The 108360-nt window shown below is 41.9% G+C and overlaps 2 protein-coding genes and 1 long non-coding RNA gene across 5 annotated transcripts; 1 reads left to right on the top strand and 2 right to left on the bottom strand.

The window, feature by feature from the left end:
- Positions 1–300: 300 nt before the first annotated feature.
- TFDP1 (transcription factor Dp-1) lies at positions 301–49796 on the top strand. 3 transcript variants are annotated; one of them, XM_037375907.1, is made up of 12 exons: positions 301–436; positions 1938–2022; positions 14597–14663; positions 29922–30028; positions 34355–34476; positions 35785–35950; positions 36144–36290; positions 39691–39759; positions 41082–41233; positions 42004–42170; positions 42754–42835; positions 48455–49796. In XM_037375907.1, exons 2-12 carry the CDS (start codon positions 2011–2013, stop codon positions 48600–48602), a joined length of 1239 nt encoding a protein of 412 aa, XP_037231804.1. In that variant the 5' UTR covers positions 301–436; positions 1938–2010; the 3' UTR covers positions 48603–49796. The 3 variants fall into 3 exon arrangements, with proteins under 3 accessions (XP_037231804.1, XP_037231806.1, XP_037231803.1); XM_037375909.1 differs by lacking the exon at positions 301–436 and adding an exon at positions 941–1079 and having other exon boundaries at positions 36147–36290; XM_037375906.1 differs by lacking the exon at positions 301–436 and adding an exon at positions 942–1079.
- LOC119142699 lies at positions 15409–27975 on the bottom strand. The gene is made up of 3 exons (XR_005102391.1): positions 27622–27975; positions 27420–27537; positions 15409–23249 (listed from the first exon to the last, which is right to left on the bottom strand). It is a non-coding gene; the product is annotated as an uncharacterized LOC119142699 (long non-coding RNA).
- A 9315-nt stretch (positions 49797–59111) lies between the features above and the next one.
- Positions 59112–65717, bottom strand: ATP4B (ATPase H+/K+ transporting subunit beta). Its single transcript, XM_037377916.1, is given in 8 exon segments — positions 59112–59306; positions 59471–59563; positions 60114–60170; positions 61541–61740; positions 62514–62538; positions 62540–62628; positions 63819–63947; positions 65351–65717. Coding segments are annotated over 8 exon segments (900 nt in total). The 5' UTR covers positions 65463–65717.
- Between the last annotated feature and the right edge of the window lie 42643 nt (positions 65718–108360).

Raw genomic sequence — 108360 nt, forward strand, 5'->3', positions numbered from 1 at the left:
GCTGCCCCGCCGGCCTCGCTCCTCGCCGCCGGCCGCCGCGTCCCCTCAGGCCCGCCCCAGCGGCGCGGGCTCGCCCCTGGGCCGTGGCGCGGGCTGCCCTGGCGCGGCCCTCCCCGCGGCGGCGGGGCCGTGTCCCGCCGCGATAAGGGCGCGGGGCAGCCCGGCGCCTTCCCGCCCGCGCGCGCGCGCCGCCGACCACGTGCTGGGCGGCCGCTGCGGCCGGGGCCGGAGAGCAATCTCGCGCCGATGCTTCCCGCGCGTTCCGCCGCGAGCGCCGCAGGGCGGGGAGTTGGAAGGCGCGAAAATCCCGCGCATGCTCCCTGCGCCCGCGGAGCGGCGGGCGGTTGGCTCGGCCGCTCCGCGTGTGCCCGTGCAAGGCACGCTACACCCCCGTGACGTCAGCGCGCAGCGTCACGCCGGTGGGACGCACAAAAGTGTAAGTTTCAATTTTTTTTTTTTCCTGCCGACGGGGGGAGAAGGGAAGGGGAAAAAAAAAAAGAAAAAAGAAAGAAGAAGAGAGGAAATAGCGACGGGGGTCGCGCGCGCGGGGAGGGGCCGCTGCGCTCGCGCCCGCCCGCCCCCCGCCCCCCCCCTCCCCGCGCGCAGCCCCTCGCGATCGGGGCGCGGGCCGCAGCGGGCAGGTGTGCGGGGCCGCGGGCGGGCCGGGCGGCGGGGGCGGCGGGCCGGGAGCCCGCCAGGCTGGCGTCCGGCGGGGGCAGAGGCGGGCTGGGAACGGGCTGTCACTTCCCAGCCCGCCGGGGGAGACACCCCCCCGGCCCCCCCCGCCCGCCCCGGAGCGGAGGGAGGGGGGCGGTCCCTGCCGGCCCCCTCCCCCCGCCCGCTCGCGCTGCCGTTGGGGCCGTTGGTCTCCCGCCGCCTCCCCCCGCGCCCGCTTCCCCCCGCCCCTGCCCCCTCCCGCCGCGCTCGCCAGGCCCGCGCGCGCCGCCGCACATGTGCAGTTGGGCGCCTCCGCAGCAGCGCGGCGGCGGGCGGGGGGTGCTCCCGCTCCGCGCTCCGGGTCCCTGTCTGGGGGCGGCGGCGGGGGATGGAGCCGGCTGTCTCTGCCTTCGGCCGCTCAGGTGCGGGCAGCCCGGGCCGGCCTGCAGCGGGAGCAGGACGGGGAGCATCGGGGCGGCGGGATGGCAGGGAGGGGGGGCGCCGCGGGGTGCCGCCGCCGGCGGGGCGAGGAGGATGGGGACGGGGTCCCCCCCCCCCCCCCGCCGGCGGTGCCGCCTGGCGCGCGGGCGCGTCCCCCCTTCCTCGGTGCCCCCGCCGCCTCCGAGGCGATTAGCGCGGCCCCTCGCTGCCGAGGGGAGGCGGCGCGGGGCTTAGGGCTTTGCCCGGGCGGTGAGGCCCTGGCCGGGGGGCGCCGGGGGGGAGGCGGGCGGCCGCGGGGTGCCCGAGGCGCGGCGGCGGCTGCCGGTCGGTACCGCTCGGCGCGGCCGCGGCCCGTCCGCCGGCGAGGGGGAGGGCGCGGTGCAGGGGGGCTGCGAGGCCCCGGGGGGAGCCGGCCCCTGGGGCCTACTTGTGCCTGCTGCTGGAAACGGGGGCGGGGAGGCGGCGGCCGCGGGGGCGATCTCTGCCCCCCGTGGCTCCGGCCCGCGCCCGCGCTGCGGGGCTGGAAGGGGCGCAGCCGGGCAGGGGCCGGCCCGGCGTGGGCTGCCCGCTGCCCCCGGGATCGGGTCCGTGCTGGGGGAAGGGCGCTCCTGCCCGGGGAGAGAGAGCGCACCCCGTTGTCGGCAAAAGGCGATTTCCCACGTGTGAGCGGGGCGGGGGGGGGGGGGGCTTAGGGGGGAAATTGGTGATGACAGGAAACTTCTTCCTCTTCAAAAGCGTTTTTTCCTAAAAACTAAATTCTATCTGGTGGTAGTCGGTAATTGTAAAAACTTTCCCTCCTTTCCTTTTTATAGCTGACGTTGTCTTTAATTGCTTTCTAGAAAATAGCATCATTGTCTTTGCGTCCTGCACCCGTCAAGATTCTAAGAGGACTGATTTCTAGTCTTTGGTAACATGGCAAAAGATGTAAGTATGTTTGTAGCACATCATATGTGGAAGCTTAGCTCATAGAATATCATTGTTTTTATTAACAGAAGCAAACGAGGTCATGCTTTGTAATAGCTGGCATTAATGAATATATGGAACTTATCTACGTTGTACATCAAGCCTAAGCTGCATTTTTCTGTAGATGTAACAGCATAAAGCAGCTTCAGATCTGCAGCCATTTTTTCTGAGTAATTAGTCTTAAGAATTCACCGCGCTTATAAAAGCACATGGGCCGTTGGCATTATGCACGTTCATATTGAATGCTAAATCAACTTAGTTTTGAATTGGATTTTAAAACCCCCAGCAAATACTATTTGTATGACAGAGTTGTTTTGGGCTACTGTTGTCAACTAGCATTGCCTTTCTTGTGTTCAAGGAGGCATCATATATTCAAGGGGACTGAAGATGGTTCAGTCTCCATATGTGTTCATTGTTTATCTACCAAAAGATGCTGGTTAGTATCTGTAAAAACAGGCTTTTGGGACTTTCATCATAGACTTCCATTACCATTGACGTTAAGGTTAACGTCTTTGATTCTGTGGCATACCTCTTGAACCATGTTTGCTCTTTACCCATTCCAGTACTTAAAAAAAAAAAAAAAAAGTTGAAACAGGTTCTGCCTTCGAGATGTAATTCATTGTTAATAACTAATATAATTGGGTTTGCACATTTCCTTATTGAAAATGAGACAAGATACTACTCTGTATTCAAATTAGAATATATTGCCCCTTCAAAAGAACCCACCAAAACCCAACAGTATAAAACCTAAGGACAAGTGATGCAACTCAGATTCTTCAAGAACAGATTGTGTTGTCCAATGTGGCTGCTGTATGTAGTGAGAATTTCCAGGGAATAATGATTGGTTTAACAAATTAATGTTTTAGAGAATTTTTGTCATCAAGAAGCAACTGAAAAACATCTTATGTGTGCGGAGAAGCAACCAGAAAGACGTAGTCACTCAAAGCTTGCCTGGAAGAGATAAGGGCAGCCACGTATGTTACAGATAGCACGGTTCAGGGAATAAAAGGCTGTATAAGCGGGAAAAAAAATGAAAGAGGGGTGTTAGACTAGGAGATGAAACTGAAACAGTTCAATGTAATTGAGATACTAAAGGACTTTGTTTTTAATATTAGCTTTTGAGACAGATCAACGCAGTGAAGAAATGCTAGCACCTGGAAATACAGATTAATATCCTAGAAGGGTCTAAGGTAGCAGAATGAGAATCAGACATTTAAGAGTGAAGCTAATTTTTGAAAGATCTAGCTTATTCTAGATAAGAGGGTAGTTAAGGGGGGAATAGTGTAGATGATGATAAACTTCAGAAATGGAAGATGCCGCAGATAGAAAAATAAATTGCTTTCAGTATCTTTACTACAATAATTAATAAGCTGAATTTGGAAAAAATAAAATCTAGGTCAGGTTTTAGGTAAAATTATAATTGTACTTGAGCACCGGAACAGGGTAGCTAGAAAGGGGTATGAAATCTTAATTGAAGGATTGTCTAACCTGTTCTTAAAAACCTCTACACATACTTAATCCTGCCTCAGGGAAGAAAGATGAACTGCTTACCTTCTTGCAGACTATTACATACCCACCATTACGTGATGTCTAAAATGTGTAGTGAATGCTGGGAAATTTTAAATTTCCAGGTCTGATTATGGGCCCTATTAGATTTGATTTGATGCTTGCTAATTAGTATAACAATTTGGATTTTCAGAAGGTACGAGAATTATTCTCTTATTTTTTCGTCCAAAATCCAACTTCTTTTCAAAGCAAAGTAATGGAATTAATCATGATAGAGACAGTATCACTAAATTCCTGGGCACTGAGTCTATGACCTGCACTGCTGTAAATTAAACATTTTGACATGGAAATATTGCAGTGATTAATGGCTTGTGGTTCTGCCATGTCACCTATCAAGTGCACTAACTGACTGTGAGATGTAGTGGTGAAGAAGATGGCATAGTGGATGAATGCCCCCACCCCTTCCTTCCCTTTTTCTCAGCGGAGCTGAGATGGCTAACTGTGGTGTAGGGGCTGTGCTGCTACAATGTTAAGTCTGGGCTTCAGGTGGCATTTACATGGCCGAGCGTGCTTCGGTGTGCTGCAGCCTGGGAAAGCTGGCTTGATGTGAGACCCACTCTTCCTCTGTGCTGTGGGGGCCAGTGCTTGCTCTGGTGAGGGTGAAGCAGGCAGCCCTGGGGAAGAGGAAGGTGTGGAGCCAGGGCCACCCCACAACAGGACACGCTCCTACTTAACCCCTCTTTCCACCGGCCACAGGAAAGCACTTTTCCTTTTGTAGCTTGATTCCAGCTCTTCCTCTGATACTTCTTTGTAAAAACTATAATTTGAAAAGACCTGTTTGGAAAGTCAAATATCTGTACAAGTTTGCAGACTGAGACTATTGGATAACTGAACAAATGGGGAGCATGATGGAGAATACTGGCAAACCCCATGAAATGTTTTTATAAAGGATTAAATAATTGCAGAAGTACTGATCAGGTAAGCAGGCAAGATAAAGCTTATGAGCTGTTTGACTCAAATCTAAATTCTGTTAAATGTTACTTTATAATGTATACCTCTAATGCATTTCAGAGTGTACAACGAAGAGAAAATAAGCAATAAACCATTGATTTTTATTTTTTTTTTCAAAATACTTTCATTTCCTTGGCAGTGATCAAGAAGCTGGGGGGGAGAGGTGAGTTCATATGTAGCACCTCTAGTTAAGAGTCTGCAGGTGGAGTTTAAGAGCATAATCACAAGTAATGTTACGATGGGATAAGTTAAAAAAGAATAATGGAAAAAGAGGAATACTAGTTTGTAAAGGTTAAAGTCTCTGTGGGTATATCAATGTATTTTTTGAAAACTTATATAAAGGGTAGGGGATCCGGAATGCATAAAGGGGAAGAAAAGATGCAAACTCCTTTTTCCAGTGTGATCTGATAATAGTAATGAGCATAGATGTTTTTTGTTTTATGTAAATGCACATTCAAGTCAGATCTTAGTTACTAGAAAGACTTTTTGTGTAATTTAAAGAAACAATGAAAAAAATATGTCTGTGGATGGGAGAACAGCAATTGCAGTATCTCAAGGATTTGCGTACCTTGGGAGTGGAATAATTCTATTGCTTGTCAGAGGCTGAATGATAAATGAAGTTGAGGTCATTAGAGTTGGGTACAGTCTGACATGTACATTTGCACTGTACGGGAAGTTTCTTGGTCTGAGACGGAGGTAGTCATCACATGCAGACAATCTCCAGAAACTCCAGTTTAGCCAGTATTCCTCTTTCTGGTTAATTGGTGTCAGACTTTGCTGAGTCTACTGTAAACTCTGCCACCAAACATGGCACCTTTCAGGCAGGAGCTGGAGGAGCCAGACATAGACACTGAGGTCCTTGTCTGACTTGTGCTGCTCGCTGGATTCAAGGGATTAGTATTTTGATGGGGGAGTGCAGGTCCCTAGGTGAAATGGTGACCTGTCCATCCATGGCATACTTAACACTATGCAGGATGCAGCATCAAAAGAAGGAGCAGGAGTTACTGTACCAAAAAAGTTAATTTGGTTTTGGTAACAATTTTCTGTCTTCCAGCTCCCAGTATAAGGCTGAGGACTACTTGCTGGCCATTTTTATATTCAGTTATACGCTGAGAATTTTCTGTAAATTAAGACAATAAATACTTGTTAGCATCAATGGTTAAAATGCCTTCCACCGTTAAACAGTTTCTGTAGTATATCTGAAGATCCAACTTGTGGTGTGACCCTGTTTCTCCTCTCTGTTACTTCTGTTGCAAATGAATTGCTGAGGCTTCTCAAGTAGCCATAAAGAAAGAGAAGCTTGTGGCTCCTTTCTTGAAGGCCCACTGTTACATAGAAGTGACGAAACAGGAGGCACTTGCAAGGAGCTGGTGGTCCTTTACAGGGTATAGTCCAATGTATGGTGTTACTGCAAGTACTGAGGAGAAGGGGGCTAGACAAAACGAATGAGTAAGATTCCCTCTTATCTTGAAAATGATGTCAAAAGAGATATTTGATATCTTGATATCAAAAGAGGTGAATTATGTAAATGAAATACTCTATGTAGTAGCAGTTGCTTATGATTGTTTCAGTTCACTGTTATTGCATGGACTGTTTCCAGTCATTTGAAAAATAAAACCAACTGTTCATGAAGAGTGTTCAATTGAAAACTACTTCAGTGTTTTCAAAAACTTTTTGAACTGATACACCACTGTTAGACTTCAGAATTTCTCACAGACTAAAATACCTTTCTTGAGAACTGTTTGTCTGGAAAGCTTGTGCATTTTACAGTTTCATAGGTTGTCGGCAGTGGTGTTGGTTGGCTTTGGTACTGCTCATTCTATAAAATCAGATTTTAATTTTTTGTTCTAAATGATGTTTTACTCTGCTGTCATCTCTTTGCTTGAATTACTTCATGAGGGATTTTTCTCTTGATCTCTGGTTTGCATAAAACTTACTGTATCTGTTTAGTATTTCATGGTGCTTCTACTAATCTCATTGAGTAGTAGCTATGGCCCGTGTATCTGTCTTTGCAACAGAAGCCCTGTGCACATACGTGAATCTGAGGACACCATGTGAGAAGTTCTACCTGTGTAATGTTCAGCACCTGATCTACCATTACTCTTTAAGAGATCTAGAGATGTAGGGATTAGCACTGATGGATATTCAGAATACATTTGGTTATGTAGTTTAATGCATTGAATTCATTTATCATAGTAATAAATGCTTTGCTCAAAAAATACTTAAAAAAACCCACAGCAAACTTAATTTTTTAGTGCAGCTTTACTGGCTAGGTCAATAGGTCTGCTAAATTTGGGGAAAGAAGTAGATCTGCGCTTCTGTGTATTAGTTGTGCCAGAACACCACAAAAGTTGTTCTTTTTAATAGCTTTTTTTGTGGGGCTTCTACATCAATCTTGAGCAAGTCTGTGTGGTCTGAAAAAGATACATTCAGGATGGATAAAGAAAAAAACCTAATGGAAGTAGGAAATTGATGTATTTTGGATCTTTTTTACATGATACACTTTCAATGCCCAGCAAGTATTGAAAAGTCTTCAAAACATTTTTCAGACTCTTCTTAAAATACCAGCATGTGTTTCTCCTTTTATGTTTATTTTTGGTTATGTACTGGGAATTTTGGTGAGGCAGACTAGAGAAGTTAAGTCTTCAGTGAATCTCAAGTGGTTCATGCACCTTTTTTGACACCGTTTTAGTTCAGCAACTTCTTGGTAGCTTGATCTATTTCTGTTTGCCTTTAGTGAGTTCTAATGTGTTCAGAAGTTTGCAAACTGAAGATCAAATAATAATATGAAATTGGGTCTTCTAAAAAGGCAACTCAGTCTGGGATTTTGAATGTTGTTAAAGTTTTTTTTAAATATCTTTTTTAGAGGAAGGCAGAAGGAAAGTGATCTTTAAGCTCTCCTTTTTACATTCCAAATACACAATAAGTGTTTCCCTTTTTTCTTTTTGCCTGTGTTGGTTTGTATTTATAGGTCAGAAAATAGCAACTCAGAAGTTGCCTGTCACCTTGCCAATTTATTTGTGTAAAGAAAGCATTTTCTCTTAGCCTTCAAGTGTTTTAACTTCTTTATTAATTGTCTGCGTTAGTTAATGGTAGTGACTCTATATAGATACATATTTGTAGTATTACTGAGTAAATACACTGTGCTGATGACTTAACATGCTAAACAAAAATGCAGCTTTTAAAAGTTAAGTTACATTAGGGATTACTTATCTAGCGTCTGTATTTGCTTGTCTGGATATCATTTAATGGAGACTTATTGTGGCTAATTAGAAATGGGAGGTAAAATGGGACAATCTTTGCTAAACGTTCTCTATGTTGAGGTGGTTCTCATATAGATAGTGGACAACTTGATTCTAAAGGTTGACAGTGGTCCATCTCCCCAAAAATGCTTCTGGCTGCTTGTCTTGTGTTAAATTTCCTAAGCATCCCAGTATTGCGTGAAAATTATGTTGTGGGCTGCTGTAGCCTTATAATATACTGATAAGGAGGTTGGTGAGGCAAATGGTTTCAGAATGAGTCCTGGTTAACATTACTTGAAAAGTCTGTTAAGGTCAAATGTAGAACAGCACCAGGAGCCAGTTGTGGAAGCGGCTGCTGCTGGTACTTCTGCATATGAGTATTTAGTTTAGGAGGACACAAAACTTTTATTTTCAGATTAGTTTATGTGTATTAGTCATATAGAAGTGGCAAACCAGTGCCTTGGTCATATTCACCCCAGGAATCTCTTCCTGTGGTATTTTTGATCTGTGTGGCTGCTTAGACTGGACCACTGTTTGACTCTTCTTCAAAATAAATTCTTCGTTTGTAGACTTTTATTTGGAAAGTACAGCCAGGAAAGCTAATGGTCTTGAGGTATTCTGCGATAGGGAGACCTCAGGTGTCGTTTTGTGTGTGCTTGGTGTCTTAACTTCTGTGCAGTATCAGTGGAGCCTATATTCAGACCAAAGATGGGCAGTTCTTAACTGAGCTACTGACCAGTATTTGGTTTTTACCTTCACAATTCTATGTGATACAGATCTTTTAATATCTAGTGCTTTGACTGTGCCTTGCTAGTTAAGGTGGTAATAATTCAAATACACTTTTTGGAAAGCTCAGTGATCATTGCTGAGTGGTTGAGGTTGACAAACACATTAATCTTGAAGATGCTGCCATGAACTGAGGATGTGGTATGATCTCTGTTTCAGAAGGAGGCTACTGAGACATGGTAAAATAACACATTTGAGAACTTTGCAGGATCAGACTCCTGTAGCCTGACTTCAAAAATTCTTTTGCATGATGTTATACAGTAAAGAATAGTTCTCACTGACTTAATTTTTTAAATTTAAATTCAAACAATTTAAATTCAAGAAATTTCCTTTCCCTTCCTGCAATCCTCTACTTCATATCTTAATCGCTTTTTTTAATTTTTGGGAAAAATATATTGGATGTCCCATAAAAATAGTCACCTGCAATTACGTGATGATTCATCCCCAGACTGTCTCCTCTGATCCCTGAATGAGATGAGAATCCAATGGGAAAAATAGCATATTATCATCTTGTTACGAATGACACTTGAGTATGAGTAGAGGTGAAAGAAGAATTAGGCTGTTTAAGCAGCATTATTTCTGATTATAAGCTTTTCTCTGCTTCGTAGCTGTGCTAATTTTCCAGTGTGTGTGTGTGTGTTGCTTCCTGATATTAGAATAAGGCAAACAAAAAACCCCAAACCCTATGTTGTCACTGAAGTGGCACATAAAGTTGCATGGCATAGTGAGTGCCTTTACATTTATTAGCTACTCTTGAGCAGTAACGTGACTAGGGATTGTCATCCTGGATGGATCAAGTTAGGTACAGTTTGCACAGGGTGGGTGGCTGGTTGCTAGTAGGTTTTGCAAATGCCAGTAGACTGCACAGGTGTCCTCCTCATGCCTTTGACAGGCTCTGGGAGGAAATGTACTGTAATGGGAATGCTTTTCTTTTCCAATTTCTCCATTTTCTGGTTCTGACTTAACTACTTCTTCCTAGATTTATTTTGAATTTCCCAGTCTGAGTCCCAGCTTGTTTACCCTTTCAGTTGTAGTTTAGAATAGATTGTGTTCATCTTTGCAGTTCTTGTGTTCTTCCCCTTTCCTCACAGATTCCAATTTCCTTGTTCTATTAAAGCTGTCTTTTAGATTCTCATGAGTTCTGTTGCCTGTATGTTTTAAGTGACTCCCATTTTCTGTACCTTAACTCATAATCTACCATCTTCCATCTGATTTTCTACCTCACTTTCTGTCTTTATTCCAGCCAGTCCCAAAATTGTCTGTTTTCCTGTCTGTCCCATTCTGACTCTCATTCTTTAACCATTGTTGTATATTGGGCACCCACATTTCTTGTTTTGCTGTCAAACAGTCCTGTTGCCTCAGTTTGGTGGGCTTCATCTGCTGTTAGCAACTGGAAATGTCTATTCTGAGAAACATCTTTTGGCAAATACCTCTGTTTCTGTTTATCTTTACCCTTTTTGCTCTTTTTTCAGCTTTTTCGGAGAGTACATAGAACGGGCTGTTACCTAGAAGCAAGATTGAAGCGCTATTTCTGTGGCACAGAAGCACTCTTCTGTTCCCCCTATTTACTTGGGAGTGGTGGTGGGGACCTTCAGATCTGATAGGCATAGCACGTGCACTTGTTCAGTCTTGTTTTGGTCAAACTTCTTTGTCATGCTTTTATAGGTTCCTTGTCCTTCAGTCCAAACTCAGCTTGCATCTTTTCTGTTTAGTTTAAGGGTTTACTGAATAATTTTATGCCAGTTTTTATTAAGAAATTGAGTTGCAAGTCCAGAAAGCCGTGGAAGAAATGCTGCTTTTGTTGTAAGAGTATTAAGTTTATAGTAGATAACTTCAGAGACCACAATGAATGTTAGCTTGTTAGTAAGATACTAAATTATTCTATGACAGTCTGTACTAAGGGATTTTTAAGCAAGTGAAATTCTCTGCATTTTTAGCAAATGTTGTTTCAGATTAACTTTAGTCCCAACAGAAAGGTATTTCCCAATTTACTGACTTTCAGGCTGAGGGCGCTTGTAGTGCTTTTCATCTTTTATTTTGTAAACAAAACAAAAATAGATTTCCTGCTCCTTGTGACTGCTGATGATCTAGCAGGCCAAAGGTAACTTCAGTTGAATTTTTGATACATGTAGCCTGTCAGTTGATTTCTTTTCCTTAGGAGTTCTGAGTGATGTGATGAGACAAAGCCTAGGTATTGGTCGAGGTCTCCACTCCAGCGTAGCTTCCACAGTTAAAATTGCCAGATTTACTAATTTGTGCAGTAGTCTTTAATCTCCCTCTCGTCTGTGGAAGGGAGATCTTAAGTTATTACAACATAGATGCTATTTTGAGTGTCAAAAGCTATTTTTTAAAATCATTGTTGATTTTGTTGGAATGTGGAAAGGATAAAGGGTGTATCTGTTGCATGTTTAGGATACTAGGAGTCTCTTTGTGTAGCCATAGGGGTAAGTATACATAGCCAATATGTCTCTTTGAAGAGGGAAGTGGTGCTAAATTTTGAAGTTGCACACACTTAAAAAGCTTTCAGAATTGACTATTAAAAGCGTGATATTATTTCAAATAGCCTTGGTCTTATCATCAAAGGAAGTAACACATCTTGAAATTGAGAATTATGAGAAGATAAGAAAAAAATGTGGAATATGAAAAAATTACATTATCAGGTAAAAAAAATATCGGAATACCTTGTTGCGAGTAGGTTGATAAGGCCTGAAAACTACATATATTTTCCCACCAGAAAATAGAATTTCCTTGATGTCTAAACCCTCCTTGGCAGAAGGTTACTTTTCCATTGGGGAAAATCAGCTATTTTTTGCTGGTCTGGGTTTTTTTGTGCTTTGTTTGTTTTGCATGTGGAGTTGTTTTGTTGTTGTTGTATGTTGTGTTTTGGTTTTGGGTCTGCTTTTATTTGTTTGTTGTGAATCTGTGACTGTGATATGCCTAATGGAAGCTATGGTCCCACTTTCCTCTGTTTTCTTTCTTTTGGGTACTGCACTGCTAGATAGGTTATGGAGTAATCCTGGTGTCTGTCATCCAAAATAACCTGGCTTGGAAAATAGCTTTAATTTTTTTGAAATACACAGAGATCTTTTTTTTTATTATTATTTTGCCTACTATTTCCATTTTAGAACAAAGACACTAGAATTTTGTATGGGATGGAAGTTTTGCTTTTCAGTTTTCTCTCAGCAAAAGCTTGTATTTGTGACTGAGGAGACTCAAAACAGGTTATAAAAATTTATCATTGTAGAGTTAAATAGTGTATCCAGAAGTGTGAAGAAGATACCGAGGGTGGAATAATAGTTTTCACCAGAAATCAGGTTTTATTATGAATAGTAGCAGCTGGGGATGCCATTTGGTGTGGGATTTGGTAGTATTCTTTCCAAATTTTTTTTCTTGGAAGTCTTTCCTAGCCATACTCTTACAAATGAGTTGAATATTTACCAGCTATTTTAACTGCTAGAGCTGAACCTTTTGTCAGATACTAGTGTGGGAAGGTGGTGGAATGGTGATTCTCTATTCTTTGCCAGTGTTGTGGTTCCTGAGGGGATTCTTACTGTTGTTCAGTGTTGCTGTTCTCTTATTTTTCCCAAATTGTATTCTCTTCTTGATTAAAAGCAGTGTTTTTGCCAAATGTTCTCCAGTTTGTCAGTGACTTGTGTAATTTCAGTCACACAAAAGCAGGGTCCGGGGCATGTAGCACTAACCTGACTGTAATGCTAGGTTGGATTGTGGGTTTTGGAGTTGCATATTGTTTTGGGGACTCTTTGTCACTGTGTGTTTTAATTATGTAGAAGAAAACTTGAAGTTTATGAGATGATTTGATACTATTGTATGGTGGTTGCTTGAATATTTAAGGATAAAATGAATTAATAGAAATGGTTATATTGGAGGCTCTTCTAGTTAAAAAATAGGAAGGGACCAATAAGTAATTGATTACTGCATTGCCTAATTTGCTAACTACTGAAATAATAACTTGCATTTAATACTTGAAATGGCTGAATATCACAGCTTAAATATATTTTTTATTATCACCGTAACTGACATGTGAGCTTGATGCAAGTTTGCTTGCGTTTACACTGATGAATGGATTTAATAATACTATTAAATTCATGTGTTTCTAAAAAAAGAGACATTACAAATTGAAACAGCCATTTTCTTGGTGGTCCATTGGTCCCAAATTCTATATTAAATCTCTTTCCATTCTCATTGATATCTCTTTGATTCTCATGGAAAAGAGAATTTGCAGGAATCCTTGAGTACAAGCTGCCTCTTTCTGCTGTTGAATAGAAACTGAAGTACTGCATTTAAAGAAATGACAATGAGACTGCACTTCCTGTGTGGTTTAACACTTCTGTTGTGAAATTGAGGTAGAATGGAAGTATAATGCAACACTTACAAAAAATTTTACCTTCATATAGCACATTGGGTTCCAGCGTTCTGGAATGTCATACTGCCATGGCGTATAGCTCTAGTAACATCTTTGTAGCTCTAACATCTTTGTACATGATACTGATTTCATATTGATGAGTATACCTTCTTTGAAAGTGTCTGATACAGTCTGTTGCCTTTCTGAGTTAAGCATAATGAAGAGTTAGGCTTATAAAAAGCCCTGATGCCTGGCAGTAGGGCAGTAGAACTGCCACTTGAACAAGTGGACCTTTGAATCCCTACTGGGCAAGATGGAGAACAGACAGTGTTCATGTACTGGTAAATTGTTGCAGTCTCCTTAAACCAATGCTATGTCATTACTTTTGGGAGGGGGGTGGAATTAGGGGAATGGAGGACAGAACTGCCACAGGCTCTTCATTCTACCCACTGGTTCTACTGTCTCATGGTTTCTTTGTGCCACCAGGTCCTCCTTGCTGCCATGCCGTTACAGGCCACTGCTCTTCATGCTTCTCTGAGCAGTATTTCTCTTCTACTCACTTCCCAGCCCATCTCCAATTCTCGGTCATCATCTTTTCCCCCTCCATTTTCACTGAGGAAAGTTTACCGTTTTGTGAAGTTCAATCTTTGCTGTCGAACACCTGGATAGTAACAGCACCACAGCATCCTCTAGTGGCTCTCTTGATTTGCTGAACTTCTGGCAAATAAGTAGGATCTTCAGGTAGACTTCTAAGGGACAGGCTTTGTTGCTGACTGACAGCAAACCACTTAATTGTCTTTTGAAGATTGACAGTAGCCTGCAAATACCACCTATGCATTTTATAATGCAGTCGGGGACCTTGAGCCTCTGTAACACCATGTGCTAAATTATGGTTAAGTACAAGTGTTGACTTTCTTGCTGTTCTTTCTAAATGGAAACAGTCTGTGTGTTCACTGTATTTTCAGTACTGTTTTGTCTGGAGATACCAAGTAATTACTGCATCAAGTATTTTCTGTCCAAAAATTAAATAGTATTTTTAAAAATAATTGGTACTGTGAGCTTTCTGAAAGGATGGTGATTGCTTTATAAACTTGTATGTCATCCTATAGCTCTTTCACTTAAGAGCTTAATATTCTGATCCCTAAAAAATAATAACTGAAAGGCTCAGGGTGTTTCTTCGTAATGCCTTTTTTTCAGATCGAAATGCCTGAAGGTGCTCTCTACCACCACTACTGTTTTTGCTGTAACGTTATTAACTTTCATGGTAGGTAAATAGTATCTACACAGAGAAAGGTGTAGTCACAGGTGTCAGTGGTTCTAATTACAGGGGTGTTCAGCTATCTGCTAAAACAGCGCATGTACACTGTAAGACCTTAGTTAGGACACAAAATAGCAAAATAGGTGTAAGCTGATTTTCTGATTGCTTTTTAAGAAGGTGGTGTTTATAAAATCAAGATTTTAAAATTTGGCAAATATTGTGCCACAAACAGTGTCGTTACATCGTGATAGATCTGTGCCAAAATGTAAGTGGTAGCAGCAGAGACTTCTGGTATATGATATCTTCCATCTTTAACAATAAAAGGTTATCTGAGTTTGTAAATTTAATAAAAGTTACTTTCTTTAACAGGCTGGACTAATTGAAGCCAATGGAGAGCTTAAGGTGTTTATAGACCAAAACCTAAGTCCTGGAAAAGGTAAGAACGCAATTTTTAGTAAGACCTCCATTTCTTGTTTTTCAGTTGTTATGCTTATTACTGGCTTTAAACTGCTTTCTTAGCATAGTTTTTGTAAAGCTTTTCTTAAGTTATATATTCTATAATCAGCAAGCAAACTGTAGATTCTCTGTGGCTTATAATTGTCTGTAAACTATGTGTGAAGTTCAGTGGTGGTTTGTCATCCCACATGTGATCTTCTTGTTAGTGTAGCTCGTGTTTAAGTGTAAGGCCAGGATGATCTAAAACATCTTTTGGGGCACTATGTTTTGACAAATGGGAAAAATGCAGGAGTGTAGGAGTTTACAATGGGTTATGACAGTTTTTATGGTAGGCTTGCACTAGTGTGGATGCATTATCTGAAAATATATTTTGAAAAGAGCTGTTCTGGACTTGCAGATAATGCATGTATGATAGTGTAATGTAATCAAGGAGTTTAGTAAAACACAGGCTGTAACTTGAATTCAATAGGTAAGCTCAAAACCCAGGAGTATCTAAACATTTGGAGAGTTATGAGCTGCACTTCACAATTAGCAATTTTGGGGGAAGAAACAGAAGCACCACTGAGTTCCAGTCACCTGCAGTTCTGGACAGCTATGTTATATAACCTCTTCTGTAAACTGATTATGCTGCATGTGGAGATTTGGGGTTTGTCCCCTATATTCTTATGGGAAGGCTGTTTCCATAGTAAGACTGTAGAACTATTCTCTGATTTCCAGTTAAGTATATTCTTGCCGGTTCATGCATTTTGCTGGTGGCAGTGTGATTTTTCAGCTTAATAGTTTTTCTCCAGTATGTTTATCTACTCTTTATAAATAACAACTGGGTATCTTAGCAGTCTTTAATTTGTCAGGCCACCTAGCCACTGTTTCCTAGATTCCTCATCAGATAAGCCCTTTGTGCTCTGTATTTTCCTTATCATCATTCTTTGAGCCTGTTTATTGCCTTCATCAATGTCTTGAATGCAAGTGACCAAAATAGTGTATATGACTCCAAGTGAAGCATCAGTCATATTTGTATGGAAGTAGGGTAATTTTTCTGTGCAGTGTCATGCTTGGTTCATGGGCATCTCATAGTAGATTTTGGTGAAATGGCCGTTTTCCTTTAGTTTTGCTTCCAAATGATGATGGTCTCGTTTACTCTTGTGTGTGACAGATGGTGTGCTTTGATAGGCTGTACTAAGTAGGGTGAAATTTATTAGGACAGTGTCACCTACTTGTCTGATGCTCTCATAAACCTCATTATTGACAAATCTATTAACTTCATGCATTACTCTAGTACTCTCAGATAACCTGTGGTCCAGTTGAGGTGAACTCCATTAGTATTACTGCTGTAGCCTGTTATATGCCATTTCAGGAAACCCATTTAAGTATTTATTTTCACAGCCTGCAGAACTTCTGATTTCTGTCACCATCAATTTAACAGGTTTTCTAGGTACATCAAGTACTTTATTGGAATCTCACTGGGCTCTCTCTTTGGCATTCCCTTGTGTAAAACTCACATTGCTTTACAAAAGAGGGCTGTACAACTAATCTGCTGTGATCTACTTTTGGTGGAAAAGGCATAAGGGTTGAATAACTGGCACTTGTTGACTGGTTCACCTGTATATTTGTAAGCACAGTCATATACCCGTGAACAAAAAAAGTGTGCACGGAGATACCTGATCCTTAACAGCTGTACCATTTTTCCCTACCCCTGTGGGCAGTAAAATGGTTGGTTTTGTCAGGGCAGATACTTGTGGGACCATTTTACACCCATGTAGGTGTGTCTGTCAATACCCTGTTACAGTCTGTCAAGAGCTAGTCAAAACAATGCAGTCTGGACAGTAAGAACTGGAAATGTGAATCTTCCATTATTACATATCTCTTAAAGTAGAACTGGGTAAAATAGATGCCATTTCATTGTTTGTAGCATTTCTAAAATAAATTCAAGGGATTAAGTAGTTTATTATGGCTTGCAGCTCCTCTGGTTTGAGAATCGAGCTCAGTTCTCAATATATACAGCCATGAAGCAAACTAAGCTGTCCTCAGTTAATTTTGGCATCCGATTGCTTTTAGGGGATTTTTGTAAAGTTAATGGACAACAACTAATTCTTAATACTGAGAAGAAACAATGGTTTCTCTTGGCTTGAATGTTTTATTTTTCTTGCCTCTAACTTGTCTGTATTTTATGTGCAGGCTTTGTATTCTTAATCAGATCTTAAAATAGCAAATATTTTGTCACTAAAGTATTCAGATATGTGTCATAATTTATTCACTGAAGTAGTACTCATTTTACGTTGCCACTTTTTTATAATTTTTAGGAGGTTTTGTGTAATATTTAAATATTTTTAAATGTAACTACTATACACAAAATTATTGTGTGCTTTTAAAAGTACCTGTCTACATTACATTCCATTATGTCAAAAAGTCCAGTCCTCCACTGTCTTGCAAATTTCTCTTAATTTGCAAAACAATGCAAAATTTCTCTTAATTTCACAATGAAGAGGATTCAGTCCACAGCAATAGATACAAAACACAGAGTAAGTTTTCCATAAGGTAGCAGAAGTGCATGTGGTATACTACTTAGAGTTGAAAGGAGGTCAGGAAAAACCTATTTCTCTTCTTCTCTGGTGGTAACCATTGAAAGTTTTTTTTTCAGGGTTGTTTTTTCTCTCTCTCCCCCCTCCTTTGGATTTGTATTTCTTAAAAGGTAGGAGTCTTTTCTGGGGGTAGCAAGTCAATCACGAGGAGTCTGAGAATACATTTTATTATTTATATGGGATCAAATCTCCCTGCTGTGTCAGATGAGTGGTTTGCTTAGCCCAGTCTGCTGCCCCAACAACAGTAATAGGGCAGGCTCTTCAGGGAGAATGCAGGAGTCTGGCTGCTTTTTGAAGTTTCTTCTCCCTGTGCTCTCACAGCACCCGGGGTCATTGGATTAGTGATATCAGAGGGTGATTCCAGCATCTTTTTGGAAAATCCAACTTTGAGAGACTCAGCAAATTAAGAATGCAGCCTCAACAAGAAACTCGGGACTTGGTTCAGTTTCCACATGTTGCCAGTCAGCTGTGAAAGGAGCAGGAGCTCAGCTGTCAGAGGAATAAATGTTTTGAGGGGGTGGTAGAAGATAAAAAATGACTTGTCTGCTGGGTAGTAAGGACATACTTGCAAAAACATGGTTTGGGAGGAAGAGCAGAATATTTGTCTTGAAATTGTTGTGTAACACTTCATCAAAGGTCTGTAAGGTGAATACAGGACTAAGTGGCAGGTATATGAATCAACTGTGAAAGATAAGCAAAGGTTGACTTTTATGGCCAAAACAGGGTATTATGCAACAGTTCTTACAGCCTGAACAGCTTTGTTGCAATGCTTTCAGAATAGGCTGCGAATGGACTTCTGTAAATTTTTAATCTGCACTGATAGAAATCTGGGAACTGCGAATAGGTTATTTTTAGACTGAGTTTTGTTAGGGTATGTAGCTGTTGTTTCTTAGATGAATGTTGAAAAGGAGACATCATTCATCTTGCTCAGCAGTTACACTGAACAACCTCTTGCTCAAAAGTCCTAAAGCTGTCAAATCTGGGAGAGAAGAGGGTATGTTAGGAAATTATCCCTGTGTGGAAGTCCTATCACTGCATTCATTTCCTGATTATCTGCTAAAATTCACGGTCAGAAACAAGTACCAACATAGACAGCCTTTTTTATTTCAGCTAGTGGGGACATACTTCAGCCTAATTCACTTTGGAGAGACCATGTCTCAACCATGAGCTTCTGATTAAGAATTCTGTTTTAAAGCAGAGACTGACTTTGTTTTAAGAGGAGACAATAGTAAACAAAACAAACAAAAGTTTATAATGGATGTAATTTTGAGTAAATTGGTCATGTATATGAAGTATCATTCTAGAAGTGTTTCTTTGAAAACATCTTTAGTGTGGAATAAGAAGTACCAGTCTATATGTGGTAGAAATGAGCTGGAAGTGTGTGCTTCCTCCAGTGCTTGTGCAATGTCCAGAAGAAGTTGGATATAAATTCACCTGTGTTTTCTGATACTCGTGTGTATTTCCATTACTGTAGTGTAACACCCCATTTAGTCCTGAAAAAACAGCATGCCGTGGAGCTGATCAAGCAAGGTGCAAGTTTTCCCTTGTATTAAGATGACACTGTTAGCTCTGCTCACTGAAGGAAGGTTTTTCTCTCTGCCTAGTTCCGTTCTTTCCCTACTGAGAATTTAGTCTAGAAGGCTGATTCTTAAAGTCACATCTTGGGAAAGTATCAGTGGAATGACACACCAGTTATATCAGCCCCTATTCGATTTAAGGCTATATTGATTCCCAGATCTTAAAAAGGTTTCAGAAAATGCACTATCTAATTAGTTTTTCTTCTGGATGCAAATGCATATGTTTGGGATATATTTGTTTACTACTTGAGTATTTGCCAGTCCTTGGATGAGGAAACTTATCGTTAAAGAGGGTTTTGATTATGTTTGGCTCCAGGGTGGTACTGTTGAAAGGCTCAGACTTCTCCTGGAAGTATGACGAGTGACATTGACATTTACATCTTTGTGCAGCTTTCCTGTTAAGTGCAAGGTCTGTGGAGCTGGTAGTCTGGCAGTGTTTAAGCGGCACAAATCACCAGATTTGTTCTAGCATGGTTTGGTTTGGTACAGGTATGACTGAAAGTTTTCATGAACTTGGGTAACCAGAAAGATGGTTTTCTGCTTTAACCCTGTTCAGGAAAGAAGCAGCAATGTAGTGTGCTGAGAGTGTCTGAGAAGAGAGGTTTTTTCCTGTAAGGAAATCCTGAGCAGTGCCAGGTGCTTCTAAAATGCAGCTTTGCTAGTGACTGCTAGTGAGTTAACATGCACAGCAAAAAGTAGCTGTGTATCCAGATGTCCTCTCAGTGATGAACTCTAGTAAAGCCACTTGGTTTTATATCTGCTGCTTGTCCTGTGCTGGTTTATTTGCTGTCAGCTTCACCTGTGACATTGTGGAGGAATGCTAAATCCATTGGAAGCAGTTACAAGTTTTCTTTGGTTCATTCCAAAATAATACCCAGTTGCATTTTTTCCGCCTAAAGCCTCTGTTGCTGAGAACATCATTACACAGGGCCCTTTCCTTTGCTTGTTACCCTATATTCTGTATGGGTTTTGTAGAAATTGCACTTAAATTAATCTCTGTAAACCCTCAAATTGTAATCAGAAGCAATGCTTATAAAATTTCAAAGGTCAAGTCAACAAAAGCTGTAAGGGCACCCAGATTGTTGTGATTTACAGCTCTATCCCTTCTCTGGCAATAATAAAAAGGATTTTGGGGTGCTGGCTGAGAGCAGCTCAGTATGGGTCAGCAGCGTGCCGTGGCAGCCAAGAGGGCAAACAGCATCCTGGGGTGCACCAAACACAGCATAACCAGCCGGCCAAGAGAGATGATTATCCCGCTGCGTTCAGCGCTGGTGCGGCCTCACCTGCAGCACTGTGCAGTTCTGGGCCCCACGATTGAAGGAGGAGGTGAAGGTCCCTGAATGCGTCCAGAGGAGGGCAACAAAGCTGGTGAAAAGGCTGGAAGGAATGTCCTATGAGGGGTGGCTGAGCACGTCTAATCTGGAGGAAAGGAGGCTGAGGGGTGACCTCCTTGCTCTCTACAGCTTCCTGAGGAGGGGAAGTGGAGAGGGAGGTGCTGATCTCTTCTCCCTGGTACCCAGTGACAGGTGGGAATGGCTCAAGGCTGCTCCAGGGGAGGTTTGGACTGGACACAGCAGGCTTCCTAGAGAGCTGGTTGGTGCCCCAAGCCTGTCAGTGTTTAAAAGGCATTTGCACAATGCCCTTAATAACGTGCTTTAACTTTTGGTCAGCCCTGAATTGGTCAAGCAGCTGGACTAGACAATCGTAGGTCCCTTCGAACTGAAAATACTTTATTCTACTCTAAATTACTTCATTGAAAACAGATTAAGAGAGCGGTTTAATTGTGGAGTAAAATTCCAAAGTGACCTGTTTGTAATTGTTTGCTTTTTGCCTGCCTTGGTTACAAAGCAAGGATAATCTCATTTGGATATTTTAATTGTTATTTCAGTTCATTTCCATTCTAGGGTTAAAAAAATACATACATCCTGGCTTTGTTTTGGATGTCAACCTGACTAATTGTTTAAACCTGAAAATGCTAAAATTCATCCTGGACATAGACTTTGAGTGATAATTATAATCAGAATTAATTTTGAGCGTTAGAAAATATATATGGGTTGGACGGATAGGAAGAATTTTTAATAGGTGCTGAAGCAGTAGAACTTACAAGTTTCTGTCATCTAAAAGTTACTTTGCAGTGAATTTTAGAGACTGGGAAATTCTGGTGTGCTGGGAGGTTGCACTTTGAAGAACACTGCTAAGTTCTGGTCCTTGCTTATTCAGATTAGTTTTGATACTGTAGTATTAAATACAACACTGTTCAATTCTGTTCCTGGCCCTTGCTTGTGAAGAAATTTGGGTGAAAGAAATTATCTGCTTTAGCTAAGTGCAAGGGAAAAAAACAAACAATGGTATTTAATGTTGTATTGAAATTAAAACTCTTAAATTAATTTTAAAGTTACTCTAAAAATTTGGATCTTCTGTCATGCCAGTAGGTGGCATTATTGGTACATAACTAGAAAGTGCTTTTAAAAGATGTCTTCAGCTCTTTCCGCCTCTTACACTTTAAAATAAGGCTTCACATTTTATAGGCATAAAAGAACTAGTTTTATTTTAATTTCAGCTTTGGTAACTGACAAAAAATTGTATATGTATTTTTTTGTATTTAGTATGTAATTTTTTGAGGTGTATTTAGACTCTTATATTTCAATACTGTCTAACTGTGAGATTTTCTTGTTCTTATTTATGACAAACTTTTGCAATGTAATGTTAATTTTATTTGCAAGATCAAACTCCCTGATTTTTGGCAGTGGCTGGCATAATTCCTCTGGAACAGATCTATTTCACAGCCGGTGATTCATGCTTTAGCAAACAGATACATGCTTGAACATTGGTTATAAAATGCCTGTGTATTATTGAAGCTGAGGTAAATTGAATTATTATTATCTAACTTCAAGCTCAGGAAATAAAACTGTTGCTGCAATTATGAATGATATTTTGAAAAGTCTGAAAAGGCTTGTAAGAAGTTTACAGGTAGACCACAGCTTTTTTCAACACAGACTTGGAAAGACTGGTTTGTAATAGCTGAAGCATTACTAGTCATATCTAAGGATGATAAGAATCACCTAAAATTCTGAGTTAGTCTAAGAAATTACTTAAGAACTCAGTAGTACTGCACACTGGGGAAGATCGATGTCTTTGTAAAAGTGCTCAGAATTGCTGTGTAAGCATGTTTGTTGTTTTAACAGGGTGATGTGACTTGTTCAATAAGCAGAGGTGTTTTTACTTGACTTGACCCACAACTATAGATAATAATCTTGTATGTTGTCAAAGCTTATGGTAGGTTGACACCCTCAAAAAGAGTTCAGTGTTTTCTGAAAATTAGCATATAACTAACTAAACATAAAATATCTATGGTGTTTGCGAGAGAGACAGTAAGAACTGCAGTCTCACAGGAGTGACATCTGAGGAATCTGCTCCTAGGATGTAATTGTTACCTCTCTCCCAGATCTTCCAAGTATGCCCTTTGTACATACTCTGTGTGTGTGTATATATGTATATAAGATCTAATAATCTGAAACTAGTCTAGTTGATGCTTTTGTGGTAAGGAATAATTTTTTTGAAGGTGATGTGGACTGGATAAAAGGCACTTCAAATGGATCCTCTAAACTCATCTATTTATCCTACCTGTGTCTTCAAGACTCCTTGCACTTGCAAGGAGGCAACAGTTCAGACTCAGTAATTTAGGGTAGATTTTGTAAAGCAAAATGCATAGAAAATACTGTAAACAGTTCTTGAGGGAACTGCTTGGCATTGGATTTCCATTTCACCTGTATCTAGTGTTGGGGTTGAAATACATTGTTGTCAAGCATTGCATTGGTCACTGTGCTGAGACAGGTTAGTGGGTGTGAGTACACTGTTTCCTGCTGTCATGATGCTTTGAGGTAAAGAGGTGGAAGCCTACCCCATTAATTCATACAGAAAACTTTCCTTGCTATGATGTTGGTATGATACGTCCTTGTTCCAGGATGTTTCTTTTGTTACCTCTTGGTCAGTGATAGTTGTGTTAAGTAGGTTGAGGAGTTCCCTCAGCTTCTTTGGTTGTGTCCTGACTGCCATACCAGCTTTCTGTAGCTCTGAAATTCTCCCTTCCTGTGCATTATTTCCCATCTTGGCTATAGATGACATTCTGAGCTGTGCTTCACTGCTGTCCAAACCAGGATTGATTTCTGTCTCTGCTTCAGGGATTGTGCACCTGTATTTGAATTGTGTGAAGATCTGGAGTCTTCTAGAGATTATTCCACACTCTAGTGAGCTTTTGGGATTTCATTATTCAAAGTCTTCAAAGGCACATCTTTACTATTATTTCTATATACTAGGTTGTCATGTTGAGTAATGAACTTAAGTCTTCTCCAAGATCTGCCTTCCTTATCTTTCAGTCTCCATGGTGAGATTTCATGAGGTCTCCCATACCTTTAAAAAAAAAAAAAAGCCACAAAACAAACATAGGGGTTTTGTTAAGTATCTATTGCTTGGTAATGTGTTGAGGAAGAGAAACCTGTAGCGAGGTCACTGGGCAATTTTTGCTGAAGCTGTGGAGTTGGAGTTAGCTGTGGAAGTTTCTGTAATAGTAGAGAAGCCAAGTAGAAGTGGGCTGAACTTCTGAACTGAAACTTTCAAGCGGATGGGATAAATTCCTCTCAGGTACATTGCGTCAGTTTTATTGACAGCAGCTTAAACAACTGGGTAGAGTGGTGCTCTTCTGATTAATGAAAGATGTTTTAGAAGTTGCTCATCTTTTTGTAATTCTTGCATTTCCCCACACCCCCCCCCACCCCCACCCCCGGAAAAAATGCATTCCTTTGAACAGAATTCAAAGAAAGAGTTAGCTTCTGTAAAGCTGTAGTTCTGAACAATTTCAAACTGTGGCTTTCCTTTCTGTTTGCAGGGGATGCTTACTGCTTACTTTACTAGGTAGGGAGAAGTGTACTACTAAAAGCGTATTGAGCTGTCAGCTACATGGTTGAACTGGCCAAATTCAACCTCAAGTAGGAGAGTGGCAAATAAGAAATAGCTGAAGATGGTATGCAGACAAGTAAACCTAAAGATCAGTGAGTCTTAATGTGATGTCTTCTACACTGCTATAGCAGTGTCTGTAATAAGGACCATGACTTGCAGAGACCTTGGGAGAACTCTGTAATTTGATATCCCAGAGCTTTTCAATTGAAAAAAGAACCTTTGCAAAAAATTATGTGGACTTAAGCTACTTTACATTCCTGTAAGAGACCCTGCTCACTTCTTGATTCCAAACTTAATAATTTTTCAGTCAGTTTTCTACAGACACCAGCTTGGGGTTGGACGGTGACACACTAGAACGAGAGGGGCAGATTGTGCAATTAAGATTAGTTTGCTTTTTGTTACTTAGGGGTTTTGTTTATTTTAAGCAGGTGGTTTGATGGTGAGGTTTGGAGCTGGAATTAGCTTTGTAATTTGCTTTACAAAAATGGTTATAGTATGGAATTTCATTAGTGATGTTGATGTTGAATTTCCCCTCTTCTTCCTCTTCCTCTTCTCTCTCGCTTGTTTTTAGCCAAAAAGAAGAAAAACTCCACATACAGAAGACTGCCAAAATAGAATCTATAATATTTTCCAGATAATTCTCATAGTTTTCATGTAATCTTATATCAGTCATTTGCATCTTAAGCAGTACAGGTATTCTGGCTTTATATAAATGCTGTTCCTATTAACATTTTTAAAATTCCCCAAATAAGGAATGTAATATTCTGGATGGCACTTGGCCTTCTCAGAAGTGACAATTGCAATGGAATCTAGTGTCTGTGTCACTTACTTTTATCTTTTTGTTCCTGGAAAGTGTCACTGGTCTTTGTTGGGCTCTTCAACTGATACCATCTTAGTTACGGGTTTTATCAGGTTATTGGAAGTAATGTTGCCTTTTTGAGAGCATAAGTCATGCTTGACTTGTATCGAGACTGGCTTACTAATGTGGCTGCCTTTGAATTGTGTAGCTGTTAAGCTAGATTCCAACTGCTCTGTTAAAACTGCCAATTTCAAAGCTTGCTATGTATTTAAGACAAAAGTTTGTAGAGTTCCTAAGAGTGGTTATAAGCAGTGGTACTGCAAAATGTCATCTCCAAGGTTAACTTTCTTTAGACTTTTCTTAGAATCAACCCTTTGCTTAACTCCTAACCTTTGATCATGTAGTGTATTTACTTACAAATTGGTCTGCTGGACAGAGTTTGGTTGAGACTGTTGCAGGAGATAGTAGGAATTGCTTTGCGTTCTGACAAACCACATCCTTATTCTAAAAGCTCTTTTTTAGGGTTGTAATAATTCAGAAGGAGCTTGCAAAATTACCTTCTTACCAAATTCAATTTTCACATGCACAGTATTGCTTCTATGCTGGAAGACAGGCTGACAAGACTTTGTTAGAGACTGCATTGTCAGGAAACCGACCTGTTTTTCTGTTGACTGTGCTCTCTTTCACAAATAAAGAGAACATAAAGACAGATTACATTAGAAAATGGTACTGCACCTAGATTGAATGGGATTTCTGCACCTGAGGCAAGGACTACCTCAGTCCATCCTCTTTGATCTGAAACACCAAATTCAAAGTCACTACTGTTTCATGAACTAGAGCAGTCAGCTGTTAGAGAGATCTACTGCTGTGAATGCAGAGGGCACCCCTTCCTCTAATTTTAGATGTACTGTGTCTTTTTCTGTGGCATCTCAAGTTGTGTAAAATGTTCGTAATTGGCTGTATTACCGGTCCCTTTTATTGCTGAAGTCTGCAAGGGATTCTTTTTGGTAAAACTCTTGATGTGTTTTTCTATGCAAACAAAGGTAAAGGTCCAGTTCAACAGCTCTCTCTAAAAGCAATCAGTAACCAAAACAAGCTGTTTACTGCATACTCTGTATAAAGGGAGTGCTTACCTGGAACAGGTTTTAGACAGATAAAAAAAAACAGGTTTTGTTAAAGGGTGCTGCTGCTTTTGCTGTGCAAGTTTTACACAGCATTACTCCTTGATCCTATCTGTATCATTACCTTCTGTTCGGAGGCATTCCGGGACTTAATATTGGTGAAATTCTACTTCCCTTTAGGTTTAATAATTACTTGTAAGTTCCTAAGAGTACTTTTCCAAAGTGGCAATGTTTGGGAGACTGAGAATTTAAGTAGTAGTTATATCCTTCTGTATATTTTTTTTCTTCTGCTTTACATGGCCTTTTTCCATGTTTCTGAAATACGCAGAAGGAAAAAAAAGAAAAAGACGTGTCAGAACCAGCAGTATTAATAATGTGTTTGTTTTGAAAAGGAAGAAGAGTTGGTGCCAGCAAAACTGTTTGCAAACTTGTGGGTTTAATTTTTACATGCTATTATACACACTGTATGTTGGCCACAAAGCGCAGGATTATTTGGATTGCAGTGATTACTGTAAGAGTAACAGTAATTAACTAATGATTAGAAAAATTCCTTTGAGAAACTGAGCTGTCAGTCACTTGCAAAGCTAAGTTAATGAAATTATTTCTGCTTGTATAATTAACAAACAAATAAACCCCCCACACATAAACCCACTATGAAACCCGAGCATTGTAAGCCTTTGAAAATCCAGGTGGATATGAGAAAAATGTTTACATATGAGGTAAATGAGAAAACAGCAGAACGCATTTGGGCAGAGGCAAAGTGAAAGTACCTTTTCTTAAAAATAAAACAAAACTCAGTTTTTTCTTTTTTTTCTCCTAGCGTTGAGCAGTTATGCTCTTTCCTATTTAGTATGATACCTTTTATACGTTGACTTTGACTTTGCATTGAACTGTGAAGAGTATGTAACTGTTCTTCCAGTTACATTTGTGCTTCCTTGCCAATTAGTTTGTGCTGTAGAGGCAGGTGTACCTTGCAGTTTCTGTATAGAGCCAGGTTGGTTCAGTTGCATGAATTAATAAGCACAGCGCAATAGGAAGTATTGCTATGCTTTACTTTTTTTCATCGTGAATTTTTTCTGTCATGTCTGGTTGGAATTTGTTGTGCAGCAGCTTGCAACTATTCCCTCTTTTCTTTTTGCTGTGTCTTCTATCATCTGTATAACTCTCCATTTAACAGTTGAAGGCAGTGATTAGATTCCCACAAATAACACCCCTTGCTCTACCTTAATCTTCTCTTCCACAAGCTGTACACACCAAGCTGCTTTAGCTTCTCCTTGTACATCCTATGCTCCAGTACCCTAGCCATACTAATGTCTTTCTTCTGGACTCTGCTCTTTGTTAATGCCTGTCTCGCACTGCAGGCCCCCAAACTGAACAGAGTAATCCAGGTACAGCTTCAAGAGTGCTAGAGTAAAAGGGAATAATCAATTACTGCTGTACTCTACCAAATACAGCCCAGGATGTGGTTAACGCTTCATTAGCTTCGAGGTGTACTTCTGGTTCACATTCTGCTTGTTGTCCACCCAGACCCCCAGGTCCTTTTCTGCACATCTGCTTCCTAACCACACAATACCTGACCTCTGCTGTTGTGTGGAGTTAGTCTGTTACAAGTCCAAGACTTTTGCGTTTGTCTTTGTTGACTTCATAAAAAATTTTTAAGAAACAACATGATAGCATAAAGAATTACTTTGGTTTTAAACATACCAGAAGGATGAAGTCTCTGAGTGCATCTGAAGAATAAGATGATCAAGATGATGCGAGTCTCATGGCAGTACTGTTCTTCATGAAAGTGTCCCGCTGAAGTATGGCTAGAAGCTGTTGCCTTAGGAAAAAATTGATAACGTGAATGATTAGAAATCATCATGGCCAGAGAATTATCTACCTGTGAATTCTGAGAAGGACCTACCAATGGTACCTCTGTCCTGCTAACTCAGTATATGTATAATTTGTGTAGTACCAGAAGGATAGAAGGCCGCGTCTCCTGCACCAGTTTCTGAAGGGCTCAGATAACTGCAGATGAATAAGTCAGACTTCTGTTAGGCAAATTGGTTGAGCATGTAACAGAAGTAGTAGACATACTGACAAACGTGATAATGGGCAGGAGTTAACAGGGCTTTTCTAGAAGGAGGGGAAAAGGGAAGTTATGAGGTTACGTCTTTTCAAAGTCATGCCTTGAAAAAGTCAACAACCGTGTGGATAAGGGCTATCTAATCAGTGCGATGTCCTTGGATTTATTAAAAATAACAACAAAAACCCCTAGATTATCAAGGTCCTTAATCAACCTTTTAAAGAAACTGAGGTGTCATAGAACAGGACGGTCCTCCCATGGGTTAATAATTGGTGAAAAGCACATATAATGAGTACCCCAAATGAGCTATTAGTGTTCAAGAAAGATCTTGAAGTCATGATAGGTTATATTATGAAAATGTGGTATCAGTGTTTGGTGGGGAACAAGCATATGGAATTTTGAGAATTACAGGGAGTAAAATAGAAAATGTGCTATGGAATTACATGATTATATATGGTATTCCTTTTGTCATCAACAATGTTTCCATCCCTGTCATCTGCAAAAACAGATCTCGAAAGGTAGAAGAACTAGAAAGTGTGTGGGCAACAAGAACCATCAAAGGCAAGGAAAGGTGATCAAATAGATGAGGCATCTTTGCAAAATAGTTACAACTTTTATTTTGTACTGGAAATGTAATCTTCATATTGCTTTATTGTTTTAAATAATGAGGAGGAGGTTAAAAAGACATGTTGACCTCCAGAAAGCTAAGAGGAAACTACACAAGCCCTAATAGCCAGGTTAGTTTATATTGCTTTACTGCATTGCGCAGGGGGGAAGAACACACACAAAACAGGCTGTGGTAGTGATGGGTGTACTTGAAGGGACAGGAAGGCATAGCAGACTTACAAACTAGATAGCTGCTGAATGTCTGGAAGAGCACTGGAAAGTTGGTTCATAATGGAAGAATGATAAGCTGCTGCATCCTGTTCTGATTTGGGGGACTTGAGAATAGGTTCTCGTGTGAAGCTATCGGTTTGACATGATATAGTAATAGCAGCTAGGGAATACAAGCCTTTTGGAAAGCAAGGGCTTAAGCAAGATTTGGGTTGTTCTTAACTTTCTGTAGACTACCTGAATGTGTAGGAGGGATGGTAGGCATCAGGGACTCATTAGAGCTTTTCCTGGTACAACATTTGTAAAAATGCTTACTTACTGATTCTGTATTGGATAATGGGAAAAAGGAAGAGGAATGTGAGTTGTGCCAAGTCCTTCTGGCCCTATTGGCCCCTTCTTTTCAAAGTGATCTTAGGAAAAGAACTGCTGAACTCTCACCTGACAACTGAGTGACAGATGTTTCAGCAAAATAAATGTCTCCAGTGTTTTAAGACTTGTTTGTACCATTATTGTTTTTCTGTAGTCAGTCTTGGTTGCTTCTTTTTTGTTTGTTGTGTTGTGTGTTGGTTTTTTTTAAACTATAGCATGGAGCATCAAATTGCTAGAGGATACCTGGCTTAGTGTTTTTTTTTTTTAGTTTAACTTCTGTTTTACATTGCTTAAGACTTGCTTACCTATCAATGCTGACTCTGGATGGCTTATGAAGAGGAAGAGAGCTGCTTTCCCTGCAGGGTTGGTCTACTGTGTTGGATATATTTTGCTCAGATACTGGATTCTTGAAGACATTTGTTCTTTAATTCCTTGCCTTCAGCTGGGAGGGGACAGTTAGAGGAAAGTTGGGAATGTTCTCTTGGAAAGGCCTGTGCTAGCCAGATTTTATCTCCTGTAGACCAGCATCCTCAGAAGGGTTTGTCATTTGCTGGGGCATGGGGCGTGTTTTTCAGGTGGTGGCACAAGATTTCAATAGTTGCAAAGGATAAGGGTAGAAGAGAAGGGGGCTGTGCTTTGTCAGATGCCCACTGCCTCTGATACTCTGCTTTGAGAGGAAGATTGGAATACAAGGAATTAAAACATGTTCATACTAGATCACTGACCTGTAAGGTTATATAGAGGAAAGCCTGAGATAATATATTATGAATCTTGATTTTGGGTTTTTTGCTTCAAATGTGTAAATGCTACGTTGATATTGACTCTCTGCTGTTCAGAGCTAGTTAATATTAAGCATTGGTGATAGAGATGAAACTGGAATTGCTAAAATAATACAATGTGGCTGACCTGAAGCTATCTACTTGTATTTGTTTTAGGGGTTGTTTCTCTATTGGCTGTTCATCCTTCTACAGTAAATACGCTTGGAAAACAGCTCCTGCCAAAAACATTTGGACAGTCTAACGTCAACATTGCACAACAAGTGGTAAGGAGACTTTGTGGTGTTTTTTATTGCTTGTGCTGTTGCTTATGCATACTGTAAATCTGACTTGTACCTTGGTATTCATTATCACTTGGCATGTACAGATAGTCTAAGCTTGTTTCTAATTTTAATAGACTTACAGTAAAACAAATCTTCTTTTGCATAAAGAAATGCAAAGATGACTCTCTAATCAATATGCAGATGCCTGAATATTCAGGTGATTATATCTTTTGCTAGTCCTGCCACTTAAAATCAGTGGCTCTTTCAGATTCTGCTGTGAAATCTGACATAGGGAAATGTAAAGTAAGTCCATCAGCACATTTTTATTGAGATTGAAGTTACGTGGAACAAAATGCAAAACAACTATGTTTCTGTGTGCTTAATGTAGATAACCTTTTGCTTAAATATTTACTTCGAGCTTTGTGTGAGGTACATGAAACCAGAGCTTTCAAAGAATCTAATAATGTAATAGATAATACATAGGTTATGAGAAGTCAATTTTATAGTCATCAAAATTAAAATGTAGTGATCTGAAAAGAGTTGGTCTCAGTTCATCTTCTGGAAAGCAGCTGTAATGTGTAAACATCTGAAATGGAATGTCTTGTATTTGGGTTTCTTCTTGATAGGAAAGCAGTTTCCCATCTGCCTTTCCCAATGCTAAGCTCTAAGGAGTGTTTTATAATTGAGGCTGCCTGAAGCTATAAACTGTACCTCTTCAACTGTGTAAGTGTGGTGCAGGTGATCCACTGTGCTGCATTCCTGGCAGTGGTGGTGAATTAGCTACTTCCCGCAGCCACTTGGAAGTTCAAGTGTAGCAAAATGAGTTTAAGTGAAGAAATCACACATTCATTAGGAGGTGTTTTATTAGTACATTTCCAAACAAGGAAATTCAGAGTCATTAGGCATTCTTTTAATTTAAAAATCAGTAACCAGCAGTAGGAGGACAATGTTTGAACTGGATCATAGGCCATAATGGCACAGAGAGGGGTCCCTTTTGGGTATTACTGTGAGACTGTGGATGTACTTGGGTTTAATATTGAAAATGAAATGCTCTTCCAAGTAACTTACAAAATCTTTTCTTAAAGTACAAAAACCAGGGGATGATAATGTGATTACAGTTCATCTGATGCTTTTTTAAACTTTAAACAGGGAGTAAATGTTTATGTATACACAAAATCAATTCTTGTGTCTTTCATCACAAGTTTAAATTGACAAATCCTCATCTGTTATCTGTGATTAATTTTACATCATAACTTTATAGAAAAAAAAAGATTCTGAAATAATAACTACTATTAATGGTGGTTTTGTTAGTATGATTACTGTGGGAAATGTACATTTGCAATCATAATTTTTTTCAGCACTTTAAGTCTTACTCTGGACATATTAGCACTCATTTTTTGTGAAAGAAGTGCTCATACCAGCACATTTGTATTGGCAGTTACCAGTACAAAATCAGATGCTTAGTTGTGTGTTGTTAAAGATTAGATGGAGGTTTTGTTTTGTGTATATATCTATATATACACGTTTTCTGTTGTATATGTAACTAGCTGTATATGTTTATATATGATTTTCTGTTGCAAATTTCTGGTGACTTTACAGTTCTGAAGGAAATAGCAAGAGCTATAAACAAAATTACCTCTAGAATCCTGAAAATGGAGGAAATAAATGTTCTGTCAATGTGCAAAATGTTTTTGGGGAGCAGAGTTGAGGAGCTGGCTTGTGAACCTACTCAACTTTCTAACCCTTGAGTGCTAAAACCAGGTTTTTAACGCTTAATTTTCTGAGCACGTGTTCTTTGTTCAGGTTGTATGATTTCTTGTTCTTAATAATGTCCCCATGTAAGTTTTTCTGTTGAGTACAGTGAAGTGGGAGGGTGGGCTGTCTTGCTGCTTTCCCTGTTGTCCTGATCTTTTTATCAAGGAGCTCAACTGTAATCTTGTTCTTTTTTTGCAATCAGGAAACTTCAGAGAAGCAGCAGGCACTTCTTTTTCTGCTTTTGTCCACACCCTACTTCATCCCTGTTTTCTCTAAAGACATCCTCTAATTCTATCTGTAAGCTTTCATTTTAGGGTGCCTCCAGTGACTTGATACTACTTAACTCATTTCATTCATGCTCTTTTTCATTCAAAGTCATTGTTGTTTATGAACTTGTGAATAAAAGTTAGGGGCGTTAACATTTCTGTTAAGGAGACAGTATTACTGAGTAATTCCTCAGATGATTCTGAAACTCTAGACTGTAGAGTTTCTTAATATTCTTCCTTAATAGTGGTACATCAAAGCATATAATTCTGGGTAGTTTGCAGATTTTTGTGAGTTAGAATGGGAATGCAGAGCAAGTTTTGAATGCATTAAACAGGCTTCACTTTTCCACTCTGGAAATGAGCCTGTGAATTTGTACACGCATCCATTTATTCCTGTGTATTGTTGAGTATTTCAAGGCACTGCTGAGCCCAGTAGATGTCCAGGGTTTGCTGCTGCCAAATGTTTTTTACCCAGCTGTAATTCCACCCCTTTCCCTGTACTGGTTGGCTTTTGTCTTACTGCGCAGTCATACAAATTTTGGATGTGGCACCAGGGTGATAGTGGGACTGCTTGTGGATTTAAGAAGCTAGGAAATAGTGGGACCCTCTAATTTTAGCTTCTGCAAGCAAGATATTGAATCATCTCTTCCAGTCCTCTGTAACTACATCCAAAAGAATAAAAACTGGCTAACAGCTTTCTTCTGTTTTCTGCATTGTCTACGTTACTTGAATAGCACATGGGTGGTTTTTGCAGTCCTTTGAGACATTTGGTGAACCAGACCAGTCAATAGCAGAACTGATAGTATTTTTTCCACGGGGGAAAAGTGAGCATGTGTGCTGTGCCAGTTTGGCATCCCTCACCCTCTTTCTGTTTTCCACAATCAGAAATTTTGGTTATGAAAAGTAGTAGAGATTAGTTGACTTTCCATAAGAATTAGAAACATTTTAAGTATGGAACAAAGCTGCTGGAAAGGGGCGTAGGCCCTAAGATTTTCCAGCTGTCAGAAGTGGTTGTAACAAACTTGTATATTAACTCATAGGAGAGGTGGTATAATATAAAGTCACAGTATTTGGGAAAAAATGGCAGCTGTTTGTCCTTCCAGGTAGCTGAAATCACGATAGCCAGTAGACCACCTTTTGCATTTAAAGGTGATTCAAATTTTGATTAATTTTAACTTTCACCCATTCAGTGTTTCATTTGGGGTTTTCAGTTTTTCTATTGTACTCGTGTTGGGGCTAAATTATTGAAGATAGCCTGAGGAAGAAACTTCAAATTTTGTTGGTGAGCCAGAATGTGGCTGCTGGAAAATGCAGCAAGCCTGTGGGTGCTTATGAGTTTAGGTACATTTGATGTATGTTTCACTTCACTGATGTTAGGGGTGCAGCATGCTGTTTCCATTGGGAAGTAAATGTTCCCCTCAAAATAGGCATATTTGTCTACAAAATTGAAATCTGTACAGTATCATTTTGTTTTCCTAAATAAATATTCTCTAGACAGTTACTTTTATAACATTTCAAAGATAAAAAAAAATCATCTGCAAAAGTGGGAGTTCTGCTTCAGCTAGCTTCACAGATCAGGAGAGCATGGCTCTGTGTGCAAATATATGTATTACTCATGATCAAATTAGCACATCTTCAGGACTACTTGTAAGCTGGAAGACTGTGATCAGCTGAGTGCGTACTCATAACATGTTCAGAATGGAAGGGTTTTGCTTAAACTGGTCTCAGCCACTGCAGTGATAAAAGACAGTTAGTTGACCCTTGCTCTTCCTCGCCTCTAACATGCTTGTATTTTGGGTTTGACTCTGTAGTCATAGAGACTTGACTGCAGGAGAGAATTTTGACTTCTTTGCAACAGCTCTGCGTTTTCTCTCTGCTTCTAGTGATTTGAAGCTTGTTTCCTATGTTCATATTTTAACTGTAATTTACTGCAACTTCTTTATGTGTAGTTTGGTGCAGTGGTTTTGTTCTCCTTTTTTCCCTTTTTCTTTCAGTGGGGAAGAGGGCATGTGTGTTTTAATCTTGTCTAAGTTAGTATTGAACAGTGTTAAGAAATCCAGCAGGCATGAAAAGCTCATTTAAGAAGGATAAAACATAAATGCTCATTACTTAGGGAGTGCTCTAACTGTATGGACTGTAGTCTGATGTTTTTTTGCTGGTATGTATGAATTCAATGCATCTAATAGAAGTAGGTAGAAAAAAATTTCTACTGTTTTTTAGATAATGCATCAATTGAATCATGCAGCATATGAGTATCTTGGAATACTTACTGACAAACATTTTCCAAATTATTTTATCTTTACTGTAGGTTATCGGTACACCTCAGAGACCTTCAGCGCAAAATACTATCCTGGTAGGAAGTCCACATACACCTAACACACATTTTGTATCACAGAACCAGACTGGAGATTCTTCGCCATGGTCTGCTGGGTGAGCAAAAGAAAAGTTACAAAGGACTAATAAATTGTTTGGAACTTCTGTTCTAAATGTTCACTGTGATATTGTGTGTACTCTTCAGGGTAGCAGTGTGAGAGACAGTGTTTATCTTTCCATCAAGAGCATTTCAACATTAAAGTATATTGTATTAGAACTGGCAATAGTCACTCAAGAATGAATACCCACTTATTTGTTGTAAAAGGAACTAGAATATTTTCTGTAAACTCTTGACAGATATTTATATTATTTAGATTAGGAGAATTTAGCTCCTAAAAGGACACAGAAATTCATCTGATGATTCAGTTTTTAATTTGGCATTTCTGTTTTGTTGGTGTATTTCCAAAACAATACAGTACATTTCAGATTGAGCAAGTGTATCCTGAAGTATCATTTGAAAAAAGAATGTAGTCCTTACTGGGAAAAAAGTGTTAGATACAATGAATGCATTCTTTTGGTGCTTTTCTCATGTAAGTTTTGTTCGAAGGGCCTCTTGTTAAATGTAATTGCTTTAAGACCAAATTTATCATCAGTGTCTTGTTACACATAGAATTCTACTTTGAAACTACACAGTGAAATGAGATGTAGAGAATTGAGAGGTTTCATTGCAGATACTAATTTTTTATATATATATTATTTATTTATTTATCTTTTCACTCAAATTATAAGAAACTTTTTATTTAAAAGATATGCAGGAAACTTTGTTGCACTTGTAACTTTGAAGTTTCCATGGTAATTTTATACACTGTATAACTTCAGATCTGTGTTTTAGTAATAGTGTAATGTTTAGTGAGTTCAACCGTTATCAGACTTGGTTCAGTCAGTTCAGACTTACATAGCAAATAATCAATCTAATTTTTTGTGGTCAACTAGATGGGCTGTTTAAATAAATAAAAAAAAAATAATTAAAAAGACAAAACCCCCAAAAAAGTTACCTTCTGTAATTTACTTTTCATATTTTAGCATTTATCCCCCATCCCTTCTTTGTCTTGAAGATTGGAAGGTTTTCTTTATTGACTTCTTCAAGGAATATCACTATTGTTAACTTACTCTCTGCTACTGGAGCTAGCAGAATTGCCAAAAGAATGAATTTGTACTGTGCTTCAGGATCAAGACATTAGAATTGTTAACTACTGTAAATTGTAGAGGGGAAAAAAATTATAGGAAAAGATGTTGGGAAGGGGTGAGAAGCAGAACAAAAGGGAAGGCTTGTTTTTTTACAGCGGTGTGCCTGTATTTGAAAAAGAGACATTAAATATTCAAAAGTTCAAATCTTCTTAAAATATATATTATACGTATATTTAGGAAGCGGAACAAAAAAGGAGAGAAGAATGGCAAGGGTTTACGTCATTTCTCTATGAAGGTTTGTGAGAAGGTACAAAGAAAAGGAACCACCTCATACAATGAGGTGGCAGACGAGTTGGTTGCAGAATTCAGTACCACTGATAATCACATTTCACCAAATGAATCAGTAAGTATATGGGAGGTCAATTACACGTGAACTGAATGGGGGAAGAGAAGTTTGTTTTGAGACTTGTATTTCTTTTCCTGCTGCTAAATGAAACAGTTCAGACATTACCTGAGTTTACCCATTTACTGTAATATATTTATTTTCAAATATTTTTGACACGGGTATGTTTTTGATTAATGCGCTATGTCTACAGCAGGCTTATGACCAGAAGAATATTAGACGACGTGTCTATGATGCCTTAAATGTCCTTATGGCCATGAACATTATCTCTAAGGAGAAGAAGGAAATCAAATGGATTGGTCTACCTACTAACTCTGCTCAGGAATGTCAGAATTTAGAGGTATATGTATTAGGAAGTTCACAATGGCTTTGTCTTTGAATAAATGTTTACAGCTTTAATATGTTCTGATATAACATATGCATGTGATCTTCTGAGATAGCAAGGTATTAGAGTGTGGTCCTTTTTGACTCTTAAAATTTTATTTGTGTTTACAGTAGAACACATTTAAACTTCCAGATTGCTTAAAGGTATTTTAATTTTTCTAGGTCAGAAATACGGTTCTGTCACAGCTTTTGTAGTATATGCAAAATGGTTCCGAGTGGAAGTTAATCAAACTGAAAGATGAATGTGTATTTCCAACATCGCAGTAGTGATGCTCAAGAGTCAGGAAGGTTTTCTCCAGACACCAGCCAAATAATACATCAGTGATGACGGTTGTTGCATGTATATTAGTATATATGTGCATTGCTCCTTCTTTGTTGCTGCAGGTCTTACATATTTCTTGCAGGTCTTACATGAACATGTCGGACTTTTTTACTGCATGCCTTGGATAAGAAGTAAAATGTTTTATACTGAAAGGCATTTGTAAGTTCTGGCAGGATATTTTTTTTTAGCATCCTGAGATTTGCAGGATAATAAAGTTTCCGAGGCTTACTGAAGTCAATTCACTTTATCAGAGTAGAATGAGACTGTCTTTATTCTTAGTAAGTCTAAATTCCTTTCAGCGGGATGGAAAAGTCAGTGTGGAAGCTGACAAATTGAAAAAAAATATTTTGGAATCTTATCTACAGAGGGCTAATTCTATGGAGATTTTTGTTTGATACTGATAATTGTTTTTTTGGTTAGTACCGTAATTGCTGTCTAGGTGAGGAAAATACAGGGTATCTAATCAAGCTGAGTTTTATTTAAATATTTATCATTCCAAGTGAAAATTATTAGTTCAGGTAAGAGTGTGTTAATAGGAGCATAAATATTAGGGTGAGTATGGAAAGTGGTTTAAAGATGACTGTGCTGTATGCTGAATAGGGAACCAGCTAGCTGGAGGGACTTTAAAAGTAGATCTCTTTGGATCTGTGTCTCAAAGTATGGCACTGCTAGTAATACTGGAACAAAAAGAAAAAGAAGTGTGGCTCATTCAGCTGGCTTTGGTGTCATAATTGTTACTGTCCTAAAGAAGAGTAGGCTAATACTAGTACTGAAGTAAAAATAGTAACTTCTAATGTAATAATGCACAGTGAAGGTTCTTGCATTTAAGATGGGAACAATGATAACTTTTGATACCAAAGTCAGAATTTGTTAATTAGACGTCATAAAAGGAGGAAGTTCTGTTAACCATTAAATAATCGACCCACAAGTGTAATACGGTCTTGAAAACAGCACAAATCCTAAGATTTGTTGAGCTTACCTTACTGAGGAAATTGCAGGATTCCTCCCTTCCCCATTATTGCTTCATGAGTATTCTACCTCCTGTTTCTACAGTCTTTGTTGGCATTTAAATTATTAGTGACATTACCTGAGACAAGTTTTACAGCGAGTTTCTTCTTAATGAGTTAGTGAAGGCTAATATTGAATTTGTGAAATTTTCAAGCCTATAATACTTTTTTTTTTACTACTACATCCGATAATCCTTAGCTTTACCCTTAAACTGTTGAAAAATCAAGCCAAAGAGTTTATAAGGGAACATATGATTTTGAGGGGTTCCCTATCAAGTATTTAGTACTTTAAGTCTTTTTAAACTTGTACTTTTTGTGTAAATTAGAATATTAGATTTGTAAAATATGTTCTGATAATGCAAGAAAGAGAGGGTGCAAGGCAATTAATAAGGCCTGTATCTCAAAGTAATATGGAAGGCAATGTAGTGTACATGGATGTCATAGGAAAATATCTCACATGAGTTGTGTTAATTTTTTTTGGGGAGGGACAGTTATTTGACTTATTTTCTGATGCTAAATTGTAAGACTTGATCCTACCTTTTCTTTCTTTCTTTTTTTTTTTTTTTAATATCATGCCTTTTTCCAGTTTTTTTCAACTGTGTACACTTCTGCTTTTTTTTTTTTTTTTTTTTTTTTTTTTACCAAAACCAAAAATGCATTCATGTAAATTTTTAACTCTGGTCGTTTTCTTGGTAGTTGCATATGTTAAGGACCTGAGAATGAAAGTTCTTGAGTTCTTGTTCAGACCAGCGGTCCATCTATCCAGTATCTTGCCTGACAGTAGCAATTACCTAGGAAGGAGTATAAAATTAGAGAAAGTGATGTTTTCCTGTAATTTGTTCAGGCATAACCTGAGACAGATACAGTATCCTTCTATTTAGTAGCCCTCAATTTTTCTTTCACAAATTTTCACTTTGTACAAAGTTTGCTTCTAATATTGAATCGTTTGTGGCAGAGAGTTTCAGGTACATTAGAAACTTATGAAATACCTTTTATTTGGTTTTGAACATACTATATTTGATATACTTCTGATTTTTGATATTTTGTTTTGATTGGAAGTGATGGTGACCTGGTAATTCCTTATTCACTTTCTCCATCCTATTCATGGTTTTATACATAACTCCCATGTCCTCCCCCATTATTTCGTTCTGCTTTCTATAGAGTCCTAGTTTATTCATTTTATTCCCTTTTATGGAATCTGTTCTGTACTATTGATTATCCTGATTGTTCTTTGGTATGGTCTTTTTGAAACAGGAACAACTGAACTACAGAATTCAAGATGTAAACACTCTGGTTCATACACTGATGTAGTGATAATTTGTGTTTTGTTCTCCGTTCCTTGCCTAATAATTCAGAGTTTTGACTGCTGTAGTATACTGAGCTGATGGGCTTTGTAGATTACTGTGATTTAAGATCACTACTTAATGTTATTTTATTTCTAAAATATGCATGGGTGGGATTATGTTTTCTCACACATATCACATTACACTTACCAAAATAATTTTGATTAATATAATCACTCACACACACACAAGACACTTCCAGTGTGCTTTATGATAAGCTCTCTTTTTACTATGCCAGGTAGTACAACATAGTCAGCAGATTGTCACCTTGCTGTTCATCCCCTTATTCTGACCCTTTATAATTTGAATTACACTCTCAAAGTCCTTGTGGGAATCTGCTGGTGAGCTTCTTCCACTGAAGAAGCTGTTTATTCCCTACCATTTTGTCTCCTATCTTTTGTGTTACTATTTAGTATGTATTCAATACTGTGAGGACTTAATCTTGGGCAGCTTAATTTCTTTAAGCGTCTTTGGATCTTCTCCAATACCACCAATATCACTAGACTACATCAAGTGGATCCTTCTGGTCTGCGTGCCGTTTGCCTCCTTGACAGAATTGGGATAATTCTTTGAGGTGTAACTTCTGTTTCTCTGGTATTGAAATTATTCTCAGGGGAGAAAATGTTGATATAAAATGCTACTTAAAACCAGCAAACTAACAAATCTTTTTTTTCTGTCTTTAAGGTGGAGAAACAGAGAAGACTTGAAAGAATAAAGCAAAAACAGTCTCAGCTACAAGAACTCATTCTACAGGTACAGTCAAGGTACTCTTGTCTATAGGGCAAGGTAACTTATATCTGTATTCCTGTTGTTTTATCCCAGTGATGGGAAAATTCTACGACAACTAGAGGTGAATTTCAGGAAAAGGCATATGCAGTTTTAATTTAGCACAGTAGTTTAACTGGGACCATGCTCTTGGCCAATTGCTATTGGGCAAGCCAGCAGCCTTCCATGAGTTATGAATTCTTCTGCAGTTTAATTTATGTTTAAACAGGATCTATGCTGACAGCAGCTGTAATGCATACTGTACCCTCTGAATTTTCCAATTCAGTTCTTGTATCTAGAATGTTTTCCTGTGTTAAAGTCCATAGATAAAATTATGTGTCTGTTGGGGTTGTCTGTTCTAATGCTCGGTGTCTTGCTTTTATGGGATTTTGCTGCCTCTCCTGTGTAAGTGGCTTAACCACTGTGAAAGAGCTGCTGAACTTCTTCTGGGATTTCCCCTAGTGCACTGGGGGAAGTAGTAGTCTATCCTGTAAGTCACTGTGCTGCTGGTTCACTGGAATGTATCCCTTAGTAGCTGCACTACCTGTGCAGTAGGAATGAGAATCTCAAGGAAGGTATGCAGAAAGAAAGTACACACAGCTGTGAGACAGCAGTCACAACAGCTGTCTGATTTTTATCAGTCTCTGTGTTGGCTTTGGATTTTGTTTGTAATTCCTGTTCTTTCATTTGATTCCATGACCAGAAAAATACTTTGTTCTTAGTTTGGTGACTTAGTGTAAGATCTGTAACTTGAGTTTCAATAATTAATCTGAGTTTTTAGTTCTTAAAATTGCTAATCCTTAAAATACAAAATTCTGAAAAGAAGTTTTGGTAGGATGTGAGAGTAAAGTCACTAATCTCAGCTGAGTAATTCAGAAACCTAACATCAGACATTCAAATCCCATGTTCACTAGTTTTTAGCAAAAGTACAGTTTTAATCATACAGCTGTTCTTGTGGAGTGCAGGAGCTAGCAGGGAATAGTAAACAGTGGAAGTGGAATGCTATATGAAATTCCTTTTTCCAGTCACTCTTAATCTTGTTGTTCTGTCAAGGATCTGTCCAAGGAACTGTGCAGATGTAGTTATTAGAATGTACGTTTTTTTTCTCAGTTAAGTTTTACTGTGTTCTCTTTTTCATTATTACCATTTGTTTCTTACGTCTTAACATGCAGGAATATGGTGAATGCTCTTGTCATTTTCTGTATTTACTTGCTGCAACCATTGCTGGTATTCTCAATCTGAGGGATTTTTTTGTTAACAGGATCTTAGAGGTTTAATTCATACTTTCATATCACTATTGCTTTTTCTAGCAAATTGCCTTCAAGAACCTTGTTCAGCGAAACCGTCAAGCAGAACAACAGGCGAATCGACCGCCACCCTCCAATTCTGTCATCCATTTGCCATTTATCATTGTGAACACCAGCAAGAAGACAGTGATTGACTGCAGTATTTCAAATGACAAGTGAGTTAACAAAGTTTTCTATCTGCCTTTTGGTACACCTATCAGTTTTATGTCCGTGCTAAAGTGTTCATCTAGACTTGTTAAAAATGAAATACAAATAAATTTACTTGTGCCTTTTGTAGACTGAGAACATGACTTAAAGTTTTACCTGTCTGAAATGCATGTTGAATAGAAACAGTTTTATAGAGCTTTTTAATAAACAGAATAATTGCATTCACATTTAATAACTTATTTAAGACTTACTGTCTAGAGACGTTAGAAGCAAAGTAAGGCAGCTCTGCTGCAGTTTTGTGTCATACTTTACCAAATAGTGTTTTCCTTTTAGTTTTAACATGATGAAATGTAACCACCAGAAATGAAAATGCGTTTTGCTTTTAGAACCGCTGTTCTCTACTTCTAGTTCAAAAAGCTAGGGTTTGCATCTGCTAAATAAAAGCTGAATATAACCATGGTTTCCCCTTGCATTTAGAAGTACTTTTAGAAAAGTTTAAAAATGTGCAAAAGTCACAGTAAGAAGAGAAATGGGAGTAAAGAAAAAATTACCAAACGTGCAACAATTTAATTAAAACTCTGTATATGTTAAACCTATTAATGATTTGTATAGTGTGTATAATTATAGTTTTAGTTGCTTGCTGTCAAATACATAAATCTTAAGATTTGATAGATTCATGTGATGTGTCACTAACACTGTGTGTTAAGCTTTTGAAATGCTGCAATTTCTGAAACTGGAAAGTCATTGAAGCCAATTGAGACTTTTTTTTTCTCTTCAGGTTTGAATATCTATTTAATTTTGACAATACTTTTGAAATTCATGATGATATAGAAGTGCTAAAACGAATGGGAATGGCTTGTGGGCTAGAATCTGGAAGCTGTTCAGCAGAGGACCTAAAGATTGCAAGGAGTTTGGTTCCTAAAGCTCTGGAACCATATGTGACAGGTTGGTTACTCCAAGAGTTGTTTTGTTTTGCTCTTTAATATGTAACTCAAGATAAAACCATGAAAACATCCAAGATCAGTTAATTTCCACTGATTTTTATTGAAGATTTCTGACAGGCTCTCAAGCATATATGCTTTTTAGTGTACCTTAGGGAACAAATAAGAAGAGATTCATAGCAGATGTGCTGTTGCTCTTTGCAGAATCAAGTTTTGCATTACACCACGTAAGCAGATCTTTGCAGTGTGTAATTCTTTAAGAGGACACCTGCAAAGGCAAAATGTAGTAAGTGCAGACATGGTGATGGCTTCTTTTGTATTGTTTCATCATTTTCATTATATAAGAATGCTGAAGACATCTGACTTGCTCACTGGAAAATAAAATGCTTTTAAATGTATTTTGAAATTTTCATGTTGCACTAGCTTATTGTTTTTTAATTATGCTATTTAGCATATAGTACATCAGTATTTTACGTTGTCTTGGGTGCAAGACTCCTTTTCTGGAGTTCAAAAGGATTAAGCATTTCCACTGAATTAGATGGGTGTGTTTTGAAGTATTCTTGAAACGCATATTGTTCATTTTACAGAAATGGCTCAGGGATCAATCAGCAGTGTATATGTCACATCTTCATCAGGTTCTGCGTCAAATGGCACAAGATTTTCAGCCAGGTAAGATGGAAATTACCAGTTAGCTTTTAAAATCTGTGATCATCAAAGAAACTTAATTAGAGGTTAAATACTTAATGAAACCAGTTCTGGTTAGGTTAAATGTTGTGTGGATATGTGTTTTAAATTACTCTCAGATGACACTTTTACTTGAATAGTGGTGGTTCTTACCAGTGTCATTAAAGAAATATTTTCCTGTGTAGTGGAAAATAAATTGATTAGGCTGGTGTTAATCCTGAATGTATTGCTTTGAGTTTGAAAAGAAAACAGATAGTTCCTTAAAGATACAATATGGGCAAGATTCTCCCTTGGTCATTAGTGTTTAACTTGAGGGGGGGGGAAAAAAAGGTCTTGTTGTCTGGATTTTAAACAGCATCAGAAGCTGGTTTAGTGATAAACAGTGACTTACGTAATTTCTGAACTTCTCCTGCTATATAAGACACTTTTCCTTATGTGGTCACTCTCACTGGTTTCTTGCTGTTGCATTAATCCAAAAGATGTCTTTCTGTGAGCTCCACTGAGTTGTAAGATGAGTCAGATATCATTGAACTGTTTAACGTTAACAAATACTTGAATTGAGCAAGCTGATTAGCTGAACAAATTATCTGCAAAAATGTTAATTTTCTACCAGTTGTTTCTGTTATGTCCAGAAACTTAGACTTATCTGAAAAGTTATTTAACTAACTGTTGTATGTGTAGTCGAACTAAATCCTATCTGGCTGAATTTAGAATTGCAGAATGGTTTGGGTTGGAAGGAATCTTAAGAGTTCATCTAGTTCACCTACATCTGCCAAGGGCAAGGACATCTTTCACTACATCAGGTTGCTCAAAAGCTCTGTCCAACCTGACTGTCAACACTTCCAGGCATTGGGGCATCCACAGCTTCTCTGGGCAACCTGTTCCAGTGCCTCACCACCCTCATCGTAAAAAATTTCTTCTGTATATAATACTGTTGGTCCCAATATGAACCCTTGAGGAACAGTGCTCATTACTGGTTTCCATTTGGACATTGGGCTGTGACTGTAACTCTTCGGTCATGACCATCCAGCCAATTTCTTATCCATCAAATAGTCCATCTATGGAATTCATGTATTTCCAGATCAGAGATAATGAATGTTGTGGGGGACTGTATCAAAGGCCTTCCAGAAGCCCAGGTGGATTACTTTGTAGCTCTTCCCTTGTTCATTGATGCATTCACTCCCTTGCAGAAGGCCAGAAGATCAGTCAGGCACAATTTACCCTTGGTGAAGCCATGTTGTTTGTCGCTAATCCCCTCCCTGTCTTCCATATGCTTCAGCATAACTTCCAGGAGGATCTGTTTCAATATTTTAGCAGGCACTGAGGTGAGGCTGGAGAGGAGAGGACAAGTTCTAGATTACTTTAGCTCTTTCCAGAACAGTGGATTTCCCATATCAGAATCACTGGCAGCCTCTGCTTTGTAAATTACTTGTGAAATTGCTATACCATTGAAATTCTTCAGGAAGTCCTAGATTTTAGGACATTTAAACCATTTGTGTTTAAAGGCAAAAATCCTGTATTGATGGTATTTCTTTAGAGAAGGAAATATAGCTTTGTTCTTGTTCTCTGACGACAGTCTTCTGGCAGCTTTTCCTCAACCATCTGCCTTCTGTCAGTGTTGGAAGGAGGTCCTTCTAAAGATGTGGTATGTAGCTTACTTTAAAAGGCTAATGCGATTACGTTTTTAAAGCATTTCTCTTTAAAAAAACAACAACCCTTTTTGCAGATGATAGACTTGAATGTGGTACAAAAAAATAAGGAAATAACTTACAAGGGAAAGTTAAGCTCAGGGATGTGCAGGACTAGCAATGGTGAAGAGTGTGGTTTATGCTCCAGGCCATTCCAGCTGCCCAGAAAGGTGTGGAAAGTTCTGCCTGTTACGTGCTAGGGAGCTGAAGCGTGGATAGGAATAGTGCCAATATATCTTTAGAGAAGCAGAACTTAACATGGTACATAAAATCGCCCGTTTTCACTGAGGTTCCCTCTGTGATAATGAGCATGGTGTTAGTGAAAAAGAGCTCATGTATTTTTAATACTTTGAAATTTGAATAGGCCACTACTAGCCAGAGGCCAATAGAAAACCAGAGGATGACTGTTGTTTCGTTATCTTAGTGAGAAACACAAGAGCTCCTACCACTTCTGTATATTAGGAGGTTGGAAAAGGGGAGTGACAAATTATGTGTAATTATAGTACATACATAAATATTCATGGCAATGGGAAACTAGAAGATGTGTAGCTTTTCTGCTACCAAAAATTTCTGGCAAGGCAGATAAAGGCTATAAATTTATTTAGCAATGTCTCTAAAGAAAGTCTGCAGAAAACTGAAGATGCTGCTACCAATGCCTTCATCCCAGTTTCTTTGTCTTGCTAGGGTACTCAGGTTATGAAATCCAGTTCCATTTTTATCAGAAAGAGGGGAGACAGGATTTTGCGTTTATACTTTCAAAGATCACAGGAACACAAGAGTTAAGCTTTTTTTCTTTGTTTTTGAAACTGCTTCTGCAGATAATTTAAGTCATCTGACTACAGCTAGACTGATGTCTTAGTATCTTCCTTTTGGATAAGTGTGCAGGATGGCAGAAACTCTTGAAAGTGTCTCAATGGATATGTTTTCCTTGTGAGCTTCTGTTGTTTAGCCCTGACTGGCAGTTAAGCACCACACAGCTGTTCACTCACTTGCCCCCAGTGGGGTGGGGGAGAGAATCCAAAGGGTGAAAGTGAGAAAGCTCATGGGCTGAAGTAAAGACTGTAATGGGTAAAGTAAAAGCCACGCACACAAGTAAAGCAGAACAAGGGCATTATTCACCACTTCTGTTGGCAGGCAGGTGTTCAGGCATCTCCAGGAAAGCTGGGCTCCATCATGCCTAACAGTTACTTGGGAAGACAAAACATCATCATTCCAAACGTGCCCCCCTTCCTCCTTCTTCCCCCAGCTTTATATGCTGAGCATGACGTCATACGGTGTGGTACCCCTTTGGTCAGCTGAGATCAGCTGTCCTGACTGTGTTCTCTCCCAGCTCCTTGTGCCCCCCCCATCCTGCTCACTGATGGAGTGGGGTGAGGAGCAGAAAAGGCCTTGCTGCTGTGTAAGCACCGCTCAGCAATAATTAAAACATCCGTGTATTATCATATACTAAATGCAATACACAACATTTTACTAGCCACTAGGAAGAAAGTTAACTCTGTCCCAGTTGAAACTAGGACAACTTCTAGGGTGTGCCCCTACAATTTCATTCTGTGTGATGGCAGACCATTGAATTAGCTCCATACAACAACAGTGTGCATAGAAACATCACAGAATGGTTTGGGTTGGAAGGGACCTTCAAAATCATCTAGTTCCAACCCCCCTGCCGTGGGCAGGGACACCTTCCACTAGAACCGGTTGCTTAAAGCCCCAGGGTTGCTTTCCAGGTGTGGGGCATCCACAGCTTCTCTGGGCAACCTGTGCCAGTATCTCACCACCCTCACAGTAAAGAATTTCTTCCTAATATCTAGTCTAAATCGACTCTCTTTTAGTTTAAAATGATGACCCTGTGTCTTACCACAACAGGCCCTGCTGGAAGGTCTGTCCCCATCTTTCTTGCAAGCCCCCTTGAAGTACTGGAAGGCTGCTATGAGGTTTCCCTAGAGTCTTCTCTTCCCCAGGCTGAGCAACCCCAACTGTCTGTCTGTCTTCACAGGGAGAGGTGCTCCAGCCCTCTGATCATCTTTGTGGCCTTTCTCTGGACTTGCTTCAACAGGAGGCCATGCCCTTCTTATGTTAAGGGACCCCAGAGATGAAGGCAGTACTCCAAGTGGGGTCTCACAAGAGCCAAGTAGAGGGGGAGAAACACCTCCCTCAACCTGCTGGCCACACTTGTTTTGGTGCAGCCCAGAAAGCCAACCGTATCCTGGGCTGCAAAGTGCACTTGCGATACATGTTGAGCTTTTGTCCACTAGCACCCCTGAGCTGTCCTCCTGAGGCCTCTGAATCCATTCTGTTCCCAGCCTGTATTGATACTGGGAGTTGTCCTAACCCAGGTGATTGTGCTTGGCCTTGTTAAACTGCGTGAGGTTCACACTGGCCCACCTCTCAAGCCTGTCAAGATCCCTCCAGATACCATCTGTTCCCTCCAGCATGTCAACCACACCACTCAAGCTTGGTGTTGTCAGCAAACTTGCTGAGGGTGCACTCGATCCTGACGTTCATGTCGCCGACAAAGATGTCGAACAGCACAGGTCCCAGTATGGACCACTGAGGAATGCCACTCATCACCGGTCTACACTTGAACATTGAGCCATTGACCACAACTCTTGAGTGTGATCATTCAGCCAGTTCCTTGTCTACCAAGTGGTCCACCCATCAAATCCATGTGTCTCTGGTTTAGAGACAAGGATATGTCATGCAGAACAGTGTTAAAAGCTTTGTGTGAGTCCAGGGAGATGACGTCAGTTGCTCTTCCCTCATCCGTCACTGCTGTAACCCCATCATAGAAGGCCACTAGGTTAGTCAGGCACGGTTTGCCCTTAGTGAAGCCATGTTGGCTGTCCTCCTCATTTACCATGTGCCTTAGCATAATTTCCAGGAGGATCTGCTCCATGATTTTACTGGGCGCAGAGGTGGGACTGGCTGGCCTGATTGATTGTGTACATTGGCTGGATTGAAAAATAACTTTGCAAACATTTTTGAAATCAGTTTTTTAATGATAAATGTATTTCAAGTTAGAAATACTATTTCTGTGATTTTTAGAAAAACACTTCAAGAATTTGTGACCAGGTTTAATAGTTTATCAAACTATTGAGAAAGTAAACAATAAAAAAGGTTGGCAAAATGCAAGTAATAATGGAATGTTCTAGCTCTATCAAAGTAAAATATTTCTGGATACAGTTAATTCATCTGGGAACAAGCCATTTCAGACCATATCTGCAATGTGTGTGTGCATTTTGGTGGAGAAAGAACATACTCAAGTAAGAAGTTGATACTCCAGACAGTGGATTTTCAGTGGAGGAATACTCACACAAAGGGAAAAATATGAGATGCCACAGTGGTTGGGTTTTTTTCATTTGGGGGTTTTTTGCTTGTTGTTTTTTTTTTGTTTTTAAACTAGAAAAGTATAATGAGAATAAAACAATTCCAAGTTAGAAATAACAGCTTATGTAGCAATGATAGTTTGCCATGTAATAACAAGGAATTATGGAGAAGCTATTAATTCCTCAATTTTCCATATCTTTGAATCAAGATTAATGCTTCTGAAAGGTATGATTCACTTGTGATGCAAGTGTCCAGTGCTTCATAAAAATATTAAAGAGCTTAGGTAGCTGTGTAGCCTTAACACGAAATGTGCTTTAGCAGAAACCTGGGAAGCATACTTCTAAGGTGCCTGTGAAAGGATTTAATCCTTTTAATCCTTCCTTAGTAAGAACCATTTCAAAATTACTTCAACTGTTTCTGCCTTTGAGAAACAACTTGGAACCTATATTAAAGACAGTTTATAAAGTAGCAGTGGCAAATTCATCAAAGGAATGGAATAGATACATGAATATATTTAAGAGCATAGTAAACTGGGAAAAACCATTAAGCAATGCCAACTGGTCTCTTTCTTCCCCCCCCCCCCCCCGCCCAGTGATTTTTCCAATGGTGGAGATGGGATGTTGGCTACAAGTTCCAATGGATCTCAGTACAGTGGCTCCAGAGTTGAAACACCAGTTTCTTATGTCGGGGATGACGATGACGACGACGATGATTTCAATGAAAATGATGATGACGACTGATGCCCTTTGCTTGTAGACTATTTTTTGTTCAAATTCAGCAAGCTTCAGGAATAAATTGTTCTAGGGAGAAGTGTCTCAAATTACTTTGCCCCATCCCTCAAGGAGAATATCGGTAAGCAGTTCTGAGTTTAGAAATTGCACCTCTGATAAGCAAACAAGGATTGTTTTATGTAGGATATTTTTAAATGTGGTGTGGATGTGTGTTTTTGATACCAGTGTGTTAATGCAGAGCCTTTATTTACTCTTGTTTTAGGGGTTTTTGGTTTGTTGGTTGTTTTTGTTTGGTTTGTTTTTTTTTTTTTACTTGAAGGAAAATGGATTTTTGCCCCAAATGTTCTTGCGAAGTTTGCTAAATTAAATGTAGACACACCATTGAGAAATAAAATGCTATCCTTCTGTGGAAAATGAATACACTGAATGGCAATTTATTTGGAGTGTATTTTGATTATGCCACTTTTTGAGGGATAGTGAGCTAATGTAGTAGTGTTTTTTGTTAATCACACAGTGTCCAAAGAACCAAACAAGAAAGATACGTCCTACTTTTTTACATGTTAAATTCCGGAAATGTTGTTGTGAACTTATTTTCCCTTAAATTATATCTAACATTAAGATTCCATCAAGTTTATATACTTTTCACTGTATGTTGGGACATATGAATTACAAAGATTTTGGCAAATGTTTACTGCCAGTTGGTGCAGCTATATAAAATGTCTTGAAGGTTTGGAATGATTTATTGCTTATGGTAAAATTTGCCTGATTTCTTACAGGCAGACTTTGGAAACTTTTTATTATATAGTTGTTTACATACTTATAAGTCTATCATATAAAGACATGTACTGAAACAAATGTTTGTATTTGTTTCATAAGCATCTTCCTGTAATCTATTATAAAGTTGAAATTAAATATAGAGAATGTTTTAAGTTTTTTAACTCAAAATTTGTCAATCATTTTTAATAGTTCATTTTTATAAAAGGAATTTCAGGGCAGGTGGTAGTCTTTTAAAATCTATTCACAAACAATTAACTGCACAAATACTGTCAGCTGCCTATTCTAAGACAGTAGTCTTTTTATTGAAACACAAATAAACTTTTCTGTAATATTTTATGGAATATAAAGAGACTATAATTGTTTGACTTGTTTAACCTTGGCACTGTTAGTTTTTATTAATAAAACGCGCATGGGCATTTTTAACAAGCTCTGTGGTTTTTCTAATTTTAGGGTTATTTTAGAACATTGCACTTGCTCTCATCACAAGACCTAGAATTAACTGTCTCAGGATACTGCATCTACACTATAGAGGGCCCAGATTTTTTGCTTTGATTTAGTGATTTGATCTTATAGCTCTTGGTGACTTGCGATGCAAAAAGCAGTATCTTACCCTGTATACTCTCTTCTTTCGTGTCTCCTTTTTAAAATCATGTTGCTTCTCAGCATGTCAGGCCAATCTTAGTACTCCAATCCATCTTCTTTGTTTAAAAACCCGCACTTACGGTCCTAACTTTTCGTCTTGTATTCCTCAGTCCTAGCTCTGTGGTACGTTCCCATGTCCTCAGAACAGGAATCTACTTTCCATATACTTCCTACCTTAAACTTTTCTGTTAGATCGCATCCTCTGCCCTCACCTGAAAGGGCAGGTTACTGAGCTGGCTCGGTCACTGCAGGCTGTGCTGTCAGAGTCAGGATTTGTTGCTTACACAAACTCCAGGGAGCCACTGCAAACACAATTTAGTCTGGTAACTGCTGTGTCTGTGGTAAGGGCTCCTGGATGCACTTAAGCCCTGCGGTAAATACAAAATTTGTTACATGAGGTTTTTTCCTCTGAGGGATTATGCCTTGACAAATCTGTGGTAATGGGATGTGGTGCACTTGCTACAGAGCGGTTGATACTCAGTGAATGTTTTCTAATTGTATCAAACCTTGTTGTAATGAGTGAACCAAGCAAATCACTTACTTTTATGGGCCTGGGAAAACCATTGGTGAGAGCTAATTTGAATGCTTTGCTTCTCGCTGAAGGTGGCATTCTTGGCAGTGCTAATGCTAGAAGCAAGGTGGTTGTTGCAGTTGAGTCAGCTTCAAATTACCTTTGCTGTTGAATGGCAGTTTTATCTGCGGAGTCCAACAGTAGTTATCAAGGAATTTTTGACAGTCCAAGGGGATTATTCCAGTTTTCCCTTATGTTCTAAACCTCTCTAGTGTATGATCCAAGAGTTAGTACAGGGATGTTAGGTAAGGAGGGCTGAAAGCAACTGACAGTTTCCATTTGATTCTTATGAGCTGAGTAGACCTCAGATGAGACAAGGTCATGGTGGCAGTTGAAAGTGGCAAAGCATACGTTTCAAAAGACATTAGTTGCTGATGAATCTCTGAAATGGAATTCAGTGGTTTAACTGGAGTGGCTCGGGGGAATGAGTCTATATTGTATTTATGGTTGGATTCAATGATCTTAAAAGTTTTTTTCCAGCTTAAATGATTCAATGATTCTGCATTGCCTTTGTTTCAAGAGAGCTTTCTGGTAAAGGCAACAATCAGTAAAAAGAGAAAGTCCATTGGCTTTTTTAATTACTTGCTAGATTTCAGGCAGTTACCTGGTCATAGTGTTTAGGTGAAAGAGGACGAAGAAAAAAAAGAAGAGACACCAGTGGCAATGGAGAAGGTGGAAGGGAGATTTCAGGAAGTAGTACAAGGAGGGAAACAGAAAAGAGAACAGATTTAAACTTTTAGGATCTTTACAGAGGGGCATAAAAAAAGAGAAGAAGTTGTAGGTTGGGAAGAAGTAATGAGAAGACTAGTAGTAGAAACTTTATTTTAAAAGAAAACAAAAACCAAGAGAAATTCATAGAACAGTGTAATAATGTCATGCCTGGCATGAAAGGAACTGGAATGTGGGAGATAAATTATGGTTCTGGTGTCTGAAAAGGGTGGTACCACATGTACAGATGGAAAAGGAATATTAAAAGCAGGAACAGAATGTAAGAGGAAATCATGGACAGGAAATTGTTGAGGATGTCTGTGGAAGTAGAAAACACTGTAAGGAGATAGAAACTAGAATTCAGTTTAAGAAGGATTAAATAATGGTAAAGGTAATGGGAATGGTGAGAAGGACTCAATTTGGGGAAAAACATGGCGGGGAAGGGATGTACTGTTATTCCTTTAATTTGTCAGCACTTCTTGTAATCTGAAGAAGAGGAAAAGTTGTGAAGTGTTTATTCAGGTTTCTAAAATGGTCCTGCAGATAAATCCTGCAAAAAGTGTGCATCTTTCACTGTTTTTCTAAAGTGATACTGAGTTTTGAAAGACTGCCTCTATTTTGACCTGTATGACAAGTTAAGAATGATTTCTTGAATTCTTTGTTTCAAAAGTAAACTGTTTTGCTTTTCCTGTAGGAATTTGCATGTCTTGACTAAAGAAAAGCAATTATGACTTTGGAAGCTGTTTTTTAAAATCTTCCTTCAACAAAAGGCAACTATTGCAGAAAAGAAAAAATAAATGGGGCTAATAGGGTACCAGCCCATGAAGATGACTATTTTAATAATTTTTCATGGAAGGAGGTAACTGTCACAAGATAAATCACCTCAGTTCTTTATCAGTGAATACACAGGTTGTGAAATCTTCACATTAATGGGAAACCTGAAAATTGGATGCTGCTTTAATATAAATAGGGTAAAAGAAAAAAAAAGGCTTTGATGTAATATTATTGGAATGATCATCAGTAGAAAGGAGAGCATATACACTGTTTTTCCCAGATAATTCATTGTTTCATGTAGGGATTTCCTTTCTCTTGTCTGCTTAGCAGTAGTAGGCTATTTATCTTTGCTTCTGCATGAGTTCACTTCTGCATGAGTTAACAACTTTCAGTCCTGAGATCCATCAGCTTACGGAAAGATGTGATGATTATTATCACACATTTTATTGTTAAAGCCTTGTTTTATCTTAATTGTCATTCATTTATCAGGAAAAGCAAAGACCAAGCCATCACCATGAGAGCAATGACTTCTAATGTAATTATTTTCCAGATTTGGAGTTTATGATTTTTTCAAGGTTTTTCTTGGTCTCTGATTCCTCCTTGAGCTTCCATGGATTCCAGAGGGTTACCAAGATGCTCAGGGGGCTGGAGCAGTTGCTATATGAGGAGAGGGCCTTGTTCTACCTGAAGTGGTGGCCTCTAGAAACCTAATGGCAGCCTTCCTGTATTGTGAGAACGTTATTGCAGAGATGGAGTCAGTCCCCACAGTGGCACATGGTGGGAGGCTGAGAGACAGCACACACAAGCTGAAACAAGGATGTTTCCAGCTGGATTTGAGGAAGAACTTTGGATGGTCAAGCTGTAGAACAGGTTGCCCAGAGAGGTTGTGCTGACTCCATCTTCAAGGTTTTCAAGAGCAGACAGGATAAAAGCTTGGAGCAGTGTAGATTCTGACCTCATGGCTGACCGTGTGTGGAGCAGAGATTGGACTGGAGATGACCTGAGGTGCATTCCAGCCTGAATTACCATGTGGATTCAGTAAGAGAGAAGAAAACAAAAAGCACATCAGAAAATATCATGTGTCAGTATTACAAACAAACTAATAAATGGGTCATATAGCTTGTCTGTGTACTGAAGACTCGGCAGAAAAAGAATGGAACCTCAGCTCATCTTCAGAAGCTGTCAAAAATTACTAAACTTCTATGATGAAAAGGTAGTTGTTAGATCAGTGTGTAGAAGTGAAGACTGTCTTCCTTTTAAGATGAGATTTTTAAGCAGAAATACAGGTGATGCTGTGAGCAAAATGAAGAAAGGCAGCAACTGATGTGGATGGGTATTTCCTACTTCCAACATTTGACTAATGGGTAGTTCTGATCTGGCGTGATGATGGTTGTCACCGCGCTGCATCTGCCTTTCACTCAACTGGAGAGCTGCTGTCCCCAGAGAAACATTCAAAACACGTCAACACTAACAAGTGAAACATGCACCAGGGAAAATCATGATTATTGATACACAGCTTTGCTGCGATAAAGGCAGAATGTCCTGATGTGGCAGAGAAGAAAGAAGAGAGACTGGTGTTCATTGAAAATCACCCATGCAGTATCTTTACAAGTGCTTTTCTTTATTCTGTTATGACCTCTTAAACTTTTGGATGTTTTGAACAGGTTGAAATCCAAAGTTTGGCTCAAAGATTTGATCTTTTAACACATTACTATATACACATCATGGTAAATCGCTGTAAATAGTGCAGCAATACCAGCCCTAACCTCTCAGCAGGGCTGGTCCTAGCAGAATGCAAAGTTTCTGCATTGTAGCACATCAAAAGTTGCAGACTTCAGGGAAGGTTTGTATTCTTTTATCATGTAAACTTGAGAGAATTTGTTAAAAATAAAGCAGAGCATTAAGCACATACTTGAAGCTTAACTCTCTTAAAACAGGCAACCCAGGTAATTTATGCTAGGTAGAGTGGACCTCTAAATTTCTGATGCTGATGTCTAATGAACCTTGAAATGGTAAGTTTTTACAGACTAAAATAATGGTAAATGCCAGTTTTCAAAGTGGTGTGAGGAAGTCCTGTCCAAATGTGGTCTAGACAGCCTGAGATCAGCCCTGAACCTCATATTAGAACTATTGAAGAAGATGGCTAAAAGAAAATTAAAAGCCTGGAAGGTTAATTATTAATGACAGAGTACATAATAGGTCTTATCAAATGAGTATTGGAGGAGGTTGCAACTTTTTAGCTAGTCAAGGACGATGGATATGTTTCAGCATCTTTAGGTCTTTTCTGTTTCATTGCATTCTGATTTTATGTATGTATTTTACAATATCAACAGATTGTATGTTAAAGGATTATGAACTGTTTACTGCTGAATCAAAAATAGTTTTTGTGGCATTATTACTGACTGAATAGCTGCATCAGGTAAGATTGTACTGGTGTTTAACATTTTTTTTCAATAAACCAGAATAAAATTTAAAAATATTTTTAGATTATGCTGGCTAGAAAAGAAGTAAACAATGAAAGGAAAGATTAGTGTGGAATGCTTGGCAATCAGAGCATGTCCAAAAAAACGTTATGGTTACACTACACATCTTTTGAACAAAGAGTTCAAGCTACACTTCTAGGAGATAAGACTATATGCTGAAAATGTGGGATCGTAAAAATGACGTGGGTGTCAAGGTGGACAAGGAGTGCATGTGTCTCTTAGGTGGTGTTTTAAGGACCTAGCTAATCTGATTTTGAATGTATAGGTAAACCTGATAATGGGTTGGAAAGTGATGTTACATCCAAACACATACAGTGAGACCAATAGCAGCTATGTACTTGTTAGCGTCATCATTTAAAAGGATATTGGAAAAATTCAGACTTGAAAAAAGCCCTTCCCCCAGTTATTTGATACCTAAGCTCAAGATCTTAATTAACAGATTTTAAGGAATTCCTTCAGTTTATAAAAAATAAAATATAATGAGAAATTACTGGATTTATGTCAGGTCACACAGAAAGATACCATTTTAACAGGCTCATCAATACCAGGAAAGAAAAGTGACACAAAGTTTAAGGACTGGGACTTGAAATTGGAATAATTAAAATTAATTACCTAGTTCATAAAGATGGTAATAAAGCCCAGATCATATTTTGATTGAAATGATAGAATTCCCACATTGGTACAGTAGGACTACACATAAATACACACATTAATGATGAAGGCTGTTATCTCAAGTGTCTCTCCAGAATTCAGTTCTTTCTCATTTTAGACTGAGCAAGAGAGATGGAGTGGGATCCTAAAAAGGGAATTTTCAGCCCAGTTTCTGCTCTTAACATAATGAGAAGTGCCATGCATCTTGTTACCACTCTGGTATCAAGAAAAAGAAAGAGAAGATAAGTGAACAGTTTTTGTCCTCAGTGAGAGAGTTTTTCAAAATAGAGCAAAAGAAAAGGACACCTGTTCTTTCATGCACATTTTTATTTTATGTTAAAAAAAATAATTTGAGCTTGAATTTTTGTATCTGAAAGAAATTAAGCTTGTGAAGGGGGTATATGTGCAAGGCATAAAGTATTTTCTGCAAGTATTACTGATGCAGCTGCTATTCTACATCCAATTACTGAAAGTAGCACATGCTTAGACTGTTTCATTTGCTGCAGAATCAGTCTCTGCTTGACTTTTGTTACAGGTAAGAGATTAAAACCAGTTATATGTAATGATGAGAGGAATTCCCAAGTGCAATGGCAATGACATCATGTGAGACTGTTAAGTCTTAATTATTAATATATAGTACTTGGGAATTCTGAAGGGTAGAGGGCAAATGTTTTGAACTTGCTGTAGTCTTATAGTACAAAAAATTCTTTAAGCATCAAGGAGCTTATGTTCAGTGTTCTTCTGCACTCTGTTATTTATCATTTTTAATAATAGACAGTAGGACTTTACACTTCAGTTATTGGCTTTACAAGTTATATGAATATTTGTAAGAATAGATGGAAGTGTCGAGAGGAAGATGCATCTCAAAGCAACTGCCATGTTTTAGTTCTCTCTGTGCTGGTCTTCAAGAGTTTCATTTAACACCTTTAAGGGATAAGTCTGGAAACTAAAATTTATTGGACATAAAAAACCGTGGCGTCAGTGATACTAGTTTCATGGCATGTTATTATCTTCCCTGTGCCTCACAGCTAACCTCTGTGTTGCACAGCTGGTGGGAGAAAGGGCAGACAGTCTGGCACTGACATCCACCCAGCCGTCTCCTCCGGTAGTGCCTGCCCGCCCCTCCGCTGCTCCAGAGGCACAGGCTGCCTGCCTGTTCTGTCAGATGGCCTTGCTGATCAACATCTAACTAAACTCAAAAATTTGTTTTTCACTTGTATTTTGTTACCAAATAGGCTGCTTCAGCTTCCCATGTAGCCTGGCAGGTGTTTTCCTCGGTTACATAATCAAATATCTAATGTTGCAACTGAATTTACGTGTATCTGTGTATGTATACATCTGTATATGCATACATCTATATGTGTCACGTGTGTGTTTGAAAGAGTTGGAGACTTGCAATGGGACTACTTAAAAGTCTGATAAATGAGGCCATTTTGGACTTGAAAACAAAACTACTGAATTAATTCCTTAACAACACAGTGCTGATGGTTAGTTATAGATGGTTAGATGATGAATATTATGAATTGCTTTTGCCACGTACATAAAACTGTTAATCTGTAACACTTGTACACTAACTTCACGGTGACTACAATAGCGTGGAGCTGCTGCTGTTTAGCTCGCCAAGGTCCTTGCTGGGCTCCAAGGTGAAGGTGGTCAGGCTGGAGAGCTCTTCCACCAGCGGAAGTGGCCGTCTTCAGTTCTGCTCTGTCATTGCTGCTGTTCTGTGCTGCTTGCTCCTGCCCCACTGCCCTGCCTAGAGGGGGATGCAGTGGCTCCTCAACTTGGTTTTGCTTTTGCCAGTCATGCCCCCGTGCCTTGGGCAGGATGCCCTGCCAGTTTCCTTCCCCTGTGCTTCTTTTGGTCTTTTATCTTGTACCTGCTGTGGCTTGGTCGTCTCCGAAGTGCAGCTGTGTGAGCCTGTCTTTTCTGCTTTGACGGTTCCATTACTCACTACATGGAGTGCTTGTAGGTGGCGTGGGGCTGTGCTGCTGCAGTATGACAAAATACTTCCCTGCTGGTTTTTCTGCTATTTAAATGTGCTTGTGTTTGGTTTCAGGCAAGCTGATATTAATTGTACCCTTTTACAGAGCTTTTCTTCTTAAGCTAGCCACAAACCTTCCTCTGTGTTGTTACTATTTGTAATTCCAGTAAAGAAAGAATAATCTCAGATAGTTCAAGAGAAATCTAAATTTAGTGTGGCAATCTTTGTACTGCAAGAACCAGATCTGGTGGACCTGCATGCCTTTTTCTTGACCTAAGAATGCATCATCCTTTGGCCAAAACAGGGACACTTCAGTCTTCCGATGTGTTTATCCCATCAAAGGTCTTTTTGTAAAGTCGATCTAGGCGGTCGTTGTGGAGCTGTGGTGATGCAGACACCCAGTCTGGGGGAAGTTTGTTCAGCATCTTCCTGTGTTATGCTGTAGTGCTACCTAAAATGTGAGCTTGTGATACTGCATCACCTGATCTAAACATGCAAATTACAGACACAATCAAATATAGTCAAGCAGAGAGAATCTGTCTGTTAAGAGACACCAGGGGAAGAGTTCTTGGTTTTCTTGGTAAAATTTAAATTTTCTGTTTATAGACAACCTTGAATTACCCTTGAGCATGAATTACAATTTTTTTACCAAAAGTGTTTTATTGTTTCCCACCTTATTTTGGAAGGATGTGCAGGGGGATACCTATGTTCCAACAAAGATATAAAATTCATTTTTATTCAGTCTCTTAGAGGAAAAAAAATTGAAACATGAAAGGCCAGGGGAGAACAAAAATTCTTATATGAGGGTGCATTTTCTTATTGTTTCTGAAATGCAGAATGTCCAATTTTTCTAAAAAAAGGCTCAAATACCAATTATGGTTTTGAAGAGGAAATACTGCCTTCCAACTGGGTTCTTTCTTCAGGCTGGCTATCTGAATGTCACTGTAGTAAAGGAGGCTGACCTGTTACATCTTCCCATTTCCTCAAATGTCCAGGCAGTGGAGGTGTAAAGTGATGTCTTCTCTTGAATATCTTTTTCTGTGCAATATTTATTCTCTGGCTGAAGCATCCTGAACTCCATAGAACATAAACATACTCTACAAACACTGCAGTCTTGTGGCTTTGTATCATACATGGTAGACTTCTCAACTTTCAGATTTGGTGTTACTTCAGCGTCTTCCAGATTATCATTGCTATACAGGGCTATTCTACTGGAAAAAAACCCCAAACAAATGACAACCTCTAACAGTTAAATGAGCACAGTTCTCTTGGATGTAACTGGATATTACGGTCTTACCAGTCATTTTTATTGTTACATACATACGGAAGTTGTAAGTGGTACAATAAAATCTGTAAACTAGAGGACAGATTTCAAGTTCACTTCTTTTGCAGTCATTGATTTGTCAGCTAAAAAAATTTGGCTTGGCTGACTAGTACAAAAAAACAATGCATTTGGATACAGATAATTTTAATATATTTTTATAACCTATACAGCCTATAAAACAGAGATTGAGAATTCTATTACTTGCTAGTATTTCAAAGTATTGATTACTTCTTCTAGCTAACTAATTACTTATCAATATCTGAGATTTAGTATCGTACATCAATTCCTTATTATGGTTTGAAAAGGGACAGAAAATGATGTTTTGGTCCTATACTTACTTTCTTTGTTGGCACAGGTGCTCAGCTTAGAGGAAATTTGTTTTGTACAAATATTTGCATGAAGGCAGCAGCATACTGTAGCCGTGGAATGTTAAGCTATGTATGTCGAGATAATCTCATCTTCACACACTGAGAGTGGTATCTTGATTTTTAGCTATATGGGTCATCTTTCAGTAGAAAATGTCTCTTTGCACTGTAATTTGAGTAAATTTATATGGAGGTCATAGAAAATAAATATGGATGAATGTCATAATAGGTAAGTTTGTTCTTCATGTGTTTTTCAGAAGTGTCTCTGTAGCTGCTCAGTCTTCAATTTTCAATTTAAATTCCACTTTTCCTTCATATGGATCATGAACGTTATCAAAGGTAATTCCAGCTCCAATGATTTTGCACACTATTTTAAGTTCTACATTCCTGATAATGTTGAGAAATTTCACAGCTACCAAAGGATTGCTGTAACTGGGCTAGGAGGGGAAAAAAAAAAAAAAAGGTTCTTTAATTTTACACTACCAATTTTAAAAATGAAGTCTTAAAATTAGCTTTCTTTCCAGTTCTTGTAAGATTGCAAAGATGCTCCATACGCTTCACCTTATACAAAGATAAAGAAGAAAAGTGATGTTACACCCACCTGTGCCTTTTTTCCATAGTAGGGGAAGTAGTGCAGGTTGAAGGTACCGTTCACGGGGTAGTAGTCCACCTCCAACGGGTGAGACTCATCACCCTGTTTGTAAGGTAAGAAAAACGTCATCGGCTAGGCAGCTGTAAGCCAGCCTCGGGCATGTGTTTCACTGCTAAAAGCCGTGTAGTGTGGATTAAAACTCAAGTTCAGCAGTCTGCTTAGCACCGGTCTTATTTTTCAAATAAAAGTATAAATCTCCCTCTGTTATTATTGCCAAGAAAAACAGGCAAGTGTTCTTTCATAGCAGTTGTGAATTCAGTGCTCAGGGACCCGCTGAAATGTGCAGAGAACCTGAAGAAGCTGCTCTGAGGTGTGAACTTCACTGCCGGTTGCTGAAAGCAAACAGCAAATGTCCCGTGCAGCACGAAAAAACAAAATTTTCAGGTGATTTAAAATAAAGCAAACTTTTTTTTTTTCCCCTTAATGTCTGCTGGTGCAAGAAATTGCACATAACTGAGAATATGTCTAGTATTTGGCCAGAATAATCTTATTTCCAGAGCTGCAGGGTAATCTGTCTGGTCACAACTGCACTTCATTTGCTATTGGAGCTGCGGTGCTTGAAATTACTGAGACTCAGACCTCATTCACTTACCACATATGTGCAGTTCACCCTTGGTGCAGTGCCATTGCCAGGCAAAAACTTGATAATCTGAAATAGAAAACACATCCTTGGTGGTCTTGGAAATTGTTTTTGAGAGAAAAGCGAGCAAACAATTAACGGAGCTTTAAAGGCCGCTTCATGTGTTTCTGTGTAAGGCACTGTCAAGCAGATGGGCTCATCTTGTGCACCTGGGTGAGGAGCCGTTGTCGCGGCTGGATGTTTAGGAAGCAGGACATCCTGGGATGGGCACTGCAGGCGGGCTCTTGCCTGGCCAGGGCAGGTAGCACTGCACCTCCTGGCAAGCCCAGCGGGCTCACCCACATGTGCCACTTGCTCTTTCTGATGCCCAGACAGCCGAGGGTCTCTTAAAACGCCTAGTTGCATGACGATAAAGGAAAAGCTGAATCTCTGTGCTTTTCATCTTATACCTGGTTAGAAAACCTTGGGCCCATTTGATCCTACAAAAATAGTGGGATCACATGGTGTAGCAGCAAAGGTGAAAGGGGGTAAAGCTCCCCAGGCACCGTCCATGTGCCTTTCCCCTGCTGGGGCTGGCACACAGCCTTGCTGGAGGAGGCAGAGGCACGCTGGGGAAAAGCCTGCGTTTCACCTGCCAAAATCGGGGGCACAGCTCTCCTCTCAGATCTTGCACAGATTCTTGAAAATGCCTGGGGTGCAAGCCAAACCTAAAATCAAGTAATTTTTGTCTATCAGGAACTGGAGGATAATTTGAGCTCTTCACTTTCTATCAAAATTCAACTAGAAGGCTCATAATTTTACCCAAAACCAAAAAGAAAATGCCTTTGTCTATGTCCTGAAGAAATTAAAGGAAGCATAGAAGATTCCCTTTGTCTATGTCCTGAAGAAATTAAAGGAAGCATAGAAGATTCCCTTTTTCCTCTCCAAAACACGTATGGGTGGTTTTCACTGAGAAAACCATATACCAGGTTTGAATTTAGTTTTTATAGGTTCTGCTAAAGATTTGCTTTGCAGCCTGGAGAAATAAGGTGTGCAAGTATCGCCCCTCTGCAGGCGCTTTAGTTACTGTCACATCTCAACGCCTCGGCTGAAGGCACGGGGTCGCGGTGTGGCAGAACCAAACTGCTCCAGGTGCCACTTGGCTGGATGGGAGCGCCGCAGAGATGCTGACGGAACGGCGCAGAAGCCAGCGCTTTAGAGAGACGGTTCTGAGATCACTTTGCCCTACGTTACTTTTCTGGGGTGGTGACAGAGTCTCACTATTTCTTTGGTAACTTTGGAGGTCCCTGAGGAAAAGCACGTGAATTTTTCTTCCCACTACAACGCAGAGATTCGAGGCTGTGGCAGCAGGTGATACAGCAGCTCTGCAGCGGAGACTCGAGCTATGGGGGGTTTCTCAGTGAATTCTCTCCTGCTCAGCACCTTGAGCTTGTACTTACCCTGTTCATTTTTATAATAAAAACAGGGTTTTCCTCTGGAAATCCAAAAGTTGGATCTGTGGCGCCGGAGCAGTTTTGAAGCATATCTGAGGTAAATTTGCAGGATAGTTTTGTTTTATTTGGGCCGTCGAAGGTGTCTTGGAAGAAGTATGTGTCACTGGTGCAGTTGATGTTCAGGTGCTGAGCAGCAGGTGTATATGCTAGATGTGTGAAGGAAGAAAGAAAAATTCACCTCTGAAGTTTTCATACCTAAGTATCATCCCAATATCAGGCTGGAGGTTATATCATGGGAGACTGTACTTCAAGTGAACTTGGGATTAGACAGAGTGAAGAAAGTTTAAATTGTTCCAGGGGGTTGTTGGGGTTTTTTTAGAACACTCAGGCAAAGCAAAGCAGGAGATCAAATTGAGTTAAGACTGGCAATTTGTGTTGATAGCTCCATATAGTCAATTTCAAATATGATTTTTCTCAATATGTGTATGAGAAACACAGAAATATGATATTAAGGCTCAAAAGGAATATAAACGCGTTAAGATATGAACAGGCAATGGAGTAGCTAACCTACTCTGACTATACTCTGATGACACTACGCAATGGCTTCACAAGACTTACTATGGCACTGATATTTGTAGTAACAGACAGTATTAGATGAATTTGGATGAGGCTAGGTTTTGAGACCTTTTTTCTTTCCTCTTCCTTCAGACCTTCTATTGGGCTATTTTATTACAACTAATTAGGATTAAACAATGTAAAAAACCTCTGAAACAAGGCTCTGCTTTTAATAATGTGTTTACATATGTTTGATTTATAGATTCATGAGGTAATTTGTTTGTCCCTTTCAGAAGATGTGTTTTCCGCTCAACATTTGTCATTTCAGAAGGACAAACAGAAAATGGAAACACTGAGTTAAGGTCGTCAGACCGTAACATGAAGAACATGTTTCTTCAATATTATGCAGGAAACCTCATTTTACCTGTCAGAAAAGTCTGAAGAGTTGTCCACTAAACCTTCCCAGGTTTTGTTGTCGGATGCGTTGTAATAAATTTGTAGTCCTCTATCCCCATAAACGTCAGGTCGTAATGTTACACCTTCATGGGGGAAGAAAAGGGAAGGCAAAGCAGAGGAGAGATGCCAGGCACAGGTTTTTTTATTTAAATTTACAATAGCAATTATGCTGCATCAAGACTCACTATTGTAAGTGTGGGAGATCCCCAGGCTTTGCGGGGAAGGATTAACCATGTACAGGAACCATCTCAGCTGTGAGTTCTTCAACCAAAACCCCTAAAGCCTCCACTGCTGCTAAACTCTTTTTCTTTTCACATTTATCCATGCTGTTGTCAGAACAGCTTGCAAAATTATCCCAGCAATTGCACTGGATTTCCCCAGGACTTGTTAACAATAGCAGTTACAATAGTCACATCAGCTTAAAGAAACAGATCATACTGCAGCATGAGAAACAGCTTTTGAAAAAGCAATGCTTAATATTTTACAGGAATGATTTTTCCAGCAAATGCCAAACTTCCTGAACATTGGGAGAGGAAACTTCTAAATACAACAGCAGCAGACAGAATAATTTTTAGAGCCACAGCTTTGCAAAAGTAATTTTTTCTCTCCCATTGTAAAAACAAGCCATCAAGGGGGTGAAGTTTTAGCAGTGTGCGCTGATGATCTCTTGCTGATGATCCCCCACGTCTCACTTCGTGTCCTAATCTTTATTCCTAGCCCCATGTGTCTGCCTTGGGTTATTTGCTTGGCCACAGGCACAGCACACCCCACTGGGAAGCACTACTGCTCTCCCAGGGACTCCCCGTGCTATCCACCACGGGCGCTCGCCCCCAGGACCCTCTGTCTTGCCAGGCACCCAAAACACTCTGGGTACCTTTGGGGCTGGAGCAGAAAGCAGGGTTTCCCCAGGGGCTGCCCCCCGCATTCAGGGAGAGGAGAGGTGTCCCACAGCCTAGAAAGGGCTTAATTTATATTATCTTACGTATGTTCATTAATGTATTAATATATTTAAATATAAATATATTAGCACATAAATGAAATAAACACACCAGATTTTTATAACCTAGAGGAATTTTCAGGCAGAGGTTAAACTTTGCAGGGATCGTTCAGGCAGAACCGACCTGATCTGTTCCACGTTTGTATCCTCTGGTGCCTGGGCTCTGCCAACGCTGCCCAGCCCAGCCCAGCCCCACCAGCTGCTGCGGGACCCTGGGGGGGTTAACTCCCCCCCCACCCCATGCACCCCCCACCCCAGGCTGGACCATGGGCGTACCTGGGGATTTCAGCTGGTCTTGGTAATCTGGCTCGTATGGATTCACCGTCCTCATTAAAGAATAGATGGAGAGTGCGAACAGCCCTGACATCACCACGTAGAAAGCCAGGTAGTACAGGCTGATCCACACTGTGGAAAAAATGAGGGCTTTTACAAAAATAAATAAATAAATAAATAAATAAAGAGCACTTTCCAAGCCAGGCGGTGGTGCAGTGGTCCCTCCATGGCTGGGACCATCCTGGCAGTGATGGCCATCTCCTTTCCACCCTGGGCCCCAGGGAGGTTTTTCCCACAAAAGGACAGGAGTTTTGGATCTTCTTCTCTACACTCAGAAGGATATGCTTCTAGAAACAATTTGGCTGTAAATTTGTTCAGTTTTACAAGAATTTTTGAAATAGGTAGTGCTTTGATTATTTAAAGCATAGAAGATTGTGTGGTTTGTTGAAGTAACTTCACAAATTAAGAGCATTTATCTACTTCCTACACATGGACTAAGTGACACAGCCCAGGTGTTTCTTCGATGAAAACAAGTTGCTCCTTGCATTATCTGGATGACAGATGTCAGTATTTCAGGCATGTTGATTTTAGACCCGTATCACTTCACTGCCTTTTACAGCTGAAATCACCTTCAGCAAAATGTGTCATCTTACTATCTTTCTGGTGTGAGATGCAGAATAATGTTGTGTTTCTGTCTGTATGTGCAGAAATGTGTCTTACACACAGCTGGTGCCCTACAAGTTGTGGGGATGCCATCAGAAACTGCTCCCTGTAATTATTGCTGCTTTGTAGCACCTTCTTCTCTCTAAACTGGAAAGGCTCACATTTCAGTTTCATTTTCTGTAAAATTCTGGTTTTACGAGTGGCCAATAAGCTGCACTCACAGGCTTCATGGTAGAAAAAAATCATCTGGAAACTTGCAGCTACTCTTACGATCTGTGGGAAGAGCAGGGATCTGCTGTACAATGGTCAGGGCTGCCCTTCCTAGAGGGCAGATCAGAAAACATCGTTGTTGTAGACATGAGTCTGGCTATGGGCAGGGAGGCTCAGCAGAAATATGCACTAGCATGCGGTGGTAAGAGAGAAGATCTACTGAACAGACAATAATTTAGAAAGCAATTTCAGAAAAGCAAAATGTGTTTCCAGAGAACGGGACAAAACCCGCCAATTAAGCAAAATTCTCCATATATGAGAACCCCCTTTAGTTCGCAAGGTCAGAACCACACTGTAACCATCACTGGTAGCTATTAATAAGTTAACTGTTAATAAGTTTTGTCCTTTTGAAGTATTTAGTCCAAAACCAATATAAAGCCTGCTTATATTTGCACGAACTATGTTCTGATCTAAGTGATTCAGCTTATAGGGCCGCCCTCAACGTGTCTCAGAAGCACATATGAAAACTGGTTTCTCCAACAATTACAACACATCTACCACCGTATTATGTCCCACTCATCAGGATGATTCCCACCACCCCCAGCCCCCCACAAGGTTTTTAAGCATACCAGAAGAGAAGACTCTTATGTGTGAAAACCTACCCCAGTTAATCAAGGTCCTTCCCATGAAGAGCCTTGTTTCTGGATTCCAGACAAAACGACGGAAATTTTCCATCCGTTCGCTGCACGTCTTTTTTTCATTTAAAGTTGCCATTTTCTCACAAAATTTTCCCAAAACGTGTCCTCCTGGGAAACTAAGAAATTCAACTGGTGCCCAAACAGCCACCCAAGAAAAATACTTTGGTTTTTATACCTTCCTCTCCGCTGAAGGTCACCAAGATCTGCTTTCTATACCAATGAAAGCCCCTGCTCACCATTATCAGCCCGCAGCAGATACGATTCTTTATAAAGGGTGTTGATAATGCTGGTGTTGGGGCTGGCAAGGAGAGGTTAGTTCCTATCAAATGTCCTTCTCTTTTCTCTTGACTGCCTTGGTACGTTGGCAGTTACGCATATTGTAGAGTGCCCTTAGGGCCTGCAATAGGCTGGGTGTGATAGCTGTTATCCGGACAGATAAAGTGAAGGAGAACTTGTTTCTCTCCAGGTTTTGTTGTTTGGGGTTTTTTTTTCCCCAATTAACCTGCAAACGATATAATTCTCCCACTACAAATTGTAGCCATCTGTTGGGATATAAGAGGTTGCACTGGGAGTGAGTGGGGGAAAATCACTGTTTGCCGTGTTGCGCAGCTGGGGAAATGAAGATCCACGTTTTTCTGTTTTCTGCCAAGAATGATCCTTAGGTGATCTCTGATGGTGCTAACTCATCTTCAGAGAATGTAAGATAAAAGTATATATATATTTATATGTAAAAGGTATATGACAAGGCAGAGCAGAGAAGATGCAGGTGTCATTTTTTAACTGCCTTTTCTATCTGCTTTAAACCAAAGGCTCTGGTGTGTCCGGAGACGCACACCGAACCTGAGCTCACCCTGCGCACAGAGGAGCAGGACTGAGAAGTGTCCCCAGCAGCTCCCCGGGGATGGAAAAGCAAAGGGCTCTCGGAACAACCCCGCTGCGAGGGGAGCTAGGGTTTGGGAAAGCACCTGCAGGCTGGCTGGCATCCTTGCTGCTTTTCAAAGTTGTTCGCTAATGCTCTTACTCTTTTATTGATCTCTAGTAACGTCGACCCCAAAATTGCCAAGTGAATTCAGCAGGGTCAGGGTTTCATCCCTTCCAGCTGGGTCTTTCGGTGTGCCCTGCCTTTCGCTCACTTCACAGGATGCATGGTGGGGGCACAGTCTTTAAATGGGCACATACGTAAGGTCAGCTGTGAGCTTTGCATTATTTGGACATCGGGACAGCGGTAACTGAGCCTGTCTGCTGGAGGAATATGGCAGGGTTGTTGTGTCAGCTAAATACTGCTGAGTTTCTGACCATAAGATGCATTGCGCTTTTTTGCCTCAGATCAGGCAGCATGATAGTTTAGTGTAATAGCCACCAATCTGGGGTGAATTAACTGGTTTTCAGATGATGAAATAGGAGTCAGGCCAAGTAAGAGAAAAATCAGATTTACAGACATTTGATCAGAGATTTGATCAATTTGTGTTTCCCATAGAAAGGAGAGGAGGATGAACAGAAAGGTACTTTGAGTCATTACACTGTGAGCTGGTTGATATTCAGGGCAAACATATGATTATGTTTTTAAAGCTGAAGTAAGACAAGGAGATGGCACAGTGTCCTGAAAACAATGAAAAAGAAATGGGTGACCAGAGGTTAAAAGGCTTGTAGAGGCTCCCATGTAGAGGTTTCAGAAATGGGAACAGAGGTGCAAAGAAGTTAGGGGGAAAAGCAAGGAGGGATGGAGGAGGTTTTCAACAGGATTTAACATTTTCTGCATTGAGCAAAAGCTCTTTGGGTGAATCCAGCGGAGGGACTTGGTGAGATGTGGAGTTAGAGGCTTCCTGAAAAAAGTGCTCTTTCTGCACTGATTTCTGCACTGTGGTAATTTAACAGTACACAGATTTCGGTGGGCAACTAAATCTAAACAACAGATTAATAATTAATAATGAAACGAAATCCCAAATTGCGTTTGAAAGGAAAAAGTTGTTACTTCTGTTCTCACAGGGTGAAGATGATAAAGGAAACAGCAGGGTGCGTCTGTACAGGAGGCAAAGTGGAGCCTCTCGAAACTTCGGAGTTTGTGCTCTAACGAAAATGAGGTCAAGGATTTCACGTTCTCTTCTCTCTTACATTATATCCTGCCTGTTCCCATCTATCATTGGCCGGGGAACCTAAAACTCTGCTGAGTTCAGCACCGCTCGCCCAGGTGTGGCTGCACAGCGTGAAGGAGACGGCAAAACCAGGAGGGCAGAGCTTGGCGTGGAGCGTGAGGAAGGCGCATGGGAGGGTGAGGAAGGCGCACGGGAGGGCGAGGAAGGCGCACGGGAGGGTGAGGAAGGTGCACGGGAGGGCGAGGAAGGTGCACGGGAGGGCGAGGAAGGCGCACGGGAGGGTGAGGAAGGTGCACGGGAGGGCGAGGAAGGCGCACGGGAGGGTGAGGAAGGCGCACGGGAGGGCGAGGAAGGCGCACGGGAGGGTGAGGAAGGTGCACAGGAGGGCGAGGAAGGTGCACGGGAGGGTGAGGAAGGTGCACGGGAGGGTGAGGAAGGTGCACGGGAGGGCGAGGAAGGCGCACGGGAGGGTGAGGAAGGTGCACGGGAGGGCGAGGAAGGCGCACAGGAGGGTGAGGAAGGCACCAGGCAGCGTGACGGCAGCGTGCATGGAGGGGAGAGGGGCGCCGCCGACTGCTTTCATCTCAGTGGCGTCAAACACATTTCTCAGGTCCTGCATATTAGAGAACAGGCAGGAAAAATATGTTTGAAGGAAAGGAAGGCCAGATTTCTGACAGAGGGGGAGGACCTGGCTGCTTTCAATGCTGCCTGTAACCTATACATAACCTGCTAACCTAGATTCAAACGTGCCGGCTGCATTAGGCAAGAGTTAGGAAGCAAAATGATTTAGGTGGATGATTTAAATTAGTTTTCCTTATTTCTAAGCTGGAGTTAGTAAAGTTCAGTGAACACTGAAAATGAAAATGCACCAAGTTAACAGCAGTATCTACAGTAAAAGGTAAGAACAAAGCAGAACAATATTACAGCTGAAAATCTGTTTTGACTAGAAGCTCCAAAAATACAAATTAGATAAATGCATTAATATAAAAGCATAAATAGAGTTAGTATAATTTTATTATATCCTTATTGTATAATAAGCTACGTATGTAATTCCAGCTGATGCACAAATTGAATACATAAATATATTAAGATCAATGAATTACAAAAATGCATTTACATAAAAAACAGAAGTAAAAACAAGGTCATATAACAGTGGGTGGTTATATTAAGATGGTTTCTCCCTTTGATTTCTCCTCCAATATTGGAAATTGTTAATTAAGATGTCAGATATTTTTCAGTGAAAATGAAAGATGTCAGTAGTTGGAGAAGGAGTGATGCATCGGTAGATATGGGCTGAGAAACTTGCATTTTATTGAAGAAATCGCCAGGACTTTAGAGCCAGCACTGAACTTAAAGACAAGACTTGCTTGTGGAAGTAACGCCGTCTGTGCCACCAGCCCACTGCCTGTGGCAGTCGCTTGGTGCTGGTGGACAGCTGCTTCCTATTTAACACTGGATGGATAACTGCAAAAACAATTTTCATTAGCAACTTCATTTCACTTGCATAATTTCTACATATCATTAAAGAAATGGTATTGGTTAGAAAATAAGTAACAACTCATTAAGTACACAACTCCTCTTGGAAGCTATTCGTAAGCATATGAAAGACAAGGAGGTGGTTAGGATTTACTAACGGCGTACTGTGCCCGCCAGCCTGGTCATTTTCTTTCATGAGACAAGTGGGCTGGTGGGCAAAGGTGGAGGCTTTCCCTTTTGATGTCAGCAGAGCTGGCAAAGTGGCAGCCAGACGGGAAGCTGTGTGTCGGCTCAGGGAGGGCTGGGGGATGGATGGCGGCTGAGCAGCCGAGCCCACAGCACAGTGCTGGCTGGGCGGACATCCAGCTGCAGTCCATGTGGAGTGGTGAACCTCAGGGACCAGCACTGGTGCTGCGGCTGTGTAATGTCTCCATTAACTGCTGCCGCTCAGAGAGGTGTCAGCCAGCTGCAGAGGGGCCCTGCAGACCCTGCTGAGCCCAGCAAGGGCAACGGCAGAGCCTGTGCCTGGGAGAGGGGAGCCCCGTGGCACAGCACAGGCGGGCCCCGCTGCACAACAAGTTGGACGTAAGTCAGTAGTGCACCCTTGTGCAAGGAAAGCAAACCACGTGCCAGGCAGCACAAAGAAGAGTGCATCTGGGAAGCTGAGCAAAGCAGTTATTCCCTTCGTCCAGGCTCACCAGGACGCATTTGGAGCCCCGTGTCCAGGGCTTGCTCAGCAGCAGAGGAAGGCTGCAGTGAGATCCTGCTGCTGTCTTCAGTGGCCTAAAGGGAGGTTACAGGGCCCAGCTCTTCTCTGAGGAGCACAGCAAAAGGACAAGAGGCAGCAAAGACAAGTAGCAGCGAAGGAAACTCCAGTGAACTAGAAGGAGAAAGCTCTTCTCCATGAGGGTGGTCACTGAAGGAACAGGAACCCTGAGAGCCCGTGCAGTCTCCATCCTTGAAGACACTAAAAACCCATCTGGGTGCAACCCTGGCCAACCTGCTGTACCCTTGGGGCTGGCCCTGCCTTGGGAAGGGGTTGGACTCGGTGACCACCAAAGGTCCCCTCCCACACAGACCATCCTGTACATCTATGATCCTAATGTATTTTTAATTAGCAGGATGCAAAACAGAAAGGACAGCTAACACTGAAAATGTGTGGTGGTGTTCTTATATGACAACACTTTGCATTTCTGTATTTCTCACTTCCAAGTCTGCTGCTGGAATGCATACAAACAAGTGTGCTCTGCTCTATCTTCACTGCCACGGGAATGACCTGATCTTGGAGGTCCTACGGCCCCAGCCAAAAAGGACGGAGAACCCTTGTGACAGCCCTGAGCAGCTCCGCTCCTCTCTCCCTGGGAGCTCTGGTATCGCACTAACTCAGCACAGCGGCAGCTGTCAAACCGTTGGTGGCTGCTCTGCCTTGCACACATCCAACCCCAGCGACCACACACATGTCACCACCAAAACCCACACAGGCATCGTTCCCCTTCCCCCCCCATGCAGAGCTGCTGGCAGACGATGGAGAAGGATCGGTTTCCCACCCGTGGTTTGTGGCCCCTGAGGTCTCTGTATGAATGTCATCCAGCCGCTTTGGGAGAAGTACCTCAGAGAAGCAGGCCCGGTGCCCGTCAGCAGATTTTCTCTGCACAGGGATGAACGCTCCTGAAAAATACTTAGAAAACACTAAACCTCACAGATTTAGAAGGCAGCTCATTGAGGGGTATAATGTATGAGTAATGTTATTATAGTCCTATAATCACCATACCTGTTGACTGGTAAGTGTTGACTTTGCTGTTTATTTTCTTCTCCAGTTCTAATTAGAAATACAGAAATTAAATATTTTACTCCAGGCTGTTTCATCCAAATGAGGATTAATATTTTTTTTTTTTTCATTTTGATGTCTAATCAGGACAAATTGCTTGCTTTTGGTTTGGGTTCAATTCATTCACACCTGCTTGCTCTGTGTTACCCCCTCCAGAGTAGCAATTCCCCCATTTTCTGAGTCTCTCCGCCCAGCCCCTGGGAACTGGGCTGTGCCAGGGCTCCCACAACACAGCAGTGGGGCCGCACGTGGGGATGGGGGTTTCCTCAGACACCGCATTGCCTGACTGGGGATCCCACCACCCTGGCCAGGGCAGAAGAAGTGCTCAAGCTTAAACCTTCAGATGATGTGACAGCAGAGGCTAACCCAGCCTGACACTGAACTGACCTGAAATGGAACATATTAAAACTTCAGGAGTTTTTTTTTATTCTTTGAATATTTTGACATTTCAACCTTTTCTCCTGTCAGGTTTGGTTAAAGACTGCAAACCACCTCCCAGTCTCCCCGTTGTTGCTGCCGAGGAAGCTGCGCTCCCCCTTCTGACCTCCCTCTCCACCCTCTCCATCTTCTTGCCCTGCACACAGCTCCTCTTGCCTCAGCAGGTGGGTTCGTCCCTGCTGGGAGGTGACCGGTCAGGGTGCACGTGTCCCCTGGCGCGTGTACGTGCAGGTATGTGACAGCCATTTGCAATCACAGCTCTTCTTCTGCACCTGCAGTGATTCACTGAATCGGGAGACTGATGCGGACTTCACATGAATTTAAAATGTGTTGCAGCCTTCTTCTGAAACGTTGTACTGCCTTTGTAAAGCTTCTCTTACTGCTTGCGTTGTAAGTGAGGCCAAGACTCAAAACTATTTTCAGGCAAGGGGTACCCCAGTGGAAGGAAACCATACCTTCTTTCTGTGGCAGCTTGACTTCGAAACTGAAAAGTATAAATTTTCCAGGTTTATGTTCATTAAATAGCTTGCCTTAACCACCCCCCCACCCCCCAGCTAACAGTGTATGTAATTCACATAATAAAGGTAGGATCGGACAACAGAACTCCAAAAGTGCAACCACTCCTAAAGAAAAGCAGCAACAAGCCTGGTCACCCACATGGCTCAGCCCCATCCCTGAGCACGCAACAGGTCCCCTCTATTTCATGCCACAAAGAGCCTCCCCGATCGGCTGCCTGCTGCACAGCCCTTCCCTCTTCCAAGACCTAGACCTGGAAAAGCACGCAAAAATATTATCTGTGTGTTTGGTGAAACCAAAGAGGCACCATGAGGGGCCTGGAGGGGACCCAGGGCTGTGTGCTGCACACCATGGATGTGAGCAGCCTGCTCCTGAGCCAGGAACAGCCTTCATGGGCTCATCTTGTGTCCCTCTTCTGCTTTGCAACAGCAGAGACCACGAAAAGAGAAGGGCCATCAAGAGCTGCACATTCTTATGTGCATGGGTACCGAGTCTAGAAATTTTCCATTGGAAACTTGGGGATTTTCCACCATCCTGCAAACCAACCGACTGAGAACTTGGTGTTTCCCCTGAAAGGCTGGAGGAAATGTTTGGGTTAAAAGGAGGAAAGATTTGTAAAGACAGATTTTTCTCTGGATCTTTTCTGAACAAAGGGTAAAATATGGCTGCACAGAGCTGACAGAAGGCCTTGATACCTTTATTTATCCACTGAATTGCACAGCAGGCCAGGGGAACCTCCCTTTTCTATCTTCTGCCACATGAGGTGGATGAAATACTGGGGATGGAAAGCTGTGAGTGGAGGGCACCAGCGCCTGTGTGCAGAGGGATGCAGAAAATGTGGGGGGCAAGCAGGGGTGAGAAACCTGTGGGAAGAGCAGGGGGAAGCACTAGTGCATAGAGCTGGAATCGGAGCTCCTGTGACACACCGGCTGCGTGGCACGGCTGAGCCACGGGCACGACCCACGTGCAGCTGTGACAAATACGGGATTCTCATGGAAAGTTTGTGCAGGCGAGTGAAAAGGAGCGCTGCCTGTCTGGAGAGGTTTATCAAGGTAGGATGGAGCGATGGCTATTCTGTGGGCTCTGCTGAAGGGCTCCTGGCCACTGCAGCAATTGGTCAGGACACTCGTTGCTGACCAGTGGACAACTCTGCAGGAGGGCTGCTGGTCTAAGCCCCCTCTTGCTGTATAGTCCAGCAGGATTCAGCCGGCGCCCACTTTCCTCATCTGACCATGCAGGGCTGCTTGCCAGCGTCCAGCACTGCCCCGACACCCTGGCCTCGTGGCCACCACAGCCAGGCCCAGTCCCTTTGCTGTGCCAACCCCTCAGCCTGCAGCCTTTTGTTGTGTTTAATGTACCCAGAGCTGCTTGAAGGGGGCCTGCTGTTTGCTTGCCTCTGCTGGTATTTAAAGCCTGCGTTGCTGACCTTGGGCTGGCCACCAAAGGGAGAGACGGCCGAGGGGGAAGGTCATGCAGGAGCATGGGGGGGGCACAGGGCTGGAGACCCAGCTTCCCCGGCCGGGATGGGCAGCTATGCTAACCCCGGTTCCGAGGGGAGCCCAGGGCATGGTGGCAGGCAGGGTTAGGCAGGCTGAACTGCCTTTTCCCTCTCTGGCTGAGCTAGGCACCAGCAAGGCAAAGCCTGGGCTCGAGGGGCCCAGGCTCTCCAAAAATTAATGGAGAATGAGTCCAGGAAAGCTGCACCACTGTCATCAGAGGCAGCTGAACTTGCATGTACAAAGAGGGAAGTGAAGCCCCTTCTCCTCCCACTGGTTTCCACAATTAGCAAGCTTGAGTAATAAGCTTGAAGGCCACTTCTGGAGCACTGTGCTTTAAAGGTTAGACCCAGACTGAGATGTTATCCCTCAGGGATGCTGCCCTGAGCAGACATGTGTGCCGGCACACCTCGGCTCTGCATCCATGTGTGCTTCTTGCCCACCATACCTGCCGAAGCTCCTTCAGGTCTGCCTGGCGTGGAATGGGAGCACACCGTCAATGTTAATGAAACATTAACTTGGTTCACTCGTGCTAACAGCACCGATTCCTCCCTCTTGCGGAGGCTGTGCGGGAGGTGGTGGTGGAAGGGCCCGGAGGGAGTGGTTCCTGCCCGCTGCCCTACAGGAGCCTGGCCAGCGCCGTGCCGGGGTGCAGCCTGCAGGCTTCGGGCAGCCCCATGGCTGCCTCTCCAAACGCCGTGATTTCAGCCCGGCTCCCCAGAGGAGGTGGGCATCACCTTGGTGCCTCCCTGGTGCGTGGCAGGGACCATGCCGGCCAGGAGGAAAGCCCACCATGATGTAGCAGGCCATGGGGGGAAGCTCCCCTGGGCTCCCTCCCCGGTGCACCTGGGGGCTGCCGACAGGATCGTATGTTAGAGCTGACACCTGAGGTGTGTCTCCTGTGGGAGAAATGAGGTTTATGCCTTTCTGTTTGGCTCGTGGCTGCCTTCTGTATTAAAAAATCACCAGGTGATCAGACGTGCCAGGCTTGCTCTGCCTTTCTTACGGAGGCGGTAAAGAAAACTTTCTGAAAACTTCTGAAATCTAAAATGTAGAATATAAGAGAATGCCATTGCTTCAGATGGAGGGATGCTTTTCATGTCCAGGGTTGTATTTCATGTCAGAGTTTGGGAGTTTTAATTTGTTTTGGTTTTGGTTGGGTTTTGTTAGGTGGAGTGTCTTTCACTGACAGTCCCTCTCATTTGCTCCTTTCCTGTCTTTTGCAGGTTAGCAAGAGAAAGCATGTTGGCATTTTGCAGAGTTGGGAAGCCCAGTTATTCTGCATTTGAGAATAAAGACATCAGATCTGCAACCCGAGCAATTCGGGGGAAGAAAGCAGTGAAACCATCTTGGAGTCGAACTGATGTTCCCACTGCTTCCAGCTTCAGGGCAAGTGATAAGAGCAAGGGGAGTGGGGCCCAGGGATCTGACAAAAGTGCAGCGCTGGGTTTGTGATAGCACAGCACGATCAGGGCTGTGGGAAAGGGAAAGCAGCCTCTCTCTAGGGCTTGGCTGGTCTCTACTTTTCTGTCCTGCTCCTGTTAGTCCAAGAGCTGCTGACCCTATCACGAGCCCAGGAGCTCCCTCCACACCCCCTCCACCTCCTGAGAATCTAAAGGAAATTTTTACTACGAAAACTGGCTAAACTGACCACAAAGATAATAAACCTAGCAAAACACACTGATGTTCCTTTCAGACACGGCTGAGTGCCAAAGCCTGCTGTTGTCAGGGCAGCATGCTACCGCTCTGCTCGTGGTGTCTTTCAGATGATGGAGATTAATGGGGTCTTTAGGAACATTAGCATTCCATGAAACACCACCAGTTCTGGCTTCATCAACTTTCCCTGAATTTCATGTGCTATTTGCACAGACTGTCCCGGACCATAGAGTTTCATGCAGCACCGCAAGGCAATAAGCCACATACCCAGCCAAATGTCCATCTGCAAAGCTGCACCCGGGCTCTTGTTACACACAAAATCTTGTTCATAGACAAAAGGGATGTTCATCAAGCAAAGCCAAGAATTTCTTGTTAGCATAACTGAAAGAGTCTAATTGTTATTACTCCAAATATAGCTGTTACAGGAAAGAACGATGATGCAGTTAAAACCATTAAAACACACATTTTTTGGCCTCTACCCCTTTTCCTGATGTGATGTTCCCCTTCTTGGGGCCCTGAGGTCAGTGGTGTCTTGCTGATGGGGCTGGTGGGGGCTATGGTGAGTTGCGAGCATCCACAGTCCTGTGCTGGGAGCAAAGGGACACCTGCGTTGATGGCTTCTTTGGCCTCACACAACAAGCCACCTGGGATCACTTTTATGTTTGCAAACAAACTTCTGCACCTCATCCTTTCTTCACTAGCCTGCAGCTTTACGTTGCGTCTGAATTTGCTGTGCATGGTGTGTACTGTCTATGTGGTTACCAGTTACTATGTCTGTTAGACCTGGTTTCTCTGCTCCTGTCCTGCACCCTGAAGTCCTTTCTGTCTAGCTCCAGGCCATATATCTTCACCTGCAACTCTGTGAACTGTTGACAGCTGAGGGGCCCTCTACGTATGAAACTATGGCTGTATCATATGAACATAAAAAACAAGTAAAGCAAACGTGCCAAAATCTGATCCACTAAAAAAAGCTGCTGCTACAGGTAGATCAAGTAAAGCAGAGCTGCTGGCAGGTCAAGAGTGCCTCAGACTCAGCACGGCCGAGTGGCCTTGCTCCTGAGGCTTGTTGCCAAGCCTGTGGCTGGCCAGCAGTGATGGCAGCCCTCTACGAGGGGCACCCCATCACCCCTGGGCAGGCCAGGCATCCCCTGGGCACTGCAGTGCCTGGCTGGGGGGTGTTGTGGGTGGCATGGAACAGCCATCCCATCATATTTGTTATGGTGGGCTCATCCTTCAAATCTGCCCAGGTATGCCAGGCTGGGCTTCTCGCCAGCTGTGGCCTCACCATGGCTGTGGTGGCACTGCCATCTTGTGAGATATTGCTTCCCCTCGCCTTTCACTCCTGCCTTTATGCCTCCCTCCTTCAAAGACTGTTGAGATATTGCTTAGCCAAGATATTAATAATTTAATAACTCTTCAATCTTACTTCCTAAGCCAGTTCTGCACTCTGTTACTGCCATTTTCCTTTGAACTTCTCCCAGCTTGTCAGTGTCTTGGGGGTAATAAGGTGCCCAAAATTGAATGCTGTTCAAGATGTGGCCTCACCAGCCACAAACCCACTAAAAGCAATGGCAATGTGCCCATTGGCTTAAATTTACTTTGGGATCTGGCCCAAAGAGAAGAATATTGCTTTTCAGCTTGGTAACATGAGCCACTCAAAATGACTTAGGGATTTTTTTTTTTTTTTAAACACTGCCTTATCAAATTGCAAATTTGTGTTTACTTAGTATTCAGCAAATTCTCCAAACCACTCTCAGTGCTGCTTCTTCTCCTGAGTCCTTCCTCCCATCAAATTTTAGACATTCACATATTTGCCCTCTGGCTTTGTATCTTGTACTTTGCCACACTGAAATCCATGTAATTTTCTGCCCAGACTTCTAATCCTGCCAGACTTCCCTGTGCTCTTGCTCTATTTCTGTTGTCGAAGTCCACTGCAGACAGGGTGATCATCTCTCTTGCAGATGTGCACTGATTCTCAGTATTTTTTTTTTGTCGCAGCACTCTCCAAACTAGCCGGCTGCAACAAGGTCTTTTAACCACAACACACTCTTCATGCCAGTCCCTCTGCTGCCTTCTCCTAGTCTCTCCTCATCCAGGATGGACGGACGGACAGACGGACGGACGGACGGACGGACGGACTCAGTCTCTCTCTCTCTCTCTCTGCTTCTTCCCTGTCTCTCTTCCTTGGCTGCTCTGCCTCTTAACTTAACCAGCCACAGCTGCACCTTATCTACATCGGCCAACCCGCCGCCCCTGAAGCCAGCCCACAGCTGTATATTATCAATGATAATTAACCCAGCTTCATTCCTCTACAATTTTTAACCAAGATGAAGAAGTAACAATGCAGTCTGTGTCTTAATGTACCTTAGGTGCTTAGTCCAGATGTTTGGACTGATCCTGGTGCGTTTTTACATGGACGTCATTTTTAAAGGACACCCAACTCAGCTTCTGTGCCTGGCTTTCAGAAATGAGCTCTGCACCCAGCACAGCAAAGGCAAGCCACTTCAAAGCATTTCTTCCCAAGACTCAACATTTATTTACATGCTGGGGACAAGACATTGGGCAAGTTGCAAGTAGCAGTGCTCAAGCAACACCTGCCATCACGCTGCTGCATCACTACCTTGTTCTGATGAAGCACATCTCTGTATTACAAATTATATCCTTCCAGTTCCTGACTGTACTCTTCTTCACCCAACCTCTGCTAAACAATTAATGACACTGTTCAATAAATCCATCAGTAACTCAGGTAGTGCATTACCAGTGATGTAATGGTAAGGAGGCCATGAAGCACCGGTTCCTCACTAAACCTATAGTGTATTTTTAGGGAGAAAGACTCCTTTGCTCAATAACACCCTCACAGCTTACAGGAAAGCACGGATAAGTACAGATAACTGTTCAGACTCCTCTTTGGGAACGTGTTCTCAAATGTTTGTGAACTCATGTAATGGTTATTCCACCTAGATACATTATCAAAGTTTTCTTGGAGAAATGCTTTGTGAAACAATTTAAAACCTTAACAAACCAAGACATGCCAAGTTTACCACCTGTCCTCCTAAGCAAAGCAAAACAATGATGCTGGTGCAGTATTTTCAGCGTGACTTAAACCACCGTATTAACTTGTAGGTATTTATAAACTGATTGTGTAATCCCTTTTCTAGCCTTTTCATCAGCATTGGAGTGGGATTGACTTATTTCCACAGGTCCTTCCTTTCTTTCTGTTTTTAAACAAAGGTGGTATATTTACCTGTCTTTGGGCCCCTGGGAGGGAGGCTGGTCCTCAGCAAGACTTTCAGAGGTTGCTTTGGCTCATTGCTGAATTCTGCTGCTCTCGACCACCTGGAAAACCCTCGTTTATCTACATGTTCTTTGACCTCCATTTTTTCTGGCCTGCAGCCAGTCTTGGCTTTGTCTGATACTGGGCTGCTGCTGTCTGCCATTTGCAGCATGAATTTCCCCCTGGGTAATGGGTGAACCAATGTATGATCTCCCCTTCCCTCCCAGCCAAAACAGACAGAGGATGTAACTTGGTGTCCATCAAAGCGGACAACCCCAGCCACAGCAGGGCCCTGCCAGACCCAAGTGATAAGAGGATTGTTTTCTGTGTCACATCTTCAAAGTCTGGTCCTCAGCATGCACTGGAATCTCCTGCCCTACCCAACACCACGGAGAGCCCAGCACAGGTAAGGATCACCCAGCTGCAATTGCCTGGAGGCACCAGAGGTTTTCTGCACACAGCGGGGTGATGAAGCCTTTGGGTCTGCTGTTTCGGATGTTAACTCTGTGCTAGACTGGGCAGAGAATGGTCAGCTTCAATGGGTGAGAAATCAATACTAAGTGGAAAGCAGCGTCTCAAGCTATGGGTGTTAAAATGCCATTGGGAAAATCTTCTTTTACAGATGCCCCTCGTACTTACTGAAAATTTCCCTCAGACATGCAATCAGAGGCTGATTCCTCCTTTGTTGTCAATCTGAGTGATATCATATTTGTTAAGACCTAAATCTCCACAGGCCTTGTTTCCCCTACTGCTGCCAATGAAATATGTATTTTAAAATAAATATGTATTTTTTAGAAAAAATACATTATTTTTTTTTTAAAAAATATACACACATTTATATATAAAGGCATTTTTTCCCCAGGCTGATACAAGGAAATGAGGTCAGCTAGAAAGCATAGAATTATCTTCCAGGATAACCACAGTGGCTGTTCAGCAGTTAATGAGCTCACTTAAGCATGCAGACATCCTTTTACACTCCCTGTCCCTTCGGAGCTGCTCAGCTGTCCTCCTGGCCTCGTTATAACAACAGGCTGATGCTCTTTTAGTTGACATGGCTCCTGTCGCTGCATAAAGAGATAGTTGTTCAATACTTGTTTTTCTTGAATAAAGTATTCTGAGCTATCAAAAAGCATGATGTAGTGGTGCTGTGCTATAAGGGACCCCAAACTCAGGCCAGGTTGTTTCTCAAAGAGTCAGCTCTCACTGCCTCTGGCTGCAGCAAAGGTGATGGTGGGGCTGTGTCGCTGCCGTCCTGCATCCACACATGCAGGAGCAGCAGGGTGCTGGCACAGGCAGCCACCACAGCATCCCTCCAGGGCTGCCCACAAGGCTGCAGTGCAGGGGGACAGCTCCCAGGGTCCTCCATGGGAGCTGTGCATGATTGCATGGCTCTGGAAACGGCTGCAGATCTCCCTTTGCACATCTCCTGAACTGTGTGTGCTGAGAGGCATTTTAAAACGGTGCCTAAATGATCGAGGAAATGGCAAAAATAATCCATTCAGTCTTTATCCAGAGACAGAAATAGTGCTTTTGTTCCAGTAAATGTTGGTAACTGGTAAAAGATGATGAGACTTTTCCTGATAGTGTGACTGTAGGTGCTAAGGAGGGATCCTCAAGAAAGGAGGCAAGAGAAATCGGAGGACAAGGGCTGAGCACAACCATGTTTTAAATATCAAATTATCTCCGTGTGCCTTCTTGTGGAGCTATTAAGCCACCAGTCGAAGCTACACTGTCCTCTGATACTATCTTACATTTAGCAACCTGGCATTGAAAAGGTACATGGCCACAGATGAAACAGTTCCACTTTTGGCTATTTGGCTACAAGACTTAGGAAACTATGTCTTCAGAGAGACAAGGTGAACAGTTTTAAGGAGATCCCATCAATACAAATGCTGGCTCAATCAGCATTTCAAGGGAAGGCCAGACTAAGAAAAATTATAATAGCCAGACTAAGACTAAAACTGAGTGTTTCACTAAAATGGGTTAGGAGTATTTATGGCACTTTTATGTTTAGCTGTCATCCTGCTGAGATGGGAACATTTCAGGATATGGCTATGCATCAGAATTTAAGTATCAGTGTGTCTTCATATTGATCCGAGTGCCTGGGATTAGCATCCGTAACGGATAATGAAGCTTGTGATCCCAAGGCACCATTATGAAGTCCCAGTATTTAGAATTAACCACTGCTACAAGCAGAAGTTGTGGGGATACTTGTGAATACCAGGCATGGCTCTCAAAATATATCCCAGCTGCTAAAAAGAACTTGTTCTCCTCCAAAACCGTAAGACTGGCACAAAGACGTATTCATTGCATTTATCTGTTGCCTTGTACCTGTAGCTAGATTTATCCCTTCCTTGATATAAGTATGAAGATGGGCAGGCTTGGTAGGATCCATGGCAAAGATCTCTGGCCACCCTGCAAGACAGTGAGCCTGTTTCTCATCTGACTTTTACAGCATCGCCAGAAAGCCAAACTTGTAAACCTGAAGAGAGAGAAAACAGCAAATCTGATTTAGCCTTTAATTTTTACTTGAAAGATACTGTTAGAGTTTTGTGATACAGATTTCAAGAAAAAATCCATACACGCACACCCACCCCTATGCCCTGATGGGTAGTGCTCTTCTTGCGGAGGGTATTCAGTGAAGTGAGCCACAGCAAGCCTGTGGCAAGTCTGGCTGCTCAGCTGCTGGAGACAGGGAGTTTCTTTTACTGAAGGAACAACAAATCAAAACACCCTTTGAGTAAGTCAGGAGCTTCGATGCCATGTTTAATGCTATTCATAAGGAAATATACAACAGATGCAGTAAGCCCCTTCAGAGAGCAGTGCGGGGCAGTGCAATGTGTAGGTGTGTATCTACTGCCAGATCACTGGGGCGTTATTTGGGAAGCGTTCTCACCTCTGCATTAACCCGTGAGAGATGCCTGAATAATGACAGTCCTCAGAAAACTGCTGCTATTAGGGAAAAAATTATAATGGAGACATACAGGAGGGAAAGTAAGAGATCAGAGAATTGTTCCCTGGCATCTTTTAAATAAAGGAGATAAATTTCTCTTTCTAAGTAGCTTATATAAACTGCAGATCAGCCAGAGGCACATGATGATGTGGGCCATACCAGGGTCACACAGCATCTCTCTGCAAACCTGATGTGCTCTGTGCTGTGTGCTGCCCCTCTCCTGCCCGGACTCTCTCCGGCCAGGTGTTGTGGGCTGCGCTCCCACTTGCAGCGATGCCTGGCAGGCACTGGCAGCTTGGCTGCACCCAATGGTGAGATGCCTGCACCAGGGTGCTCCTGCCAAGGTCCTCTGCAAAACAGGCATTTTGGTGGTCTGAGGAGGGCAGCCTGGGGGTCTGGTTTGCTTCCTAGACAGGAACCCTTTCACGGCACCCATGGCTTGCTTTGCCGAAAGGGAGGATGTGTACGTGCTCAGGGGAGGGAGGCAGAACTTTCAATTCACAAGCGTTAGGTAAGGTGTGCACTGAGGAGTGTGGGGTCACACCATGCCAGCTGGCTTCTGGTCCCACAGTGAAGACCCCTGTTGACTTCATACACCTGTGGAGCATGATTTGACCCCTTTGATTAATGAAGCTTCCTTAATCCTAGTGTTCTGTGTACTTTTAGTGAGTAACAGCACTGCTTCATACACAGCAACAGAGATCCACTTACTGAGGACCCCAAGGCATTCCCAACAGGAGAGCCAGCACGCCTATGGCATGCTTACAGAGGGCGACACGGAGATGGGGGCATTCATGAGACTTGCCAAAAACATACTTTGGACACAACCATGTCTAATAATTATAGACAGTTTTTTTCCAGCTCTGAAACACAAGTGTCCAGAAATAGATTTCATGTAGTATTTTTGTTTTCCTCCCTGGCCAGATTTTCAGCTGGGCATGACAATGAATCATAAATTTATGTTTCCAGTTTAGAATGATAATTTCAGGGCTTTTGATGAAATTGTAAGAGCTTATTTGTTTGATCAGTGAGTGAGTGTGAGCAGTTAGTCATAACAGATTTTCAGGTTATTCTGTTTACACATCTATTTGTACTCTATATTTCAGGACACACCCAGGAAGAAAAAAATATCTTGCAGATACAAAAATGTGATGAAGACCTCAGACTGAAATGTGGCAGTGGATCAGATGTTACAGATGGGGTGGTAACAGTTTGTACCGAATGATACTTCTCTAAGAAGAAAAGTGAGTAGGACATGTCTTCTAGATAACTGATTTCAGCAGTGCCGTAGGTTGCTGCCCAGAGGTGTCATGGCACCAGGTGTTTGGTCTGATTGCCCCAGATCACTGGCATATCTACAGGTGGTGCCCATTTTTGTTGTTTTTCCCATTTGTGTTAAACAAGTCGTGCTTTTCCTCCTGCCCTTTAAACTCCAGTTTGTAATCCACTTCTGTGAAATTGTTAAAAGTGAAGTCTGACTTCACACTTGAAATGCAGCTCAGTAATAACAGATCTTTTGAAAAGTGTCTCATGTAATAGTGCTCAGCTGAAAACAGAGTGAGTGGAATGATACACAGCAGAAGCAGAGGGAAACAAGAGCAACAGGAGAGGACATAAGGACTAATATCTATGACAGATAACAAGATATTTTCCAATTAGAAAGCCAGGGAATTAGCCACAGAGTTTCTTTCAGTTTAGAAAGACATTAAGGCTTGTCTTAAGGGTAACCATATATACACAGAAATTCAATAAAAAAAAATAATCTCTTTACCTCAATAGCTAAAGTGCAGAAACCTCTTAACAAGGACATGGGGGGATGCTTTTTTTATAAATCTACTGTAGGACAGCAGAAAGGGTTACAAAAATTCTGTAAGTGCTCCATTGCAGACTCATGGAGAAGAAAGACCAGGGGATGGCTCATGGGGGAGTTGGGCTTGTGAGTAATTAGTAGTCCTGTCTCTTTGCAGTTACTTGAGCCATGTCTTTGGCTTTTCCTGCTCATGCAGTGGATAAACAGACCTCCAAATAGTCTAGCACAGACTACGCTGTTATTTTTGTCATGTTTTTGTTTGTATCTTGCTCTTGCTCTCAGCTGTGAACGTACTCCACGGTGCTTCAGTGACACTTACGTGCTTAGTTGTCCTGGGAGATCCAGACCTTAGGCATGTAGGTGCCCGTGCCTTGCTGCAGGTAGATAAAAAGGGGATGGCTAGGGGATGTGGTCATGCTGCCTGCCTGCTGGCATGTGGACAGAGTGCCCATGTGAGCAGTCAGGGCTCCCTGCAGAGTCAGCAGAGAAACAACACCCAAATTAGCTTCTCTGAAGCTGAGTATGAATTACTTATTTAGGATCATATCTGAATTCCCGAGGCTGGATGGAGATCGTCTCAGGTGAATCCTGGCCTTGTTGATCTGCTCTCACAGGGCTTGCAAGGGTAGGAGGGGAGCTGTGTGTACACACACAGAGCAGCCCCACAACGAATACCAATGTTGTTGTGGTGCCAGGGCAGTTTTCAAGTTCCCTCACTAGGAAGCAAGCCCAGTCCCAACCCAGCTCAGGTGTAGGTGGGATCCTTTTGTCTTCCTGTTTGACAGAGCATGAAAAGAGCATTGCAGAGACTAGAGGAGGGAAGCAGTCAGCTGCAGATGCACCCTGGAGAGGGCAGATCCCTGAGGCACACAGAAGTGCATGATTTTAACTAAGAAAAAGTGATGTGCAAAATTCAGATCTGGGATGCTGACATATCCCTTCAAGCTGAATTTAGACTTAGATGAAAATCCCTTAAAGCTCATGCCCATTCTTAGTGGACCCCCATCAAGACTTTGGTCTGAACTGTTGTCCTACTGCTGAACTTGCAAGATTTGTAGATCTACAAAATCCACCCTATTGCCCATTGCCAGGACTCTGTACTGCAGTTACGTATGTGGGTCCCACCAACTGTGGCATTTTACCACCTTGCAATACTACTGTGAGGATGGGTGGAGGGTTGTTATCACTGGTTTTAGTTTGGGAATGGAGGCAAAGACAGGCTCAGCCATGTGCCCCAGATCACACAGGTCATCAGTGGCAGAGGAGGAACTGGCAAGTCCCTGAATAACCCCTGCATTAATGGCTGCTCCAGTTAGTCTTATGGGCAGTCATGACCTCAGTTATATGTGGAGCACTAAAATGTCCTAAAATCCAAGCCTGATCTCCCTCCTTCTTCAGCTGCAACAGCAACAGCATCACTCAGTGCACAAGGGCAACAGAGCTGAGTGGGCGTTCCTTCCCATGGCCCCACGTCGGCAGCACCCACTTAGGTGGGGATGACAGGGTGGAAGGGCTCCATGCGGTGCCAAGGCTGTCGGCTACTCCTGGGAAGGACGGCTGGGGCCAGACACAGGCTGTGCTGAGCTGGGGTCCAAAGTTCCCCAATGTTTTGCTGCCCTCCTCCAGTCAGCCAGCACCACTGCACGTGAGACCATTTCCGAGTCCTTTTACGTCCCCATGACCCACTTACCGCGATGCCCTTAATTGCCAGGTGTTTCTAACCTTGGATCACTTCCATAGCTGTTTGCTGGCGGCGCGGGGGCAGGCGGTAACTGGCCATTGCCGAGTAGGTTGGAGATGGCGCTGCCCCAGCCCCCGGGGCCGCACCCTGGCCCGCAGCCCTGCCCGCAGCGGGGGGCAGCGGGGGGGGGCTGGGCTGCCCCGGGGCCCCGTGCTTCGTCTCTGCCAGGATTTCCTCGCATTCCCTCCTCTCTCCCACCCTGTCCTTCAGGCACTGCAGAGCCACGGGGGCACCTCCTCAGGGCCCTGCTCAGAGCAAGAGGTGCCCTGGTTACAATGCACAGACACCTGCACAGCCAAAAAGCTGGGGCAACGTGGGTAATTTCCAGTTCCACCACGTCCTCCCACCAGAACACACACATCCTCAGGGACCCAGAGCTCTGGCACTGAGACCTGCATTAAGCTGATGACCTTTGGGAGAGGAAGGAAAGCTACTGATGCACCTTGAGGATAGCAAAGAATGCGGTTTTGCTCCCTGTTGAGGTTGCTCACGCTTTCTGCCTATGGGATGCTTCCGGCAGGGAGCAGCTGACCTTGTTCCTGGGCATAGAATCACAGAATGGTTTGGGCGGGAAGGAACCTTCAAGACCATGTAGTTCCAACCCCCCACCATGGGCAGGGACACCTTCCACTAGACCAGGCTGCTCAAAGCCCCATCCAGCCTGGCCTTGGACACTGCCAGGGATGGGGCATCCGCAGCTTCTCCGGGCAACCTGTGCCAGGCCCTCACCACCCTCACAGTAAAGAATTTCTTCTTAATATCTAATCTATATCTACCTTCTTTTGGTTTACAACTATTACCCCTTATCCTATCACAACAGGCCCTGCTACAAGGTTTGTCCTCATGTTTCTCATAAGCCCCTTTAGGTACTGGCAGGCTGCTGTAAGGTCTCCCCGGAGCCTTCTCTTCCCCAGGCTGAACAACTCCAACTCTCTCAGCCTGGCTTCATAGGAGAGGTGCTCCAGCCCTTTGATCATCTTCATGGACCTCCTCTGGACTTGACAGCTGCCTTCCTGTCACAGGTTGTACTAAAGTTGCTGGGTTTGGGACTTTCCATCTCAGTCATATTAAGTGCTTGAGGGGCTGTCGGGGCCCAGACCGTAAGGCAAAAAGTGCACTGCCTGTGCTCAGTAGGCAGTATTCCCCGTAAGCTACCAGCCAAAAGCCCTGCAAAGGGGATGCGCTTGTGCTCAGCAGATGAGTATGTGCTTGCTGGCAATGCATGTACTGAAAAGTGTTTGCTGTCTACTAAGTGCCTGAAAAGTGTGGGCTGGCTAGAGCTCTGCCTTATTTAGGAAGTATGAAATAATTTTTGTAAATGTCCAGAGTGTTATTGGTTGAATTCCTATTTACATCTCCATCAGCTCATTGCAGGACTTACTTACAGGTACCAACACTCATCCAGAAGTCCCGCACCCCCAAGACATACTGGACAGAAGTGGGGTAGCTGTGCATATAAATATACCCCCATCACTGAGTCATATGTGGTCTCATTCCATCGAAACACATAAAGTCTAGTTGTTTGGATCCTACCCTATGTTGCTGGGGGTATGGGAGGGGGAGTGTGGATATAAGCTGACAGCACTTCTCTTTATTTATGTCCATGAGGAATGCAAGCACATGTGTCTGCTCCTTCCTAAGCATTTCTGCAAATATATTTATAAATTGACATCATTTCAGCCAGACGGGCAAGACGATCAATAATCACTAGCACTCAGTATACCACACAGCATTGATCCCCCTCTCTTACCTGCACAATATGAAGTAAAAGCTGAGTGTGAGTGGTAGCTGTTAGAAGTTGCCTTTCAAGCTATACATTTTAAGGATACTTATGTGTAATTGCACATATTACATATATTAACCTGAAGGATTAAGTACTATTTTGATGAATATATACCTTCCTCCGAGACACTGAGAATGGATGAGATGGCAAGTTGTAATCTACTGACCGCACATGTTATCTGGCACTGTATCCAGAACAGCATCGCAGGTGCAAAGGTTCAGCATGTACAGCAGCAGATGGAGAAACCTGGCAGATCATTTTTTTTTTAACATGGGAGTAATAGCTGCTGCGGGAGGGCCCTCCAGCAAACCCAGACCTGCTTCTGAGGGTGAGGACCCACCTGCACAGGTGTCCTCAGCACAGAGCGGGAAGCAGAAAGGCAGAGCTTTTTGGTGCTGGTGTGTTTGACTGTTCATTATTGGTCACCTTGCAAAAACGGCATGATTAATAGCAAACAAATCTATATTCTAAATGTAAAGTTCTTTTTCCATTGAAGCTGCTTTTACTGCTACTTAGAAGAGTTTACCGGCTGAAAGCTAGGGAATTTAAATTTCTCTGGAGCTGTGTGAAGTACTGAGCATTGACATTTTATGTGCTTATGCCATCCTTGGGAACTTCATCCACAGGTTTTCAGGTCAATTTTAAATAGCTGCTGAAACTGTAAGCTAAGAGACCACTGTAGCAAAGACAGGGTAGAATTTCATGGCATGTGTTTTATTGTGAGGAATAGAAGCAACCAGGAGGGCTTTCTCTGACCCCCAGCAGCAGTATGAAGCAGAGTGGAGAGGGTAAGGAAGAGTCTTTCAGGGACCAGGCTGAAAGCACAACCTCTCAGCAAACAGGGCAAGCACTGCCAAATGTTATCATCAGCAAGGATATGTGCTCAACATCTTCTTAGATGTCTGTTGCCTCTTATTTCTTAGGTTCCATAAAATGCCAGTCATGCAGTAAATATGCAAAAGTAAAATGTTTATACATTTTAGTTATTTTAGATGTGTTCTTACATATTAGAAATTGATAAACTTTCCTTGTTTTCTTCTGTCATTGCGTTAATTGGTATGCTAAGTTCAGATGACTAAAGACAATGGCAGTTCCATTACCTCCATCAGGACCTCCCTACATGCAAATGCAACACCTGTGTTAGAAGAGTTTTACACAAGGAAGAAAAATTATCTTAGCTAATACATTATATAGTAGGAAATTATGATTTGCTTTCCTACTAGCTGTTATACTTCTTTTCCTCCAGCAACCGTAACACAGCCCTTGGCTCTTGCAACAGACATCCAGAAGCTCCTGGTCATGGATGCTGTTGACTCCAGCAGGGTGTCTTTAGCTTTGCTTTTGCAGTGTTCCCTCCCTTTCAGCTTTCAGCGTTGATCTTTTACAGGCTTTTTGGTTGCCAAAGCAAACTGATGGAATAACTAAATAATGTAAGTCTGACTATTTGAGGAGCAACCTGAGGAGGGCATATAAGGTGTCACCAATGCATACACCGGATGCTGAATGAGCTGAACATGATCGTTTGTGCTGGAGGACCCAGGAGAGCTCAGAGGCTGGGGTGAGGGGATGGTCTCCCCAGCACACATGCTTTGCATTCAAATTACTGTTTGGGATTTTTGTATAAACGGTCTGCAGGACATTGCAGAACAGCTACAATGTGGGTTTTTTCCCCAGATCAAGTGGCTGAGCCCTGTGGGAACCCTTAGTCCAACACCCACCAGACGGGGAACTGCTGCACATCCTCTGACCCTCTGACCCCATCCAGCCCCACCATGTGCCATGGGGCAGGAAACACTGGAGCATCCTTGTGCTCAAGTGGCCACCGTGGGCTGTGGATGGGGGTGGGAGGCAGCTGTAGGGCTCCTGGACACCTTCACCTAGCTGCCTGCCATCACGTCTGGGCGTCAGACACAGACCCAAATGCCCCCAAGAGATAAGGGAACAGAGGGACACTTCTACCACCTGAACCAGTGGTGATGACTCTCTTTTCAACAGCTCTGGGTGCTTTCTGAGCCCAGGTGACCTTTTAGCCTACAAAAGGCCTCCGCCAAGGCAGCCCACAGATTAGCTGCATATTATGTACACAGTACTTCTCTGTCCTTTAAAACTGCTGCCTGACAGGCTCACTTGCTGCCCTGTGCTTCTTGGATCAGAAGGGAGAGCCAGCAACTCTCCCCTGCTGGCTTTCTTCCTGCCATTTGTGGTCTTACTGATCTCCCTCATGCCACCCTCCCTCACCTCCTCTTCAAACAGAACACCCCTCCTCAATTTAGTGGTTACTGGTGCAGAGGCCACTTGGTACCTTTGATTATCCTTACTGATTATGCACAGATGCATCCTGATGCATCTCCACATCTTTTCCAGTTCTGCTGTAGCTTTCTGGATGTGGGGAGAAGCACACAGTATTCTTCTCCCCCTAAAATCAACGTATCCATCCACCACAATATTGACGGTGCCTATCAGTCTCTTACAGAGCAGAAAGCAGGATGCGTCCAGGAGGGGCAGACAGCTATTCAATCCCATTAAAGCCCAATAAATAAATGATAGATTGCCTAGTAGAGCAATCTGGGCTATCCAATGTCCTTTCATAATAAGGAACTGTAACACGTTTTCTGCTGGGACAAGGTCCCTGTGCAAGCAGCACTAACCTGCCTGGTGAGGTATTACTGGTCACTGCATATCAATTTGTGAGTTCTGATGGAAAACTTTGCCTTTCCCTTCCTTTCTCTGCAGTCCATCATCATTTCATTCAATGGGCTTCACAATTTTTCCAGAACATTGATGATATATTGTGACACAAATCCACACACACACAAATCAGCATATTTGCTTTCTATTCAGGAAACCACATGGTGCCCTACCACTTGTGCTTAACGTGACTAAGCCATATGGGTTGCATGGAGAAAAAATGCCATCTTCTTTCGTATAATGGCAAAGACTGTTTGAGAATCACGGTCTATGACAAAAGAGAATGGAAGCTGACTTACTTTTTATCCCTTTTCTATAAGTGCTTGACTATAAGTGCTCAGCAATTGATTCTTGAAGGGAACAGTGCCAAGGATGCCTCCTGAACACTGTCTTTTAAAGTCGTTCACAAAAGAAGAACAAATCTGATTCTGTAGATAAATTAAAACTGAGCTGGATTGAACTAGTCCAGCACACCTCATCTGTTCGTGAATCTATTGAGATGCTGAAAGCTGGGAGGGGAAGTTCATCCACATGCAGACATGTACTTGATGTTGTCAGTGTGAATGGTCCATCTGGGTTTTTGAAGCTAACACTCCTCAGACAAGCTCCTCCGTGACGAGCAGAGTCAGCAGAGACTGTTCCACATGTTTCTCTCTCCTGTGTAACTTCTCTGGTGCCTCCCAATGTGGCTGATCTCTCCTTGAAAGCCTTCTGCAGTGAACGCACTAACCCACTCCCTCTCCCTTCGTTATCTGCTTGCCTTTTTCCCCAGCTATGTTACCCTTGAGAGGTCCAGCCCGCTACCAAGCGTGACTACATTTGGCTGCTGGGTTCAAATGTTATTACAGGGATTGACAGGCAGCGCAATTGCACAAGTCTCAAGCTCCAGGGGATACAAGGATAAAAATCTCCCAGAGAGAAAAACGAGAAAAATAACCTGATTTAAGAAACCTCCAAGCATTCATTGGCTAAAATGTGGGCTGAGCAGGGCTTTCCCAGGCAACGTTCTTCCTCTTAAGCTAGTGGAAGAACATCCTTGCATTGCAGACAAGACTGGACCTACAGATGTTGTATGGACAGATGTTATCTGCATATCAGCTAACAATAACCTGCAAAAAGGCCTTACAATTATTCATGACATAAAGACTGTAAAAAACATATGTTTGGTGCCTCTGATGTCCATTTTGGAGTGCAAAAGAATGGTAGACATCTCACTTAAAGAGACCTCAATTTCAAAGGGGCCAAAACTCTGCCAGGTTTCAACAGGTGAATCAGTTGCATGGAGGATTTTATTTTGTAGCTGCACATGCAAACCGCTATCCTTTATTTAGCTCATCTAACCCAAGCTCACCGGTCCTTGAACAATGTGTGTATGCATCGTTGTGCATGTGTAGGTGTAGATGTACTGTATATTCCCACATCAGAGACATACTTCTGCCAAGTACTAGCTCTTGTGTCACAGGCCTCATCAGAATGTATGGATTTGCTTTCTCAGTTCAGTGAACGTGGCTCTGGAACCAGGGTCCAAAACACCAGAGCATTTCTGCGGGTGAGCTCCATTCTTGGTGACTATCTGGGAGGTAGCTATCTCTGTTTTCACCCAGGAAAAAGAACAGATGATCTCCGATTCCTCCTGATATGGGATGAAAACTCATTTTTTCCATGCAACCGATTCTTGCTTTGTGGCTTTATTGCTTCTTTCTGCAGTGATGCCCTTTAGAGCGTATAATGTATTGAACCTAATGTCTTTCTGAAGGAATGAGATATCACTCTGGATAGTCTCAGAGCTCTTAACGGGCAACCTAAGCAAACCAACATTATTTATAAATGAAAGCAAAGTAATCGATAGCAGCAGTACAGACTTGGTATTAGGTTCCCTGCCTGAAATTTCTGGCATTGCTGTACCACAGTTCAGAGCTGGCTGCTGCTGGGTATTTAGCAAAATAATAACTCAGCCAATATGATATTTTTTTTTTCATTCGGTATCTGCTATCTAACTGGGTAGGATACTTGCAGTACTTAGGGATTTTGGGTCTTTTTGGTCCTCCAGAGAAGTCTGGCTCCAGTCATGCTCTTTCTTGCTTTTTTCCCCACTTCCAGACCAGCATCCTACATGCCAGGTGCTTGCCAGGTTTTTTCCTTTCATGATTGGTAATATGAATAGATGGATTTATTATCTCTTTCATTTATTTCTTTCCTCTGGTCCAGCCTCCAAGTGATGGCCTAATCATCTTCCTGGCAAGGAGCACTGTCTGTCTTCTAGGATTTTAAAGCAGAAATGTATTTACTTCAATGACTTTGAGGCAATTCCTGTCTGACTGTGTGAAGGGTTGGTATGAGGATTTTTAGAAGACTATGACTGCTTATATGAAACATTTCTTATGAGTACATATTACAGCCTGTGCCATGCATGGCTTACACTATGCCAGTGCCTTTGGACCATGATGCAAAATCATTGCTTCACCTAACATCTGCAGGGTGGCAGCCACCACCACAATTTACATTGGCCCTGTTGAAGACAGGCAGAACGGTGTGTTACCAAAACCAATTCCCATTTTGTAGCTCGCAGTACCTTCACTGCTGGGCCTGCTGAACTATTTGAAGACTGCCATGACATGCAGGTTGTGCTGTTTCAGGGTCTTCATCCCCTGAGGTAGAGTTTGGATCACCAGTGCTTATAGGAACTGCTCCTGTTCTTGGCCAGTGTCAGAACCCAACAAGCCAGAGCTTCAGGTGAGAAATGAACAGCCCTAAGGCAAGGGGAGCTGTCAAAATCCCCAGAACAATCTGTTGCACCCAAAGATGACAGGAAATAATCTGGGGCCTTGAGGCAAGTCTGTTGCAATTGTAAAAAGGCAATGCAAAAGATGAAAAGCAGATGAGGGAAGAGATGGATCAGAAAGAGATGATCAGAAGCAGTGGTTAATAATCAGACAGAAGGCACAATTAAGAGTGACTATTCTGCAATGCCAAGTGGAGGAGGGGAGATAATCCAATTCCAGAAGAGCTGTCAGAGCACCACAACACTCTGCCTGCCATTTATTTAGGCAGCAGGAAAGCACAACCAAGTGCACATCACCATTATAGAAGAGAAGCATTCATTTCTTTCTTGTTCGCTGTGCAATTAATTAAAAAGTTATCTTTCATTTGTAAAGTCACCATAAGGTTGGTGTCAATTTATGCCTTGCTGGAAGCACAGTGGTTATTTGGGGAGTTATAAAGCTGCAGCATTTATTACCTGCCTCTCTCCTGGCTTTGTCTGAATCCCACCTCTGGCATTCTGCTTCCTCTGCTGAGATCTTGCCTTGGCCTCTTAGTCCCATATGACCGTCTATCCCTCATGATGTGTCCCTCTGTGCCTGCCCCTGTGCTTATACACCCTGAACATCCCAGAGAGTGTCCAGCCACTTGTGTTGTGTGCTTTGAGCTGAAGTGCAGGGCTGCCCCTTTGGCCAGGTTTCAAAAGTTGTTAGTGAAACACCTCCCAAAAACACTTGCAAGCAGCATGACTGCTTCAGCCACATTTTCAGGGGAGAAAATCAAAACAAAAGCCTCTTGAGCAAGCAGGACGTGGCCAACTTCCAACCCTGTTAAGATTTTCATGTCACATTTCCTTTCTTTCCATTTATGTTTCTCCTTAGGTTCAGGCTTTCTAAAGCAGGCACAAGTCCTTCTTTTGTCCTCACATGATAAGCCAGGACATATCGGGTGCTGCATGAACAGCACATACACGGCAGGCTAACTGTACGCATTCTCCTAAAGGTGTCCTTCATCCAAATGTGAAGGATAGAAGTTTCCACAAACAAGTGTCATGTAAATAGATGAGGAGGCAATATTAAGATTAAAGACCTGGCATCCTTGCTTGGTAGGCGAAATGTAGGAAACTGTACAGGAGGAAATTTTTAACACAATAAGCTTATAAATCAACAAGTAGCTTCTGGTTAAAAACCAAAAGTCTAAGTAAGAAGTAAAAAAAGGAACAAAGTGCTCTAAGAAGGAAATGCTTCATGTTTATTTATGGTGCACTATAGCTGAAAGGGCAAAAGAAACCACAGGCACTTATGTCCAAAGCAGAGCTGAACACCCACAGGCATGCATGTGAATTGCTTCTGATAACTAAGGCTTTGAAGGCTGGGATAGATTAAGCTCTGCTGTCAATAGATGGACACAATTTCTGGACTGATAAAGACAGTTTTGCCCAACTGTATGGAAGTCCTCTAGATTTATGAGGAATCTATAGTAATTAAAATTATTAAAGTTTGTATTCAGAAAGAACAGCCTACATACATCAGAAATTTGAGTGAGGTGTATTTTCATTTATTTATTTCAAAAGTTTCTTGCATTATAGCAGGAGCCCAACTCTTGGTGTCAGCTCTTGTTTTATTCCCATTGTTTATGCTGCTTTATTATAATTTTTCAAATTAAACATCTTTCTTTCCAGTGAGGTGGAAAGTGGCCTTGTGTTTATCACAGATAAAACCCACAAACATGAGCAAGGCAGGCGTCTGATATATATAAAATCTAAATTCTAGTTCAAACTATAGTAAAATGGGTGTTTGCCCATAAGCTGAAGATCCTACAAGTTCTGCAAATTTAATTCAGACCTCTGAAACAGAGGCAGCCCAGGGACTGTTAGGCAGAGTATATGGAGTTAGGTTTTTTCACATGGTATCTCAAATGGGGAGCATGCTGAGGAGGGACCATGCAGAGCAGTTTATAGCAATCCTGTACTCCAAGATTTAGCTACATCCCAAAAGGCCTTTGTCCTTTAGGCAAAAATTCCCCACCTTTTCTTTCAAAGCATCACTGGACCTGACATTTTTCTATAAAGGCTTGGCCGAACACATGGAGGCTGTGGAAGAGATGGAGTACATGGCAGCAGGATGCTGTATTTTAGTGGCCTGACATAGGGCAGTTGTGGCCCACATGCCAAGAACTATTTGTGAAATTTTCATTAAATACTGGAAGGGTGAGAAACAAAGTCAGTGCCTCTTTGCTGGCCAAATGTAAGCAGTAGCAAATGTACTCCTCCCAAAATACTGCTGGCCTAGTGAACACAGGCTGTCCTCAGACAGGCTTCCCACTCCCCAGGTGAGCACTGCTGCCATGAAACTATTAAATAAAATGTGGTCACCACCATGTTTTTAAAAGGCACTCAGCTGAGTGCTGAGCTGCTCATGCTGGGAATGGCCCCAGATGTCTGTGGAGGTGACACGCTGCTGCTGGAGTGCAGGGAGGTGGCTCTGGTGTTACCTAGCAGCTGAGTGGGGGCTTTTTAGGTTACAGCCTTGGCCATCTGCTAGCCTCAGTGTAGTTTCAGTTCAAGCCCTTAAGCTGTTTCTTCTCACCCTATGGCATTTCATACCGAGTATAAACACTCAAGAGCAACCTAAAATGACCAAAGGAACAGAAAGAATTTGGCTTTGTAGGTGGGATTTTGCAGTCACCGTCTCAGCTGTAACAACCTCAGTGGCATTTCTCCTCTCTCACACTACAGTGAACCAAAATGGGGCTGAGTTTCTGCCTGGGGATGTTTGTACCAGTGACACATCCCAACGGCATCCAGGAGAGAGAAACTCTTGTGTTTCTGTATCCTGCCATACTGAAGGGCTACTGAGGGCCTGAATTAATGGTGTGCCCACTGCTAATGGTGAGTACAAGCCATAGCCCTTTGTCACTCAGCTGTCTGCTGCTAACAAGGTAAGTAGAAGATTTGAGGGAATAATTGCCAGGAACTTACAGAGAAACGTAATGCAGAGGTATGAAATGACACCTGGCAAAAGGAGCTTCTCTGTAGAGGAATTATAGAGGAATGAAGGCAGGTTAATTAACATTGATAATATACAGCTGTGGGCTGGCTTCAGGGGTGGTGGGTTGGCTGATGTGGATAATGTGCAGCTGTGGCTGGTTCCTGCTAACTCTAAGGGGTACAGAAGAAGAGCAGTGGATGAAGAAAGATCTGGAAGAAGCAGAGGGAGGAGAGAGAGCATCCTGGATGTAGGAGAGAAAAGGAGAGGCCTTGGGAGAAGTGTGCCCAGATGAGGAAAGGCTGGCTGGAAGAGGAGCCTGGAGAAGGAAGAATCTGGATGCAGCAGAGGCAAGAAGCAGGGTGGACTGGCCTGAAGAGGATGAAGAAACAGCACACACAGTAGATGAACTGTTGAAACCTTGTGGAGGATTGGTGGCTGTGCTGGGGTGAGGCATGGGAACTACTTATTGAAGTTCACCTAGTATGAGATAGTAAAAGCCTTGCTGTGGCTGGCTAGTTTTTGATAGTGCTGTAACACTTCTCCAAAACTTGGTCTTTAAAATTACTGTGTCCTATACTAATATTAAATAATTCTCACATTCGTGCTACAGTTTGAGTGACTTCTGTTGGTGTTCCAGCTTAGTTATCCCTGAGTGGGTTCAGGAAACCTGTGCTCAGTGTGAACCCTGAATACCATCAATACTTCCCTAGCTTTGTTCTGAACTGCGTGAAGTTCTGGTTTCCAAAGATTATGACTTCAGGCTTAGCTCATTTGACTTTGCTAACCTAAACTGTGCCAAATTCTGACATCATGTATAAAAGCTTCAGTACAGGTGTTGGAGGGGCCAGATGAAAAATCTTAAATTATCCTAAGTATACTGTGAGGACAGAGAATCCTTGGGTCTGATGTCACTTGCCTTGTGCGTGCTGGGCTGGCATCAGGCTTAGCAGGAATTTGGATGCAAAGGAAATGCAAAATCAAGGTCCATAAAAGCAGGCTTGGTTTAGGACATAAATGCTTCCAGGTGACTAAAAAGTGACATTGCAAATGCACATCTTTAATCTCTGCTCAGAAAACCCTTTAGGGACAATAGCCAAGTGGCCCAGTAAACTTAGTTATTACTGAAGGAGTTATGTTGAGAGAAGAATGCCTTGACTTGAAAGAACCTAAATCAAAATTTAACAGCCAAATGAAGGCCCCTTTGAAAGTTTTATTAAAGGAGAAAGCAGTAAGTACCTGCGGCACTTGAAATAAGATGCTATATGCTAGTAGCTGAGATCACATCTACTGACTCATTTGAACCTTGGGGTAAGTACTATTTAAAACAAAAGACATACATAGTGTGTGGAGAGCTGGTTATTAAAATGCAGAAAGTAGCTATTTTTAACTAGATACCCCCTTCTCCTTGCTGTCTTGTGCAGCCTAACAGATACAGGGAACCAGAGAACTGTGCCCTTCCCCAAAGCCAGAGACCTCTTTTGTGAACGTTGATGCAATTCAAGTTTACTGCAAGATCCCAGTTTCAAGGTCTGTTGGTTTGTTTTAACTACAATGAGCCCGCTGTTAAACTAGATTCACAAACAATTCTTCTTTATAACTGCTAAATGTATAACTTTTGTAAGATGTTGTTCATAACCTTTGTGTGGGTGAGATTTTTTGTTTGCATTGGTGTTCAAGAAATGTCTGTGTAAATACACATATAAACGAGCAAACAATAGTATATGGGTTATGTCAAATTGTTATTCAAGTTCATCTAAAAAGGTTTATTTTTCTAGGCAAGATGCAGAGGCAGGTATGTTTGTACAGTGAGGGCTGAAACCTTGGGTTTGGGAACCATCAGGTCTCCTCCAGCACGGCAAGGAAGTCTCATGTCTCCTTGCACCTCTGTGGGCATAACGCGAGGTTGAGGCTGTGCAACAGCACTACGGGAGCATTCCAAGCGGAAACCCTTCACCCCTTCCTTGTGGGGCAATCCCATGCCACAACCATAGGAAAGTCTTGGAGGTAGATGACCGATCACACAACAAGAAGAAAGAAACAACAAATAGATCAAATGAATGGCTTATTTCTCATATTAAATTGTGTCCTTAGAATTAATTATGGTAACAAATATATGTGTAGAGCTTAGAATCAATTCATGAAGGAAGAGTCAAAGTAAATTCAAAGACTTAAACTTAGCTGCAAAAAAACCATTCTTACTGGCTCTGAGCCCCACTAAGAGCTTAGGATATGGCTCATGTTTTTATGAATCCAATATGTTTTAATGGGACACATGAGCATATCTGTACACATATTTAAATAGAAATAGATATGCCTCTATAAAGGAGTTACAGCAGCATGACAGCTTTAGCTATATGCAATTACATTTTGCTCACCAGGCGTTTTTTAAAGTCTCACATGCCCCTTGTCCCACTAATCTGTACCCTCCAGGCCCAGTTTGCCGCTGATACTTTCAAGCTGCTGCTCCTGTGTAGGGTGAACAAGTGATGCCCTGCCACGAGCATGAGCTCTCACCAAACATTCCCTTTTTGAAGATGAATCTTTCACCAACTCCATCTCTGCAGTGCTCTTCTGCCTGTCCTTATACCCTCCCCCTTCCCTCCCAGTGATGCAGGCAGCAAGGCAATGTAGGATCCTTTTCTGAAACACTCAGGCTTAAGACCTGAAATCTCAACATGCAACAAAGCCGGGACTGAAGGCTTTGTGCGAATGGAAATAGAGGTTCCCACCTTTACAGCTGATCTCCTGGCAGAAGGCCCAGCTCCTAAAACTGAGCCATTATTGCACATGGAAAAGCAGTTTTAAGTTACTGTCAGAGAATTCAGAAACTTTTCAGTTAGCTTCTCACTCTCTTTTGAGTCTGGTACCTCTGTAGTAAGGCAAAAGGCTACAATCGTGGAAACTGTCAGCGGTATAGTTTCTTCTTTGAAAAGAAGCACCTAGAGCAGCTTTTCTACCATTGTCTTGTATATATACTGTACCCTTTAGGTATTGCTTGGAGGTGGTACATGTTCTGGGTGGCCTGTCTACATCCTTCAGGCCTTTACCATATACCAGTTGCTCTGGCATTTGCCCAGTCACACTAATAAATCTTCATTACTGCACTCCTATCAGTTCTTTCTCTATATATTGGGAAAATCGAAGCTTATAAGCCTAGAGGACCCAATACTGCAACGACTTGTGTGCAAAGGGCATTTATATGTTTTAGAGACCCTTTGATGCCCATGGACCAGGACTTTCCTGTGGGTTTGCAGCATCTGCCTCCTTCATGGTAGGACCACAGCAGAGGTGGTGGTGGGTGTCCATGGAAGCCAAAAGGATGAGTAGCAACACAGGGTGTTAAGCAGATGCCTACTAGGTTGCTGGATGGAAGTTTTTGGTACCTATTTCAATGGCTTCATTGGTAACAATGTTTTAAAAAATAACACTTTCAGATGTGACCTGAAAAAAGATATAGGAAATTAATGTTTTTACAGAACTGTGCTAAGAGGTATTTGTTTTATCAACTCAAAGTTTCACAGAAGATGGAAAGATACAGCAAAACATAACATAAAGACATGCTGTTGACATAGCATTTGTGACTTATTTATGACAACTAGATAATATCAATGTTGTTCTTGGAAAGGGAAAGATATGTGAATATTAGCATAAATAAATATTCAATATTGTATTCTTGTGAAAGTGCCAGCATCTTTTTCTAAAAGTTCCTTGAATTATCTGTACAACAGATTCACTGGTGTTTGAAGATGATTCGTGAGAACAGATTTATTACCACTTCATTTATCTCATCAATACAAACAAAGGTTCAATTTGCAGATAACTGATCACGGTCTTGTAGATCCTCAGGAAGAAGGGCCAGAAATTCACGTATCATCTGTTACTCTTGCATTTATGCTGGAACCAAGCAGATGCTGTGGCTAAGGGGAGCAACCTGAAAAAAGACATCTTGATCAAAATTTGTGAAGGAACTGTAAGGGACCTTGGAGACAAAATCCTAACAGCTACTTAACACCTTAAGTTTACATTTGTTCAAATGAACAGTCATGTGAGTGGACAAAATTAATGTAATATCAAATGTAAATCATCATTCATAGTCTGTAAGGCAAAAGGATGGTCTCATTTATCAAGGTATCTCTATTATGAACAGTCAGCTCATCTCCAAATATAACCCATTTTTTCCTTTAAGAGTCTATGACATCAGGAATGATGCTGGGCTCCATTTACACATTTACCTCTGCAGGTGTTTCAGTGCATCCAGCCCACACACACTGACTGATTTGACCTCTCACTCTATTTTTTCCTCACCCATATTTCTGTGACTGGCACTGAAAAAGTGCATGACAGGGAGACTGGTCTTCTGCTCTCACTCTAGTTCTTTCATCTATGTGCTTTCATCTGTGCATAGGTAAAGAATATGTCTCTTGTTTTGCTATCCAACACTGTAGCTTGTTTCCTGAGGAGGAATACAGCAGCTAATTAGAAGGCATCTGTCTTCAGTGGTTGCTCTCATGGAGTCTGAAATTCCTCCTGAGCAACTGTGTTTTGTCACCTTTTGAACTGCCTCCCTGGGCTGTCACCCTTCAGCTCACCTGTACCACTGCCAGCGCTGGCAGGGCTTTCTTCCAGGGTAGCAGGCAATTCTGCATGAAGGAGAGCAAGGAAGACAGAAGGGCTTTGATTTTGCCTTATTCCTTCAGGAGCACTCCCTTCACTTCTGCACAACCCCTTGCATCCAGTGGCTTAAGGGCTCTGCTTGCAGGGGTCCACAGACAGGCAAGAAGATTTATTACCGGGGATGCAAGCCTTGCAAATATCACTCTGACTCCTGGTCATTTTAATCCGGTCTCAATATTTATTCATGGATTAAATCTTTTCAGTCAAGAAAAGTTTCTCTTGGGTTCTTGTGGGTGCTGTCCTGCACTGTAGAAAATACTGTTCTTGTGGTCTAACCACACAAGGCACAGGGGCTCTGTGGCTGAGGTGCCAGTTTCAAGATTGGGAGAAATGTCTATGACTGATAATGAAGGAAACAAAAATTAGGGACAGAAGAAACCTAGAAATGATGTGTGCTTCCTAGACTGAGTTTATTGCTATCATTAGCATCAGAATGTGATGACTTCATAGAACACTTTGTTTGAATAATGAGGTCGGAGTGGAAAAGAGGAAGACATGAAACATGTTCCACTTAACCACTCTGAGTATGAGGGCCTCAAAGCTGAAAATAGAGGGGGGGGGGGGGTAATGGGGACAACAACAACACGACACTTCTAAACATCACCAAATGTAGTTTTCTTCTATGCGTTTCCTCCTTTGTGAAATACTTTGGGCTGCAGTGGCTCTGTGCCTTTTGTCCTCTGCTTGGATGTCTAAACCTCTGTGGTAGCAAGCCATAGGCCATCTCCTGGATAGCTAAACCTCCCCGGCAGCAAGTCATGGTCCACCAGCTGTTTTTAACTTTTTCCCTTATTGACAATTTAGTATTTTACAAAACAAAGTGCCTGGAAGACTCTAAACTGCTGCTGAAAGTGTCTTGGCCCTGAGGGTAGAAAATGCATTTTAAAACCTGTCACCCTTTTTTATTTCAGCCTTACATCTCCTCTTTAACTCCACAAGCAGCCCATTTCACCGCATGCACCATTAATTCTGGTACTTTCAAATCAAGCAGAAGAAACAAACCAGGCTGTAGCCCTTCCTTTGTGTTGCCATAATGAACCAAGGAATTGGAAGATGAAGTGCTGACATTTTAACTTTTAATTGAAGACTTTTTTCCCCACAGAGGTATCAACAGGGAATGGAGCATCATCCTCCTTTTTAAAATCAAAGGCTAAGTTCCTCAGCTGTTTTTGAGCCAGCACGAGTACAGGCACAAGTGGGATGGTATAAAGACGATCCCTTCCAGGGCTGAAAGGTGCAGCTGAGCTCGAGCAGTGGCTGCTGCAAGTCACTGTGCTAGCTGGTGAGACTGGTGGAAAGCCACATCAGTGCTAACACCCAGAACTCACTCGCTGTTTGCTTATCCTGCCCTGGCTCCAGCTAAATGTGATTCACCCCATTCACTGCCTTATACTGCCAAGTAACCAGGAATCCTCGTCTCTCCAACATCACAAAATGTCCTTTCAGAAAGACCCAGCCTCTAAACCAGGTTTTATGGCCCTCTTTCTGTTACATCTTCACATCTTTATTAAATCCTAAACACAAGCTTCCAAGAATTGGCAAGCTGCTCCACTCCTGTGTGAAATAAATGCTGCAGTTGTGATCTTTTCAATGGATGTGAGCACTGTAAAAGTGCTGAGCCAGTGGACTACAATAAGGGCCCACCATCTTACCCCCCTCGAAATACCTGTGTGGTTCCTAAGCACCCTTTGGGAGGGAGAAAGACGCACTTGATGTTATTGGGATACCTCTCCATGGCTGGTGCATTTCCATCCAGAGTGAGCTTCAAAGGCTGACCCACTCATCTCTGCTCACCCTCTCCCCCTGCTCTCTTCTTCCCGTTCAAGCCACACTACCCCATTCTCCAAACTTGGCTGTTCTCCTACCAAGACTTTCGACACAGTGGAAACTACAATGCATGCCAGAATATTATTCTAATTTCATATTTCATCATCCAGAGTTTCTGAAGAATGCTGTGAGTTATTTAAGTTTGAGGTGCACATCAGTAAAATAATTAGGAAATCAGTTTGACAAATGTTGCAGTAGATTTTAACTCTTGAGGGGGTTCTCAGTGTGGAACTTGGCTCTTGACTCTCCTCAGTTTCCATTAAACTGTAAAACAGCCTGCCAAGGGAAAGGAGAAGAACCTCATAACTGACACTTTAAAACTGAACTGAGCAAAGCTGTTCAGAATATACTGAGGAAACAGCCTTGTATGGCGAGAGGTGCAAGGAGCTCTTTTCCCTCACTAAGCCTGTACTATATATAGTCCTTGCCTTTAACAGTGTCTACTACAGCAGACGTGAAGGGCGCCTGACTAAATTAGGCACTAGCTGGTATGAGAAAAGGTACAGGATGCCTCACTTACTTCTGGGCTTTAAAAAAGATTATAATTTGAATGGATAGTACAATTCACTGTGCTATTAAAGGAATTTTTGATGATGCCTGGAGATGGGCAAAATAATTAATCTAACTTAATGTTTACTACTTTGAAGTGTAATTGTAATTATGCCTATTGTAAAAATATCATTACCATACCTGTATTTCAGATTGATTTATTCTTTTGGTGATGGCATATTTTTGAAATTTAAGCTGCATTTTCCAGAGGACTTCCCTCATGCATTCCAAAACCCAATGATCTGTTCCTGTTTGGACTCTATACCTCTCTACATACATTTTTGCCAATGTACAAATTAATGTAATAGTTAACAACACACCCTAAAGGGTTTTTTTGTTCAGTCACACTTCTGATCTGTTATTGTTGGTGCACTTCAAAAATACTGTTATTCATCTTGCAAAGGTACACATCCAACTTATAAAAACTTAGGTTCTATCAATGTAAGAACACTTCAAAAATGGGTACTTCTCTGAAAACCTTTTTTAACTTTCATTTTCAGAGATTTTTTTTCCCCAATAAAAAGGCTTTCTGTTGTACAGTCTTCACTGTAACACTGGATGATTCCTACCACTAGGAATTTCCTGACAAAGGTTGACTACATTATTTTTCTACCTTTCAGTCACTGACCTACAACTACCCAAAGAAAGTCACTTTAATCTATCAAAAGAAGAGTTCGGTTTTCAAAGATTTTATTGAGTCACTGTCGTGGTTTAACCCCGGCCGGCAACCAAGCCCCACACAGACGCTTGCTTACTCCCCCCCACCCAAAGGGATGGGAAGAAGGATCAGAAAGGAATGTAAAACTCAAGGGTTGAGACAAGAACAATTTAATAGGGAAAGCAAAAGCTGCGCATGCAAGCAAAATAAAGCAAAGAATTCATTCACCACTTCCCATGGGCAGGCAGGTGTTCTGCCATTCCCAGGACAGCAGGGCTTCATCATGCTTTATGGTTACTCAGGAAGACAAACGCCATAATGCCAAACGTCCCCACCTTCCTTCTTCTTCCCCCAGTTTATATAGCAAGCGTGACGTCATATGGTATGGAATACCTCTTTGGCTAGCTTGGGTCACCTGTCCTGGCTGTGTCCCCTCCCAATTTCCAGTGTCCCTCCAGCCCTCTTGCTGGCAGGGCCCAAGGAACTGAAAAGTCCTTGATTTAGTATAAACATCACCCAGCAATAACTAAAACCATCAGTGTGCTATCAACATTGTTCTCACATCAGAGCCAAAACACAGCACTGTACTAACTACTAAGAAGAAAATTAACTCTACCCCAGCTGAAACCAGGACAGTCACTCTTTCAGAAGGCACCAGAAAGAGAAGACATTCTTGTGTTTTACTAAACCCATGTTGACTGTTTCATGAAGTAAGATTAGGATAAGTGACTTCATTTAGTTGTTACAGATCTATACAAATCCTTAGTATGTTTCATTTTCATAGTAGCACATTCATATCATGAGTTGTATGTCTTCTGATATTTCATGTCTTCATAGTCTGTGTTCATGGGGACATACTACTACTAGGACTCTGAATAGGTTTTTTGACATCTTTGCGTTTTGTTATGCCTGTCTCCAAACCACTGCGAAAGACCTTCATCTCTGCCTTTTGGGTACCCTTTGCATTTTGTCTTCCTTTCTTAAATCCTTTGAATGAGATGAATTCCCTTCTTTCATTCAGTCATAAGACCATCCTGATGGAAAACGCTTTGTCATCAGCCCAACTAATAGACAGTTGTCAGTCTTCAGCAAAGTCAAGTTCGTTTCTTACAATATTGTTATGAGCTGCACCACAAGAATGGTCTCCGGTTCATAATCCATATGACTTCTCATTATCTAGCTTTACCAAAATATAAGTAACATAATGAATTTTGTTTCATGTAGCAATTGTTTTTTTGTAAGGGCAATGTACCTTTCCTCAGGTACACTCTCCTATGACATTTAACTTGACTTCTACCTTGCTCTTTTCATTTTGCTTCTTGCTCCCACTGGGATATCCCACTTCCTTACGTAGCACACAGATATCCGCGGAGCTCCTTGTCACAACATGTGAATGCTAGAAGTCTACAGAGTTCAAAAGCTGACTGCACAAATTAATGGTTGAAAAGTCTACTGAAGGCAACTAAAGACTTTAAACCTCCTTTTGACAAACATGTACCCATTTATCTATCATCTCACATGCCTCTGAACAATGTTATGAATAGCTATACCTTCTCAAATCCCTTTTTAAGCTGACAGACAGAGTCTTTTAAGTCTGCTAATAAAACCACACCACACCACACCTTGGAAACTGGCTGGCATCAGGAAGCTGAATTTTTAAAATGAGTTTTCAGCAATTGTCTTTTACTAGCCATCCACTGTTTTAGTCAACTAGTCAGTCATGGCTACTTCTCTTGTTCCTTTCACTTGCTGCATGATTTCCCTATATTGCCCAGCTGGATGAAGGCAATGTATTCCTAGAGGGATTGTACCAGTAACCACACCAATAAATACTATTTATAAATTATAAACAAAGGAAATCTACTTATTGTCATGACCCTCTGTGACTGAGCAAACTAGCTTATTAAAAATCGTGAGCTGAGCCTCAGGGATGACTGGCTTACCTTTCTGTTAAGGGTTCAAATAATGGGAAGAGGAGACAGGCCTCAGATTTTTTGAGGAATACAAAAGCAGTCTGAGTACTATGGTGAAGGGTTAAGAGCACTGGGGTCATTTAAGCTGCCTCACACCTGCAGTCTCTTCGACTGGGTCTCTGAGCCTGGGCCTCAGAAACAACCCCCTGCTGACAGCAGGCTCACGGAAGAAGGCTGGAAGGAATGGTTTTTTGCTTTGAATTTTACTAAAACCATCTAAACAACCTTCCTCCAAAGACACCACCACACCACCAAAAACCCATGATGGATTTCCAAAACAGGTTCCTGAGAAAATAACTCTTGCAAGAGAATAAAGCCGATATAACAGTACTTAGTACCAGACCAGACCCTCCTACAGAGACACAGTGTAAATGACAATACTACAGAAGGGATGAAAATGTAGCTGGAGAGTCATGCCTATCAATGGTCCTGGAAGACGGAAAGTGCTGAGGTACTTCCACTGTCTGGTACTATTCATTATTGTCACTGGTGGCCTTGGGATACAAGGTATATTAAATTTGCAGAGAACATATAGCTGGGAGAAACTGTTGAGTATCTTGGAGGATGTATGCTGGTAGACAGACTTAGAATTCAAGATTATTTTGAATGTTGCGCAGCTGCTGGGCATCACCCTTTAAGAAAGATGTGGTCTACACAGAGAGTGATGACACAGAGACTAGAGGGAAGCAATGGGAATGTCCACTGGCCTAGAAAACATGGCCTGTGAGGAAAGACCAAACAGATTGGTCTGGTTTAAAATAAAGACAAAAAGATTTCAGGGGCACACAGGATACAAATGTAACACGTGACCAACCTCAGCTCCAAGGCATTCGCCAGCATAATGATGACCCGTGGGACAAAAGACAAAATCCTTCAAAGCTGCAGTGTGCCATGGGAAAGGAACAGCAGAGATCAAGGGCATCATGGAGGCACTCGGGCCCAGTGCAGACAGCGTACTTTTTAGGTGAGAATGCACAATTTATCCTGACAAATAGGCCATGCTTCATGCGACGCACACATTAGAAGAACCCTTAACAGCCTTGCCAACCTAACCTTGGAGTGTGGGGACTCCTTCTGGGCACAAATCTAGCAAATTATTTATTTTTCACATATGAGCAAGGTACATGAACCAGGCATCTGAGAAACAAAGACCTAAAAAGTATTAAGAAAAATCATGTCCAAGCTGTTCATCAAAATGGTGAAAATCCTTTCGGTTTTAGAGACAACCAGCAACATAAATATAAAATGAAGTTCTACCACACTTACAATGCATTGAACTAATTAACACATATTAAATAATGCATCCTAGAACACATCTGTTTACCAGTCTTTGCATTGGCACCACTTTTGGTGATACACAGATCGCTCCTAAATTTCATTGAACTGGGAGGACTCCAAACTTACCATAAAAGCTTTCATTGTTAGTTTTTAAGTGTGTCAACCCCTCCTCAACCCATTCCTAATACGCTAGTATGCTTCTGTTCCTGTAGTCCTCAGTCATAGCAATCTCCACCAGCTTTGTGACGTTTACACATTTCATAACCACACATACACCACTTAAACCCAACAATACCAGTGATCTTTCCTCCAGACTGGTCCCTGAGGTGCATCTCAGACTGCTCACCTCTTTCAGTATCTTGCCTTCCCTTTAGCCTTATCCATACCTGACGGTGACCCATACTTGTAGCTGTCTGCTCCATGTTAAGTCAGTCATTTTCTCTGAAGGACTCTGTTATGTGTGTAGCACAATCCAGAGAGGTTTGCTTCACTGCAGTGCTTTTGGCCTCAGCAATCACTTACCTTATCAAAGATCTTATTAGTCTGATGTGATCTAGCTTTGATGAACCATACTGTAGTTCAACCCATTTTTCATTTACCTCTAAGACTTTTCCCAGTCAAATTAACAGGGTATGGAGCTGCTGTTCGACTCACTCCCTCTGCCCTTTTATAAGAGAGGTTTCCTATTCTGCGGTAATAGCGCTTCACTTTCAACTTGGCTGAATCATTAAAAACCTTGCTCAGGGCTTGAAAAGATAGCTACCAATTCTTTCAGCATTTAAGGTGCAATTTTCCTGGGCCTGTCACAAGAAACAGCCTAAGTTATGCTTCCACTTCACGTCTGCTAACATCATTTACGTTATCCTCACTTGCTTTAGGTTCTCTGCCAATACCTTCATATAAATAATTATTTTATTGAAAACTGAGGCAATGTATTCATTCAAGATTTGGAACAACCTCTGTCTTCATGCCATCCCTCACATTTAGTGACCATACATTTTCCTTCTTTGAATCATTTTTATTTATACCGTTGAAGAATCTTTTGTTATCTGTTACCCTCTTCTTTGCAACATCTGGCTCAGCTAGGTTTTTATCCATTCTTTCTCTTTGGTTCTTCAGTTTCTAACCCTGCAAACTGTAGCTCTCCTATTTCCTTTCCTGTAGGTTCACTCACTGCTTTAATATCCTCTTTCAGGTAGTTACTTATCCACTAAGTCTACCGTTGTTGACCTATTCCAACCTCTTTTAGGGGATGAAAGTGCTATACAGGATTTTTCATTTTGGATTTAAAGTAAGTCCATGATTCTTCCACTCAGATGCTTGAGGTTTTAGATCCAGGCAGCCTCACCAATCATTTTTCCATAGTTTCTTAATGTTTGCCTTCTGACAGAGGACCAGATCTATTTTTGACTCTCCTGAAGTTTGCAGCAAAAAACATGAATCATTCATCAGAGGCTGTTTTCTATAATCAAATCATTTTTAAAAGTGTTTATAATATCCTTTTCGTTTACTGAAAAGAATTCTAGAGCAGTTTCCCTTTGGGCTGTTGTGTCTGTTTGGTGGCTGCTGGTAGAAAAAAGTATTGCCCATCACACCCAAGAATACACGTTGCATATGGCATTTATTTTCCAAACTGTCTAGGGAAGTGAAGTCTTCTCCAGCCCTCCCTGTTATTTAGGGTTGGTGGAAGTCTCTATCCATAGCCAGCCCTGAACGTGAGGGTCTATACCAGATTTTGGTGCTTTTTTATCTATCACTCTTCTCCATGGTCACTTTCAAATAAATGTTTTATTTGTACCATCACATCTTCTGTGTTCTCAATCTATTACTTCATTAATTTATATTGAAAATTAGTAATTAATAGTACAAATACTACCTCTAGCCTCATTTTTCTCTTTTCTTTAACCCCTCCAGGTTAGAGGATGTGAAGAGGAAAAACTGGCTTGTGGTTGGCCTTAGCTCCTGGCTTACTTGGCTCGTAGGCTAGGGGTGGTACCTGAGAAAGTCATCTCTTTCCATCTAACCATTTTCTGGGGAAATCAGTCAAAGACTGAAGAAGTTAAATACATATACATGTATACATTTAGAGGTTTGAGCAAAGGGAAAACAAGAATGTTAAATAGAATTCCATTTCTTGCAAGTGGGAGAATGCACCTCAGTGTAAGCAAAGCTCTCGGCAGCCGGTCAAAAACGTTGTCCACAAAGAAATGTTATGTTTTCTGCTATGGGGAAGTACCGCAAAAGGAACAGCAGGTACCAGCACAGCACAGCAGCTGTTGGCTGTTTCTTTTCAAGTCGTTCCCAAAGTCTTTCAGACAGAAGTCACACATCCCTGCAGTCGGTAGCACTAGAAGCCGCAGCTAGCAGTTCCTGGGTAGCAGCAGGGCAAGTGGCAGGATCTGCTCTGGAAATGGAAATTGAGACAGAAGGAAAGAGCCAAGGAGGCTGAGAAATTCATAGACAGCAGATAAGAAAAAGAATAGGCCTACGGCATCTATTGATTATTGACATTG

This window comes from Falco rusticolus, chromosome 2, assembly GCF_015220075.1.
Source record: "Falco rusticolus isolate bFalRus1 chromosome 2, bFalRus1.pri, whole genome shotgun sequence".
In the NCBI taxonomy this organism is placed as follows: Eukaryota; Metazoa; Chordata; class Aves; order Falconiformes; family Falconidae; genus Falco; species Falco rusticolus.

Excerpts from the sequence above, each read along its gene's own strand:
- TFDP1 (XM_037375907.1), top strand. Across the intron at positions 14,664-29,921 it reads AAACCTAAGTCCTGGAAAAG|GGGTTGTTTCTCTATTGGCT; the intron begins GTAAGAACGCAA and ends TATTTGTTTTAG. Across the intron at positions 36,291-39,690 it reads AGGAATGTCAGAATTTAGAG|GTGGAGAAACAGAGAAGACT; the intron begins GTATATGTATTA and ends TCTGTCTTTAAG.